The sequence below is a fragment of the Lithobates pipiens genome, unplaced genomic scaffold (assembly GCF_037356315.1).
Source record: "Lithobates pipiens isolate NorthernLeopardFrog02 unplaced genomic scaffold, aLitPip1_a1.2 Scaffold_19, whole genome shotgun sequence".
Lineage (NCBI taxonomy): Eukaryota > Metazoa > Chordata > Amphibia > Anura > Ranidae > Lithobates > Lithobates pipiens.
The window spans coordinates 207,919,567-208,063,745 of record NW_027507764.1 but is presented as its reverse complement, the minus strand read 5'-3'; the positions used below and the strand labels follow the sequence as shown (position 1 = coordinate 208,063,745).

At 44.6% G+C, this 144,179-nt stretch overlaps 2 protein-coding genes across 4 annotated transcripts in view; one reads left to right on the top strand and one right to left on the bottom strand.

Annotated features, from left to right (window-relative positions):
• EEPD1 (endonuclease/exonuclease/phosphatase family domain containing 1) overlaps positions 1-6,343 on the top strand; it is a 190,143-nt gene extending 183,800 nt beyond the window's left edge. The window contains exon 7 of the mRNA XM_077491666.1: positions 5,605-6,343. Within this exon, the coding sequence (XP_077347792.1) occupies positions 5,605-5,804 (200 nt within the window). The 3' untranslated portion in view covers positions 5,805-6,343. The remainder of the gene's footprint in view (positions 1-5,604) is intronic.
• A 38,173-nt stretch (positions 6,344-44,516) lies between these two features.
• Positions 44,517-132,544, bottom strand: MATCAP2 (microtubule associated tyrosine carboxypeptidase 2). Of its 3 annotated transcripts, none has more exons than XM_077491664.1 (7): positions 132,391-132,544; positions 87,807-88,477; positions 83,932-84,075; positions 81,363-81,495; positions 54,091-54,396; positions 49,930-50,027; positions 44,517-44,943 (listed from the first exon to the last, which is right to left on the bottom strand). In XM_077491664.1, exons 2-7 carry the CDS (start codon positions 88,374-88,376, stop codon positions 44,782-44,784), a joined length of 1,413 nt encoding a protein of 470 aa, XP_077347790.1. In that variant the 5' UTR covers positions 88,377-88,477; positions 132,391-132,544; the 3' UTR covers positions 44,517-44,781. The 3 variants fall into 3 exon arrangements, with proteins under 3 accessions (XP_077347790.1, XP_077347789.1, XP_077347791.1); XM_077491663.1 differs by lacking the exon at positions 132,391-132,544 and adding an exon at positions 101,739-102,038; XM_077491665.1 differs by lacking the exons at positions 49,930-50,027; positions 132,391-132,544 and adding an exon at positions 101,739-102,039 and having other exon boundaries at positions 44,795-44,943.
• Positions 132,545-144,179: the final 11,635 nt, after the last annotated feature.

The window sequence follows — 144,179 nt, the reverse complement described above, 5'->3', positions numbered from 1 at the left end:
TGGTTTCTTTGGGAGGATTGTTGACAAGACTTTGTCTTCTTGAAGGATAGGCCAATATTTTTTTATTATTTTCTCTATTTCATAATATTGTACATTGTATCCGGTGATAAATGCTAGATCAAATTTTTGTTTTTCTTTCCCCAGAGAATTGGGTACTTAGGCTCCATACAACTGTGTATAGCGCTGGTTTGCACTAAAAAGGACTGTTGTTTTTAAGATATATTTTATTTTTTACTTTTTATTTTTTAATATTTTTCTGCTGTTCGGGTTTTTATTTTATTTTTGTTTTTGTCATTTTTTGTTAAACTTTTCTGAGACACATTATTGGTATATATATATATATACTAAACTTACAGGCTTATAGTGCTATTGCTGTAGATCGCATTTCTGGTTTAAAGGGACATTTTTGTAAAAAAGCGTTTCCTTGCACTAAGCACTGTAAACTAATTTTTTAGCATATGCGAAATCTGTCTATCTCTTTTTTGTAATTATATAACATTTTTGTAATAAAACATATTTTGAGTGATCATTAGTCCTCTGCTATATACATATTAATAAGGTATATAAATCATTGCAGAAGCTATTATTTTGGGAAAGCCTATTTTTGAAGAACCTTTTTTGTAGCCCGTTTCCCTTTCTCTCAAGTGGTCAGTTATTGAGAATACTACACCATGAGCAGATTTTTTCTTTCTTGAGGACCCACTGGCGGATAACAAAGCCTCCTTCTCTCATCATTTCCAATAAACCCTGGGGAAGACCAGCTGAAGACAGTTAAGTAGAAGAATCCTCAACCTAGTGGAGCACAGATTACAGGCAACATACCCCCTAGGGGGTGCGTGGATTCGGTGAGTGGGAACCCTTGAGGGGGAACGAGCACGGAAGTCACCAATAAGCAGGCTTAATCACAAAAGTCACCTTCCTGTTATTTGAAAAAGAATAATCGCATGGTTGAAAGCACATGATAAGAGACTTCTTGTGGACCTTATATATATAGATACATAAATCTATTGATATTTTTTGGATTTTTATTTACACTTTTTTCAGGTTTTTTGTATTTTTCACATTCGTAAGGGGGTTAGGAATCACCCTGCACATTTACTATTTTTTTATTTTGCTGCCTTTGACTTTTCTATTTTTATATTTTTTATTGTCTTATTTTTTGTATTTTTCATGGTCTCGGTGGTTTTTGTTCTTTCATTGTAATATATATTTTTTCCATCCACGGGGTATTATAGTGGTAATATAAATTGTGCACAGTGATAGCAATTGCACAGGAACTGCACAAACGCAGTGCGACTATAAGTGTAAACTTTCCCCCGAATAGGGGTTTTGTACACTGTGTATGGTAGTCGGCTGTATAGTATACTAATATTTTTTGGGATCACAAAAATTACTATCACAAAATTATTTTGAATGTTGTTTGGGATCCTTGGATTTTACATGTAGTGTGGGTGCTTTTTAGGGATTTTGACTGAGTGTTCGATCACGTTAGTGAAGAACTGTGCGTGCTCACCTTTTTTAGGGTAAGGAATATAACTGACTTGTAGTGGCACATGGTTGAATTTGGAATAATAGAAAGAATTAGTTGGATATAAACACAAAACAATAGGTTTGAGGTAGCGCCATTAGCCCATTATTACCATTTTACTTTTAAACATAACCTGGGTTTCAGATTGTGTTCTTAGGGAGGCAGCAACCTCATAGTGACTAATATAAATAGGTCCAACTTTTATATATGTATTTTCTACACTGCTATACCTCATAAAATACTGCAATTAGTAATACATTATCAATAGAGTCAGGGGGAGATATAGGCATTCACATATATCCCTGTGTGACTGTGACCTGTTCCATAAGCGCGGCCTTTCGTGTACAGTCGGCGGTAAAGTGCCGCTATTTTTAGCGGCGCTTTACCGTCATTTTAGCGGTGGTCTGCGGGCACTAGCGGGGTGGTTTTAACCCCCGCTAGCGGCCGAAAAAGGGTTAAAACCGCCCGGCGGTATTGCCGCGTTGTCCCATTGATTTCAATGGGTAGGAGCGGTTTAGGAGCGGTGAATACACCGCTCCTTCACCGCTCCAAAGATGCGGCTAGCAGGACTTTTTTCACTGTCCTGCCAGCGCACCGCTCCAGTGTAAAAGCCCTCCGGATTTCACACTGGAGTGAAAGGGGCCAGTTTTTTTTCAGGCGCTACACAGGCGCTATTTTTAGCGCTGTAACGCCTGAAAACCGCCCCAGTGTGAAAGGGGCCTAACCTAAAAAAGAGAAAGACCCATTGGTCATCCAAGACTAATTACTTTGATGCAGCCACTGAATCTTCATAGAATTCTTTCGATATGAACAGCCTATCAATGTATTTCTAAAAAGCTTTTATTTCCTTGCGGATATTTTTTCTGGTATTTTTCTCAGTTTCTCTCCTTTTTATTACAGTATACTGATGACATGGTCTCTCTGCAGATAGTCTATCCAATAGTACTAGGGTTCATCAGTAAAGTAAGGTGCTATCATATTAAACCAACATCTTATGAGGCAATAAACTATTTTCACATTTGTGTATCAAAGATGAAGACAAATGAGCTTCATGCTAAAGTGAAAAACATTACTATCCAAATAAACACCAATTGAATATGGTGATAACAAAGATAATTGTAATAAAGTAATTTAAACAAAACAAATGTGACACAAAATGATAAAAGTGAGTAGAAAGTGAGAAATTATGCAATATATATATATATATATATATATATATATATATATATATATATATATAAAATATGGAATAAATAAATCATTGGTTAGGCTTTAAAATCCTTCTATACACTCCAGTGTTGTTCCAATCAGTCTCTCAGTCCTATCCACCATGCTATGTGCAATATAGTTAAAGAATGCTCCTCCACTCCCAAAAAAGCAAACTGTGCTCTACCACATGTGATAAAACAGATACACTCACCAGAGCCTTATGGTCATCAAGACCAATACAGCCTTTCTGCTACACCAATAAGACCAGATGTGATGATCACTGCATCTCCTGCATTATCCACACACGCCTTCAACATGTAAAATTCTCACGTCCAATATATGTCATCAACTCCCCAAAAGACAAATGACAGGGTGTTCAAGTTTGATACACAAATGAGCAAACATTTTATAGTCTCATAAGATTTTGGTTTACTGGGCCTAGCACCTTACTTTACTTATGGACTCTATTGTTTAGTGTATTAATCACAAGCTGTCACAGAATTTATGCACAATTTTTATGGTTGTCACCATTTATATTTTGATCGCATCCAATACTACTATCTCCTTCAGAAGCAAACTTTATTTTAATGAAACACATCGAGTTGAAGGATAGCAACCAATCATCTTTCTATGTGTATGTGCCATCATACAACTACCGTATATACTCGAGTATAGGCCGACCCGAATATAAGCCGAGGCCCCCAATTTACCCCCAAAAAAACTGGCAAACTTATTGACTCGTGTATAAGCCGAGGGTGAGACATGCCTGTCCATCCCTGTGTGTGTGTCCGTCCATCCCTGTGTGTCCGTCCATCCCTGTGTGTCCGTCCATCCCTGTGTGTCCGTCCATCCATCCCTGTGTGTGTGTGTGTCCATCCATCCATCCATCCCTGTGTGTGTGTGTGTGTGTCCATCCATCCATCCATCCCTGTGTGTGTGTGTGTCCATCCATCCATCCATCCCTGTGTGTGTGTGTCTCCATCCATCCATCCATCCCTGTGTGTGTGTGTCTCCATCCATCCATCCCTGTGTGTGTGTGTCTCCATCCATCCATCCATCCCTGTGTGTGTGTGTCCGTGTGTGTGTGTGTGTGTGTGTGTGTGTGTGTGTGTGTGTGTGTGTGTCCAGCCTACCTGTGTCCCGAGCCTCCGTCCCGTGCCTTGCCTCCTTGCCTCCGTCCCGTGCCGTGCCTTGCCTCCGTCCCGTGCCGTGCCTTGCCTCCGTCCCGTGTCGTGCCTTGCCTCCGTCCCGTGCCGTGCCGTGCCGTGCCTTGCCTTGCCTCCGTCCCGTGCCTTGCCAGGATCGCCGCTCTTCGTCGGCGCCTCGGCGGCCATTCTAAAATTCAAAAGCCGCGCCTCCGCCTTCGCCTGTGATAGGCGGAACACTGAATTTCCCAGCAGCCTGTGTTCCGCCTATCACGGACATCGTCTCATCCTCGTCCGTAGTACGAGGATGAGACGATGTCCGTGATAGGCGGAACACAGGCTGCTGGGAAATTCAGTGTTCCGCCTATCACAGGCGAAGGCGGAGGCGCGGCGTTTGAAGGTTAGAATGTCCGCTGTCTGTCTGCTCGACACGCTGATCGAGCAGGCAGACAGCGATGACTCGAGTATAAGCCGAGGGGGGCACTTTCAGCCTCAAAAAAGAGGCTGAAAATCTCGGCTTATACTCGAGTATATACGGTATGTGTTATTGGATATATTCTAAGGAATTTTAACATTATTTTAATTATATATGTCAATACAAATTGGATTATTTTAAGGATGTATTAATTTATTTTTGTTTGGTGCAACTCTCCCCAAGTCCCATGGGCAATGTGTTTTTCTAAGAGTTGCCTCCTGTCACCTTTCATGACATGTAGAGGAGCATTGGCCTGCACATACTTAATACCAACATGGAGTGGAGAGGCCTAGTATTATAGTAGTTACTAGTAGTATACTAGTTGCTATTTGCATTGTGTTGATAGTGTGTTAAAGTAAACCAGAGTGAACATAAGAAGAAACGTTTTACTTACTATGCAATGGTTATCCCTTGGATCCAGGGATATAGCTAACTGGATTTATATCCAAACCTTTCCTAAAAGTGATGGCTGGTTTCATTGATTTGGAAGACATGCTCAGGAGGGGAATGGGGCAAGGATATGCACAACTTTTACAAAAAAAAAAACAAGGTTTGGATATGACTAATAATAATGGCTTTAATCTCGGGGTCTTCTCATCATTTTTCATTCTTTACTGAAGGTAACCTCTTTGGATTTCTTTTTCTTTCATAAGCTTAGTTTAAATTACCTAGGGTTGGCTTATTCAAATTTTGTCCAAATAGGCTCCACTTGTAGACCTAATATTTTAATTGGACTCCTATGTTTTGTCTACCATTAAGAAAGGACCTTTTAAATACAGGGTTCCCTCTAAGGCTCATTTCACAATAACCAACTCCAATGTTGCATGATTTTCAGTGCAACTTTTGAGTCCGACTTTGATACGACTTTGAAGTGACTTTTTCTGGCATTGAAGTTGTGTCAAAGTCGGATCAAAGTAGTGCAGGAATCTTTTCTAAAGTTGCAGCTACGTCAGTAGTGTCAATTGGAACTGGCTCTCATAGAGATATATGGCATTTCACATGTCCTGAGACTTTGGGTCTCACAAGTCGGATTCCTAAGTCGCAGAAGTGTGAAAGGAGCCTAAAACACAGAAGGACACCTATATAATATGAGAATCCTGAAAATGTATTCTAGGACTCCCAAACCGCAGGTTGTGTACCCTCGTAATCAAGTATACTGTACGTTGCAAGAAAGTATTGACATTTCTTTGCTGCCCGAAAACATATATTTATTTTTGCTATAGCTCACTAAATTTCCCTTTCAACAGGTTACTCCTTGGTGGTAAGAGAGGGCCTCACAAACCCTTGGATTCCAGACAACTGGTCATGGGGAGGCGTAGCTTCAGAGCACTGCCCTATACTAGCAGAATTTTACATGGAGAAAGACTGCAGCAAAAAGGACTTGGCTTCAAAAGCGAATGGAGTCACTGTGGAACGCAATGAAGCAAACTCTAAACATGAAAGATGAAAAGTCAATATAAGCACTTTTATCTCATCAGGAGAGGACATTTCTCCAATATTCTGACTGTGAACTGTGAACAGAACTCCTTTGCTTTCAATATCTGAGATATTAAAGTTTGATTTCAAGTGCCCACCGCCTCTTATGTTAACACCGGATATTTTAGAATATCAGTCTGTGCTAGATAAACCATTGCTTTTTATGATCGGTCTCAGCTTTTAGTGGACATTTATGAACCATACAAAGAGTCTGCACCCAGACGAGAAGGAAACTCTACGTAAACATTTTATTTTTAACTGAATCTTGGTAACTGATGCAATAACATAACATAAGACTGTCAACAGGAGACCATTAATACTGTCAGATTTGTTTTTTGTTCTCAGTGAAATGTATGAAATTACCTGCAGATTGCATGCTTTTTTTACAGTATGCATTGAGAACATTTTCAACTTTTTAACTATGCACTTTTAACCCCTTTAAAGCTACTGAAGCCAGATGGCTTAAAAATGTGATCGAACTATGCCTAAAATAAATGACTCCCAAAAAGAGATTCATTATGTTTGGAATGAGTTTGTTCTTAAAAATATGCCTGTTGAGATTAGACAGTTCAAATTTAAGGGTAGTCAACCCAAAGTGATACAGTATATATGTATATAGGGGGATCTTGTTGGGTTGAGTCAGTCTTTAGTTTCTTTTTTGTGCCAGGAGAAAATGGAACATGGAACTCAAAAAATGGAATACTGAACTCAAAATCTGAATGTGGAACTCTGGATTGGAATACAGAACTCAAAGCTTGGAACTTGGGAATTTGAATCTTAAAACTCAGAATATGGAATTTGGAAATATGGCAAGATCTCCCTGCCATAAATGCCATATTTCATGCCAACCTGTTCCAATCAATGAGTGTTCCAGCACCTCCAGTTGCATAATATAATATTTCGAAATATAATCTAGACGGGACAGGCATACTGTGTATAATGTTCACAGCAGAAATGCAAACCTAGGAAGTTAAGCGCAAAGACGTCACCATAGAGAAAATATGGATACATTAATATTTGAAGGGATGCATTTTTGCCCAATGGCCAATGTAGATATCAATAGGACAAGGGTAGAGAAGCTCATTAATATGCATTATGTATGTCTATACTTGACAGTTGTTTCTAGGAATCAATTTTAGGTGCCAAAACACAGCCTAATGATACATGCAGGTAGTGTAGATTACTATCGGTCTTGTAGGCACCTTGTCATCCATACACAGCAATGAACAATATCCTGCCTGTCCCGCTGCCGCAAAACATGGTTCTTATCTGCATCCAATGACTACTACTGCCTGGAGAATCTTCTACATCTGATTCTCCCATGACTGTGGATTGCCTGATGCTCCACTGCACTCTATGCTTCCTTTCACTGGCTTCTGCTGCTGCCAGTAGTGCAGGTAAGTATCAAAATAATTTTTTACCAGACAGAGTTCTTTTTCAGCAAGTGACAGGGTCAAGTTAACAAGGAAGTCTATCCAAAAAGTATGGAAGTATTGGAACTTTTGTTTTGTTTTATTTTTTTTGTTGTATCGGAGAGTAATTTAGGAAATTGTCTCTTACTTCTGTGACAGGTGGCAACAATTACTGATGTGTTTCTTGCTGTTTACCCGTTGAGGGCATTTCCCTTTTTGTCCTAGGTAACTCCAGTCAGCAGAAGAGGAAGTAAGGGGAATGCAGGAGGAAATGTGGATATAGACCGTGATAAAAACCTGATAGGGGATCTAACCATTTCCCACATATTTTTTACATCTGGTCAGATTTCCACCTAAAACTGAACTCCAGGAATTATCCAGGGGCCATGATCTTTTGGGTTTTGTGCATGTAGCTTCCACTCACACTGACTACATATAATTGGGTGCTCACTCTGTACCTCCGCAATTCATAGAACGCTGTTTTCTTTTTCTATGAATACAAGGCAAGGTGGAGATTGTGGCAATACTGCTCCTCCTCTCCACCTCATCCAAATAGAGAACGTACTATAAATGGTTGAGTTGCCCATTGAGTGACTCCCTGTGGTCCGTGTGCAGAGGAGAAGTCGTTCATACAGAACTCAGAAGATCATGACTCCCATTGTACATAGCGTGGGCTATTATGGTGATTTACAGCATCTCCTGGATAATAGTGATACATACTTTCTTTGAACCAATCGGGACCAATGTAATTATGCAAAAAAATATAATCTCTAGAGTTCAGCTTTAAACCAAAAACAGTGCCCAAGTACAAAGTACTGTGCCTTTAGTCAAACAGAATCTATATTGTACTGTTCTGAAATAAATCAAATGCTTACTTGTTTTAGAAATATGCAGTCAGCACTGTGCTGTTTCTACAGTTCATTGAAAAAAAAGACGCTTTGTGTGCACAAAGATTCTCATGCTGATTGCTAAATTGTGTTTAAGGGTCACATTTTAGCACATGATAATGTATCTGGAAATATAATGTATAGATGTATGGCATGCATCACTCTATTTGTATACATAATGTGGTGTTTGCGGATCATTTCGCTAAAGTGTAGAGCTCACCAGTGAGTAGAGACCATGCCAGTTTTGCCTTTTAAGGGTTTGTTGGTCCACTTTTATTAAAGAAAAAAACAAAGTCCAACGGCAGAACAGTTGCCTATGCAGGGGGTTTCTACCATCAACACAATATAAGGTACTATTCAGCCACCTGGCTCTCTCTCCGCTGCTGAGGCTTTGTGCCTTTTTCCTCTTTACTATATAACAATGTCCCTGTACTTCCGTACATACTACTTCCGTACATACTCTATACCTTTGGCACTTGTTCCTGCCCTTAGGCTTAGGCCGTCCATCTGTTCTATAAGACTGCACCGTGCAGACATGCATCCTTGTGACTACTCTCTTGCACCTGGAACCCAGAACCCTGAACCCTGGTCCTGTTTCTCCAAAAAGCCCAGCACACACCTGCATAATCAGTGTGCTGGCTTGTACTAAAACCTGGTCCCAGGATTGGAGATTTCCTCTCACTACGAAATTTCCAGGCTCCAGGTCCCAAACCGGGTACTACTAACCATGGAAGAAAAAACTGTTTCCTTCAAATAAAACAAGCATCCTGGAGTCCCTTAACCTACCTAGTTGAGAATCCTGGGTGACATGCACCATCCCAGATTACTGCACTGCCACGATAGTTGGGTACATACAAATGTGACCATCTTAGAGAACAAATTAGTTTGGCTTCTAGAGGACAAATCAGAATGTGTTTTAAAAGTTCACCTTTGAAATACTGTGTGTTAGAGTTACACCTGTCTTTAGGGTGTACTCTGTTTCAGTACCTAACCCTCTTGACCCCCTCAAACCCTTCCCATGTGACAGTGGGTGGTGGTTTCTCTCCCCTGCAGCTGCTGTCGCATCCAAAATCAGCGAACCCACACACACACAAACACACACACAGCAATCAGTGAATAAATATACTACAACCCCTGGCAAAAGGTATGCCTCAAAAGTACTTTCATTTAACAGTCCAACCTTCTGGCTTTAAGAAACACTTAAAAGAAGAAAACAAAAAAGAAAACTGTAGTCAGTTGCAACTGTTTTTGCAGATCAAGCAGAAAAAAAATATGGAATCACTCAATTCTGATTAAAATATTATGGAATCACCATGTGCTTTTCGGTTCTAAAACAAACATCTTCATCAGATTACATCCTGAAAAATTATGTCATCATCACCAAACATCCTTTCAATTGATGAAATAGGAAAAGGATGTAAAAGAATTTAAAGGATAAGAGGGTTTATGTTATCGGCCATTGATCGTTGCATTCATTTTATGAACCTGCTAAAATTGCCATTCGATTATATGCACCTCTTACCTGAAATAAACATTTATTTTCACACTGGATATTATATATATATATATATATATATATATATATATATATATATATATATATATATATAAAATATCTCACATAAAATTAAACCTAGAAGTGTTGTATTATGCTCTCTTCTCTGCCCTGATGGAATTTCCTGCATAACACCAATGGAATCCACTTACAAATCTGATCCAGGGAACAACTGAAAAATGTGATATAGCTGCCAAATTCAAATTCTATTTCCATGGAAAGGTTCCTGCTGCAAAAGGCATAACACATCTAGATGTAATAGACTTTACATATGTATTTTGTATTAGGCCTTACACATGTATTTTATAATGATGTCATAACTGATCACATGTGCAGTATCATGGCAGTTGAAGATTAAACACAGAGGCACAGATGGCAGCTTCCTGGGCTGAAAATGATAGGAGGGATTACTTACACTTTAAAAAGTAACTTCTATTGCTCTTAGCCTGTTGAAAAAACACGATTTTTTTTTTTTTTTTTTGCTGCTGTGATCTGAAAATCCCAATAAGCGTATATTGATTGCTTTGCGCAAAAGTTATAGCATCTACAAACTATGGGATATTTTTAAGGAATTTGTATTTATTTTTATTTTTTTACTAGTAATGATGGTGATCGGCAAATTATAGCAGGACAGTGATATTGCAGCGGACAAATCAGACACTAATGCCGCGTACACACGAGCGGACTTTTCAACATCCAAAGTCCGAAGGACTGAGTCCGTCAGACTATCCGATCGTGTGTGGGCTGCAACGGACTTTTGACTCGCCAAAGTCCGAAGGACTTTAGAATATGGAACATGCTTCAAATTTTTCCGAAGGAACTCCGCCGGACCCGGTCCCCTTTGAAAAATCCGCTCGTGTGTATGCTACTCCGACGGACTAAAACCGACGCTAGGGCAGCTATTGGCTACTGGCTATGAACTTCCTTATTCGAGCCGAGTCATACGTCATCACGTTCGAATCCGTCGGAGTTTAGTGTGATCGTGTGTGGCCAAGTCCGCTCGGCCGAAAAGTCTGTCAGAACTCCGTCGGAATTCCAGCAGAACTCCGACGGAACTCCTTCGGAAGTCTGACGGACATAAGTCCTCTCGTGTGTACGGGGCTTAAGTGACACTTTTTTGGGGAGCAGTGACACCAATACAGTAATTAGTGCTCAAACATATGCACTGTCACTGTACTAATGACTGTCAGGGAAGGGGTTAGCATCAGGGGAGATCAAAGGGTTAAATGTGTTCTATGGGTGTGCTTGCTAGCTATGTGTGGGGTGGATTAACTGTGGGAAGACAGAGATCTGTTTTGCAAAAACACAGGATCTCTATCTTCCCTTTTCACAGAATGGCGATCCGCCTTGTTTACATAGGCAGACCACTGTTCTGGCTCTCTCGGGAATGATCGGTGGGTCCCAGTGGACATCGGGTCCGCTGGACCCGCTGATTGGCTCCTGCTTTGTCCAATCACAGCTAGAGTGGGTCACCAGTGGTGTGTGTGCGCTCCCCAGATCTGGAAGTGCAAAATCATGTACCTGAACGTGATTCTGGGCACAGGAGACACTACCACACAGTAAATTTTCATGGGGTGGTCAGCAAGTAGTTAATGTCACTTTAACCACTTCCTGACTGTCTGTTGTACATATGCTGTGGAAAGGCTGCTCCATTACGTGAAATCACGCACATGTACATGATTTTGTCGCTGGGGTCGCGCTGGTCATCAGAGCAATGATCGCACGCTGATTGGCCACAGGGCGAGCCACCCACGATCGCTCCTCACAGAGACAGAAAGGCGGTCTGCCGATGTATACAAGCAGACTGCCATGCTGTCAGGCATGGACACTCTCATCTAGTGTTCCTGCTAATCAGGAACACGGATCAGAGTGTCCATGCAGTGAGCCCATCCTCCCACACAGTTAGAAACACACTGAGGAAACACACTTAACCCTTTGATCAGTGGCGGCCCACCCATAGGGGGCACAGGGGTGCCGCCCCCCCCTCACCCCAAAGCTACTCGTCATAAAAAAATACTTTAAGTGTGTGCAGGGCGCCAGACACACAGCTGCTATGAGAAGCATGACGTGTTTGCAATCGTGATTGAAAAAAAGCTATATTGGCTTCCTTTAGAAAGTCCTCAGGGCGCTGAGCTCTGCGCCCTGAACACTCCCTCTATCATTGTTTCCTGCTGTGGTGAGTGATTGGCGGCAGACCCGGACTGGGAATAAAAACCAGCTCTGCAAATAATTTCATACCAGCCCCATAGCATTTTTATACTAGCCCAACGTCATTATTTTCTTGTTCATGAAAAGGAAAACCATGCATTTTAAAGCACATTTGAAGAGCGTATTATATATAGATAAGACAGATATGAAAGCACATTGGGCTAGCAAAAAAACAAATTTCTGTTAAAAGTAGTAAAAGTGAAGCAATCATCAAGGGGGACACCTGTGACTCTGGGAATGTGAGGTGGGAGGGGGACTCTGGAGACCAGAGACCACCTTATGCAGAAAATACATTAAGGTAAGAGGGGGGTTACTGATATAAGGGGAAAACCTTTATATCAGTGCCCCCTTACATTATTGTTTTCACTCTCCCCTTACATCAGTGACCCCCCTCAGGCTGGCCTGGCGGGATCAGTCAGTTGGCTCCAGCTTGGTGGCTCTGGTTTTCTCCTCTCCACAGTCCACACATGTCTGACTTCTCCCATGACCCCCATCCCAGCGGCGCCCCCACTCTTGACTCCTCTCCAGACTCCCTCAGAGACTGCAGACATGATATAAGACAAGAGATGGTCAGAGGCTGTGGCATAGTACAGGAGATGGTCAGAGGCTGCGGGCATAGTACAGAACATGTCAGAGGCTGCGGGTATATTACAGGAGATGGTCAGAGGCTGTGGGCATATTACAGTAGATGTCAGAGGCTGCGGGCATAGTACAGGAGATGGTCAGAGGCTTTGGGCATAGTACAGGAGATGGTCAGAGGCTGCGGGCATAGTACAGGACATGTCAGAGGCTGCGGGTATATTACAGGAGATGGTCAGAGGCTGCGGGCATTTTACAGGAGATGGTCAGAGGTTGTGAGCATGGTACAGGAGATGGTCAGAGGCTGTGGGCATATTACAGGAGATGCTCAGAGGCTGCAGGCATAGTACAGGAGATGGTCAGAGGCTGTGGGCATATTACAGGAGATGGTCAGAGGCTGTGGGTATGGTACAGGAGATGGTCAGAGGCTGTGGGCATATTGCAGGAGATGGTCAGAGGCTGTCGGCAGCATGGTACAGGAGATGTCAAGATGTCAGAGGCTGTGGGCATGGTACAGGAGATGTCAGAGGCTGCAGGCATATTACAGGAGATGGTTAGAGACTGAGGATATGATACCAAAGATGTTAAGGGAATGTAGACATGATACAGAAGATGGTCAGAGACTGCAAACATGGTAAAAGAGATGGTCAGAGACTGCAGACATGATACAAGAGATCAATGCAGCCTCACCAGTGCCCATCAAATGCAGCCTCAATGTGCCCATCAATGCAGCCTCTGCGCCAGTCCATGCTGCCTCACTGTACCCATCATTGCAGTCTCAGCGTGCCCATCATTGCAGCCTCACATGTTCATCATTGCAGCCTTACTGCTGTGTCACGGAGCTCAGTGTGAAATCATGTTTGGCTGTGCTATGACAAAAGTCCTGTTCCCCTCCTAGACCAGCTTGTGTGATAGACAGAACACTGCGTCTATCACACAAACTGGTCTAGGAAGAGGGCGGGACTTTTGTCATAGCGTGGCCGAACATTGCACAGCTCCGTGACACAGTGGTCTCCCACTGTGCGTGAGAAGGAGGGAGGGGAGTGCTGCCCTGCAGCCACAGCATAGCCATAGATCCAAAGCAGCCCCAGGGCAGGCAGCCTACCAGGAAATGTACCAGTATCCCAGTAGGCCAGTCCGGCCCTGATTGGTGATTCCTGTGCCTTCACTTCTGGTTTCTCTGACTCATCCCTGCAGCTTTGAAGGTGGATGACAGGCAATTTGTGTGAGAGCTGTGAGTACGAGGGCGGAGTGGGGGGACATCTATTGTAAAGGGGGGCTCTGATCTGATGGTGACATCTAATGTAAATGGAGACTCTGATCTGATGGTGACATATAATGTAAAGGGGGCTCTGATCTGATGGTGACATCTAATGTAAAGGGGGACTCTGATGGGGAGATCTAATGTAAAGGGTGACTCTGATCTGATGGTGACATCTAATGTAAAGGGGGACTCTGATGGGGACATCTAATGTAAGGGGGCTCTGATCTGATGGTGACATCTAATGTAAAGGGGGACTCTGATGGGGACATCTAATGTAAAGGGTGACTCTGATGAGGACATCTAATGTAAAGGGGGGCTCGGATGGTGACATCTAATGTAAAGGAGGACTGATCTGATGGTGACATGTAATGTTAAGGGGGGCTCTGATGGTGACATTTAATGTAAAGGAGGACTCTGATCTGATGGTGACATCCAATGTAAAGGAGGACTCTGATGGTGGCATCTAATGTAAAGGAGGACACTGATCTGATGGTACATGTAATGTAAAGGGGCACACTAGTGGTGACATCTAATGTAAAGGAGGACTCTGATGGGGATATCTAATGTAAAGGGGGGGGGTCTGATGGTGACATCTAATGTAAAAAAGGACTCTGATGGTGACATCTATTGTAAAGGAGGACTCTGATGGGGACATCTGATGTAAAGGAGGACTCTGATGGGGGCATCTGATGAAAAGGGGGACTCTGATGGGGACATCTGATGTAAAGGGGAACATCTGATGAAAAGGGGGACTCTGATGGGAACATCTGATGTAAAGGGGGACTCTGATGGGGACATCTGATGTAAAGGGGGACTCTGATGGGGACATCTGATGTAAAGGAGGACTCTGATGGGGACATCTGTTGTAAAAATGCCATAAATATATCCCCTATAAATATGTAGCAGAATACATATTGGCCTGAGGGAGGAGCCTAAACATAGCACTAGCAGAGAGCTCATGCTAGGAGATCCAGGCTTTTCCATCCCTTCAATGAAGAAAGCGGGGCAGCCCTAAATAGGCCCCAGCCTCACCCCCTTTTTTGCCACAAACTTTTCTGAGTGAGACCCAGATGGACCAGGGACCCCGCGCTGGGAAGAAAGAGGAGAGGGGACCGCAAACCCGGAGCGACGAGTGCTTGGCTCATGGGCAGGTCCAAGCACGGAGGGAGAGATTGAAGCCAGCCCGAACCTGGAAGCAGAAAGAGGAGAGAGCAGTCGAGGAGTCTCGGCCACACTTGGCAGTCCTCAGGGGAGTTTGGAGGGAGGATAGAAGTGACTTGCTGGGCTCTCAGTGAGACAGTGTGTGGCCAGACCAGCCAACTCGGCGGGGACCTGGTGGGAGCGCAGGGACCTGGTCTCGGCAGGAGACGAAGTGGAGAGAGGAGCACTGTGGAACCAGCCAGCAACGCCCCCAGAATGAGGAGTAAGGAAAGACAGCCAGACAGAGGACGCTTCAGGGGCCTACCTGTCAGCATGTCCCCAGATCCGTATACATCTCAGAATTGGGAGCAGAGGCTGTGAGTCCCCCCCCCCCCCCCCAACTTTCTTTTTTTATATGCATAGATTTAAACAAAATGGACTTATAATGCATATATAACGGTGAACGACTGTCAGTACACCAATTCTAAAAAGTGAAAGACAATAAAGGAAAGACCATTAAAAAATCCAAGAAAAAAGGGGGGAAGGAAGGAAAAGGAAAAAGGGGGGGGGGACAAAGAAGGAGAGCTGATAATAAATAAACATAATAACATGCAGGGAAGAACAGCAAAAGGAGGGACAGTGGCAAAACTACCCAGAATAAGCCTAAGCCCAGACCCATTGAAAAAAATATGTCCCAAGAAGGAACCTCTGAAAAGCAACTAATAGAAAAGTAACAATGAACTCGGGAGAGACAAGTAGAAGTGAAAGAAAAAAAAAGGACAAAGTAGATTATCATCCGATACAAGCATACTCAAACAGTCTAGAATAGATCAAGAACTTGAACGTGACCCATAAAGGGGAAGACCAACACTTGAATGACCAACTACCCACAAAAATAGAAGTTACATCTATGTTTGCCAACCTAGAAAAAAAACGAAATGGCGAAAATACATAATGATATGGGGCATGTATTGGAGCGAGTGAAAGAGACTGGAAAGAGATTAGACAACCATATACAAGTTTTAAAAGATATAAAAGGAGAAATTGAAGTCTTAAAGAATGGTCAAAGGGAGTTGGCATATAAATTATAAGATCAGGAGAACAGAAACAGAAGGAAGAACTTGAGAATCCGGGGCCTACCAGGATCAACACGGTAGAAACATCTATTGGGATCATATCGATCTTGGATTATGCTCTAGTAGTGATGAAGCTGATGCTTAAAGGAATAGAAAATAAGACAAGTATGTGGAGGTTCAATAAAGATCTGATGGAAGACACAGAGGTAGAAAAAACAATAAAAAATGTAATAGAACAATGCTTCCTGCTGAATGACACACCGGCGGTCACAAAGGCCACTATATGGGAAGCGCATAAAGCCTATATTAGGGGAAACTGATCTGTATAGGGGTTAAAAAAAAGAAAGAAAGAACAAGAAATATGGAAAATATGATTAAGGAAATATTCGAGTTGGAACAGATGCATAAAAAGGGATTGTTCAAATACAATAGACACTAACAATGAAAAGAAACCAGCTAAATGATTTAATGGAACAAGAAACAGGAAAAGTATTTAATAAAGTAGCAGACGATAGGTATAAAGGTTGTAATAAACTAGGGAAATACCTTGTAAAAACCTTAAAAATTCAAAAAGCATTAAATTACATAGAAAAGATTAAAAATAACAAAGGAGAGATGGTATATGAAACTTTAGAAATTGCAAAGGCCTTCCAAACATATTATAGTGTCCTATATGCGGTAAGGAATAAAGAGGCACAAGAAGCAGAAAAAATAAGAAAACAAAAAATACAAGAATACTTAAGAGATGCAAAATGACCTAAAATCTCAGCAGAAAGATTGCAGGCCCTAGAACAGCGATATGCAATTAGCGGTCCTCCAGCTGTTGCAGAACTACAACTCCCATCAGGCATAGCAAGACTCTGACAGCCACAAGCATGTCTCCCAGAGGCAGAGGCATGATGGGACTTGTAGTTTTGCAGCAGCTGGAGGTCCAATAATTGCATATCCCTGCCCTAGAAGATCGAATAACACAGAAAGAAATAAGAACAGCAATAAATAGCACAGCATCAGGGAAGAGCCCAGGTCCCGATGGGTTTACAATTAGATACTATAAAAGATTTAAGGAACAACTAATACCAAAAATATGTGAATATCTGAATAAATTAGAAGAGGAGATGAGAAAAAAATCATTGCATATATTGCGGTAATTCCTAAAGAAGGAAAAGACATAACAATCTGTTCTAATTATAGACCAATAGCACTGTTGAATGCAGATACAAAACTATATGAAAAAGTCCTAGCAACAAGAATGAAGGAATTGATGTCGGAATGGATCTATGCAGATCAAACAGGGTTTATAAGGAGAGAGAAGGAAAATGAACAGTATAAGAACATTACTAATGCTATGAAAAGAAAGAAATATGGATTCCCCAGCATAACTTCTGCCAATAGATGCGGAAAAGGCATTTGGCAGAGTAGACTGGGGATTCATGATGGATACATTAAGAGATTTGGGGTTAGGGCCAAAAATGATCCACTGCAATAAAATGTATACAACCACCCTATAGCGTTGGTAAAAGTCAATGGAAATATGTCCTTCCCTTTGAGATGTTTACCAGAACAAGACAAGGGTACCCGCTTTCGCCCCTCCTGTACGTACTGTCGTTGAAACCTTTTTTAGCAACCTTGCAGAATAGTGTGGATATAGGACGAATGAAGGTGGGAGAAGAATCACACAAGGTTGTAGCATATGCTGATGATATTTTATTCTATATGACAAAGCCAAGAATGACACTCCCAAACGTAATAAAAATAATTATTATTATCAGGCTTGAAGAAGCTGGGGGTTCCCAGTGAAGTGCACTGACATCACTCCTCTGAGCATCAGACACCTTCCCAAGCACCTAGCTGACACCACTGCCTCGCTTTCGCTCCAGCCTGTGGTGCGGACCGCGCTCTGGGAACAGTGGAACATGGGAGTTGTATAAATGTGCAGCAGCTGCGGCCCACCAGTTATCTCAGTAAAGATCCCTCTGCTCCCCATACTCCGTGAGTGAACTGTCTGGAGGTACGTAATTGGCAATCTAGCCTTGAAGAGAAAGTATGCTGCCTTTACAACCTTTTGCTGAGAGTGAGTATAACAATGCATTTCATTTTCTGATTGAGTCTCTGCATCCATCTCCCATTCGGGAACTATCATCCACCTTACTGTTTCCCCAGGAACACTGACAGGCTACAGGTGGTTTGTTTGGTCAATGGTCATCTATCATTCAGCGGATGCTACAATATCTGCGGATATGCAGTCCTTTACTCCGCTATTGTGGCTTTGCCCTCCCCCCGCCTCAAAGCACCTTGTCCCCATATTGATGGGCCGTTTGTGCCAAATTCGTGTGGCGCTCACGGCCCACAATGCACTGCGATGGCGCAGTGCATTGCTGGCTCATGATTGGCCAAGCATGCACTGTGACCCCGCATGCTTGGCCAATCACAGTGCCGGCAGCGAGGGGAGCCATGATTGGCCACAGGCAAGATGCCTGTGGCCAATCATAGCTCAGGCTGTGTAGTACACGCCCCACACTATATAAGGCCGCCAGCGCGGCGGCCTTGTGTAGTGTGTTGGCGTCTGAAGCAGTTAGTGGGTGTTCTGTGTACCTTCAACACAGTATACACCGATCGTTATCGGCCGATTTTTCGATCTTGCTCTTCTGTAGTGGTTGTTGTCTGCGTGCCCTGACCGCAGTATACACCGCTATATTCACCTCACCTATATAGCTAGCGATATATCTATCTTTTATAATAGAGCTTGCAGTCAGTGTTAGGAGCTTGTGCGTGCTGTCTGCGTGCTCTGTACCCAGTACACACCGCTATATCCACCTACATAGCTCTTCTCTATTTGAGCCATCTGCCATCTGCAGGAGTTATTGGAAGTTGTGTGTGCCTCCAGCACAGCACAGTATACATCTGTATTTACCCTTTATTGCTGGTGTTCTATAATAAAGGCATCTGCAGGAGTTAGTGGGTGTTGTGTGCCTCCAGCACAATATACATCTGTATCTACCCTTTATTGCTGTTCTCTAATAGAGCCATCTGCAGGGCTTAGTGGGTGTTGTGTGCCTCCAGTACAGTATACCCCTTTATCTACCCTTTATTGCTGGTGTTCTATAATAAAGGCATCTGCAGCAGTTAGTGGGTGTTGTGTGCCTCCAGCACAATATACACCTGTATCTACCCTTTATTGCTGTTCTCTAATAGAGCCATCTGCAGGGCTTAGTGGGTGTTGTGTGCCTCCAGTACAGTATACCCCTTTATCTGCCCTTTATTGCTGGTGTTCTATAATAAAGGCATCTGCAGGAGTTAGTGGGTGTTGTGTGCCTCCAGCACAATATACACCTGTATCTACCCTTTATTGCTGTTCTCTAATAGAGCCATCTGCAGGGCTTAGTGGGTGTTGTGTGCCTCCAGTACAGTATACCCCTTTATCTACCCTTTATTGCTGGTGTTCTATAATAAAGGCATCTGCAGGAGTTAGTGGGTGTTGTGTGCCTCCAGCACAATATACATTACTCAATTGCTGTTTTACCCAACTCCCTTCAGGCCATTACTATGTCTGGAAGGCCAGCAAGGAGAGGCAGACAGGCGCAAGCCGATAAAAGAGGGGAAGCAGGCTCTGTGTCTAGAGACAACAGTGCTGGTCGTGGACGCGGTGCATCGTCATCATCAGCACGTGGCCATGGGACACGCTTGTCCTTCTTTTCGGCAGCTGGACATGTTGAGCCGCAACATGCCAACGACTTGGTAGAGTGGATGACCAAGCCCTCTTCATCCTTCTCATCCTCTCTCACCCAGTCTCAGGGTACTAGCAAAGCAGCTGCCAACGCATCGTCTTCCCTCGTCTCAATGTCATCATCAGTGACTCCTTCCCTAGACCCACCACGTCCTCCTGAGGAGTCTCCTGAACTCTTTGAGCACAGTGTTGGGTACATGCTCCAGGAGGATGCCCAGTGTTTTGTAGGCTCTGATGATGATACTCAGCTAGAGGAAGGCAGTAGCGTGAATGCAGAGAGAGGGGATGCTCAAGAAGGACAGCAATCTGGCAGTCATGTTCCACAAGCTGCAGCATACTGCCAGGTTTGCTACAGCGATGAAGAGGGAGGGGATGATGAGGGCACTGACTCCACGTGGGTGCCTGGTAGGAGAGGGGAGGAGGAGGAGGCACATGTCCAACGAGGCAGGATGCCCTCCGGGGGCCAGCTTAGGGGCAGCACACCGACTGAATCACACCACAGAGCTTCGCCTGTGCAGGGCGCTGCCTCTGCACGTTATTCTAAAAGTTCTTTGGTGTGGGCCTTTTTTGAGACGAGTGCATCAGATCGCACTGCTGCTATTTGCAACATATGTCTCAAGCGTATCTTGCGTGGCCAAAACATCGGCCGCTTGGGCACCACATGCTTGACCAGACATATGTTGACCTGCCATGCAGCTCGTTGGCAAGCGTACCTCAAAGACCCACACCAAAGAACAAAGCGGACCTCTCCTTGCTCCTCATCAGCTGGCATCTCCAACCCCACTAGACCTTCAGTTCTCTCTGAAACCTGCTCTGAGAGGAATGAAGGTGTAGAATTAGGTGTGGCACAGCCAAGTGCTTCCGGGCACTCTGCTAGCAGTACACCCACGTCCGATTATAGCAGGCAAATGTCCCTGCCCCAGCTGCTGGACCGGCGAAAGAAGTTCACTCCCAGCCATCCACATGCCCAGCGGTTGAATGCTAGCTTGGCTAAATTGCTAGCACTTCAACTGCTGCCTTTTCAGTTGGTAGACTCGGCCCCCTTCCAGGAGTTTATACAATGTGCGGTTCCTCAGTGGCAGGTCCCCAAACGCCACTTTTTCTCACGGAAGGCGATTCCGGCTCTCTACCGGCATGTGGAAGGCAATGTCCTTGCCTCGCTGGACAGGGCGGTCAGCGGTAAGGTGCATATTACCGCTGACTCATGGTCCAGCAGGCATGGACAGGGACGTTACCTGTCTTTCACGGCCCATTGGGTCACTCTTCTGGCAGCTGGGAAGGATGCAGGACAAGGTGCAGTAGTGTTGAAGGTTGTTCCGCCACCACGCCTCCAAAATGCTACTATTGGTTGTGACACACCTCTCTCCTCCACCCCCTCCTCTTCTTCTTCCTCCATGGCTTCTTCCAGTGCTCTGTCCTCAGAACCAGCGGTGCTCCGTAGGCGTTCCAGGGGCTACGCAAGTACGCAGGCAAAACGATGCCATGCCGTGCTTTCGCTGGTTTGTTTGGGGGACAGGAGCCACACTGGGGCGGATGTTTTGTCAGCTCTGCAGGGGCAGGCCGAGAGGTGGTTGACGCCACACCAGCTTAAGCCAGGAATGGTGGTTTGTGACAATGGCACCAACCTCCTCTCCGCCCTCCGACAGGGACAACTGACCCATGTGCCCTGTGCAGCTCACGTCCTTAACCTGGTGGTGCAGCGGTTCTTGGGCAGGTACCCGGGCTTACAGGATGTCCTGAAGCAGGCCAGGAAAGTCTGTGTGCATTTCCGCCGATCATTTAATGCCTGTGCTCGGCTCGCTAAGCTCCAAAAGGAGTTGAACCTGCCCAAGAACTGCCTTATATGTGACATGCCCACCAGGTGAAACTCAACGTTGGCCATGCTACAGCGGCTGCACACGCAGCAGAGGGCCATCAATGAGTACCTGTGTGACTACAGCACCAGGACAGGGTCAGGGGAGCTCGGTTTTTTCTCACCACACCAGTGGGGCATGATCAGGGATGCATGCACTGTCCTGTCACCGTTTGAGGAGGCCACAAGGATGGTGAGCAGTGACAGTGCATGCATCAGTGACACTGTACCTCTTGTCCACCTCTTGGAGCATACGCTGCGTGGAATAATGGACAGGGCACTTGAGGCAGAACAGAGGCAAGAAGAGGAGGACTTCCTTGCCTCTCAAGGCCCCCTTTATCCAGACAGTGTTCCTGCTGTGCCACCCATCACACAGGAAGAGGATGAGGAGGAGGGAGAGGAGGAGGAGGATGATTGTGTCAGCATGGAGGTGGAGGCTGGCACTCAGCATCAGCAGCAGCAGCAGTCTTGTAGGGATGATTTACAGTCCCAAGAAACCCGTGGACTTGTACGTGGCTGGGAGGAGGTAGCTGCGGATCATATTGTCCTTAGTGACCCAGAGGACTCCGGACCGAATGCCTCAGCTAACCTACACTGCATGGCCTCCCTGATCCTGCATAGCCTGCGGAAGGATCCTCATATTCTTCGGATCAAGGAGAGGGACCATTACTGGCTGGCCACTCTCCTTGATCCACGGTACAAGGGTAAGGTTGCCGACCTTATCTTTCCATCGCAGAGGGAGCAGAGGATGAGACATCTCCGGGAGGCCTTGCAGAAAGGTCTGTGCAACGCGTTCCTAGAGACTGGGAGGTTACAAACTCCTGGTCCTGGACAACGTGTTGCTAAGGCATCGGTCAGAAGGAGCGGTGGAGAAGGTGGCCGTCTGACTAATGCTTTCAGACAATTTTTTAGTCCGCAGCCCCAAGGTATGATCGGTTCCAGCACCCATCGCCAGCGTCTGATTTACATGGTGCAGGAATACCTAGGGGCAAGGTCAGACTTGGACACCTTTCCCACCGAAAATCCTCTGGCTTACTGGGTCTCGAGGATGGATCACTGGCCAGAGCTTGCACAGTATGCAATTGAGCTACTGGAATGTCCTGCATCCAGCGTTCTTTCGGAACGCACCTTCAGTGCTGCTGGTGGCTTTGTTACCGATCACAGGGTGCGCACGTCCACCGAATCAGTTGATCGACTGACCTTCATCAAGATGAATCAGTCTTGGATAACCCACAGCTACCAAGCACCTGAAGCTGATGTAACCGAATAATTTTTTTTGAAATATCACATCCCTTCAAGACTGCCTATGCTGATGCTGAGTGACTGTCCTGTTATGTTGATTGTCTATCCTCTTCCTCCTCCGCTGATATGTTGGAAGAACATTTCTGGTTCTGGGTGATACCATCATCCCAATTTTTCTGCCCCTGTTTAACAGGGGCATTTAATTACAATTTTTGATGCAATGCTTTGCAGCAGGGCTAATTCCTGCAATAAGACTAGAGTATATGGGAGAGGTTGCAGTGTGGTGGCACCAGCACCAGTGCCATCAGCCCAATTTTTCTGCCCCTGTTTAACAGGGGCGTTTAATTACAATTTTTGATGCAATGCTTTGCAGCAGGGCTAATTCCTGCAATAAAACTAGAGTATATGGGAGAGGTTGCAGTGTGGTGGCACCAGCACCAGTGCCTAAGGCCCACTTTTTCTGCCCCTGTTTAACAGGGACATGTAGTTACAATTCTTGATATAATATTTCACAGGAGGGCCCATTCCTGTGCCCACCCAGAGTATTTGTGAGGACTTATAGTGTTGTGGCACCAGCACCACAACCACCAAAGGTCAATTTTTCTACCACAGTTCAACAATGGCATGTAATTACAATTCTTGATATAATCGTTCACAGCAGGGCGCTCCAGCGCCCACCAAGAGTCACTTTGAGGGCTTACAATGTTGTGGCAAAACCAACACCTTGTTCCGCCATTTCAGCAGAGCATATAGGGCAGGCCCCTACTTTCAAACAACCAACTTACAAACATCTCCTACTTGCAAACGGAAGGAGACAACAGCAAGTGAGATGAAAAAAGATTATACAGGGGTTATAACCCTTCCCTATGTTTTCCAAAAAGCTTAAAAATAGTTTTTTTGACTGGAGCTACACTTTAAAAATGTACCAGTTGAAAATTACAAACAGATTCAACTTAACACAACAAACCTACACAGTCCCTGTCTTGTTTGCACCACCTGTATACTGCTGTTCTGAGTATATAGGGCCTGGGGGCCACACGCATTTCCTTTTTTTAATATGGGTACAGGGTTCCCCTTAATATACGTACAAGACCCAAAGGGGCTGGTAATGGGCAGGGAGGGCTACCCATGCCCTTTTTCTCAATGATTTTCAACCATATTGCAGGAACCAGATATAACATTAAAAACGCAAGCAGTTTTAAATGATGTTATTTCCGTTTAATGTCATTTTGTGCAGGGACTGTTCTAAACACGGGAAACACGTGGCACTTCACAGGCATACTACAGACACCCCCCAGGCATGATATTTAAAGGAATATTTCACTTTTTTTTCACTTTAATCGTCATTAAAATCAGTGCTCCCGCCAAAACGACCATGTTTAAAAACATTTTAGGCATTGACCCATGTCCCCTGGGGCAGGAGCCAGGTCCCCAAACCCTTTTTAGGACAGCATCTTGCATATTAGCCGTTAAAATTAGCACTTTTAATTTCGAACGTTCGAGTCCCATAGACTTCAATGGGGTTCTAAAGTTCATACGAATTTGGGGTCCGTTCGAAAGTTCTGGTGCGAACCGAACCGGGGGGTGTTCGGCTCATCCCTACTCAGCAGACTAAAGTTTGCTCATGCAGTTCCATGATATAAAAATGTACTTACCCTGAGGAAGTGCTGCAGGTGAATTTTGATCACGAGGCTCGTTACCAGAAGGGATCAAGGCAATAAAGATTCTTCAACATATTAAAGGGGTTGTAAAGTCAGAAGGTTTTTTATCTTAGGGGGACCAGAGAAGAGGAGGATCCGGGCTGCTCTGTGCAAATCCACTGCAACAGAACAGGTAAGTATAACATGTTTGTTATTTTTATAGGAAAAAAATGAGATTTTACAATTACTTTAAAGTGGAAGTCCATGTAAAATCTAAATTCCCTGCATCTGCAGCGCCTAGAGGCGATTCAGTTCGCATTGTGTGCTATACAAATATTTCATTCATTCATTCATTTATAGACACCACGGATCTAACACTAACCTCTCTATCCCTGTACAGAAAAAAGAAGTATACATACCTTTTTGGAAGCTGATCTGACCCGCTCTGATCGGATCCCACACTGAGCTGTCAGCTGCAGCTGTAGAAGCAGATGCAGAGGAGACGGGTGACAACGTAATCCCCATAGTAAGTCTATGGGTGACGTCCCTTTCCATTCATTCAGGGCTGGTGCAACCACTAGGCAAACTAGGCAGCCACCTAGGGCGCACTGCCACCTAGGTCGCAGCCATGGCCTGTCACCTCCTCACCCCCATAAAATTTTGCCTCTGGAGCCATTATCCCTTCACTGCACATGTCGGTGCATCTGCACACAGTGGAAGTGAGATCCCGGTGTAGCAGCAAGATCAGTATCCGTGAAAGAAAGTATCCCCTGCTGCAACTGCAGCTCCGGTTCCAGGCTAAACAAGCCGAGCACGGAGATGCTGCAGCCCAATCGGGTACCTTACTGAGATTAACCCCTTACATACCGACTGGTGAGCGGGGCACATAGGCTGGAACAGAGTACAGCACTGGGCATACAGGCTGGAACAGAGAACAGCATGGGGCACACAGGCTGGAACAGAGAACAGCATGGGAAATTAACTTCTTGAATGACGAATAGTCAGTATCCCCAGGGTTTTCACAGGGGTTGTAGTATGAAGATGGGGCGGGGGCAGTCGTAGAGAGTGTGGTGGTCCATCAGTGGGGGGATATAATGAGTAGTTGGAAGAGTGGAGATCTATCAGTGAGGGGCAGGGGTTTTATTGGTGCGGGGCAGTAGTTGAGGATGTGTAGGGATCTGGTAGTGGGGGGCGTTAGTTGGTGGGGTGGGGGTCTGTCAGTGGTGAGTGGAGGGGGCAGTAGTTGGGGAGTAGAGGGGTACTGGTTGGGGATGGTGGGGGTCTGTCAGTGGGGAGTGGCGGGGCAGTAGTTGAGGACATTGGGGGTCTGTCATTGGGGAGTGGGGGGGCAGTAGTTGGGGACATTGGGGGCCTGGTAGTGGGGGGGCATTAGTTGGTGGGGTGCGGGTCTGTCAGTGGGGAGTGGGGAGTGGGTGGGTGGGTTGTAGTTGGGGGCAGTGAGGGTCTGGTAGTGGGGGAGGTGTTAGTTGGTGGAGTGGTACCAGACAAGGACATTCACTGGACAATGGTGATCACCACTTGTTGCAGCTAAAGTTAACCCAAAGCCCTGAGAGCCCCCTGTCATTGCCCATCAGCATTGAGTGCCAGTGTGGAGATGTCAGTGTGGCCAGTCTGCAGGAGTGTAACAGAGGAGTAGAGCGAATGTCTGCTATGGGGGACTGTGCAAGGGGCTGCAATCCAAGATGGAGGAGTTCAGACGCAGGGTGGAGAAGCAGCTGGAAGATGTGCTGTGCCTGGCGGAGCCCTCTCCCGGTCCATCAGCGACCTGAAGTGCGAGAACTGGAGGCTGTGGAACTGTGGAAGCAGGTGAATAAACTCTGCTGCCAGCTGGAACCATAGAAGTACTGAGATGGGCGGTAGGACTGAACAGGGATGGATAGACCAGGTACTCCAGCCATGTACTGCTCACTGTGTCCAGCAAGGCAGCTCAGATCAGTTCAATGAGGGGGCAACACACATAACAGGGGGAAATATACAGGGCCGGTGCTAGACTATTTTGCACCCTTACTGTATAGAAGTATAGAAAGTATATTTTAGAGGTATAGAAGTTTTTTTTGGGAGGGGGGGGGGTGCAAGTAGCTGGTCTTGCCTAGGACGCAAATTAGTCTAGCACCTGCCCTGCATTTTACAGCCGGTGTCGGCCATGTCCTCTGCAGAGCTTCCACCACTGTAGACCGCATTGGAGTGGGTCAGATTGACTTCCAAAAAGATATGTATACTCATTTATTCTTTACAGGGATAGAGATGTTAGTGTTAGATCCATAGATGCAGGGAATTTAGTTTTTGAATGGACTTCCACTTTAGGTACTGTATATTCAGTTTAGAGGCATAAACTCAAAACTGTTTTTATTTTCTCTAACAAATCAATGCACACCATCATTCACCACTTGTTTTTTTCAACCATGTATACAGTACCTCTTTCTTTCTTCAACAGGTTTGCCACCTGTATGGGGAAGGAAAAAAAAGGTTCCCTGGATAAAATGTACATTATATCATTTCACTTATTTCCTCTTTGCTTTCTGTCTTCTGTTTTCCAGTTTTGACAAAGCACTTCTATAGTGTGAAACGCGTTAACTTACCTGCATTTCCCCAGCCTGTACCCATCCAGTGCTTTTAATATTTATGCTTCAATAAAGACTTTATATTTTACTTTCTGTGTGAGTGTGCTGCTGATCCGAAGATTCTCTGCTTCTCTTTTTCAGTTTTTTTTTTTACAGGTAAGGTTCAAGTCCATGGGCATCAATGGGATTTTTTGTCTTATGCCCCATACACACGGTCGGACATTCCAACAACAAAATCCATCGGGTTTTTTCCGATGGATGTTGCCTCAAACTTGTCTTGCATACACACGGTCGCACAAAGTTGTCAGAAAATCCGATTGTTCTGAACGCGGTGATGTCAAACATGTACGTCAGGACTATAAACGGGCCAGTAGCCAATAGCTTTCGTCTCTTAGTTTATTCTGAGCATGCGTGGCACTTTGTCCATCAGAATTGTCCACACACAACCGGAATTTATGCGATCGGAGTTTGTTGTCGGAAAATTTTAGAGTCTGCTCTCAAACTTTGTGTGCCAGAAAATCCGACAGAAAAAGTCCGATAGAGCCCACACATGATCGGATTTTCTGACAACATAATCCGATCTGACTTTTTCCATCTGAATTTCTGACCGTGTGTACAGGGCATTACACTACCCCTGGACTGACAATGCTGCTGTCCAAATCTGCCCCCTTTCATCCAGAGAGGGCACTCTAATAAAGGACGTGAGTTACTGGCTAGATCGCCAGGTGACAACAGAGGGAAAAAAGGCCTAAAAAAAGTGTAATGATTGGTGAGCTGCAATATATAAAATTTTTGGTTTTGGGTTCAATATCGCTTTAACGACTTCCGGACGGCCCACTGTATATTTGCGTCATTACTTTGACATTATATACCGTTGTTATGCCAGCAGCTAGTTGCCATAACCCCAGTATTTTTTTATGCAGTAGGCGATTCCCGTCCGATTAAAGTGTTCCCAGCAGCGGATTCTCCACGGGATCACTTTTATATGCAGCGGGAGAGGTGCTCTCCTCCTGCTGCTTCCCGGAGCTGTTGGTAAAGGGGGAAATGACCGATCCCCTGGAGCGATGGTCAGGAAGTCAAGTGAGGGCAAAATTACCCTCACTCGACTCTATGCCCTTGGAGGACCAGAGCGACGTCTGATGACACTTCCACCTAACGGCCTCTAAAGGGACAAATTATTTTTTACATTTTTTTTTTGTAAAATTACTTTTTTTTTTTTTGCTTTTAAGAGTAAATGTGAGATCTGAGGTCTTATTGACCCCAGATCTCGCAATAAAGAGGATATGTCCTGCTTATTTCTATTACAATGGATGTTTACATTCCTTGTAATAGGAATAAAAGTGATATTTTTTTTTAATGAACAGTGTAAAAATAAAAAAATAAAAAGTAAAATAAATGAGAAAAAATCATTTATTTTTTTTAGAGCACCCCGTCCCTCCAAGCTTGCGCTCAGAAGTGAGCGCATATGTAAGTCGCACCCACATATGCAAACGGTGTTCAAACCACACATGTGAGGTATCGCCGCAATCGTTATAGCAAGAGTTCTAGAATTAGACCTCCTCTGTAACTCTAAACAGATAACCTGAAAAATAAAATAAAACGTTGCCTATGGAGATTTTTAAGTAACGTAGTTTGTCCCCATTATACAAGTATGCGCAATTTTGAAGCATGACATGTTAGGTATCTATCTATTCATTCAGCGTAACATCATCTTTCACAATATACAAAAAAAATGGGCTAACTTTCCTGTTTTTTTTTTAATTCATGAAAGTCTATTTTTTCCAAAAATATTTCATTTGAAACACTGCTGCGCAAACACAGTGTGACATAAAATATTGCAATGGCTGCCATTTTATTCTCTAGGGTCTCTGCTAAAAATATATATATATATATATATATATATATATATATATATATATATATATATATATATATATATATATATATAATTTTTGGGGGTTCTAACTAATTTTCTAGCAAAAAGTACAAATGTCAACTTGTAAACAACAAGTGTCAGAAAAAGGGCAGTTCCTTAAAGCGGAGTTCCTGCATCGCTTTAACTGACAATTGCGCGGTCGTGCGACGTGGCTCCCAAACAAAACTGATGTCCTTTTTTTTCCCCCACAAATAGAGCTTTCTTTTGGTGGTATTTGATCACCCCTGGGGTTTTTATTTTTTGCACTATAAACAAAAAAACAGTGATGATTTAGAAAAAAATTCATTATTTTCTACATTTTGCTATAATAAATATCCCCCCAAAAGATATATAACATTTTTTTATTCTTCAGTTTAGGCCGATACATATTCTTCTACATATTTTTGATTAAAAAAATTGCAATAAGTGTTTATTGATTGGTTTGCGCAAAAGTTATAGCGTTTACAAAAAAGGGAATTGGTTTATGGCATTTTTATTAATAATTTTGTTTTTTACTAGTAATGGCGGTGATCAGTGATTTTTATCATGACTGCGACATTATGGCGGACAAATCGGACATTTTTGACACATTTGTGGGACCATTGTCATTTATACAGCAATCAGTGCTATACAAATGCACTGATTCCTGTGTAAATGACACTGGCAGTGAAGAGGTTAACCACTAGGTGGCAGTGTAGGGGTTAATTGTGTAATGGGGCGTGTTTCTAACTGTGGGGGGGCATGGCTGTGTGTGACATGTCACTGATCTCTGCTCCGATGATAGGGACCAGAGATCAGTGACACTTTCACTAAGCAGAACGGGGAGATGCTTGTTTACATTAGCATCTCTCCGTTCTTCTTCCCCGGGTATCCACGCGGCGATCGAGTCTGAGGGACCCACGATCGGACTCACGGAGGTCCCAATTGGCACACACGCGATGGCACGGTGGCAAATTTAAAGGGACGTACCTGTACACTCATTTGCCTGTCCGTGCAATTCTGCCGACATATATCGGCGTGCACCGGTCAGCAAGTGGTTAAGCACTCCTTGTCCCCTGACATGCCACATTTGGCATGTCATTTTTTTTGGGGGGGTGTACCCTCTTTTTAGTGGGACTTCCTGTCCCACTTCCTCCTTCCTGTTCTCGGCCGCCTAGGCGACTCATCCTCTCGCAGTAGGCGGCCCCTCCCTGCCAGCGATCTTCTGGGACACAACACAGGTCCCAGAAGATTGGTTGGCCAATAGAAGAGCGCAGTGCCCACATTATCAATGGAGGCGCCAAGGAGAGGAGGGGGAGAGGAGCGAGGCTCCAGGCGGCCGCATCGCTGGACCGTTGGAGTGGACAGGTAAGTATCGGTTTATTAAAAGCCAACAGCTATGCTTTTTGTAGCTGCTGACTTTTAATAAACTAAAAAATGGGTGGAACTCTGCTTTAAAGACCAAAATGTCATATGTCTAACATGGTTGTTTTTTTTGTGTCTTTTTTTCAACCTGACTAACTATGTAAGTAACCTGTGCTGATACAGTTGTACTTCTTGAATCCACTAAAAATATGTGTAATAATCCAATTTACTCATTTAGTTTTTTTAGTGTTAAATGTGGTTCTTTTGGTATTACAAAAAAATATTTATTACAATTAAACCAATCACCCAAACCTCCAAAACCTATACAATATTAATAGTATCTATCAACTATAAGTAGTATAGAACAAACCTAACACCATTAAAATGTCCACTATGAAACATTCAGTGAGCATAGAGAGACATCTAGTGGTGAAAGCTTATAACATCCCACTCACTGAATCCACAGGGATATGTGTGTTCAGTATAAAATTTCAATAGATTACTTTTATTTTTACTCAAAACTAAAAATATTTCTCTGCACCTGATCTGACCTGAGAGAGCAAATCTAAAACAAAATCTGTGTGGGTTTGTTTATATGCGATTGGATTTTGGATGCTGCGGTTGGATGCCGCACTCTGCATTTCAAAAGGGTCCTGTGCATGTTTGTGTCTGGTTCAGGTGCGAATTAAGGCACAAATTCTGACCTGATTCGTCCCAGAAACGGTGAACAGGAATGCACCCAACCCCATGCTGGGAACCGCGGCCGCACATATGTGACCCCGGCCTTACGGTTCTTGCTCACAATACTGATATATGAACATCAGATATACCTGGCAGAAAGTTCTGGCATAAAAAACATGAGGATGGGCTGTATAGTACATACATATGCACATAACTGCACATACACGTACAAAAAATTCCTCTCGTTTTTTGTTTTTATCAAGGGAGTATTCCATACACACATATATGCATGTATGTGTGTACAATCAGGACCGGTTTTAAGGCAGAGCAAAAGTGGCAGCTGCCCTGGGCCCCATCGGTGTTGTGGGGCCCAAAGCAGCTGCCTCATACTTGCCAAATATCCCAGTTTAAATTCCCTTATCCCTTGAAGTTTTAGTCCCGTGCTGTGTCCCAATATTTCACTGTAAAGTTTTGTTTCTTCTGCCCAGCTCTGCCCTATTGCCATGTGCAGATCACTCACCTACAGATCCTGTGTCTACATGGAAATAACATGCATTGATATGTAAATAGCGGCAGAATTAATATGTAAATAGCCATGACCGCAGCATTGATATGTATATCATGTCCCCCTGAGGTAAAGGAGCATGCTTGAAAGTCCTGCCTACAACTATAGTCATTAAGCCCAACATCAGCCTGTTCTGCAAAGGTAAGCAAATTGGAGGTAGAACCCTTCTTTAAGAGAACATGGTGCCACAGCACCCTGAATATTGGCGCATGTGATTACGCACATCTCAACCGATGCATGAGGGTTTGATTAACAATTAATGGCACTTCTGTGTATCTGCTAAAGGGGAGCATGTTTCTGTGGTGTCAGGAAAGCGATTTTGCATGTATTCCTGACACATTGGGACTTGGTGTACAATCCTTTCATTCACACTAATGGCCAGTGTGAAGGTGCCCCTTACATTGGTGGTCAGTGTAAATCCCTCTTTTCATTGGTGGTTACTGTGAATGCTCCTATTACATTAGTGGTCAGTGTAAATCCCCATTACATTGGTGACCAGTGTAGAAACTCCTCTTTATGTTGGTAATCATTAAAAAATCCAAACTTGCATTTGTGGTGAGTTTGGAATCCTCCCTTACATTGGTGGTCCATGTAGAAGCCCCCTTACATTGGTGGCCAGTGTAGAAATCCCCCTTTATTGGCTGTTGATGTAAAATCCCCCATTACATTGATTGTCAGTGTAAATTCTTCATAACATGTTCAATGTACATTTGCTTTTACATTGCTGGTAAGTGCACAATTGCCCTTACACTGGTGGTCAGTGTAAATCCCCCTTTACATTCGTGGTCAGCGTAAATCCCCCCTAACATTGGTGGTTGGTATAGAAGTGTCACCTTACATTGATGGTCAGTACAAATCTCCTCGACAATGGTTATCAGTGTAAATTGCCCCTACATGGAGGTCATTGTATATTCCCCCTTACACTGGTGGTTGGTGTAAATGCTCTTATTACATTGGTAGAAATCCCTCTTTTCTGTTGGTGGGTGGTGTAAAATCCCCCATTGCATAGTGGTCGGTGCAAATTCCCCCTCACACTGATGGTCAGTGTAAATCCCCATCACATTGGTGGTCATTGTAAATTCCCCATTACATTGGTAGAATCGCCCACTATATACTTGCCAAAGATTTCCAGCTGTTTATGCAGTCCCGGGTCGTTTTCAGGTGTTACCGACATCCACTTCTCCCACCAACCAGGAATCTATAATATATATCTTTTTAATCTCTGCTGTATCTATCTGTGCCTCTCTGGCTTATTCGGCTATTTCTTTGTGACTTGGATTTTTTATTGGGCACGTGAGTATACTAGTGACGCATATGCATTTTATTGATCCATCTGCTGTATTGATCGATATAAATACTGATCTAGCTATGTTGTTTAAAAATATTTATTTCTTTATAGTTTAGATTGTTATATTTAGAATAATATTGCATATTTGATCAACCCTGAAGAAGGAGTGGGTATTACTCCGCAACTGATTAGAATACTCCCAGGATGTTGCTAAGCGAAGTCTAGTGTTACTGCCCACCTTTAACAGACATCTTAAGTCTCCCAGAAGGTGCGGGAGACGCCCACACTTCGCCTCCCGATCTCCCGGGAATGATCGGTGCAGCGGCTGTTCCTCCTGCTGCGCACCGATCATCCCAAGCTTCTCTGTGTACTCCTCCCCCATCCCCCCATGTCCTTTTTCGCCACCCCTTGTCCCCCGTAACCGGCTCCCCTACTCTCCCGCCAGCTGTGGGGAAAAATAGTAATAGGACACAGTGAGCGAGATCGCTCCTATGTCCTGTGATTACTGAGCAGGACTGTTTAGACCCCTGACATCTCACCAAAGCCCCCCCCCCCCCCCCAAAAAAAAAATATTGTAAAAAAAATTAAAAAAGCATCGTGAAGAAAAATTAAAAACAAATTAAAATGTAAAAAAATAATTTATTAAAAGTAAAAAAAAATACTGACACCATCCACTCGGACATGAAATATGAGCAAAGCATATCCCTCTATAGTGTGCGCTTGTCTCAATTAAAATCACTTTGTTCCTCTGCTATCAGTATAAATCACTTCTGACAAGTTTTTTCTGACACCAAGAGACAGGGAAGGAGATCCAGTTGATTGACAGCCTCAGCTCTGTTCCTGTGAGCTGTTTGAGGGGGGTGTGTTCCTTCCCTTCATTCAGCTCTCAGAGGTCTCCTCACTGAGCTTTGCAGAGTGAAACTTCAGCTTTATGAATTCTGCACTTTGAACGGATGTAGGGAGAAGAATACTGCAGATAAACAGGTATAACGTATGTAGCAAAATTAGTTTCATCTCTGCGTATCACCTGAGAATAGTCACTTCATTGGGTATATGTAAGGGTTTATAACCACATTAGGCTAAAAAAGGCAGAGTGTTTAAAACTACTTTAACCACTTTCAGACCGGACCATTTTGCTGGTAAATGACCAGAGGTCTTTTTACAATTTGGCACTGCGCTGCTTTAACTGGTAATTGCGCAGTCATGCAATGTTGTACCCAAACAAAATTTGCGTCCTTTTCTTCCCACAAATAGAGCTTTCTTTTGATGGTATTTGATTGCCTCTGCGATTTTTATTTTTTGCGATATAAACGTAAAAAGACCGAAAAATTTTGAAAAAAAATGATATTTTCTACTTTTTGTTATTAGAAAAATCCAATAAACTCATTTTTAGTCATACATTTAGGCCAAAATGTATTCAGCCACATGTCTTTGGTAAAAAAAAAGTCAATAATTGTATATTTATTGGTTTGCGCAAAAGTTGTCACATCTACAAACTAAGGTACGTTTTCTGGAATTTACGCAGCTTTTAGTTTACGACTGCCTATCTCATTTCTTGAGGTGCTAAAATGGCAGGGCAGTACAAAACCCCCCCAAATGACCCCATTTTGGAAAGTAGACACCCTAAGGAAATTGATAAGTGGCATGTTGAGCCCATTGAATATTTTATTTTTTTGCCTCAAGCGATTGAATAATGACAAAAAAAAATTTTTTTTTTTTTTTTTTTACACAAAGTTGTCACTAAATGATATATTGCTCACACATGCTATGGGCATATGTGAAATGACACCCCAAAATAAATTCTGCTGCTTCTCCTGAGTACAGGGATACCACATATGTGGGACTTTTTGGGAGCCTAGCCGCGTACGGGGCCCCGAAAACCAAGCACCGCCTTCAGGCTTTCTAAGGGCGTAAATTTTTGATTTCACTTCTCACTACCTATTACAGTTTTGAAGGCCATAAAATGCCAAGATGGCACAAAACCCCCACAAATGACCCCATTTTAGAAAGTAGACACCCCAAGCTATTTGCTGAGAGGCATTTTGAGTCCATGGAATATTTTATATTTTGCCACAAGTTGCGGGAAAATCACAAACTTTAATTTTTTTTTTTTTTTTTTTTCACAAAGTTGTCACTAAATGATATATTGCTCACACATGCTATGGGCATATGTGAAATGATACCCCAAAATAAATTCTGCTGCTTCTCCTGAGTACGGGGATACCACATATGTGGGACTTTTTGGGAGCCTAGCCGCATACAGGGCCCCGAAAACCAAGAACCGCCTTCAGGTTTTCTAAGGGCGTAAATATTTGACTTCACTCCTCACTACCTATTACAGTTTTGAAGGCTATAAAATGCCAAGATGGCACAAAACCCCCACAAATGACCCCATTTTAGAAAGTAGACACCCCAAGCTATTTGCTGAGAGGCATGTTGAGTCCATAGAATATTTTATATTTTGCCACAAGTCGCGGGAAAATTACAAACTTTTTTTTATTTATTTTTTTCACAAAGTTGTCACTAAATGATATATTGCTCATGCATGCCATGGGCATATGTGAAATGACACCCCAAAATAAATTCTGCTGCTTCTCCTGAGTACGGGGATACCACATATGTGGGACTTTTTGGGAGCCTAGCCGCGTACGGGGCCCCCGAAAACCAAGCACCGCCTTCAGGCTTTCTAAGGGCGTTACAGTTTTGAAGGCCATAAAATGCCAAGATGGCACAAACCCCCCCCCCAAATGGCCCCATTTTGGAAAGTAGACACCCCTAAATTTAGGGGTACACTAGTGAGACTAGGTAATAAATGGCGGGTGCCCTGAAACTATAAAAAAATAACTAACCAAACAGCGTCACCTGTAACAGTTATATGGTGATCACTGGTGAAAGGTTAACTAGGGGGCAATCAGGGGGCTTTATGCGGTAGTATATGGGGGTCCCTGGCGCTATAAAAAGCTGCGGCGAACCTAAATACCTACCTGCCTAACTAGCGTCACCTGTGACACTAATACAGCGATCAGAAAAACGATCGCTTATTAGGCTGGGTTCACACTGGAGCGATGCGGGAACGCCACGAATCCGCGGCGGGTTCCCGCATCACATGCCTCCCGGCGGCAGTTCACACTGCCCTATGCGAACTGCTGGGAGTGTCAGTGAAATGTTAATGACACCCCCAGATCAGTTCGCATATCGCAGTGCGATCTGCAAACTCGGATCGCATGGTGTGAACACCCATGCGATCCGATTCTGCTGCGGACCAAAAAAAGGGTCCCGTGCGAGTTTGCGGCGGGTGCGGCGGGTGCGACACGAATTCAGCCATACAATCTGTATGGCTGAACTCGAATCGCACAGAGATCGGATGTGATTTGCACTGCAGTGCGGTGCGAATCACATCCGTTCTCATAAACCGCTGCAATGTGAACCCAGCCTTAGTGACACTGGCGACGGGGGGTGATCACGGGGTTAAACCTTTATTGGGGGGGTTAGGGGGGTACCTTAGAACTAAAGGGGGCTAACCCTAACTGCCCTAACAGTTATTACAGTCACAAATGACACCCGCCGGGTGATCAGGGGGTTAAACCTTTATTAGGTAATAAATGGCGGGTGCCCTGAAACTATAAAAAAATAACTAACCAACCAGCGTCACCTGTAACAGTTATATGGCGATCACTGGTGAAAGGGTTAACTAGGGGGCAATCAGGGGGCTTTATGCGGTAGTATATGGGGGTCCCTAGCGCTATAAAAAGCTGCGGCGAACCTAAATACCTACCTGCCTAACTAGCGTCACCTGTGACACTAATACAGCGATCAGAAAAACGATCGCTTATTAGGCTGGGTTCACACTGGAGCGATGCGGGAACGCCACGAATCCGCGGCGGGTTCCCGCATCGCATGCCTCCCGGCGGCAGTTCACACTGCCCTATGCGAACTGCTGGGAGTGTCAGTGAAATGTTAATGACACCCCCAGATCAGTTCGCATATCGCAGTGCGATCTGCAAACTCGGATCGCATGGTGTGAACACCCAATGCGATCCGATTCTGCTGCGGGCCAAAAAAAGGGTCCCGTGCGAATTTGCGGCGGGTGCGATGCGAATTCAGCCATACTATCTGTATGGCTGAACTCGAATCGCACAGAGATCGGATGTGATTTGCACTGCAGTGCGGTGCGAATCACATTCGTTCTCATAAACCGCTGCAATGTGAACCCAGCCTTAGTGACACTGGCGACGGGGGGTGATCACGGGGTTAAACCTTTATTGGGGGGGTTAGGGGGGTACATTAGAACTAAAGGGGGCTAACCCTAACTGCCCTAACAGTTATTACAGTCACAAATGACACCAATGCAAAAAAAAAAAAAAAAAATGACATTGGTGTCACTGTGACTGGGGGGGCAGGGGTAATTGGGGGGGTGATCGGGGGGTTGTGAGTGTGCCTGGCATGTTCTACTGTGTAGTGTCGTGTTGGTGCAACTCACCGATCCTCTCTCCTCGGTGTCGGAACGAAAAATACCGACACGGAGGAGAGATTACATCACTTCCTCTCCTGTGTTTACATTACAGGAGAGGAAGTGATGTCACGGAGCATTTTCATTCGTCAGGAGCGATCGCGAGGGGGTGGCCATGAATGAATGGCCGTCCCCTCGTCCGGGATCGCTCCCGAACGAATACCGACCGCCGCAGGCCCCGGGCGGGGGCCCGATCGGGCCCCCGACCCGCGGGCAGGCAAGGATGTACATGTAAGCCCTTATGCCTGCCCGTGCCATTCTGTCGACGTACATCGTCGTGCGGCGGTCGGGAAGTGGTTAAGTTATTCAGTCTATACGTTGATAATAACACCATTATGACCTGTGTCCATCTAAAACAATATTAAGTGCATGAGTGGAAAGGCATCGCTGAATATCAGGTTCTTGTCCAAAGATAGTGCATGGGCTTCTACCAGATGGTCCCAGGCAGGGCTCAAGTCCGGCGGGAACGCATGAGAATGGAGTTCCTGTACTTTTTCACCAACAGGAACTCAGTTCCCATTAGCAGCCACGTCCTGCATATGCTGGTTGCAAGGCTGAGCAGCGCCTCCGAGAGAGAGCAGCCAGCCACAGACACCACACCAGACAGAGCCACACTTACTGCTGGTAAGGATCCAGCCTGTGCCCACTGCCCAGTCAGTGCCAGACAGTCCCGGGGCCGCCGCTGAGCAGTGCAGCCCAACTCTGATCTGCCAGACTTCTCCAGTTCAACTTCTCCAGTTCAACGTCTCCTCTCCTGAGCTGAGCCTCCGAGTCCTCCCGCCAAAGAGGTCCACCGCGAGTTTGCCGCCTGCCAGTCATTGACAAACTTCCAGGTTAGTGTGTTACACACACTTTGTTAGTTACAGTGAGCATGCTCCCCCTCCGTTCTGCTGCTGTTCCTCACCCCCCCTCCGTTCTGCTGCTGTCCTCCACTCCCCCTCCGTTCTGCTGCTGTCCCCCACTCCCCCTCAGTTCTGCTGCTGTCCTCCACTCCCCCTCCGTTCTGCTGCTGTCCCCCACTCCCCCTCAGTTCTGCTGCTGTCTCCCCCACTCCCCCTCCATTCTGCTGCTGTCCCCCACTCTCCCTCCGTTCTGCTGCTGTCCTCCACTCCCCCTCCGTTCTGCTGCTGTCTCCCCCACTCCCCCTCCATTCTGCTGCTGTCCCCCACTCTCCCTCCGTTCTGCTGCTGTCCTCCACTCCCCCTCCGTTCTGCTGCTGTCTCCCCCACTCCACCTCCGTTCTGCTGCTGTCTCCCCCACTCCACCTCCGTTCTGCTACTCTCTCCCTCACTCCCCCTCCGTTCTGCTGCTGTCTCCCCCACTCCCCTTCTGTTCTGCTGCTGTCTCCCCCACTCCCCTTCTGTTCTGCTGCTGTCCTCCACTCCCCTTCCGTTCTACTGCTGTCCTCAACTCCCCCTCCGTTCTGCTGCTGTCCCCCACTCCCCCTACGTTCTGCTGCTGTCTCCCCCACTCCACCTCCGTTCTGCTACTCTCTCCCCCACTCCCCCTCCGTTCTGCTGCTGTCCCCCACTCCCCCTCCGTTCTACTGCTGTCTCCCCCACTCCCCCTCCGTTCTGCTGCTGTCCTCCACTCCCCCTCCATTCTGCTGCTGTCCTCCACTCCCCCTCCGTTCTGCTGCTGTCCCCCACTCCTCCTCCGTTCTGCTGCTGTCCCCCACTTCCCCTCAGTTCTGCTGCTGTCTCCCCCACTCCCCCTCCGTTCTGCTGCTGTCCTCCACTCCCCCTCCATTCTGCTGCTGTCCCCCAGTCCCCCTCCGTTCTGCTGCTGTCCCCCACTCCCCCTCCGTTCTGCTGCTGTGTCCCCCACACCCCTCCATTCTGCTGCTGTGTCCCCCACTCCCCCTCCATTCTGCTGCTGTCCCCAGTCCCCCTCCATTCTGCTGCTGTCCCCCACTCCCCCTCCATTCTGCTGCTGTGTCCCCCACTCCCCTCCATTCTGCTGCTGTGTCCCCCACTCCCCCTCCGTTCTGCTGCTGTCCCCCACTCCCCCTCCGTTCTGCTGCTGTGTCCCCCACTCCCCCTCTATTCTGCTGCTGTGTCCCCCACTCCCGCTCTGTTCTGCTGCTGTCCCCCACTCCCCCTCCGTTCTGCTGCTGTGTCCCCCACTCCCCCTCCGTTCTGCTGCTGTGTCCCCCACTCCCCCTCCATTCTGCTGCTGTGTCCCCCACTCCCCCTCCGTTCTGCTGCTGTGTCCCCCACTCCCCCTCCATTCTGCTGCTGTGTCCCCCACTCCCCCTCCGTTCTGCTGCTGTCCCCCACTCCCCCTCCATTCTGCTGCTGTGTCCCCCACTCCCCTTCCATTCTGCTGCTGTCCCCTACTTCCCGCACGTTCTGCTGCTGTGTCCCCCACTCCCCCTCCATTCTGCTGCTGTGTCCCCCACTCCCCCTCCGCTGCTGCTGTCCCCCTCCGTTCTGCTGTCCCCCTCCATTCTGCTACTGTCCCTATCCAGTTTTCCTCCATGTCCCCCTCCATTCTGCTGTCCCCCTTCGCTCTTGTGGTGATTATTCTGTTAGTTTGACAAGTTAACTTATTTTGTTTTTGTAAACTGGCACTTTAAAATAAATGTTGCACTGTATTTTCTGTGAAATATATATGCATATGAGCGTATCATTTTTATTTTTGGTAGGGGAGTGAATCTTGGGTGAGAGTTCCCACACTTTTTTCCCCATGACTTGACCCCTGGTTCCAGGGTGTTTAGAGGCAAGCTGTAGACCTTAGAATCAAATAGATCTATATTGGGATAATAACTTCTGTCTATAATAACCTATAGACAGAACCTGGAAGTTTAACAACCATCCCTTTTGTTTTATCGTCTCACAATTCATAAAGTCAACCCCTGTATTCATGGAATATCTTAAAGTATAAGTAAGGGCAAAACTTTTTTTAGTTTTGGACAGAGTGGAGAGGGATTAAAAACCATGTTGAGTTTTTATTGCTGTGTGTGTCCCCTTTAGGTCTATTTGTTCTGTTTTCCATTATCACCGAGCATGGAAGTGAAAGAAAATCCCAAAGTTTGTGTTGTCACCACAAGAGTTTTTTTAACAGGTAAAGCACCACAACAGGTTTAGAAGGAATATCTTCCTGTAGGGACATTAGTTCTGGTGACAACCATGGATTCCTTCACTTTTGGATCCCTTACTCTATATTTTATTGTAAATGGAGAAAAAAAGTTTTAACTTTAGTCCTACTTTAAGGAAGTAAGTTGTGGGCTATACAGTAGGTTCTTCCCTGAATACATGGGTTAATGGTGGCCCTGTTTTTAGAATGTCTATGGCTTGCACTGATTTTTAACAAACTGCTAAGAGGTCTCTATAATCCAGTGGACATGTCTGCAATGCAAGCCAGCAAAAAAGAGACAAGGGGGTTGATTTAAGGCAAATAGGCTGTTCACTTTGCAAGGAAATTTGCCCCAGAGTTTAGTTAAAGCGTAACTCCACTTTTGTTGAAAAAAAAAAAATTCCCCGCTGAATGATTGAGGTACATTGCAAGGATTTTATCAAACTTTGTTGCAGATTCCTACCTTTTGTTATTCTGAAGAAATCCCTGTGTGTTTGTCTGTGTCCATGTGGGAAAGTGAGCCTAATGGGATTGGTTTCATAATTATCAATCAGCTGTGCACCTGAAGAGCTCTAATGAGGAAAATTGCAGGGTCTGCATCTCTATAGACGTGATTTCATATTGAAAGTATCTCACTAAAAATTACATTTTTGTTGCAGGGAATGCCGGAAATATGACTTGTATCTTAGTGCTCACTTTTGGGAAAATCAGTGAGCCAATCACGCAAGCAGGAGACTATTTTTCTGGGGGGTGGTCAGTACACATTCTGTGTACAGAACAACTCTAGGTAGCCATATTGGATTGCATTTTCAGAAAATTGCAGATCTGTAGATTGAAAAGGAAAGGTAATTTTTTAATAACATTCAACAGGAACATGACTTGTGTCGCAATTGTATATGCTATATTATTTTTTCTTTTGCTATTTTTTTTTTTCCACGAAAGTGAAGTTACCCTTTAACGTGATGAAATTTCACTTTGCATAGAATACACGTGCAGGGAAAAAAACAAAACAAAACAAAAAAACACATTGTTGCTTGCACATGATCGGATGATGGAAGTCGGCAGAGTTTCACTTCTTTCACTAAACTCTGGGAAAAATTGCTTTGCAAAGTGAATTTACTGTTAATAAATAAACCCTAATAGGCTGAGAATCCAAGGATCTAAAGCCGGGTTAACACTATTTGTTTTTTTCATGCAACCAAGAAAGCTGACCGCTCCGGTCATGCGAGGTTAGTACAGCGATCTCCCCCGCTGAGCTGTTGTGTTCTGACAAGGGGATAGCCTCCGGCCAGAACACTCTGATCAGTGATCTCTGCCATTGGCTGAGAGGGCTAATTGGGAGTCGTCGGTTGCTGGCTTTCCAACATGCACATCTGACAGAAGCCGGTTGAAACGGCCGGCTTCTGTCGGACAGACTGACATACTCACAGGGCATTAAAGTGGGCCTTACCCCATTCTCACTAAAATTCACATCAGCATGCAGCACTGATATTCACTGGGAACACCATCTGTGAATGGGGGGCAGTCTGATCAATCATAGGATTTTCTCCATCATTCACAGATGGTGTTACAGGCAGTATAATAAGGGAAAGAACTTTTCCCAGGGCCAGTTCACACCTGAATTGCACAGGAATTTGGTGTATGGGATTCAATGCAGTGCGATGTTGCAGTCTATTCATTTGAATGGGCTCAAAATCTCACTGGAATGCAAAAAAAGTAGTGCATGCACTACTTTTCAAAAACGCACCTCCTTTCCTGAACTGTGTTTTGGTGTGAACCAGCCCTCAATGGAGGAGAGGGCAGACGGGGGAATGTCCCCATCATATCTTTACACGGTTTACGCCAGAATGCGGTACAGGAAAGGTATATTCTGTAAACATTTCCTGCACCACATTCAAAATACACTGCCTTTGCAATCCACCTCAGGTGCAAATACATTGTTATTGGTACCGCAAGCACAGATCGCAAATTCAGTGTTTACCTGCACCAGATAGAAATGCATGCAATTTGGTGCAGTGCGTTGTGTTTTTGAAAAGTAGTGCATGCAAGCTAATGAACAAGCTGCAAAATCTCACTGCACGGAATCACACAGCAACGCAAGCCGTGTTCCTGTGAGATTCATGTGTAAATCTTAGTGCAAGCTGCTGAACCTGGAGATCCAAAGCTATTAACCCCCACAGAGCTTACAGTTCAGTAGCAGGAAGAAGACGGGGCAGCCTTGTAGTGAAGATTTCAACAGAGTCCAGCAGACTGCACATCGTGGGACATACTTCAGTTCAGGTATGTAATGTAACTAAAGATAGGGAAAAAACTGTTTTTCAACCACCTTATTACCGCGCTATAGCTGAAAGATGGCTACAGCACCAGCTCTCTAGTTCTGGGAGGGAATCCATGGGTGTCCTCCCAGAACCACGCCCTCAATGCACCCCCTGGGCATGCATTGGGTGTGCTCTGTGACCGCTGTGTCCTTAGGACACAGATCATGGTAAAGGGACAACTACAGCAGCCTTTTACCATGTGATCAACTGGGTCCAATCACAGCCCATTGCATGTAAACAGACTTGCTCGTTAACAGCAGTCTTTTCCTCATATGCTGTCTCTGTGTGAGGAAAGGAAAACCGATAACCGGCAAAGCTGTCAGCACCATCAGTGCAGCTCATCAGTGCTCAACTCATCAGTACTGCCTAAAGCCCCATACACACTATCAGATTTTCTGCTGGTTTTTGTCTTCAGATTTACCAAAACCATATAATATGAGGTCAAACCTTAGGAGTTTCAATTTGTATGCAATCAGGCAGGCCCTTGCACTACATCGTTTTGGTAAATCTGAAGACAAAAATCAGCAGAAAATCTGTGTATGGGGCTTAACAGTGCAGCCTTATCAGCCTCACATCAGTAAAGAATTTTTTTTTTATTTGCAATGTTTTATATCAGAAACTAAGAAAAACATATTTTTTTCTAAATATTCTGTCTTTTTTCATTAGTTTAACAAAATAAAAATAAAAAAAAAACAGTGCTGATTAAATACCACCAAAAGAAAGCTCTATCTGTCTCACAAATATGATAAAAATGTCATATGGGTACAGTGCTGAATGACTGCGCAATTGGCATTTAAAGTGCGACAGCACTAAAAGATGAAAATTAGCCTGGGCAGGAAGGGGGTGAAAGTGCCAAGTATTGAGGTGGTTAACTAAACTTCAACTTTAAGTATTTATATTCTGTTCTCAGCAAACCACTGGCACAGTTGCAGCAGAAAACTGACATGTTCCATGTAGCGAGTCGCTGTGCTCACCTATTCCTTTGCCTTTGCAGGCGCTTACCTATTCATTTGCCATTAGTCTTGCCTAGGGCCACGCAGGTGACAGGATCAGAGGGTGAACTCACCGGACTGCAGCTACGTCTCCGCCTCCTCAGTTGTGCTCGCCGTCTCCTCTGCTGCGCCGACCTCATGCCCGGCGCCTCCTCCGCCTTCCCAGCTGTGCCCACCTCCGCTGCTGACCTCATGCTCGGCGCCTCCTGCGCCTTCCCAGTTGTGCCCGCCTCCTCTGCTGACCTCATGCTCGGCGCCTCCGCTTCCCCTCCTTCGCCTCGTGTTTCCCGGCCAGGCTAACGGAGAAGTCAGCGGGCTGAGGCTGCACCCCCTAGGCAGCAGTGCGCCCTGGGTGGCTGCCTAGTTCGCCTAGTGGGAGTGCCGGTGTTCTGCCGTATAGTGTCCGGCCATCATATAGCGTCCGCCCCGTACTGCGCATGCGCAGTACGGAGCAGACGAAGCTTCGGAAAATTTCCGAAGCTGAACGGCGCCTGCGCTCGGCTCTTTTTTATTCCTACTCTATGTCCACTTGGATAGTGGGGATAGAACGTGGACTCACGGCGCAGGCGCCGTTCATCTTCGACAATTTTCGGAATCTGTGTTGCTGTGTACTGCTCATGCGCAGTACACAGCGGACACTATCCGATGGAGGACGTTATTAGACAAGACACCGGCCCTGTCTGTGCTCTTTAATATTACCTACACTGCTGTAAATGTTTGCTTTTGGAGAGTGAGCAGCCGGGTAATTTTAAACTTTTGTCCAGTGCATTAAAATGATAATTTTTTCTATATTGTAAAATACGTGATATAAATTATTACAGACTAGAAATGTCCAATCTCTAAAGTGCATATTTATTTATTTTTAATAACACTGGGGAGTGTAATATTAACATTTTTAAAAGTGATAAATCTTATTTTAATAAACAATAGTGACATCTATATAAAGAATAGAAAAAAAAGGAAAGTAAAACATGACAAGCTCAGAACTTCTTGTGTGCGTTTGAACAATAGTCTATAAAAGTATTGCACGGTGTAGTTTTCAGCTGTCCAGATCTACAGCAGAGTCTAGCTGTAAGAGTAATGAACATGGAGTTTTTCAAGCAATAAACATTTTCAGCTCTTCATCTGTCAATTCATTCACCTCCATAATCTTCTCCAAATACTCCATATAACGACTTCTGTCCTGGAGGAACTGAGGAATCCTGGCGCTGTGCAGAACAGCAAGGTCTTTTAAGCGGTCTATATCTTCATATGAAACCTTTGGTAGGAATCAGTCAGACTTAGGAATCGTAAACAATGAACACCATATTTTTCAACCAAATTAAAGTCAAATACTAGGCATCCGCAATGATCCCTATCCCTATAAAATGTGCCTTACCTTTTACTTTGTTGTTATGCCAAGCATTCTGAATACTGTATATTAGGCACTAATTCTTGGTCCTGATCTGTGTAAAATGCAGAAACTAAAACTGGAGTGAAGGAATGCGGCTAAGTAAATTCAGAAAAATTCATAGCGTGTCATAGAGACTTTTGAGAATTTCCTCACTCCTCTGTGCGACATGTTGGTGTGGGCGACACATTCATGTAACTTTCCTGGGCTGGAATCTGTTACATGGAGGGTCGACACTGAAGCTAAAATGTCTATACCATGGACACTCCATCTACAACACTCTTTCCAAATTTCCCAGAATTTGTTTAGTCGTATTCCTTTTCACTGGCATGATATACAATGGCACATTCATTTTATTTGTGTTGTGCATTATTGTATATTAGTCAGTTCTGCGCTTGAACCTACTTATTCATATATTATAGTAAGGCCCCATTCACACCTGAGCATAGCGCTTTCAGGCAGAAAATTGTGCGATTTTACTGCGATTTTTACCACTATTTTACTGCGTTTTTACCGCAATTTTGTGCAGGGCAAAAGGTCACCAATGTAAAAAGAAGAAAAACGCCCAAATATGCCCAATTTGAGCGACAAAAATGGGTCCAGAACTTGTTTGAGCTTCAGCTGTTCGGCTTCAGGCAACTTGGAGTGGAGATGTGAACCATCTCCATTGAGAATAATAGATTTTTTCCCCTCCAGCTTTTGTAGCTTCAGGCTTCAAGCTACAAAACGCTCAGGTGTGAATGGGGCCTAACAGTGATTGCACTTACAGGAAACTCCATGGCCTAATTATATGTCACTTTGGTATAGGACAGTGGTCTCCAAACTGTGGCTTGGGGCCAGATACGGACTTTTGCTTGCCTTTATCTGATCCTGGAGGCACTCTTCCTTCCACCAATGATGGAGCACTATACCTCCCACTAATACCATTGATAGGCACTGTTCCTCCCACTAATACCATTGATGGGTGACTATTCCTCCCACTGATACCATCGATGGGGAACTATTCCTCTTACTGATACCAGTGACAGGGCACTATTCCTTCCACTGAACCAATGATAGAGCACTATTCCTTCCACTGAACCAATGATAGAGCACTATTCCTTCCACTGAACCAATGATAGAGCACTATTCCTTCCACTGAACCAATGATAGGGCAAAATTCTTCCCACTGACACCGATGATGGGGCACTATTCCTTCCACTGACACCGATGATGGGGCACTATTCCTTCCACTGACACCGATGATGGGGCACTATTCCTTCCACTGACACCAATAATGGGGCACTATTCCTTCCACTGACACCAATAATGGGACACTATTCTTCCCACTTACACAGATGATGGGGCACTATTTTTTCCACTGATACCATCAACGGGGACCTATTCATCCCACAGACACCAACAATGAGGGACTATTCCTGCCACTGATACCAGCAATGGGGCACTGTTCCTCCCACTGACACCAACAATGGGGCACTATTCCTCCCACTGACACCAATGATGGAGCACTATTCCTCCCACTGACACCAGTGATGGGGCATTATTCTTCCCACTGATACCAGTGACAGGGCATTTTCTACTCCTACTAGCAACAGTCTGGCCCACCCAAAACCTGAAGGACAGTAAACTGGGCCATTGCTTTGGCAGTTTGGAGACCCTTGGATTAGGAGCACAGTTTCCTAAATATTGACACTACAATCATAATGGCAGCATACCTAAGTGAACAAAGATTTCTGAATGTAATACAATATTTATAGTGTGTGATTTATAAACAGTAAAGGCTGGCTAAACTAGTAAGTAAGGGTATCACCTGGAAATGTCAGCTCGTTGATTTATATAATCAAATGATGGCCTTTTCACCCAAGTGTAAAATACATTAATATTAAAACCGGTGACATGTCATGGGAACCAATGGCAAGTTCGCATTGGCATCATCCCATAAATATATTGGAAAATGGTACAATATAAGATGATGGGACTTTAAATATGGCAAATGAGAACAAAGTAAAAGTATATATAAATGTTTTTATAATATAATAATAATATAATATATAAATGTATATATATTGTTGTACAAGTATAGAAAAAGGAAAAAGTTACAGAAAAAATAATGATTAAAAACATTTTTATATAGAAGAACTTTCTGGTTATATTTAGAACCATATCAATGTACTGTATACATGTACTTGTAAACGGTCTACGCGTTTCACGGGATTCCACGCTTCTTCAGGACCGTACATGTATCATAGGTAACTTATATATAAGGTTCTTACTAAAGTCCCAAAGGATTGGTTGATCGTCAACTACTACAGAGGGAAGAACTTCTCATTTGGCATATTTAAAGTCCCATCATCGCTTATGGTACCATTTTCCTGTAACATAAATAAATGTAACCAAAGCATTTTTCAGATTTTTTTTTGCACCTATTTCATGAAAAGTCACTGATATTCAATATTGTTTTTATGTATTTTTAGCTATCCGTTGTTATTATTCTCTCCAAAAAGGATGTGGGTATCAATCAGCCTCCCCTATAAAAAGGAAAGGGTTTAAAGCATATCTAACCCCCCACACAGCAGGCTTTTCATTTTCAACAGAGGATCTGTAGTGGCTACATTAATTTCTCCATTGTAAATATAAACATCATAAATAAAATAGACAAAAAGAGGAAGATTTACTAAAACTGGTGCATTCAGAAGCTGGTGCAGCTGTGCATAGTAACCAGCTTCTAGGTTGAGGCGAGGTACACACTGGTACGACATACGTTCAATCTTTGGGAACATATGTCGCATGGCGTGTATAAATCAATGGTTCCCTATGAGGGCCGTCTTAACTGGTCCGACACAAGTCTGACTTTGAAAAAGGTTCCTGCACTACTTTGGTTCCGACTTTGGTCCTACTTCAGCAAAAATAATATAATTTAAGTCGGATCAAAGGGGACCCCCAGATCCCTGCCCCACACCCTATATGAATAAGTATGGGGTACATTGTACCCCTACACATTTACCCCCAAAAAATGTCAAAGAAATAAAACCAGCACTCAGGTTTTTGATAAAGTCCTTTATTAAAGCAGCTCCAACATCTCTTCTCCCTCCGATTTCCTCTCCCTTTGGTGATGTCTTCATTCTCCAGTTCTTCTTGCTGCACTGATGTCTTCTACCTCTACTGGTCCTACCTCTAGTTCTTCTCCCCACCTTGTGACATCACCTCCCGGGGGCATAATGGGGGCGGTGATGTCACAAGGGGGTGGGGTCTGCAGATGACATCACCATGTGACCACACCCCATGTGTTTAAAAGAACCAGCAGAGAGCGGAGCTCACACAAATAGCGTCAGGAGAAGATCGGGAGAAGAACCAGCAGAGGAAGAAGACTGTGAAGAGAAGAAGAACCAGAGAAATGGAGGAAGACCTGGCAGAGGAAGAAGACATACGCGCAGAGAGAATAACCAGAGGAAGAAGACACCAGCACAGTGAGAAGAACTGGAGGATGAAGACATCAATGGAGGGAGAGCAAATCGGAGGGAGAAGAGATGCTGGAGCTGCTTTAATAAAGGACTGCATCCTGTTCATTGAAGTCGGACAGAAGTTGGAAGTGAAGTAGCAGGGCAAAGTCGGATCTACAGTCGTACAACTGTCATGTCGTACCAGTGCGAGCCCAGCCTTATTGTAAAAGCTTAATTAAACAAGCTGAAGTTGGAAGCTGATTGGTTACTATGCACAGCTGCACCAGATTTAGTGTGCACCAGTTTTAGTAAATCCCCCCCATAGCATCAGTAAGGGCATGATTAAACACCCAAGAGGGAAATGAAAATCTTCCTCCTACTGTTGTGCTTATAAAGTAGAAACTGAAAACACAGAGTGACTAATCCCATAGGAGAGCTGCCCACCATCACAATTCAAACCCCAAGATTAATAATAGAAGGTTCAAAAGCCCTTTTGCATAATCCACTTAAGACAGTCGTCCTCATATATGTATTCGAATCACAGATGGATACATCAAGATGAAAATCGCATATTCATAGAAAAAGAGGCTGTACCTGCTTTGTGTTGGCCGGTCAGCTCTGTTGGTTAGAATGTGGTTTTAATAACACCAAGGTTGCAGGTTTGATCCCTGTAGGAGCCATTTGCTTGAGCCCCTGGGGAAGTCATTGAGCCTACTTTCACAATGAGGTGCTTTACAGGCGCTTCAGCATTAAAAATAGTGCCTGCATAGCACCTGTAAAGAGCCTCTCCTGTGTCTCCAGTGTGAAAGCACAAGTGCTTTCACACTGGAGCGGTGTGCTTGCAGGATGGTAAAAAAAGTCCTGCAAGCCGCATCTTTGCAGCGCTGTAGGAGCGGTATACACACAAAACTGTGTTGGAACAGAAAGCTGCACTTTCAATTCTATTTTTTAATTCTAAATAAATGTTTAAAGCAAACATTAGGGTTCTTTCACACGGGGCGGATCAGTGGTGATCCGCCCTGTGGATATCCGCTTGCTCAGCGGGGATCGCCGGAGCGATCTCCACTGAGCAGGAAAATGACAGGTCTGTCTCTGCACACTGCGCAGGGACGGGCCTGTCACAGCGCCGCTCTCCCCTATGGGAGATCGGGTGACGACAGACCGCAGTGTCCGTCGTCACCCGATCCGATGAAGGAAGGAAAAATAGCTTTTTCCTCCGTCACACTTTTTCGGATCGGAGCGGGTCGGCATCCGACGCTCCATAGAGCTCTATGGAGCATCCGTTCAGGTCCGCCTGAAAAACTGACAGGCGGATCTGAACGGATCGTCAGTGTGAAAGGGGCCTAAACCGTAATGGATGAATTAAAATTTTTATTATTGTAAGATCTGATAATACATGAAGCATGAAGTATACCTTTCCCATGGCTGTCAACAGGTGGAAATCTATGGTTTCCCTGTGCCTTAGTATTCGAAGAATCCCATCAAGATAAACTTGATCTTTACTAAAACAGCCTAGAAATATGAAAAAAAAAAAATGTTTAGATCTAAAACCTATTAAGTGAAAAGATAGTGCCATAGCTACATTAAATATAGAAAAATGAAGGATTCGTCCCAGGAGTTTAAATGAAGTGGGTACCGTTTCCGCCAGAAAACATAAAAGTAGTAAATACAGTATATGGTTTATTCAAGTAAAATTGTTTACAAGCTTATCATCAACAGTTGCCAATTTAAAAAGATTTTAAAGATTTTAAATCAAGAATATTGGTACATAAATATAACAGTAGTCATAGTACAAGGGCATCATACTACCCAACTAGTTTCGCTCTTCAGGGGTGGATGTGTGTAACAATGTACCTAGGATGAAAAAGTATATATTTTTGGCAATATGGCACAGTATTGATTATAAAGACACAAGATAGGAGGGGTTAGGGGTTCCCATACTCACCACTGAGCTTGACCATGACTGCAAGTGTGCGGCTCCAAGATGGCGGCAGCAGGTGCCTCACCAGGGAGTTGAGGGGACGGAGTCAGATGGGACCCTACCAAGGGCCAAACGGAGAGCAGGCATGGCATGGGTATAGTGATGTATCCCTAGAGACCTTGTTAGTCCATAAAGAGTATAGGCTGTTAACATAGGTATGTTTGTCAGGTATGTTTGACAGCAGCAGTTCTAACAGCTAATATCTCATAGGGATTTAGCACCAGTGAAGTAAATAAGGAGCTCCAGAAGTAACCTTTCCAGAGCTTCTTGGGTCCTTAAAACTATTCTCAGGACAGGATTCCTGTCACTTCCCAAGCCTTAGTAGTGTGGACGGGAGTATACGTGTTCTCCAGTTCAGAATCCTGGTCAGAGAAAATGAAGAGGAGACTCAGTATGGGACCCAAAGAACATGGATGTTGTTGGATAATTTATTGAAATAAATTTAAATTAAGGTAGGACTACCTCTGCATGAGCCACTTGGTGATTTGGGTTCTCTGTTCTGCGCCCTGACTCCAAGAACAACCTCAGCCCCTCAAACACACACGGTTGAAATAAAAGTTATACAAACACAAATGTAGATACCTTTAACTCGGCAGTGAATTTCAACCAGGAAATAGACACAAGACCATTTACTGGTAAATTAACTCAATGTATTGGTACTGGTTAGAATAAATGGTGGTTTGACCATAAATGAACACACGGCAGGTAGGTTCAGACACAGTCCGCTAGACAATATAATCACTATGCCAAAGTAATTTAGAATAGAGTTCAGTATCACTAGATTGAAATCGGCAAAGTCGGCAATAAACAGTGCATATAAGCATTAACTGCAATGTGAATAATAATACTATAACTAGTCTAGAGTGCACCCTAGGAGAATAGCTAGGATATGGTGCAATGTCCCCTGTGTGGTACCCAGTGGCAGATGGTGTTCAATATTTTGGGGGGCAGCAAACAAACCTGCCCCTTTCACTCGCACATAACGCCACCCCGCCCACAGGCCGGCCTCGGTAGGAACTCCCACTGCTCCCTCCTCTCCGCACTGGCTCCCTGCTCTCCACACCAACTCCTGCTTGTCGGCTACATCTCTTCCCTCTCAGGCAGCCCCTCCCATTACAGGCGTTGCTTCTCCTACCGGCCGAACAGGAAGTGGGTCCTGATTGGCTGGATGTCCTAAGACCCGCTTCCTGATTGGCCGGGAGGTGAACGAGGAAGACAATAGCGAATATTAATTCGCTTTTGTTACAAAACTGGGTGGGCTCAGGGCGCAATGCTCTGTGCCCCAAGCCCATCCTTATTTTAAGCCAATTAGAGCCACAGGTTCTAATCATGTGCTTAAAAAAAAATTGAAATCCATGCATCTGGTGCACTGCATGTAGATTGGGGGCATGCGCATGAATTAGGGGGGCGGCACCCCTCCATCCCTAATGGAGCGGCCGCCACTGGTGGTACCTCTTAGCATAAGAAATAGGTGAAGGCCTCTGTGTAGCAACTGTAAGGGGACAGTCTTTAGTCCTAACTCTTCAGCTGGGTAGCGTTAGGGCCCAGTTGTATCATTAGTGCCCTTGTGAATAGTCCCAGTGGAGCTTGTAGGCAGTAATAAGAATACTAGATGGCTGTATGGTCATTTCCTAAAGGGATCAGTCTCTCTAGCAGCAGATAGTAAATCCCCTCAGCAGCAGCTCATCAGTCCCAGTCAGCGATTAGTCCACTCTCTTCACCCAGACGGCTCTGGCACATCTGAGCTCAGAACTCTGGATCCCTCTCAGACTGCTGATATGCTGCAGTGGTGGTGCACACTGGACAGCAATGTGCACTTTCTAGGCTCCCTCATTGTAAGAGAAAGCTGTGTCCTCTACAGCCTGAGAAAATGCAGCTCTTTTTCTTCCTCCTGGCAATCTCCCTTTGGGAAATGCAGTCCAAAATCTCTTGATTATAGCAGAGGCTCACTCCTCTAGACCAGTGTTTCTCAACTTCAGTCCTCAAGACGCCCCAACGGGTCATGTTTTCAGGATTTCCCTCAGATAAAACAGCTCTGGTAATTACTAAGGCAGTGAAACTGATCAAATCACCTGTGCAAAAAAATGGAAAGAATGAAAACATGATCTGTTGGGACGCCTTGAGGACTGGAGTTGAGAAACATTGCTCTAGACTACAGTTCCCGAAGTTCAGTGCTGCCTGACTCAGTCTATTGAACTCCTCCTGCTCAGCAGTTCCCTCCTCTTTGTGATATTGCTGTTAACCAGTTCAGCACTGCAGGGCAGAAGCTATAGAGAGCAGCTGCAGCCAGTGGTTCTCTCACTCTCCATTCTTAGCCAAGCTCTGGTTACACAAAGATTAATAAAAGGGTATATTAGGCGCTTTTGTGTGTCTTTCCAAAACTATTGGTATACTTGCACACAATGCGTGAGAGCCTGCTTCTAAAAACATCCCTGCTATATACTAAAGCAAATTTAGGCTGGTATCGGCATGGCATGGGCCAAATGCTTGTTGCCTGGTGTGCAAGTAGTGAAAGAAGTGTTTATTCTTGGCAAATCAGACAGCTGATCTCCAAAGAATTCATTCAAATTTTAGTTAGCAGGTACATCTCATATCCCTCGGCATGTCTCCTGGTGGTCTTTGCCTCAGCATGCGCTGGGAGCTGGAGACAGGCACTTGCTAGCAAAGCAGCTATCTCCTTGCTAGCTGCAGTGTCAGGTTGCCGGGCACCAAGAGGGATACCTTGTCTGAGATTGCACCTAGTGTTACAGGCCACCTAGGAAGATGGGAAAAAGTACTACATGTACTTTTTTCCATCAAGTAATGAATTCCTGCATGCGGGTTAACCTGGCCATACACTAGGCAAATTTTGGTCAGTTCCTGATGAACTGCCCAAAATCCACTTAGTAGGTGGCCCTTACCGTTTGAACCAACATCCTTTGAAAAATCAAAGGAACCAGGTGAAAAATTGCCAGACGAACAGTGGCTGCTTCCAATCAGTTGCAGCCACTATTCAGGTATTCTGACAGCCGCTGTCAGAACGGGGGACTCTGTGTCATTTTCCAGCTTCAGAAAGCCTTCTAGAACACCATATCATTGCACTCAGATCACATTTTAAAAAACTGCCAGACATTTTTAGCCTCTATACTGTGAACAGCCCTGCAACTAGTGTAATTATATTAACAGCCTCCTGTACATTCCCTGCACAGCAATACTAACTGGGAGTGGAAGGCCAGCACTGGTCACCAATTAAGCTCTGCTGCAGTGGCAACCAGTCCTTTGCCCATTCAGGCAAAAGTAACAGAGCAGACCCCTGTCTGCCACTAGTACATACCTTTTTACTTGCTGTGGCTCTGCCTCATTCACTCGCTGGAACCCCCTGAGCTTACACAAGTGGCTGCTAAGGCACTGAGCAATGCATTGTGAGAGAGAGGTGAGTCACAAGTTTGCCTATACCAAGAAGTACCAATATTTTAGGGTTCCAGCAGGCAAATAGGGTGGCAGGGGAGGGCATGGAAGGTAAGTCCTAGCAGTGCAGGACATCTCCTGTACTTTATGTAGATTATTATCAGGTGCCAGTTTCCCCAACTAATGTAATATCATTTTGTCATTTACCTGGTTGTGACGTGTCAGTACAGCCCCTCTTTGCTCGTACACAGTAGTCCCAGCGTGTGTTTGGATCTTTCACAAACTGACCCACATCCTGGAACAACTCACTGAAGGACATGTGGCTGGCTTGGTACACGGTGTAATATAGTAAAGCAGCCCTCCACAGGAAGGGATCCTTTCGAAATAAGACACTGTGTATGCTTGCAAGACCTTCTTCTGTTGGGTTGACTGGCTTTAAACCATACTTCTTACGACCATTGATGTTATTCCAAGGCTGCTGATTATTGTTCATCCCTCGAAAATAATGGGTGCCTGTAGGGAAAAAATAATGACTGACATAATATGGCAACTGATCTTTGTTGGTCTGACCGCATGTATGTGCTTACCGTATTTAAAGTGTAAGCTCCAGTCCCTACTCATCACTATTGCACATAATTATTCTACTTACCTACACATTGCTCTGGTATACCCAAAGGTGAACAATAGTCTACAGATGCCTATTTATGCATTTTGTATATAAGTGCCTGTAGCCAAACTGCATAATCGCAGGTGTGCTAAGAGAAAACATGTTATACATTGACATACTCGGACATCCTGCAGCTTTACAACAAGATATTCATGTATTCATGTATTGTACATAACTGGTTAGCAGGTACCAGAGTAAGGGGGGAGGGGGACATTCCCAAAGTCAGACTGCCAAGTCAGGTCACCAACGCACCGATCTAGGATTGTCAGATCTTACAGAACTTTTGGGGCAAGCCCTACAAATACACTATATTACCAAAAGTATTGTGACGCCTGCCATTACACACACATGAATTTTAATGGTATCCCAGTCTTAGTCCGTAGGATTCAATATTGAGTTAGCCCACCCTTTGCAGCTATAACAATTTAAACTCTGGGAGGGCTGTCCACAAGGTTTAGGAGTGTGTCTATAGGAATGTTTGACCATTCTTCCAGAAGCACATTTGTGAGGTCAGGCACTGAAGTTGGACGAGAAGGCCTGGTTCACAGTCTCTGCGTCATTTCATCCCAAAGGTGCTCTATCGGGCTGAGGTCAGAACGCTGTGCAGGCCAGTCAAGTTCCTCCTTTCCAAACTCACTGATCCATGTCTTTATGGACCTTGCTGTGTAAACAAGGTAGATCTACGTTCTGACAGGGGAGATCACAGAGATCCTGTCTTTCTGCTATACAGGAAGACGGATCTCTGTATTTCCCCAGGCAGCCCATCCCCCATACATTTAGAAAACACCTGTAGGGAACACATTTAACCCCTTGACCGCCCCTGATTTTAACCCCTTCCCTGCCAGTGTCATTAGTACAATAACTGCATATTTTTAGCACTGATTACTGTAATAATGTCACTGGTTCCCAAAATAGTGTAAAAAATGGCAGTTAGGTGTCCGATCTGTCCGTCACAATGTCGCAGTCCCACTAAAAATCGCAGATCACCGCCATTACTGGTAAAAAAATAATGCCATAAATCTTCCCTATTTTGCAGAAGCTGTAACTTTTGTGCAAACCAATCAATATATTCTTCTGGGATTTTTGTACCAAAAATATGTAGAAGAAGAACCACAGACAAAAACCTGCGCAGGTAAGAAAAGCTTTATTTTCTTATAAACTCTGTGCTTCTTAGATTTGTGCCCACCTGATCTGTCTGAATTGTTCTTCAGGTAAAAACCAACCTCTGTAGTAAGCGGGTCTTGAACTTAATATTTTGACTTATGTTACCGTTGTTTCTTGTCTGTCTACTTGTCATCTGTCTGTTGTGAATGAGATAAGCCCTGTTTGTATGGTGTGAATTGAAACATATATCATCCCAATGGGTAACGGAATGCGCCCTTAACTCGTAAGAGTACTTTGGGGGTCCGACACTTAAGTTTGATATACGCTTTTTGATTCATGAGCCTAAAAACGGGTTGAAAGTATAAGTCCTGACTGCCTTGATAAAGCAGGAATAAGAAACGAATGCTGAGAGATTCCATGGTAATGGGAAGGGAATAAGGTCTCCACAAAGTCCCGGAGATCTAGTCATATGTGTTTGGCCACCTATAAGTGATGATTGTGATTGTCGTGTCTGCTGTATTAGTAGTCGCATTCATTGTCTGGTTGGGGTATAAAGTAGTTCGGTTTCAAAGTAAATACCCCGGACAAAGTTTTAATATTTTGGCACCCTAGGAGGAGAAGGCAACGAGACACTTAATAAGTGATCCAAACGCCACCTAGGCAAGACTGTCAAAATGGGCCAGACACAGGGTAAACCCCAGGGGGAATCTCAGAAATGTTATAGTGTTAAAGACATAATTACAATGTTGTATGGGAAGGATAAGGCACAAGGCACAAATAGGATTCTCAAGAAATTGGGGATGGATGGAGAAAATGGATTAAGTGTAGAAGGTTGGGAAGAAATAAAGAAAGACAGACAGGGAGAGATATTGAAAAACGGATGGGTATCACAAATACAATGTCTAATTAAGGTATCCAACAGGGCTAAAGAGGAGGGATGGGAGTATTGTCAGGAAAAGGGTGGATGGGATATGAAGGTCCGACACAAAAGTCTTCCTTCTGCTCCCGGCGATAGGGTAAATACGGGAGATACTCCACCTCCTTATAACACCACCACACCAGGTAATGAAAGACCAAAACTTTATCCTTCCTTAAGAGGAAGAGGGTGGGTATGCCGAGTATGCGGTACCCAGAACCCAGACTGGGCACAGGAATGTGTGCACTGCGGCGCTCAAAGACCAGAGCCCGTAGCTCCAGTCCATAGTCGGACTAGGGTAATACAAGTGAATAATCCAAATTTCGGGCAGGAAGGAGAACCGCCTACGGTGACTCGACAAGTTGTCTTGAGGGCATGGGCACCTTGGACAGCTAACACTCTTATGGCACTGGTACAGAATGCTCCTGATCCCGTAGCAAAACCCGCCGCCTTCTGCAGATTTGTGACACAGTTGCTGGACACACATGAAGCAGCTTGGCAAGATGGGGAAGATATATGTAGACATAAAATGACACTGACAATGTTTAATCAATTCATGACTAAACTTACCCCACTTAGACCGAATGGGGATCCTGCCACGGACCCGCCAGGAGTACATCCTCGTCATATAGATTCTAGACCCCTGTTTATTGCTCAGTTACGAGAATTTTGCCAAGAGAAACAGCGGGAAAGGGGCTCAACGGCGCCCATAAAACAAGCCCCAGGTCAGACTGTTACCGAATTTTACCTTAATATGGAAAGCATGATGGCTGACGAAGGGCTAGATTTAGCCCTACCCATCACCATTAGGGCTTTCAATCGACAGTTTATGGAAGGATTAGTACCACAAATAGGTGACAAACTAAAGACGTGTACTCCTGAATGGAGAGCCTTACAGGACAGAGGAGCGCTGTTGCAGAAAGCACAAGGTATCGAAGCTGATCTAACAGAAACTAAACCTAGGAGGACACCGGGAGTTAACACTGTTGCCCGGGTTAGGGAAGGAGGGAACTCCTCCCGTAGACCTCTTACCTGCTATTACTGCGACAAGGTAGGACATATAAAAAGAAATTGTAGAAAAAGGATAAAAGACGAACAGGAAGGAAGCACGGACAGAGACGAGAGGGACAACAGACAGAGGAGTGGCAACGATAGGGACGATACGGCATGACTTGCCCCGGTCCTAGCTGAATCAGAGAACAAAATGCTCCACATGTTGATGAAGGTGGAAGGTAAACATATTCCTTGTTTGGTTGACACAGGAGCGTCACGCAGTCTGTTGTCTGATTCAGTAGTCCCTCCACACATGACGTCCCGTGACACCATACCCATAAGTGGTTACGACGCAAGGGATGGCGCATTCGCCAACTCTATACTCACAAGCCCTGCAGACAGTGTTAGGAGAATGGCTACCGCCTGACACTTGTGTATTGTTGCAATATGTAGATGACCTATTGTTATGTTGTCCGGATAACGATACTTGTTTAAAAGCCACTCTCTCATTGTTACAATTCCTGGCTGAAAAAGGGTGCAAGGTGAATAGAACTAAGTTACAGGTATGTCAGAAAAAGGTTGTCTTTTTGGGCCACTGTATATCCCAGGGTACTCGACACCTCACTGAAGACCGAGTCCAGGCCATAAGACAAATGAATGTCCCACGCAACTTTAAGCAACTTCGTATGTTTCTGGGAATGGTGTCATATTGTAGACAATGGATACCACATGCCAGTTCTCTGATGCAGCCATTATATGATTGCTTGAAAATAGTACCCTATGTACTCACAGAAGCAGGTCATGAATCTTTTAGCACCTTAAAAAGGTTACTAATTTCGGCACCTGCGATCGGGATCCCTGATTATACCAAAACATTTCATTTGTACATTGCTGAAATCACGGGACACGCAACAGGGGTGTTGACACAACAACACATCAAACAAAGGCCGGTAGCATACTTCTCGGCGGCTCTCGATCCTGTCTCTAGAGGATCACCGTCCTGTGTACGAGCAGTTGCAGCAGTGTCAATTATCATTGACAAATCCTCAGAAATTGTCTTAGACAATCCTGTAGTGGTACATACCACACATGACATACACGCCATCTTGTCACAGGTCCAGCCAAAACACATATCAATGGCAAGGCAGCTGCGTCTACAATGCACCTTGCTCCTACCCCCCAATGTTACCTTTCAGCGATGCACTTCTTTTAACTTAGCACAGCTTTTACCATTACAGACAGATTTGACAAGGGGGAGTAATGATGATAATGGTGTAGACACAGCACAGGATACTCAGGATTCTGACACACTTTCGTTTCAGGACATAACATCTGATGAACACGATTGTTTTCAACTTATGGAACAAGAAACCACGGGGTTCCCACATGTCACAGACATACCCATTGCAAATGCAGAACACACACTGTACATAGATGGTAGTAGATTTGCCGATGACAAAGGTAAATATCACACAGGTTATGCTGTGGTAACGGACACACAGGTAATTGAGGCAAAGTCACTACCAGCACACATGTCGGCACAAGAAGCGGAACTAACCGCTCTGGAGAAAGCCTTAGAACACTTGGAGGGACAAGAAGGGAACGTTTACACTGATTCCGCATACGCCTACGGAGTTGCACATGATTATGGCCAAATATGGAAAGCTAGAGGTTACCTTACAGCAGCAGGCACACCTGTTAAACATGGTGAAGGAATCAAAAGAGTCCTGAACAATCTTCAAAAGGTTAAAAGAGTAGCCATCATGAAGATAGCGGCACACACGAGCGCAAAAACAACTGAGGCAAAAGGAAACGCATTTGCAGATTTAACTGCAAAGAAGGCAGCTCTAGGGGAAGTAAGCCCTGAGACCTTAGCCACGGTACAGGTGAGTATGCCCGAAACCACATGGCAGCAGCTAATCGAACTACAGGAACAAGCAGGGGCTATTGAGAAGGACCGTTGGGTTAAGGAGGGAGCTGCACCAGGCCTTGACAATGTATGGAGAGAAGGAGACAAAATATGTCTACCCGCTTCTCTATACCCCGCAATGGCAGCGGCTGTCCACTTACCCACTCATGTCAGCTCCAATTCTATGTATAGGATTGTAAGCCAAGGATGGCTAGCCCCTGGATTCAGTAGTACTGCAAGGAACTACTGTGCTGCATGCCAAATCTGTCTGATTAATAACCCAGGACAGAGAGTGAAAACCCCACGTAAACATCAGGTCCGGGCCCAATATCCCTTTCAGAGACTGCAGATTGACTACATACAAATGCCTAAGAGCGGCCCCTTTGAATTTGTTCTCGTGTGCATCTGCCTATTTTCAGGCTGGCCCGAAAGTTATCCTGTAAAATCAGCTACGGCAAAAGCCACCGCCAAGAAACTGATTACTGAGCTGATACCTAGGTTTGGTCTCCCAGAAACAATAGAATCAGATAGGGGGACACATTTCACGGGAGAAATAATGCAAAATGTGATGGCAATGTTAGGGGTTCAACAAAGTTTTCATACTCCTTACCACCCACAGAGTTCAGGATCAGTAGAAAGAGTAAATGGTACAATCAAGCTGAAAATACAAAAGGCCATGCAGGAGTTGAACAAACCATGGCCTGAGTGCCTACCCTTAGCTTTGTTCTCTATTAGGTACACCCCAACAGGAAAAACCGGGTTATCCCCATATGAAATACTGTTTGGAAGTGCACCTAGATTAGGTTTATATTTTCCTCAAAGTATGCAATTGCAATGTGATAGTTTAACTACGTATGTAATACAGTTGCAACAGCGTCTGACTAAAATCCACAAGAGTGTGTATTCTTCTCTTCCAGACCCTAATTCTGTCACAGGTACTCACGACTTACAACCGGGAGACTATGTGTATGTAAAGAAACATACCAGGAAGACACTGGAACCAAGGTTTGAAGGTCCTTTCCAGGTGCTATTGATTACAGCAACCTCAGTGAAATTGGAAGGGAAACCTACCTGGATCCACGCTTCTCACTGTAAAAAGGAGCCAGTTGGCAAATGACAACATGTATCTTTTTATTCTTTTTTGTTTCAGTAATCCTGGCTAATAGTTTGGTTACCTCACAGAATAAAATACACAAGGATGAAGGATTTTCTAAAAAAATGTTATTACTGAAGTTTAAATATGCTTATGCCCAGAAGTCAGGATATGAGAAATGTTGGATTTGTAGCAAATTACACCCCAGCACAGCAAGTATACCACTGATGGCAGTTCCTATAAACTATACTGATCTTGCTAACAGTAGCATTAACATAATTAGAACAAATACCAGCGAGACAGTAAACTGCTCATGTGCTTTTGCAAGAAAGCCAAGGTAAATGCTGCGGAAAAGATGGAACTTTTGTGAAGATAGGTGGATTTAGATCCTTGACATCACCCATCTTGCAGAAAAGCCACTCTTCCTGAATTTTAGATGTTGGTACTGTCCAGGGGGATGGGTGTATACCCCTCTGACAACTCGCGGTCAGGGAGAGTACTCTGGATATAGGCCGACTAGAACTTGTTCAGGTGGACCCAGGGCAAGAGGGAGGGGTGATGTCAAAGGGGGAAATGTAAGGATCAAGGTATGTGGAAACAAAATGGTTGACAGTATGTTTTACTAAATACTTGTCTGTCTTTATCCTTCTCAGTAAAATAAGGACTCATCATCTTTAGTCACGTACGCATAAGAAGAGGCCACATCAGCCCTAAAAAGCAGTCTACGCCCAGAAGATTGTCTTATCAGCTGATAACACCTGGAGAATTGCCTTTTCTTTGCAAATTGTTGTTTTTTTACATTGCTGATGCTTGCCTTTTTCTGTCTATAAAAGAGCCTCAGAGTCAGAGTTAAGTACGGACTTCTGAGCAGAAATACTGAGTACCTCCGTGTCTCTTTGCTTAGATAAGAACTCTAACTAACAATTGGGAAACGGTAACATAACCTGACAAATAGGTGACTTGTTGAGGTCACACCTAACAGGCCTAAACTGAGGAAGAAATGTCGTTTTTATATATATTTTTGGGGGATATTTAGTAAAGCAAAAAGTAAAAAATCTTGCTTTTTTTAAAAAATTGTTGCTCTTTTTTTGTTTATAGCGCAAAAAATAAAAACCGCAGAGGTCATTAAATACCACCAAAAAAAGCACTATTTGTGGGAAAAAAGGACATACATTTTTTTTCGGTACAGTTTCGTACGACCACGCAATTGTCAGTTAAAGCGACGCAGTGCCGTATTGCAAAAAATGGCCTGGTCATTAAGGGGGTAAATCCTTCTGGTCCTTAAAGAGGAAGTAAACCCTTTCAAACCACTTTGACCTACAGGTAAGCCTAGATTAAGGCTTACCTGTAGGTCCAAGCAATATCTCCTAAACCTATATGGTTTAGGAGATATTTGCCCGAAAATGGGCACCGCTGTCTACGGCGCATGCGCCGTAGACAGCGGCGTGCAGGCGCACTAAATGCGGCAAGTCCAAGAATGGATCTGCCTAATTTGTCGACTCCCGTGCGCATGCACGGGAGTGACGTCATCGCGGCTTCGCCGAATGCCAGCGGCGGAGCTGCGAGACGCGACTCCCTTGCGCATGCGCGGGAGTGACGTCATCGCGGCTTCGCCGCTGTCATTCGTCGGAGCTGCGAGACGCCACCAGCAAGATGGATGCGGCGGACTACAGGGGACAGCGGCGACTTCGCTGGCTCCTGTGTCAGGTAAGTGACACATAATGAGCTACTATGCGATGCATAGTAGTCCATTATGCTTTACCTTTGCAGGGAAAAAAAGAGGCAGTAAACCCATCAGGGTTTACTTCCTCTTTAAGTGGGTAAAGCGGTATTAAACCCAAAACCAAAAATATAATATATTACAGCTTACCAATCATTAGCTGTGTGGCGGCATTCATTTTATTTTTAGGATTTTACCCTCTGTTAGTTTTAGATGCATTAGCAGATGTAAATACACTAACAAATTGAAGCAAAACCCCAACTAATACTTTATAAGCAGGTATATTATTTGTTTCCTTTTGGGATAAAGGTTTTTCATAAATAAATAAAAATGATCATTGTAAGCACCCCTGCCAGTGTTGAATGGTTTGACTCATCCCTGTGTACTTGATACATTTACAAGAGACAGACTTACTGGCTGGATCACCAAATGAAAATAGAAGAAAGAAAGCCTAGTAAAGTAATGTAGCCATCACATCTAAGAATTGGTAAGCTGACATATAATAAAGGTTTGCTTTTGGGTTTATTAACAGTTAATACTGGTTTACACCTGAATGGGCTGCAAATTGCACCATAACGCAGAAAAAGTTGTTCATGCACTACTTTTCAGCATTGCCTTCCTGATTGGTTTGCAGTCCTAATTGGTTGCAATTGATGATTTGCAAACCATCTGTTTTTGCAATATATCATTCAATAAGCAAGTCGCTCTGAGGAACACACAAGAGAACAATGGATGGAAGAAGTGAATGAATTTGCAGTGAACATATTCTGCTAAAGCTAAAGCTAAAGCAATATTACAGAATAGAATCACATAGAAGTAAAAATAGAAACAGTGCCTACTCCCACATTCCTTCAACGACAACACCCTGGAATGTGCTGGGCAATTGAGGTTTGTTGGTGAAAATAAAAATCTGTTCTAGTTTATATCCTGGTCACAAGAGGATTATTTAGTATAACCAACATGTTTGTCTAAATGATGAAATGGGAATATTAGATAGAAAATGTTTAGTGTGCGTTTTCCTGAATGTTTTCAAATAATAATTATAAAGTAATAATAGAATTCAACCCTTAACTGAGCACCAGATGGTTATGAAAAATAGAGATAACCTTAAAAACTGCTAAATGGATTAATGTAATGTACTACCAAAAGTTGCTATCCAAGCCATGAGACAAATAAAGTTGTTACAAGGTGTGCTATGAATTTGTATTGACTTATTATCTTGTGGTGTATGAATATAGGCGGACAATATAATGATGAATAATGAATAGGATGGTGACAGGAAAGTGGGAAGAGCTAAAGGATGGTATTAATTTCCAAATCTTCATTGAGACCTTCTGGCTGTTAAGTTTAAAAATCCAAAAGGTCTCATATGCACATCGTTTTTTAATCTTTCTCCTTCAGGTAGAGAATTGGATATGAATTGGATCGCCGTTACTCTGACCAATGATGGATTCCTGTCATGATGAGCTAAACTTAGGATATTCTTCTTTTAAGGCTTCTTCTATGTTCTTTGAATCTAGTACAGAGTGATCTAAAAGTGCGACCTTTCTAACACATTTTGCAGGGGCAAGTGATTAAATAAACCACATAATTGGTGGAACAGGTAAGAAATTAATTAAAAGAGAAGTATAGGATTTTTTTTCAGTTTCATACTTACCTATGTGGATACAGCATCGGTCCGCTGCTGCATCTGTCCCCCAGTGCCTCTGCACTGAGAACCAAGCGATCGAACACCACTGATGGTTCGGTTCTCAAGCTCCCCGAGCAAGGAGCTGCTGACTGTCCCCGAGCAAAGAGCTGCTGAGTGTCAATCAGCAGCTCTCCCTCTGCTCTGCTCCTCCACGCTCACTGGAGCACTGAGCTGTGGAGGGGCGGGAAGTGGCTGTCTCAGGCTCTCAGTGGCTCGCTGGGAGGGGTATCAGTCCAGGCACCTGGTGGATCCTGACTTCCATTGTCAGGATGACGTGGTGTCTGGACTGATTTCTGTGACATCAGCAGAGAGCAGAAATGGGTCACAAGAGTGCAAAATGAACTGCACTCCTGTGATGCACAGGAGAAGTACAGCCAAACGAGCTTTGGCTATACTTCTCCTTTAATGCCCCGGAAATCAGAGAAGGTCTTTTGACCATGCATCATTGTGCACATGTAAATAATTTTTTTCTTGAAACAGTGGTACATCCCTTGGAGGGAAAACACCCTTGGGATGGAACCTCGGGAGTCCTTATTCTTTGTCTGAATCCAACTGGGAGTAATAATATTTTTTATGTATTGTGACCTCCTAAACACCAAGTTGGGGTTTAGGGTATGTGTTTTTGTAGTTTTGGGTCACTGCAAATGATGCCCCAATATTTATTAAGATAATTCTTGATGGGCCAATGCCTGTTGTTGAATTGGGTGATAAAGAAAGGGCCCTTCTTAGAAGGGGGCGGATTATGGTTGTACATGTTCACTGTGGCAGTACTCATTGAGGTATTTCTGAATAGCTTGATCAATATCTTTTTTCTAGTGGCCTTTTTCCAAGAATTTTTGTTTAAGGATCGAACTCTGGGTTTAGTAGTTCTCGATAGAACTGCATTTCTGTTTTAAACAGCAGAATTGGCTGTAGGGAATGTTTTCAATCCATTTTTTGTGATGACAACTCTTCTTGTGCAGATAGGATTTTCCCATGGTCAGCTTGAAGCAAATCCTTAGGTCTTGGTCATGGAATAATTCAAGAGATCAAGAAATATTAGCTTGTTGGGATCAGTGGCTAAAGTGAACTGTATCGCAAAATGGTTGTTGTTACAGTAGTGGAAACATTTTTAGATCATGTTGGTATCTTCATGCCAGATGACAATCACATCATCTGTATACCTGCTGTAGTATGCCAGATGATGAGAAAAGGGATTGTGAGCCCAGATATATAGATCCTCCCTGTATGTCATAAATAAATTCACATAACTGGGAGCAAAGCTGGCATCCATGGCTGTTCCTCGAGTCTGGAGGAAAAAAGTCTTGCTCCAGCTGAAAATAGTTGTGATGTAAGAATAACTCAATTGCTTACATGGGGTTCAGATGGTCTTGTCTGTAGAAAAAATATTGTGCAGCTAAGAGGTCCATATCATGTGGAATCAATGTGCATAGTGATGTTACATCTAGCAAAATCCATTGGTATTCTGTGTCCCATTTATAATAAATAATAGTCTCAAGGAGATGGCTGGAATTGCCTTTGTAAGCAGGGAGCTGTTGAACTATTGGTTGGAGGAAGTGATCTACATAATCTGATAGCTGACTGGTTAATCCATCTATTGATGCCACGATAGGTCTACCTGGTGGTTGAAGAGGGTCCTTATGGACTTTGGGTAGGTAGAAGTATGGAGTGGAAAAGAATTCCAGACATTAAAAGTGTTCATTGGGGTTTAGAACACCCTCTAATGAAGCCTTCTCCACTAGATTTTTTAGTTTTTCTTTGAAAGCGTGTTCTGTTTGATCTGCATGTTGATATTCTGATCAGATAATAATCTGTGAGTTTCAGCCATATAATCCTCTTTGTTTAATATGACTACCTCACCTACTTTGTCTGTTTTTTTGTACCCATACAGTTTTGAATTGATTGTAAACCAAAGAATTATGGGCCTTTATCCTGGTACAGGATGAATTTGGAAGGTGGTTTAAAATCAGTGTGGACCATCTCCTTTGACTTGCCTATGTCCAGGTAACTCAAGTCAAGGAGGTCTTCAGAGGCATTTTCGGTCCACAGCTCATGTAGAATGTTTAGAATACACATATCAACTGGCCCTTGAGGATCTAGGGATGTATTAGCCTCGTCTGGAATAAATGAAAAAGGTTTGGTGGAGTAGAAGAGGCGAAATTCAACCCTTTGTATAATAAAGATAGCTCCAGATATGTGAGAGGACTGGATGATAAATTCAAAATCTTCATGGTTGATCGGGTGGAGTGGAGTTCTCGCATCTGAATCTTTTTGTTGCCTCCTCTAGAACCTTGTCTGGTCTTTCTAGACCCCATTTTATGACCATCGAGAGGGGTCCCTTAAAAACCTCCTTGGGTGGGGGGGTCCTTAGGGCGAGCTCCCTCTTTAATATATTTTTCTTGAGCATCTGTGGCTAACAATTCCTTGTGTGGAATGGCATCATGGCTTATATTGCTTTAGTGTTGTTCTGGTGAGGTTTCTGGGACCTCTCAGATTCGCTGTAGCTGTGATGGTGGGCCACTGCTGGAGATCTGGGTCTTGGGGCTTTACGGACATGCCAATATCCAGGGGAATGGTCCATTTTGAGATTGCCAACAGGGTTCTTATGTCCGTTTTTAGGCTTATTTTCCAGGACTTATAAGGGTTTCAGGGTTTTTCTCTTCTCCCTATTGCTGGATTCTGGGTGGGTTATTTGGCTAAAAGGGAGATGTGATTGTTGGTTATTGTGACAGACGCAACCAGGACAGGGGCTTTTGGAGAGGACTAGGGGCAAGCCTCCTACATACTGATTATGGCCCATTGAAAAAGCAGATCACTCTATAATGATGGACAAGTACTTAATTGACGCTGAGAGCATGGTTTAGATTACTTTTAAGGAGGAAGCAAATCCCACTGCTTCCCCCAAATGTGACGGAACCACTTCTGAACCACTGGAGGAATCTTCCTGTCTCAAAGTCTGAGATGTCTCTTTAAAGTTTGAGGTTTTTTTCTGGATTAGGTGTTCTTTATTCTCCTGTACATATTTGCGCATCTTGGTCTCCAGATCTGAGTATCTCTCAAGGTTCTTCCACTTCAGTAATTACATCCAAATTTCATAAATTTCTTCGTGGCTTTTTTAAAGCATCCTGAGTCTCTGTTCTTTGATGACATTCAGCCATTCTAAAGTGCATTTGGTGGAGATGAAAATGTAGATCATCATGTAGGAACTTACATTTCTTAGTTGCCTTTGGAGAATGGAAAAGGAAAGGTCCAATACTATGGGTGTCAATTCTGAACTGGAAAGGGACTGGGAATGAAACAGACACTGGTGAAATGCCAATAAAATGTAATAACCGGAATCAACAAAATGTGCAACACAATTGAAGACTAAACATAAATGGGTCAAAAAATGCTACATAATAATATAAAAGATACAAATAATATTAGAGTATCATAGAAGACAAACAGGGAGCAGCTGAGGTATTGTGTATCTGCGAACCCTTGCACCACAAATCCTAGGGTGTTAATTAAGACATGTTTGCAAGGGTCTGCAATACATTTACCACTGTAGATGAGACAGATATTTATTCACTATAAACACACAATTAGGAAGTGTTCAGTGGCAGGTTTTTATATTCTTGCAGTGCTAATTTAGAGCTGCAGAGGGAGGAATTTTTGCATCAAGCTGCAATTTTAGACTATTTTTTGTTCAGTTGGTGGGCTGAACAATAGAAATCTAAAAGAGTCTTCCAATCACACTAAACAGCATGAAAATGAAGGAATTGCCCCTGAAAGCTAGTGTATTCTGACAGGCTGCTGAATACCCAATCTAATTGGTTGCAGTCCATGTTCAGCCAACATTTTTCTACCTGGCTCCTTTGACAAAAGTGGATTGAAAATCTACTTTTGTGGATCTGGGTGGTGCTAACAGAGCCACTTACAGCTTGAATTTTAGCTGATTCATTAGGCATCGGACACAATTCCAGACACGCATAGCCAGGTTTATCATAAATCTGTCTCCTGTTCAGCATTACCTTTCTGTGTGGCAGACTTGATACATGTCCCCTACTGAGTTTTGTTAACAATGGGCTTCTTTCAGCATAGCTGAATATAATACAGTGCTTCACATGTGAAAGAAGACTATAGAGCTACCTCCTGGCTGTAAAGTAGCCAAAATATTTTTATGTAATATTTCATATATTATGTGGCAAAAAAGTACTTTACATTTGATAGCAGCTCTTGTCTTGTAAAGTGGGAATATAATTTTGAAAACCACTAAATACAACCAATAAACACAAAAAACTGCAATCCCTACAATGAGCGCGCAGTGGCCATAATGAAATATGTTCTGCATTCACACATTCTCGATCTGCAGAAGAGAATATACAGTGTCTTGAAAAAGTATTCATACACCTTGAATTTTTCAACATTTTGTCATGTTCCAACCAAAAATTAAATTTATTTTATTGGGATTTTATGTAATAGACCAACACAAAGTGGCACATAATTGCCAAATGGAAAAAAAAATTATAAATGGTTTTAAATGGTAAAAAAAATAAATAAATCTTACAAGGCAAAGTGAGTTGCATACTAGCACATTATGATAAACTTACCTTAGAACGAAGCCCTTCCAGCACCGCAATGTCACCACTGAGACGGCTTCCATCTTCCCCTGGTCTACCTTTCCGGGATCGCGGCCTCTGGTTACATGAGTGGCCAGAAGCACGATGACGACGCTCCCGCAAATGCGCACGGGAGCTGCTGTTTCTGGCACAGGCTCTGTAGGTTAGTTTAGGAGATATTTACAGTATCTACAGGTAAGTGTTATTATAGGCTTACCGGTAGGTACAAGTGCTAATTCAGAATTTACTACCACTTCAATTGCATAGTGGGACCAATTTTGTTTTTCCTGCTGGTTCAGAGCTATTTAGCTATGACATGCTGGGGAGTAATGCTGGGCATACACGTTGTTTTCATGCAATTTTATCCAGTTTTTTCAAGTGAAAATATATCTAATTAGACCAAGTTACACATTACACTCACATAGAGTTTTCTGTTTGGACTGATTTTAGACCCATTTAACACCACATTGGCCTATGTCTCTCTGTCCCTGGCAATTTGCTTGCAATTGATCTTTATTACTCGTAGATACAGTAAATTTGTCACAACCAATATTCGTGCCCCATAGTGTCTATTAGGGATGAGCCAAACACCCCTCGGTTCGGTTCGCACCAGAACTTTCGAACGGACCCCAAATTCGTACGAACGTTAGAACCCCATTGAAGTCTATGGGACTCGAACGTTCAAAATGAAAAGTGCTAATTTTAACGGCTAATATGCAAGATACTGTCCTAAAAAGGGTTTGGGGACCTGGCTCCTGCCCCAGGGGACATGGGTCAATGCCTAAAATGTTTTTAAAAATGGCCGTTTTGGCGGGAGCACTGATTTTAATGACGATTAAAGTGAAAAAAAAAGTGAAATATTCCTTTAAATATGGTGCCTGGGGGGTGTCTGTAGTATGCCTGTGAAGTGCCACGTGTTTCCCGTGTTTAGAACAGTCCCTGCACAAAATGACATTAAACGGAAATAACACCATTTAAAACTGCTTGCGGTTTTAATGTTATATCTGGTTCCTGCAATATGGTTGAAAATCATTGAGAAAAATGGCATGGGTAGCCCTCCCTGCCCATTACCAGCCTATTTGGGTCTTGTACGCATATTAAGGGGAACATTGTACCCATATTAAAAAAAGGAAATGCGTGTGGCCCCCAGGCCCTATATACTCAGAACAGCAGTATACAGGCGGTGCAAACAAGACAGGGACTGTGTAGGTTTGTTGTGTTAAGTTGAATCTGTTTGTAATTTTCAACTGGTACATTTTTAAAGTGTAGCTCCAGTCCAAAAAACTATTTTTAAGCTTTTTGGAAAACATAGGGAAGGGTTATCACCCCTGTATAATTTGTTTTGTCGTCCATCTTTTTTCATCTCACTTGCTGTTGTCTCCTTCCGTTTGCAAGTAGGAGATGTTTGTAAGTTGGATGTTTGAAAGTAGGGGCCTGCCCTATATGCTCTGCAGAAATGGCGGAACAAGGTGTTGGTTTTGCCACAACATTGTAAGCCCTCAAAGTGACTCTTGGTGGGCGCTGGAGCGCCCTGCTGTGAATGATTATATCAAGAATTGTAATTACATGCCATTGTTGAACAGTGGTAGAAAAATTGACATTTGGTGGTTGTGGTGCTGGTGCCACAACACTATAAGTCCTCACCGTTACTCTGGGTGGGCACAGGAAGGGGCCCTCCTGTGAAATATTATATCAAGAATTGTAATTACATGTCCCTGTTAAACAGGGGCAGAAAAATTTGGCCTTAGGCACTGCTGCTGGTGCCACCACACTGCAACCTCTTCCATATACTCTAGTTTTAATGCAGGAATTAGCCCTGCTGCAAAGCATTGCATCAAAAATTGTACTTAAACGCCCCTGTTAAACAGGGGCAGAAAAATTGGGCCTTAGGCACTGGTGCTGGTGCCACCACACTGCAACCTCTGCCATATACTCTAGTTTTATTGCAGGAATTAGCCCTGCTGCAAAGCATTGCATCAAAAATTGTAATTAAACGCCCCTGTTAAACAGGGGCAGGAAAATTGGGCCTTAGGCACTGGTGCTGGTGCCACCACACTGCAACCTCTGCCATATACTCTAGTTTTATTGCAGGAATTAGCCCTGCTGCAAAGCATTGCATCAAAAATTGTAATTAAACGCCCCTGTTAAACAGGGGCAGAAAAATTTGGCCTTAGGCACTGCTGCTGGTGCCACCACACTGCAACCTCTTCCATATACTCTAGTTTTATTGCAGGAATTAGCCCTGCTGCAAAGCATTGCATCAAAAATTGTAATTAAACGCCCCTGTTAAACAGGGGCAGAAAAATTGGGCCTTAGGCACTGGTGCTGGTGCCACCACACTGCAACCTCTGCCATATACTCTAGTTTTATTGCAGGAATTAGCCCTGCTGCAAAGCATTGCATCAAAAATTTGTAATTAAACGCCCCTGTTAAACAGAGGCAGAAAAATTTGGCCTTAGGCACTGCTGCTGGTGCCACCACACTGCAACCTCTTCCATATACTCTAGTTTTATTGCAGGAATTAGCCCTGCTGCAAAGCATTGCATCAAAAATTGTAATTAAACGCCCCTGTTAAACAGGGGCAGAAAAATTGGGCCTTAGGCACTGGTGCTGGTGCCACCACACTGCAACCTCTGCCATATACTCTAGTTTTAATGCAGGAATTAGCCCTGCTGCAAAGCATTGCATCAAAAATTGTAATTAAACGCCCCTGTTAAACAGGGGCAGAAAAATTGGGCCTTAGGCACTGGTGCTGGTGCCACCACACTGCAACCTCTCCCATATACTCTTGTTTGATTGCAGGAATTAGCCCTGCTGCAAAGCATTGCATCAAAAATTGTACTTAAACGCCCCTGTTAAACAGGGGCAGAAAAATTGGGCTGATGGCATCAACCAGAACCAGAAATGTTCTTCCAACATATCAGCGGAGGAGGAAGAGGATAGACAATCAACATAACAGGACAGTCACTCAGCATCAGCATAGGCAGTCTTGAAGGGATGTGATATTTCAAAAAAAATTATTCTGTTACATCAGCTTCAGGTGCTTGGTAGCTGTGGGTGATCCAAGACTGATTCATCTTGATGAAGGTCAGTCGATCAACTGATTCGGTGGACAGGCGCACCCTGTGATCGGTAACAAAGCCACCAGCAGCACTGAAGGTGCGTTCCGAAAGAACGCTGGATGCAGGACAGGCCAGTAGCTCAATTGCATACTGTGCAAGCTCTGGCCAGTGATCCATCCTCAAGACCCAGTAAGCCAGAGGATTTTCGGTGGGAAAGGTGTCCAAGTCTGACCTTGCCCCTAGGTATTCCTGCACCATGTAAATCAGACGCTGGCGATGGGTGCTGGAACCGATCATACCTTGGGGCTGCGGACTAAAAAATTGTCTGAAAGCATCAGTCAGACGGCCACCTTCTCCACCGCTCCTTCTGACCGATGCATCAGCAACACGTTGTCCAGGACCAGGAGTTTGTAACCTCCCAGTCTCTGGGAACGCGTTGCACAGACCTTTCTGCAAGGCCTCCCGGAGATGTCTCATCCTCTGCTCCCTCTGTGATGGCAAGATAAGGTCGGCAACCTTACCCTTGTACCGTGGATCAAGGAGAGTGGCCAGCCAGTAATGGTCCCTCTCCTTGATCCGAAGAATACGAGGATCCTTCCGCAGGCTTTGCAGGATCAGGGAGGCCATGCAGCGTAGGTTAGCTGAGGCATTCGGTCCGGAGTCCTCTGGGTCACTAAGGACAACATGATCCGCAGCTACCTCCTCCCAGCCACGTACAAGTCCACGTGTTTCTTGGGACTGTAAATCATCCCTACAAGACTGCTGCTGCTGCTGATGCTGATGCTGAGTGCCAGCCTCCACCTCCATGCTGACACAATCATCCTCCTCCTCCTCTTCCTCCTCCTCATCCTCTTCCTGTGTGATGGGTGGCACAGCAGGAACACTGTCTGGATAAAGGGGGCCTTGAGAGGCAAGGAAGTCCTCCTCTTCCTGCCTCTGTTCTGCCCAAGTGCCCTGTCCATTATTCCACGCAGCGTATGCTCCAAGAGGTGGACAAGAGGTACAGTGTCACTGATGCATGCACTGTCACTGCTCACCATCCTTGTGGCCTCCTCAAACGGTGACAGGACAGTGCATGCATCCCTGATCATGCCCCACTGGCGTGGTGAGAAAAAACCAAGCTCCCCTGACCCTGTCCTGGTGCCGTAGTCGCACAGGTACTCATTGATGGCCCTCTGCTGCGTGTGCAGCCGCTGCAGCATGGCCAATGTTGAGTTCCATCTGGTGGGCATGTCACATATAAGGCGGTTCTTGGGCAGGTTCAACTCCTTTTGGAGCTCAGCCAGCCGAGCACAGGCATTAAATGAACGGCGGAAATGCACACAGACTTTCCTGGCCTGCTTCAGGACATCCTGTAAGCCGGGGTACCTGCCCAAGAACCGCTGCACCACCAGGTTAAGGACGTGAGCTACACAGGGCACATGGGCCAGTTGTCCCTGTCGGAGGGCGGAGAGGAGGTTGGTGCCATTGTCACAAACCACCATTCCTGGCTTAAGCTGGCGTGGCGTCAACCACCTCTCGGCCTGCCCCTGCAGAGCTGACAAAACATCCGCCCCAGTGTGGCTCCTGTCCCCCAAACAAACCAGCGCAAGCACGGCATGGCATCGTTTTGCCTGCGTACTTGCGTAGCCCCTGGAACGCCTACGAAGCACCGCTGGTTCTGAGGACAGAGCACTGGAAGAGGCCATGGAGGAAGAAGAAGAGGAGGGGGTGGAGGAGAGAGGTGTGTCACAACCAATAGTAGCATTTTGGAGGCGTGGTGGCGGAACAACCTCCAACACTACTGCACCTTGTCCTGCATCCTTCCCAGCTGCCAGAAGAGTGACCCAATGGGCCGTGAAAGACAGGTAACGTCCCTGTCCATGCCTGCTGGACCATGAGTCAGCGGTAATATGCACCTTACCGCTGACCGCCCTGTCCAGCGAGGCAAGGACATTGCCTTCCACATGCCGGTAGAGAGCCGGAATCGCCTTCGGTGAGAAAAAGTGGCGTTTGGGGACCTGCCACTGAGGAACCGCACATTGTACAAACTCACGGAAGGGGGCCGAGTCTACCAACTGAAAAGGCAGCAGTTGAAGTGCTAGCAATTTAGCCAAGCTAGCATTCAACCGCTGGGCATGTGGATGGCTGGGAGTGAACTTCTTTCGCCGGTCCAGCAGCTGGGGCAGGGACATTTGCCTGCTATAATCGGACGTGGGTGTACCGCTAGCAGAGTTCCCGGAAGCACTTGGCTGTGACACACCTAATTCTACACCTTCATTCCTCTCAGAGCAGGTTTCAGAGAGGACTGAAGGTCTAGTGGGGTTGGAGATGCCAGCTGATGAGGAGCAAGGAGAGGTCCGCTTTGTTCTTTGGTGTGGGTCTTTGAGGTACGCTTGCCAACGAGCTGCATGGCAGGTCAACATATGTCTGGTCAAGCATGTGGTGCCCAAGCGGCTGATGTTTTGGCCACGTGAGATACGCTTGAGACATATGTTGCAAATAGCAGCGGTGCGATCTGATGCACTCGTCTCAAAAAAGGCCCACACCATAGAACTTTTAGAATAACGCGCAGAGGCAGCGCTCTGCACAGGCGGAGCTCTGCGGTGTGATTCAGTCGGTGTGCTGCCCCTAAGCTGGCCCCCCGGAGGGCATCCTGCCTCGTTGGACATGTGCCTCCTCCTCCTCCTCCTCCTCCCTCCTTCCAGGCACCCACGTGGAGTCAGTGCCCTCATCATCCCCTCCCTCTTCATCGCTGTAGCAAACCTGGCAGTATGCTGCAGCTTGTGGAACATGACTGCCAGATTGCTGTCCTTCTTGAGCATCCCCTCTCTCTGCGCTCACGCTACTGCCTTCCTCTAGCTGAGTGACATCATCAGAGCCCACAAAACACTGGGCATCCTCCTGGAGCATGTACCCAACACTGTGCTCAAAGAGTTCAGGAGACTCCTCAGGAGGACGTGGTGGGTCTAGGGAAGGAGTCACTGATGACTGGGTGAGAGAGGATGAGGAGGATGAAGAGGGCTTGGTCATCCACTCTACCAAGTCGTTGGCATGTTGCGGTCCAGCTGCCGAAAAGAAGGACAAGCGTGTCCCATGGCCACGTGCTGATGACAATGCACCGCGTCCACGACCAGCACTGTTGTCTCTAGACACAGAGCCTGCTTGCCCTCTTTTATCGGCTCGCACCTGTCTGCCTCTCCTTGCTGGCCTTCCAGACATGGTAATGGCCTGAAGGGAGTTGGGTAAAAAAACTGTTGGGTAGTGTATATTGTGCTAGAGGCACACAACACCCACTAACTCCTGCAGATGCCTTTATTATAGAACACCAGAGATAAAGGGGTATATACAGATGTATACTGTGCTGTGCTGGAGGCACACACAACTTCCAATAACTCCTGCAGATGGCAAGTGGGCTCAAATAGAGAACAGCTATGTAGGTGGATATAGCGGTATGTACTGGGTACAGAGCACGCAGACAGCACGCACTATCTCCTAACACTACTGACTGCAAGCTCTATTATAACAGATAGATCACTAGCTATGTAGGTGAGGTGAATATAGCGGTGTATACTGCGGTCAGGGCACGCAGACAATAACCAGAGAACACCAGAGATAAAGGGGTATATACAGATGTATACTGTGCTGTGCTGGAGGCACACACAACTTCCAATAACTCCTGCAGATGGCAAGTGGGCTCAAATAGAGAACAGCTATGTAGGTGGATATAGCGGTATGTACTGGGTACAGAGCACGCAGACAGCACGCACTATCGCCTAACACTACTGACTGCAAGCTCTATTATAAAAGATAGATCACTAGCTATATAGGTGAGGTGAATATAGCGGTGTATACTGCGGTCAGGGCACGCAGACAATAACCAGAGAACACCAGAGATAAAGGGGTATATACAGATGTATACTGTGCTGTGCTGGAGGCACACACAACTTCCAATAACTCCTGCAGATGGCAAGTGGGCTCAAATAGAGAACAGCTATGTAGGTGGATATAGCGGTATGTACTGGGTACAGAGCACGCAGACAGCACGCACTATCTCCTAACACTACTGACTGCAAGCTCTATTATAACAGATAGATCACTAGCTATATAGGTGAGGTGAATATAGCGGTGTATACTGCGGTCAGGGCACGCAGACAATAACCACTACACAACAGCAAGATCGAAAATCGGCCGAAAACGATCGGTGTGTACTGTGTTGAAGGTACACAGAACACCCACTGCTTCAGATGCCAACACACTACACAAGGCCGCCGCGCTGGCGGCCTTATATAGTGTGGGGCGTGCACTACACAGCCTGAGCTATGATTGGCCACAGGCATCCTGCCTGTGACCAATCATGGCTCTCCTCGCTGCTGGCACTGCGATTGGCCAAGCATGTGGGGTCACAGTGCATGCTTGGCCAATCATGAGCCAGCAATGCACTGCGCCATCGCAGTGCATTGTGGGCCGTGAGCGCCACACGAATTTGGCGCGAGCGGACCAAAATGTTCGGACTTCGCCGAACGGACGAACAGCCAATGCTCGAGTCGAACGTACGTTCGACTCGAACACGAAGCTCATCCCTAGTGTCTATGTTATTAATCCCAGCCTTAATACATCTGAGTATAATACAGTAACTTTCATAAATGTATATCCCTGACTCTTCACTCTTTTGTTCCTTGGTTCTATTGGATCAGGATTCTGATTTCTAGTTATTGTGTTTCCTTTTGGGTTCTCCATTACATTCAGGGTCAATAATATACATGTATTCTGCCCAATAGTCTTTTCAAACAACCACTTTGAATCCCTGATGTCTTGTCTTATACACGATAATGTATACTTAAAAATTATCTTTATTTTTATTTGCATTTTTATTGGTTATTTTTACATGAATATAGACACCTCAGAAACTATTCATAGATATGATCACCTTTTACCATTTATAGGTTCCCATCTATATAGGAATATTCCCCCACACATGTTAATAGGTATATGATAACTTTCATCAAATGATCCTTTCAGTGGTATTATTTTCCTAAATATTTTTTTTTATATCTTTTGATATATTTTTTAAACATATATGTTTGAAATATCTTTTATCTACAATGCTTGCCATATGATTATGTTCCTGTTTTATTAGTTCTGGTTATTAGCTACTTGCCGCCCATGCTGTAGCCGAAAGATGGCTACAGGGCAGGCCTTAATTCCTGGGAGGGTGTCCATGGACGTCCTTCTGAGCAAGTGCTGTCTGGCAGCAGGGACGCGCAGCAGGGACCCTGGGGGGTCACGTGCAGCGTTCTCTGTGATCAGCCGACTTGGCTGATCACAGATCCGAGTAAGGGGTCGATCCCGGCCTCTTACCACTTGATCAGCTGTCAGTCAGTGATGGCTGATCACGTGATGTAAACAGAAGCTTGGTAATCTGTTTACAGCGTGTCAGCGTGAGGGGAAAAAAAAGCCGATTACCGGCCTGACACAGAAAGCTGCGGCTGCATTTTCTGTACCCACCAGTGTCAGTTGCCAGTGCCCACTGTGCCACCTACCAGTGCCACCTACCAGTGCCCACAGTGCCACCCATCAATGCCCCACCAGTGCTGCCAATCAATGCCCGTCAGTGTCTCATAATCAGTGCCACGGATCAGTGCTGCCTATCAGTGTCACTTACCAGTGCCTACCAGTACCCATCAGTGATCATCAGTGCCCATCAGTGCCACCTATTAGTGCCCTTCAGTGCCACCCATCAGTGCCACCCATCAGTGCCAACCATCAGTGCCACCTATCAGTGCTGCCTCATCAGTGCCACCTATAAGTGCCCATCAGTGCCACCTATTAGTGCCCATCAGCGCAGCCTATCAGTGCCCATCAGTGAAGGAGAAAAATTACCTGTTTTAAAAAAAAAATTATAACAAACTATGAAACATCGTTTTTTTTTTTTTTTAAATGTATGGTCCTTTTTGTTTTATTTAGCAAAAAATAAAAAACCCAGCAACAATTACATACCACCAAAAGAAAGCTCTATCTGTGTGAAAAAAATTATAAAAATGTCATTTGAGTACAGTATAGCATGACTGTGCAATTGTCATTCAAAGAGTGACAGCGCTGAAAGCTGAAAATTGGTCTGGGCTGGAAGAGGATTTAAGTGCCCAGTAAGCAAGTGGTTAATAAAGGTTAGTTTTTAATGATACAATATATTGTTATTAGCCCCACTGCAGTTTCCTCCACATCCCTGGATACTATGGGGTTAAATGCGACTCATTTAAACCTAGAGGACACCTTAGCCAGGAGGCTGATGAAGGAGTCGTGGCCTTGCCTACGAAACGTGTTCCTACTAGCCAACTCACTTTCAGGCTTGACAGCTCTCAGACAGCTCTGTGTAATCGAGGCAATTCCCGGCGTGTTTTCACAGCTCCCTGCATCTCCGCCAGCACTCATTTGATACAATGCATGCATGTCACCTTGGAAACTCTGTAAATGCATTACTTATGTTTTTATGTCCATTACCTAATAAACGGTGCTACACTATTGGTGGTTCTGGCACCTCATTCTCCCCATCCTTTTTGTCTCATTAAGAGAACTTGTCACAACATCATACCACATAGGGACTTTTGGTCCCCTATCTGACATAAGTAAATGAAAGTAACACACAAGCATTTAAATGACTCCATGTAAATGCATATACTTATGTAAATGTACATGTAACTTGTTCTAAAAATTACATATTGCCATGTATATGTGAGATTAATAATTCTAGGCTCATTATTTTTGGTTTACGTTAAACTAAAGGCCTGTAGTGGCTTTTGAAGCGATACCAATGGGAAATTTAGGGTATGAAAGTTTGTTGCCATTTCACGGGTGCATGCAAGGCTTTTTGGGTATCTATTTATTCTGTACAACCTCATCTTTGATATTTTATTTAACCACTAGGTGTCCGCGCTATAGCCGAAAGACGGCTGCAGCGCGGACGCCAATTGCCAGTAGGCCGTCCCTGGACATCCTCCTGTTTACTTCCGCGTTGCGCTTCGAGGAAGTTCTGTGCTGGCCGTGTCCCTTGGACACAGCCAGTCACAGATCGCTGTAAATGGCCAATCACAGCGGCCATTTACAGCGCGATCGGCGTGTCCAATGATAGATGATCTCATATGTAAACATCTGAGATCATCTCTCATCACCGGCTTTCCCTCCTCACACAGACAGCGTGTGAGGAGGGAAAGATGAACGGCTGCATCGGGCGTGAGTAGGAAAAAAAAAAACATAAAATAAAGTGCTCACAATGTCACTGCCATCTGTCTCTACTGCCATCTGTCCCCACTGCCACCTGTCAGTGCCATCTGTCCCCAGTGCCAGCTGTCAGTGCCATTTGCCCCAGTGCCACCTGTTAGTGCCATCTGTCCCCAGTGCCACGTATAAGTGCCATCTGTCATCAGTGCCACGTATAAGTGCCATCTGTCATCAGTGCCACATCAGTGCCACATGTCATCAGTGCCACATTTTAGTGCCATCTGTCATCAATGCCACGTATCAGTGCCATCTGTCATCAGTGCCACCTGTCAGTGTCACGTGCCATCTGTTATCAGTGTCATGTGTCATCAATGCCACGTATCAGTGCCATCTGTCATCAATGTCACGTGTCATCAGTGCTACGTATTAGTGCCATCTGTCATCAGTGCCACGTATTAGTGCCACGTGTCATCAATGCCACGTATAAGGTGCTATCTGTCATCAGTGCCACATATTAGTGCCATCTGTCATCAGTGTCACGTGTCATCAGTGCCACGTATTAGTGGCATCTGTCATCAGTGCCACATCAGTGCCACGTGTCATCAGTGCCACGTATCAGTGCCATATGTCATCAGTGCCACGTCAGTGTCAAGTGTCATTGTCCTGGTGCTCCAGGGCCTTCAAAATTGTAATAGATAGTCAACAAGTTAGATGTGTAATTTATGCTCCTAGAACACCTGATGGCGCTCCCTGCATGTTGGGCCTCTCTGAGTGGCTAGGCTGTGGGAAAGTCCCACACATGTGATATCGTAATACTCAGGAGGAGTAGCTAAATTTATTTTGGGGGGTTATCTGTGGTATACACATGCCATGTGAGAGAAATAACCTATTACAATGACAATTTTGTGAAAAAAAATCTTAATTTTGCAAAGAATTGTGGGAAAAAATGACAACATCAAAAAGCTCACCATGCCTCTTACTAAATACCTTGGAGGTTATTTGTACTTTCCTGGCTTGTTTGGGTCTCAAGAAATGAGATCGGCCACCAGCACATCAGATGTGATCAATTTTGTATGATTTGCACCATAGCTTGTAGACTCTCTAACTTTCACAAAGACCAAATAATATCCACTAATTTGGGTTATTTTTACCAAAGATATGTAGCAGTATAAATTGTGGCCAAAATTTATGAAGACAAATTAATAATTTGCTACATTTTATCACAAAAACTAAGAAAAATGCGTTTTTATTCAAAATTTTCGGTCTTTTTTCATCTATAGCGCAAAACATAAAAAAACCCAGAGGTGATCAAATACCACCAAAAGAAAGCTCTATTTGTGGGAAAAAAAGAACAAAAAATTAATTTGAGTACAGTGTTACATTACTGAGTAATTGTCATTCAAATTGTGAGAGCACCAAAAGCTGAAAATTGCATGCCCTAAAATTAAGTTTGGTGCATCTTTACTGAAATGTTGCATTCCATAAACTGTTGTGCTAATACTGTGTGACATAAAAATTTAAACTACCAATGTTTTAATCTCCAGGGTTTGCTCTTTCAGAAAATATATAATGTTTTGGAGGTTTTAAAGCAGTAGTAAGCTCTGCTTTTTCACTTCTATCTGCAAGTAAGCTTCTAGTACAAAGCTTAGCTGTAGGTACAGTGAATATCTCCTGAACTTGTGTCGTTTAGGATATATTCATAAACTCACCAGCCAGTAACATGCGTACTGAGCTCTGCATTAAGAGCACACTGAGTGTACCGTCAGTTCAGAGCTCATGAGATTTAGAGATCGTGATTCCTGTCCCCATGCGTGAGAGTGATGTCATCTCGGCTCAGCCATTCAAACGGAGCCAGAAAGAAGACGGGGTGAGGATTGAAACTCACAGCAGTGACAGCGCACTACTGGAGTGCTTCATTTAAAAGGTAAGCCTGTCATAATGTGCTAGTATGGCATTAACTTCCAGGGGGTCTTGGTTGACTATGCTTTATGCTAATATTCAGGCCTAAAATATTTTTTTTTACATGTGTACAAAATGCAAAAATGGCTCTGGAATTTAAAGGGTTAAAGCAGGGGTCTCAAACTGGTGACCCAACAAGCTGTTGCGAAACTACAAGTCCCATCATGCCTCTGCCTGTGGGAGTCATGCTTGTAACTGTCAGCCTTGCAAAGCCTCATGGGACTTTAAGTTTTCGCAAGAGCTGGAGGGCCACCAGTTTGAGACCCCTAGGTTAAAGTGTCTATAGACATTAGAGAATGTTTGTCTTTTCTGGCTGTCCCCTCCAAAGCCCTTATTGATCATCTCTGAACAAGTTTGCTCAGACAATTGATCAGACAGGATGGATTTTCTTTATTGATCACCGTTGTTTCCCCCTGGACAGGCCAGTATCCACAATGCTTCATGCTTCATAGACACAAACATACAGATTCCCCCGATGCAAGCCGGCATATTTATCAGCTTAATTGTAGATGCGTGCCTGGCCATCATATAATGTTAGTCAAGCTAGAGATCAGAAGTTAGCACCTACCTATTTCATGTCTGAGCATCCCTTCAAGCCACTGTTCCCGTGCAGTAGAAATGTTGATGGTCAATGTTGGACGTCCATTGACAACTGTCATGGAAGCTCGTGAAAGTAAATCCTCTGTAAGATGAACTACAATCTGGAACATAGAAAGAAAGAATGTCAGCCTGCATTCCTGACAGAGCAGTTTACTTTCCCATAAATCTTTATCTCCAGGATTGGAAGAGCCAAAATATGTATCTTACTGTATATTGACTGTCAAAACCAGCAGGTAAGCCCCGGTAGGAATGGGGATAATTTGCTGAGCAGCTAGTCAGTTTATGTACTGATAAGGAGCATGCTGATAGGATGAGAAACTGTGTTGCTTCTCCTTCACTGTTCAGTTTCAACCTGGTCTCAGAGAAAGTAAAATGAATGATGCTGCCCATTACTCAACCTGGAACACTGAGGACAGTTTATGGTGGAAAATAAGTGCTGTGGTGAAAAGCTTTAGATTTAGCTTTAGTTCAGCTGTAAACCATGCTATCTAGTATGTTTTCTTTAAAGCATATGTAAAGGCAAAACTTTTTTTTTTTTTAGCTTTGGATAAAGTGGGAAAGGGTTCGGGAAGGGTTTTTATTTAGCCCCAACTCCCTCTCTTGGGTGATCCTATGGTGATCCTCCAGATGAAACCACTCCCATTCATTGAGCCAGTCAATAACTAAATCAGCTGAGGGTGGAGTCCTCAAAGATGACCAAAAGTCCCAGAGTTTAATAGTAGTATTCACTGGAAGGCCACATTGTGTACACTGATAGTGCCCTCAAGGCTCTCACAGGGCACTGTGGTCCAGAGGTTGTTTTGCTTTGGAATTTTTGGAAAAATAAGCCCCTATGTTTACAGCGTTGTGGGCTTGGGCTGATGTACGAGGGAGGTATCTATGGTTTTGGAGTCTTCACCTGTTATCCATAATGGGACTGGATCCTTATTTTTGAAGGAAGTACACATGTACTGTAAAACGATCTCCTCTCGACCACAGTGCCCTGTGAGAGCTTTGAAGGCATTATCAGTGTGCCATATGGGGCTTCCCAGTGAATACTACTATTAAACTTTTGAGGACTGCACCCTCAGTGGATGCATATATGTACTTTGGATTTGCTAATTGACTGGCTCAGTGAATGGAAACGCTTCCATCTGGAGGATTACCATAGGATCACCCAAATTCTATCATTATAACTTTATTAATACAGCTTATATATAGGATCATTTACATACTATAGGTAGGGGTGATCATCTTTTGAGAGAGGCAGGCGCATGTTTTTCATGTGTGTTTATGTATGGGTGGTGTTATTGATGTGGTTTTAACTTTGATATGCAATGTAATAAAGAAATATATTTACACTTATTCCAGTGAGTTGTCGAAATGATCTTTTTTCATTTTCTTTACTTATTTACATGAAAGAGAGGGAGTTGAGTCTAAATCAGGTTTATATTTATCAAGTTTTTTTTTTTTTTTCTTTTTATCACTGGTGACTTCCCCCATCTCTTACTATTTACAGTATATATATATATATATATATATATATATATATATATATATATATATATATATATATATTCCTTAGTTTTAGGGTTTTTACCCAAAAAATGAGGGAAAAGCTTACAATGGGAATACCTGTTCTGGGCACAACTATCTGAGATAAGAGGGTAATACCCCTCATTTTGAAAACATTTCCTCTAATTTCCCGTGGACAGGACATGAAGTAAAGGGAAAGGAAACTTCTAGCTAACATAAGTTTTAAACCTTCCCTACTATATCCAAAAACTAAAAAAAGTTGTGGCTTTGGAAACTTTTAAAGGACTATCAAAGACAAATTGAAGTCTATGTGGCTATTGTTTTTGATTATGTTCTGTAAACCACTACTGCTTTTGAAGTTCCCTAAGGTCTTGAATAATTCTCTTTTGAATATTGCAATCTCCGGTTTTGCCATGAATTTGAAGAAAAACTGATATAATCTATTACATTACACAAAGTTGGGTTGATTTACTAAAGGCAAATAGACTGTACACCTTACAAGTGCAATTGCTCCAGAGCTTGCATTCCTGCAAAGAACAGTCTGTTTGCCTTTAGTAAATCAATCCTACTGAGCCTTCTTTTTCCTTATTTAGAGTCCAGTTGGTCATCACTTTGACAAGTTTTACAGGGACTATTCTCTTGGAATGACATCTTCATTCACCAGGTTTAGAGAAAATGTGTTGTCTTAGGCCCACAAGTACCTTTTAACTACATTTGATATTGCTTGTAGTATTCTCTAAGCTGGTATATATTACAATTTGAGCAATTCTTGCAAGGCTCACTTTCCAGTATTGAATTCAAGCAGGTTTTAAATCATTTATACTATAAATTATTAATATACTTTAAGATGTTTTTCAAGTTACAATTATTCATGCTTACTATAGCTTGTCACCACTTTTTAAGCTTGATCATGATCTCACAAATACCAGGGAGCTAATTTTGAGGCTTCGTAAATAGAAATCAATGCAGTTATATACACACTAGGAAGAAATAATAAGTATTGCAAATATTAGGCCACTTACTTCACCCAAGCAACCTTCTTTTTCCATGTATTTTCGAACCTGGTGCCATATTCGGCTCTTTGGAAGCAAACTACCTCCTGTGGCCTGCTCAAATTTCTCATAGCTGCCATATTTTTTCAATGCTTTCTTCATGATATTAACTGCCTGTGCAAGAACACAACATTATCCCAATGCTGAATGCAAAACAGCTATTTTTAAGATTGTATAAATAACACATGCTTAACACAACAGATTGAGAAAATGAAGAAAGGAACTGCAAAGAAAAGAAAAGAGGGGGCGCATTGTAAGAACTATAAGACTGCAGGGAACTGGTGAGATCAATTGTTATTCTTAGCAAATTTATACACGATGGGTGGTTTAGAATGGGTGGCTCAGGAAGTGATTATCACTTTGGTTATAATTGTGTATAATCGTTTAACTTTTTTCATACATGCTGCAGTAATGGGAAAATTGGATGCTACTGCTAACAATATCTCAATATGTGCTAAGACTTCAATTATGTTGGTAATGTAGAGTCGGCTACTTAATCTGATTTACTGCTTTTTTTTTTTTATCAGAGGCCTTTTAGGAAACCATAGGTGCTTGCATCAAACTTACATACCCTCAGGTGTTTATGAGCTGGCAGAATGACTGCAACCACAGATTAGTGGGGTATATCCACACAGGCCATTATCAGTCAGTAAATGAGAGTCAAATGGGAACAGAGAGTCAAAATAAGTTTGGCCAGGGAACCCAGCAGCAAAGCATTACGGCTTAACGCCAGGTCCCTACTGTGCATGCGTGAGGCACCATTGCGCTCTCCTACTGCCCCGGCGGTGGGGAAAGGAGGAGGGAGCCGGGCTGCTGACGTAATTCGCTGCGGCTCAGTCTCCCAGAAGTGGGAACAGGGCACCTGTCAAAGACAGGTATCCGCTCCCCCCCCCCCCTTCAAAAGGTACCAAATGTGGCACCGGAGAGGGCTAGGAGACAAATGAGTGGAAGTTCAATTTTTGGGTTGAACTCCGCTTTAAGAGTAAAATGGAAAAAAATCTTCACTCATTTTGATGTTTATTTACTTCCCTGTATTAATGAAGGGGTCTGGTTACATGTATTTGCCATGCCGTGTGTATACAGAAGTATAATTAAAAGTTTTGTGATGCTCCTTGAAACTACAAAATTTGTACTGGTTACTGGAACAAGAAAAAGAGTCTAGTCTTTCCTACACATCACTCTCTGCTCTTTGTGTCTGGGAAACATTTGGAATGCTACCATGCCCTTTTACTACAGTTTTGCAACGCCCTCTGTTGTCACTTTACAACCATGTTTTTTTTCTTCTGCAGACTTGATGGCCTACTTGCAAACATAATGTGCCATCTGTGCTTCACTGTTCTGGCTTGTTTATGGGATACTTCTGTGACATGTCCCATTTACCAAACAAGATGCCATAGAATGATGGTTCCCTAGCGTACCATTTTTCAAGCTTTTTTTGCTTTAGTTAGAACACTCTATGGAATTTTCCTTTCATCTCCCACTTCTTATATTTTTAATTCAGTGTTTGTGCAGAGCATAGTTTACTATCACTCATGTCCCAGCAGCACATAAACAAACTGTTAACAGGTAGCTGAGTGAGCACAGACATATACGATAGAGGGTCAAGATCATGACACGAGTGTAGTGTTCATTCCTCCCAATCCTCCTGCCCTTTGCAGAAGGGAGCCCCTGCTCCTTGTCAGTACTACCGGAGGCTTCTTGTGTACATTCAGCTTCACACCTTTATGGTTCATGCAACAGTTCTATCTCCATATTCCTCTCTACGTAAGCTGGGTATACACATTATTATTATTATTTTTTTAGTTCAGCCAGTGGGTAGAACGAAAAAAAACCTGACAGATCTCTATATCAACATAATGATGTGTGATGCAGGGATTTCTCCCACTATACTATGCAAACGCTCATTGAATGCTGGTTTTCCATCAATACTGTTTGACAGAAGCTGGTCATTAAATGTGCTTCTGTTGAACAGACGGCGGTACACATTTATTGAAAGTCAGCTGGTTCCTGCGAAATTGGTCGGCTTTCAGTATGTGTGTACCAGGCTTTAGTGTTGCAATCCACTCAACCCAATCAAGATGAGCACACACACAGCTCAGGCAGATACACACCCATACAGGCAGGACAGACACACACAGAAGGTAAGACACACATACATGCATAGTATGGGCAGATACACACATGCAAAGTCGAGGTAGACATGCACACACAGTCAAGGCAGGCATACACAGTCATGGAAGGCATACACAATCAAGGCAGACACACTTGAACACCAAAACGCAGCCAAAGCAGGCATAAACAGTGGGCAGACACACTCAAACTCTAAAGGCTGGCACACACAGCAAGTAATTTTTTGTTTAGCCCAGTGAGCTGAACGAAATAAAACTGGAGAACTCGTGAAGAGGTCTCTGTACTAATTATTCAATGTTAACATAGCGATCTCCCTATTGCCCTATGGCAGTGATGGCGAACCTTGGCACCCCAGATGTTTTGGAACTACATTTCCCATGATGCTCATGCACTCTTCAGTGTAGCTGAGCATCATGGGAAATGTAGTTCCAAAACATCTGGGGTGCCAAGGTTCGTCATTACTGCCCTATGGTGTTTTAAATTCAAATGGTAAAAGCCTTGCATTGAAAATGGAACCATGCATGGCCTCTAAACATTGCATTTGTTTCACGTTAACTTATGATTTGAATTAATAAAGATCTTCTGAAAGGATATGAAGGTGTGCTGTTGTCATATCCTATCACCTGATTAAATGGATCTGTCTTGCCACTTCTGCACCTGTCAATTAATTGGTTAATTAATTAATAATTAATTAATATTAATTAATTTCAAAAATGCATCCTCTTGCTGCAGAAACATGCACATTTGCCAACAATAAAATGTGTACAATAATGGCATAAGCTTTCTAAATATTTAACCTCTTGCCAACCATGTAACACATATGTATAGCTGCAAGGAGGGTGGACTTTAATACCCCACATATGAATCTATGGTGGCCAAGGTTTCCATGCTGATAGTTTGCTCACTGCACACTCCTAGCACGGTGACTGGCTATCACAGTCAACTCACAGTCTCTGAGAGAGAGTTGAAGAGACAGGCTCCCATTTATGTGACCACTGTGGCAGCCAATCGTGGTTATCATATGATTGGGAAATCCATCAGTGTAAAAATCCAGTGAAAGGGCCACCCAGAGAGGGACAGAAGGGGATAAAATACCTACAATAAATATACCAAAATACTACAAACATTTTTTTTGGGTGTGGTTCCACTACAACAATATGTTTAGCTTATGCCGCGTACACACGACCAGACTTTCCGACAAACTAGGTCCGACGGTCTTCCCAACGGACTTTCGGCGGACTTTCCGAATGAACGGACTTGGCCACACACAATCACACCAAAGTCCGACGGATTCTAATGTGATGACGTACGACCGGACTAGAATAAGGAAGTTCATAGCCAGTAGCCAATAGCTGCCCTAGCTTTGTTTTTCGTCCATCAGACTAGCAAACAGACGAGCAGATTTCTCAATAGGAACTGGGTCCGGTGGAAAAATATGAAACATTTACTATTTCTAAAGTCTGACAGATTTTTGGACAGCAAACGTCTGATGGAGCCCACAAACAATCGAATTGTCCAATGGATTCATTACATCTGACCTTTTCTGTCAAAAAGTCCGGTCGTGTGTACATGGCATTATGTGTGGCCAGGTATTGATTTCTGATGTTTATACTGTTTTTTTGTCTCTTGTCAGTTCTAGTTTTTGCATTTATATTAACTTCATGCTGTTTTGTTGAAAATCAGGTATATATAGCTTTACATAAAGTGGTTCATACCTGTTTAAGGAATCTGTCTGAGGCATGGCTGTGTCTAGCTAACACATTTGGCAGTGCAGGGTTGGCATACTCAAACTGAGGGTTGTAAGTAAACGCTGCCTTGAAAAACTTGATCTTTTCCTTATCAACATTTGTAGGCTTTATAGCATTTAAAATGCAAAATTTCTTCCCTGGAGGGTCTTCTTTTGCAAGGGATTTTGACACCCGGGTGTCTTTTCCTGTAGTTAACACTTGCTTTCTCTTGGCTTTGGGTTTAGGCCGATGAGTAAACCCAAGGCTGTTTCCTGACACAGTAATACTTGATGGACATTTATGGGCGACTGTCCTTGTTCTGGAGATAAAGGTTGACATGTTCCTCCTGGCATATAACCAGGCATTGTTTTGTGAAGAAGGACAGACTTTGTGGTACTCCTTGCTGCGTGATGTACTCAACACTCTGCTCCCCTTCCTCCTTTTTTTGTTGTGACTTAGGAGTAGATCTTTTTGAACCTGTTTCTTTTCTTCTTGACTTTGAAGAAGGACGTTATAGCTGCTGGTTCCAGTTGTGAATGTATCTCGCAAAACAGTCATAGACAGAACCTGCACATCTTTTACCTTCTCTCGGGTTACACCTCTTTCAACATTTAGAACTGATTTTCTTGAAAGTTCCTTTTTAGGCCAATGAAGTGTCTCTACAATAAACATAGACAGAGTAAATATAGTGATTAGGTATATCAAGTGTAATGTATGTTGGATGTGTCTGAATTGAAAAAAAAAAGAGTTCAATTTACAATTACAAAAATCTCTTTGTAATTCAGACACCCCTGCCCGTAAGCACTGCCTGATCCTTGACCTCCATTGCAACAGCAGCACTGCTTGGACAAGAACACTAAGTCAAAACATACCCACAGATTTCTGATTGGGCTAATGGAGGGGCAGAAGCACACCAATGAGATCATCTCTTTCATCATGATAGCATGCTTATGGTCAGTATATTGATATGCAACAGAACCTGACTGGCTCCTAATGTTTGTCCCCAACTTTCTGAATCTAAGTCCTGCTGTGCAGGGGGTTAAAGCAAACTATCTTCAGGTACTTACTCTTGTTGCATTTAAAAAAAAAAAATGTGTTAGCCCTTGTATACACGGTCGAAGATTCCGACGGAATGTGTCCTATCGGACCGTTTTGACAGATAATCCGACTGTGTGTGGTCTCCATCGGACTGTTTCCGTCGGAGTATCCGATGGACCAAGTTTTCCAACTTGTTCGTAAAATTTTCAGACAAAATGCTCCGATCGGACATACTCCGATCATGTGTAGCCTACTCCGACGGACAAAGTGCCACGCATGCTCAGATCAAATTCCTAGACCAAAGCTACTGGCTACGAGTCTGAACGTAGTCCCGTCGTAACGAAATAACGTCATCACGTTATGTACAATCGGATTTTGTTCGACCGTGTGTTTGGGCAGGTTTGGGCAGATCTGAAATGGGCGTGGCTGTGTGAGGCTTCACCCGCACAGATATGTCATTCATTTATAGGAATCTGTAGTTCTGTAGTTCTCAATGGACAGTGACATCATCATACTTATCATTCCTTCATACTTACTCAAGACCCTTAAATTGATACTAAACACACTGTTTAATTTACATTGCCCCTTCTATTTCTTTATGTGGATGATGGCACTGTAATTATTTAAATAAATAAGTACCTTTTTCCTAATCGATATACAGGACCCAGCTCTTTCCCAGTCTGTCTGCAGGGAAACATAAGCAGCAGGAGTCACAGGCTGTGTCACGCCCCTCTGGCCTGTGTTTTAGAATAAGGATGTAAAGCCTACGTCAATCTTCATGTAATATCCCATCCCCATTGTGTTTGGCTGGTTAGTGGGCATGGAGGAGGGAGGGAGTAGGTTGCCATTTAACACTGTATATGCCCACATGTGTGACTCCATATTCACATGGGTTGCTCACTAAAAAACTGAGCATGTGCACAGTTGACACTGCAGCTGCAAAATCCCTACCTGAATTCGGGACATGGGCAGAAGGTGAAGGTAGAGAGCAGCAGGATCAACCAGGTTTTTTTGCAGAATACAGAAAATTCATCTTATAGTGACTGAGTGAGTATGAGCAGTATGTAATACACTATTTATTGATATTTTTTTATGATGTGAGTTTAGTGACACTTCAACTGAAGGTCGTTACCTCGATACACACTTGAAGAGTCTGCAAGAGCCAGAGCGCTGATCATGGTTGCGATGCTTTGCAGGTTCAAATGCAAAGAAACAATAAATGCACAATATTGATTTTTGAAAAATGGGTGCATTTTTTATTTTTTTTTCCAAAATGTGAAATTCTCCTTTAACATGAATAGACAAAACCACAATGTTTGGAAATAGATCACACAATGGGATAGGGAACCGACCTGTATTCTATTGTGGCTTTATTCTAGCTCAACTCCACTTTTCATGATTTATATACTTTTCCTTGACCCTTTTAAGCCACAAAATGTATGGTGTTTGTGTTTTTATTTGCGTATTTCTACGTGTTAGGTAAAAATTGCTGCCATGTACCATCTCATGAGCTCTTCAATGCAAGGTATATCTAGGGGTGCAACGGATCGTCACCGATCCGTGATCTGAACGGGTCACCCTGTTTGGATCGGCACATGCCGTGATCTGCGGAGCGCTCCGCTGCCTCGGCCTTAGGAAAGGCCGCGGCTTCAGCCTAGCTCCGGAGCGGCAGCCATCTTTGTACACCCGGCGGCCGTTTACAATGTGATTGCTCCGTCAAATGATGGAGCGATCACTTGTAAACAAACAGGCATTGTCATGACGTTGGTTACTCTCTCCCCTCTGTGTACTGGTCTGTACAGTGGAGGGGAGAGATCAGATGGCAGAAGCGCTGTGGGCTGGATCTGTAGTGCCCACAGCGCTGCTCTGTGACAATTGCAGTCACAGCCATCCCTCCATACTCTGCCATTACCCTGCCATACTCTGCAATACCCTGCCATACTCTGCAATACCCTGCCAATACTCTGCTATACCCTGCCAATATTCTGCAATACCCTGCCATACCCAGCCAATACTCTGCCATACCCTGCCAATACCCTGCCAATACTCTGCAATACCCTGCCAATACTCTGCAATACCCTGCCAATACTCTGCAATACCCTGCCGTACCCTCCCAATACTCTGCAATACTCTGCCATACCCTGCCAATACTCCGGAGTACCCAGCCATACTCAGCCATGCTCAGCCAATATTACAGTGGGGGGATGTCCACTACAGTGGGGGAGATGATGTCGATATTACAGTGGGGGAAATTACGTGGATATTACAGTGGGGGAGATGTATATTACAGTGGGGACTATATGGTGGTGAAATTTTCACAGGTTTTTGCAAATTCAATTATTATTTGCTGATCCAAAAAATTATCTGATCCCTGACTCTGATCCGACGAACGATCCGATCCGTGAGTTTTTTGATCCGTTGCACCCCTAATCATATCTATATACATATGCATAGGTACAAGCTGAGAATGTGCCAGAATTTGGTTTGAATACAGGCCGTACATGGTAAAAATTTGCCTGCATTATGTACACACTTCTTATTGATTTTGACTTAAGCTGACCATACACCTATAGATTATCTGCAGATTTTCTATGGTTAGATAGAAAAAGTGGAACAGATTTCTCCGTGTTCACTAAACTGTGGATGGATTCATCTCCCACTTTTTCATCTAACCATAGAAAATCTGCAGATAATCTATAAGTGTATGGCCAGCTTTACAGGGGTTGATTTACTACAACTGGAGAGTGCAAAATCTGGTGCAACTATGCAGGGAAACCAATCACCTTCCAGTTTTTTTTTTGCCAAAGCCTAATTGAACAAGCTGGAGTTAGAAGCTGATTGGCTAACATGCACAGCTGCACCAGATTTTGCATTCTCCAGTTTTAGTAAATCAACCCCACTATGAAATGTGTCGGATAAAGTTTTGCTGACTTCCCCTTGAGCTCTGTAGACATTTCCCATTGTTTTTGACTTGCTATGCAATATTAATGTCCAGTAAGTGTCCACTGACAACACCAGCAATTAATCGTAAAAATTACAAAATATCCTGGTACATAGTACTATCTATTACAACTAATTTTTCTACTCCTTATTAGTGTGAGCCACAAACTTTTGGTTCCCATTTGGCATTAACCTTTGCATGCTTGAGGGCAGTAAAAAATTAAAACTTAAATAAGTAAGTTCAAAAGCCAGAGACATCTGAGATCTTTTATTGTATAACTGAGAATGATCCATTGTGCAACTGAACAATAAAGGCTAGAGGGAAAGTTTAGGTGAATGACTGTGGCATCCTGGGTATTCAAGCAATGCTTTGCTTATAAAAAATTGCTGAGAATGATTAATTTGGTGTATTCAACCAATGTTTTGCTTATGAAACAATGCTGAAACTGTAGTCCACCTATAGACACTATTACAATTTAGTTCTCAGCAATTTAGTTCTGTGTCAGTTAGTGACCCTCCCAGATAGTGCCTGTTTGCACCAGAATGCCCACCACCCTATCGCAGTCTCACTACTGATCACCGCCATAACAGTATAGCGTCTGTAGCTGCATCAATTCCAGTATACATACCATAGTTTGTAGGCGCTATAACTTTTGTACAAACCAAGTAATATGCACGTATTGGGGTTTTTTTTCCCACCAAAGGCATGTAGCAGAATAAATTTTTGCCCCAATTTATAAAGAAATTAGATGTTTTGATTGGATATTTTTTATCACAGAAATTAGAAAATATCAATTTTTTTTGTTTATAAATCTCAGTGGTGATGAAATACCACCAAAAGAAAGCTCTATGTGTGTGGACATAAATTATAAAAATTTGATTTGCGTACACTGCTGCGTGACTGCTCAATTGGCAGTTGAAGTAACACAGTGCTGAATAGCAAAAAGGCAGTAAAACCTTCCGAAGGTCAAGTCGTTAAAACACATGGTTGGGTGGGATTTACTAAAACGGGAGAATGTAAAATCTGGTACAGCTCTAAATAGAAACCAGGTTTCTCAAGGCTTAAAGTGTTACTAAACCCAGGTATTTGGTTAAGATGTGAGAGAGAGAGAGAGAGAGAGAGAGAGATTTAGTGGTGCCTCCTTCGCCCCTATCAGGCTGAGATAGGTGGTTTGATTCTAGGAGCTTTTGGGTCTTCTGCTCGGTGGATTGTTGCAGACCCTGTACCGGCGGTGTGTGGGCTTGAGTGTTCGATTTTACAGATATGCAATCCACATTTGTGCTAGAATGAGCACACAGAATCCCCCTCTTATCCCCAAACCAGGGGCCCGTTCAGACCCCTTTCTTCTCCTCTTGTTGAATTATAGGGATCAGGATCATATTCTAATGACAGCTCGAGCAAAGTCAAAGTTACAGTGTGAAAATACCAAACTCCTTTTTTTTCCAGGCTATACGCCCGAGGTGCAGCAAAGACACAGAAGTGCGGAAAAGATTATGTGACAATGGAATTTAATTTAGTCTTCTATACCCTAGCAGGCTACGAGTTATTGATGTAAACCGTGCCCGCTTTTTCGATACTCCAATAGCTGCATCAGAGTGGCTTGACAACCGATAAACAATGTTAGATCTGCCTAGGAAATTTTTATATTCACTTATTAATCTGGAAATTGCATTGAATTTTTTTTTCCCAATGCTGAATACACTTGTTTGAGAAGGTTTTTGAATTATATTCTTATTTAGCATTTCGCTAAGTAACACGTTTGCCCTTCTTTAAATTTTGAATGCATGTTTTTTGTGAATCTTTGAATTGTAGGTTATGATATGATATGTCACAAGTCCATATGTACTTCTGGGCAAATTCTTTTCTTTTTCTTTTTTGGGAATCCGGCTCACATGCTAGAATAGCATCCGGTTAGGTGAAAAGCAAAAATATGTGTTCAATTAAATATGCTAATTGTTCATAGGTGGAGTCTGTCTAAGTGCACATACAGTATATATATCTTGTCATAGCTGTCTTACACTAGCTACGACTAAGGCTTCTGCCAAAACACATCAGCATTATTGTTTTATTATCACCCCGATGTACCAATAAATTACACTTCAAGGACTTCAGTGTTGCTGGCTCCTTTCTACAATTACTGGATATAGTAGCAGCTGTAGCCATTTTTTGCTAATTGTTTAGGCTGCTTTCACACTGGGGCAGTATTCAGGCGTTACAGCGCTAAAAATAGCGCCTGTGTAACGCCTGAAAAAAACCGGCCCCTTTAACTCCAGTGTGAAAGCCGGAGGACTTTCACACTGGAGTGATGCGCTGGCAGGACGGTGAAAAAAGTCCTGCTAGCCGCATCTTTGCAGCAGTGAAGGAGCGGTGTATTCACCGCTCCTAAACCGCTCCTACCCATTGAAATCAATGGGACACCGCGGCAATACCGCCGGCAAAGCGCCGCTGCAGCGGCGCTTTGCGGGCGGGTTTAACCCCTTTTCGGCCGCTAGCGGGGGTTAAAACCACCCCGCTAGCGCCCGCACACCGCCGCTAAAACGACGGCAAAGCGCCGCTAAAAATAGCGGCACTTTACCGCCGACGCCGCTCCCGCTGCAGTGTGAAAGCACTCCCCTGCTATGTTTGGTTGTAGTTGTTTTTTAGGGAGGGAAATAGAAAAGGGCAGGGTATATAGTTTGGTGTTGGTTGGTGTTTTTTGGTTTTGTTTTACTGGGTGTGAAATAGTGTAGGTTCATGGATCCATAGATGCTCTTTAGATACTTTGTATGGGCTAGATTGCTCCTTATATTTCTCAAATGTTTGCTGGTACATCATGACTTCACATGACTTCACATGATTATAGCTCTTTTTTTTATTGTGGAATGTCTGTGGGCTCAACTCTGTGGGCTTAAATGAGCATTGATGTTTCAATATTTAAAAATTCAAAATCTTCATATGATTCTACTGCAGGAAACACATTTGATAGGAGGTAAATTAATGGCATTAAAAAAACTATGGGTTCAAAAGACTTACCATGCCACTTACTCCTCTTATGGTAGGGGTGTGTCTACCATGTTTTAATAATTAAATCTTTCCTCTGCATAATTGAGGGCATATATATGGACCCACAGGGTAAATACGTTATAATTGTTTTTGCATTTTGGCAACAGTGCTACTTTATAGCAGCAAATTATATTCCCCATCTATTTTCTTCTATGGTATTAAATGTACTTCTGGAGAAGACTGTCCCACACTGCCCAGTGAAATTACTTTTCATGGGAGATTTGAATTAAATTTTATCTCCAGAGTTAGACAGGCCAACACTGCCTAAACAGTATGCTGCTGAATTACATAACTGGGCACAGGCAGCAAGGGGTAACAGAAACAGGGAAAAGTACCGCTGCTTCTGGTGTATAAAGATAAGGCTGATTGGAGTATCTTGCAGAGTGCTAGCCCCAGCCCGCCTCTGTGGGAAACTTGGAAAGAAGAAATAAATGGCTGCACATCCAGAACTTCCAATTGCCTTTTATTTTGCTTCACAAAGAAAACACCAAACTGTGCTCACGTAGACACGTTTCACACATACATCTTGTGCTTAATTAAGCTCCTGCGAGAGTTTACTATAGGTAGATTTAAATGTTAAATTCGTTTAAATGTATGTCATATATGTATATATGTATTTTGAAATATTCTAATAAAAAGATTTATACAAAAAATGTATTACTTAACCCAGGACCATATATTTGGTCTCCTACAGTACACAGAACACAGAAATGCAATTATTTTTAGTAAATTTGTACTGCTAAATAACTTTTCTCATTAGCAGTATATGGCAGTCTTATGACTTCTATCATTATCTGGTTAAAGCTTGAAGGAAGAGTTTCATTCTCCTCTGATTGTCATTTGAGGCTGCAGTCCTTTGAGGCTGCAGGGCCCCTGACCCTCTGTCTGGACAGTGCTGATTGGCCCTGAGCCAATCACATGCACCCTCCCAAGGAAGAAAAAAACTCTCTAGCAATACACACCAAACTGAGCATGTGCAGAGTGATTCTAAAGGCTCTGTCTTATCAGGAGATGGATTGGTGACAGTGGAAGAAGGTGAGGATCAGAGAAAACAGGATCAAATAGAGTTTTTACACAATGCACATGATTAACCACTTCAGGACCGCCGTATTGCCATTGTACGTCAGCACAATGGCACAGGCAGGCACAATCACGTACATCTACGTGATTGCCTTCCAGCGGGTGGGGGGTCCGATCGGACCCCCTCCCGCTATTTACAGCGGTCCGATTCGGTCCAGGAGCGCTCCGTGATGAGGGGATGGCCGTTGGTTTTCGGCCACCCCCTCTGGATCGCTCCTGGCCAATGAGAATTGTGTATTGTTTACACAGGAAGGAGGAAGTGATGTCATTCTCCTCGGGGCGGTCTTTTTGACCGGACTACGAGGAGAAGACTAATAGTAAGTGTGCACCAACACTACACTGACATGTAGGTACACACAGGCACACAAACCCCCCCCCGATCGCCCCCCTCCCCCCCTCCCCCCCCAGTCACAGTGTCACTGATTGCATTGATCATTTCTTTACTGATCAATGCATTCAGTGTCAGTTGTGACAGTAAAAACTGTCAGGACAGTTAGTGTTAGGTCCAGGGTAGCCCCCTATCACCCCCCAATAAAGATTTAACCCCCTGATTGCCCCTAGAGTTAACCCTTTCACCCCCTTTTGCCAGTGTCACTAAGCGATCATTTTTCTGATCGCTGCATGTGTCGCTAGGTAGCTAGTTCTTTTTTTAGGTTCACCGCCAGGTTTTTATATCGCTAGGTACCCCGATATACTACCCAATAATGGTTTTAACCCCCTGATTGCCGCTAGTTAACCCTTTCACCCCCTTTTGCCAGTGTCACTAAGCGATCGTTTTTCTGATCGCTGCATTAGTGTCGCTACAGTCGCTAGGTAGCTAGTTATTTTTTTAGGTTCACCGACAGGTTTTTATAGCGCTAGGTACCCCGATATACTACCCAATAATGGTTTTAACCCCCTGATTGCCGCTAGTTAACCCTTTCACCCCCTTTTGCCAGTGTCACTAAGCGATCATTTTTCTGATCGCTGCATGTGTCGCTAGGTAGCTAGTTATTTTTTTAGGTTCACCGCCAGGTTTTTATATCGCTAGGTACCCCGATATACTACCCAATAATGGTTTTAACCCCCTGATTGCCGCTAGTTAACCCTTTCACCCCCTTTTGCCAGTGTCACTAAGCGATCGTTTTTCTGATCGCTGCATTAGTGTCGCTACAGTCGCTAGGTAGCTAGTTATTTTTTTAGGTTCACCGCCAGGTTTTTATAGCGCTAGGTACCCCGATATACTACCCAATAATGGTTTTAACCCCCTGATTTCCGCTAGTTAACCCTTTCACCCCCTTTTGCCAGTGTCACTAAGCGATAATTTTTCTGAACGCTGCATCAGTGTCGCTAGTGTCGCTAGGTAGCTAGTTATTTTTTTAGGTTCACCGCCAGGTATTTATAGCGCTAGGTACCCCGATATACTACCCAATAATGGTTTTAACCCCCTGATTGCTGCTAGTTAACCCTTTCACCCCCTTTCACCAGCGATCACAGTATAAGTGTCACTGGTGACGCTGGTTAGCCAGTTAGTTATTTAGGTTCCCCGTCAGGTTTTTATATAGCGCCAGGGACCCCCATATACTACCTAATAAAAATTTGAACCCCCTGATTGCCCCTAGTTAACCCTTTCACCACTGATCACCGTATAAGTGTTACGGGTGACTCTGGTTAGTTTGTTTTTTACAGCATTTTATATTCAAATCCGGAAGGCAGTGCTTGGTTTTCGGGGTCCCGTACGTGGCTAGGCTCCCAAAAAGTCCCCCACATGTGGTATCCCCGTACTCGGGAGAAGCAGCAGAATTTATTTTGGGGTGTAATTTGACTTCTGCCCATAGCATGTGTGAGCAATATATCATTTAGTGACAACTTTGTGCAAAAAAAAAAAAAGTTTGTAATATTCCCGCAACTTTTGGCAAAATATAAAATATTCCATGGACTCAACATGCCTCTCAGTAAATAGCTTTGGGTGTCTACTTTCCAAAATGGGGTCATTTGGGGGGGTTTTGTGCTATTTTGGCATTTTATGGCCTTCGAAACTGTGATAGGTAGTGAGGAGTTAAATCAAAAATTTGCACCCTTAGAAATCCTGAAGGTGGTGATTGGTTTTCGGGGTGCCGTGCGCGACTAGACTCCCAAAAAGTCCCACACATGTGGTATCCCCGTACTCGGGAGAAGCAGCAGAATGTATTTTGGGGTGTCATTTCACATATGCCCATAGCATGTGTGAGCAATATATCATTTAGTGACAACTTGGTGCAAAAAAAAAAAAGTTTGTAATATTCCCGCAACTTGTGGCAAAATATAAAATATTCCATGGACTCAACATGCCTCTCAGTAAATAGCTTGGGGTGTCTACTTTCCAAAATGGGGTCATTTTGGGGGGTTTTGTGCTATTTTGGCATTTTATGGCCTTCGAAACTGTGATAGGTAGTGAGGAGTTAAATCAAAAATTTGCACCCTTAGAAATCCTGAAGGTGGTGATTGGTTTTCGGGGTGCCGTGCGCGACTAGACTCCCAAAAAGTCCCACACATGTGGTATCCCCATACTCGGGAGAAGTAGCGGAATATATTTTGGGGTGCAATTCCACATATAACCATGGCATGTGTGAGCAATATATAATTTAGTGACAACTTTTTGTAAAAAATTTTTTTTTTTTTTTTTTTTTGTCATTATTCAATCCCTTAGGACAAAAAAAATAAATATTCAATGGGCTCAACATACCCATCAGCAATTTCCTTGGGGTGTCTACTTTCCAAAATGGGGTCATTTGGGGGGGATTTGTACTGCCCTGCCATTTTAGCACCTCAAGAAATGAGATCGGCAGTCATAAATTAAAAGCTGTGTAAATTCCAGAAAATGTACTCTAGTTTGTAGACGCTATAACTTTTGCGCAAACCAAAAAATATACGCTTATTGACATTTTTTTTTACTAAAGACATGTGGCTGAATAAATTTTGCCCTCAATGTATGACTAAAATTTAGTTTATTCGATTTTTCTTATAACAAAAAGAAGAAAATATCTTTTTTTTTCAAAATTTTCGCTCTTTTTCCATTTATATCGCAAAAAAAAAAAATCGCAGAGGCAATCAAATACCATCAAAAGAAAGCTCTATTTGTGGGAAGAAAAGGACGCAAATTTCGTTTGGGTGCAATATTGCATGACCGCGCAATTACCAGTTAAAGCAGCGCAGTGCGAAATTGCAAAAAGACCTCTGGTCCTTAAGGTGTTTATTGGTCCGGAGCTGAAGTGGTTAACCCCTTAGGTTTCCACAGTTAGTATAACAAGCAAGCTTTACTGCATATTCAGACTGATTTTACTGTTGTGGGTTTAGTAACACTTTCACTGAACAAGCTGAAGTTAGAAGCTAATTGGCTACCATGCACAGCTGCACCAGATTTTGCACTCATTCTCCACCAGAGATGTTTTGGTGAAGTTCACATTCACTGCTTTATAAATAGGTGTAACTACAAAAAAAAGTATATATATATATATATATATATATATATATATATATATATATATATATATCCACTAAGGCATACCTCTCAATTTTGTAAGACAGTAATGAGAGACACCTATTAGAAAAAGATGTATGCATAGCACACACACCCCACCACACCCCCTTATACAAAAAGAGATTAGTTAAACCCAGAAGTACTTTTTAGCACTATTATTTTTTTATGCTGGCTTTTGAAATGCACTGTTGCAACAATTTATTAACAATTACAATAGAAACTAGACAAAGGGTTTGGCCCTGTAAAATATTTTTTGATAGATAAATAGTACCATTTATATACAGCTCTACAGATCAGACTAAAATGAGAGACAAATGAGGAGGAAAGAGGAACAGAGGGACTTTGTGCCAAATGAGAGACAGTCCCTCCAAATCAGGGACAGTTGGGTGTTTTGCTAAGGTTATAGCAGCTGCCCATGTGCCAGTTTAGAGCCAAACCGATATCTCTTCTCTCTATGCCTCAGTGACTCGCCAGCACATATGGCCTATCCTGCTCACACATTTTATCTTGCTTGCTATCTAAATGATACACAAATCTGCACTGCTAAACTTTTCTGAGGAATCATAAAAGAACAGCATGAGTTCAGTGTGGATGCATAAAATGTATAAGAAACTTATCATTAGCCAGGCTTGCAATAGGGTTGAGACCTGCCCGGGATTCACCTAGACAGTTTGGGTTTTGAATCATGTGTCTGGGTTTCAGTCCGCCTGAAACCCAGACACAATATTCAGACAGGAATGTGGCTTAGAACTGGGCCTGATAGGAGGGTGAAGGGGCACTATGCATGCTGCATTACTATTTTCTTTGGAGCGCCCAAAGGTGTCCCAGTTCTGTTACAATCCTATAGTGCAGGGGTCTCCAAACTTCGTAAACAAAGGGCCAGTTTACTGTCTTTCAGACGCCGGACTGTGGCCAGCGGCAATAGAACATTCTTCTGATATCAGAGTAAACAGTGCCAAATCTTTTGTATTAGGTGGAGGAATACCACCCAATTGTTGGTGTCAGTGGAAGAAATGGCACTCCATTGTTGATGTCAGTGGCAGGAATTATGCCACATTTTTGGTGTCAGAGGGCAGAATAGTGTCTCATATCAGTGGGATGAATAGTGCCCCAAAGGGCCGGATAAAGTCAAGCCTAGGGCCACAGTTTGGAGACCCCTACTATAGTGTATGATAAAAGCTGTGCACTGCTAAAGCGTTCGGGTTTGGCTTGAAGAAAAAGTGGCAACACTAGTTTTTCAATTGCAAAACACATGAAAAAAATGTTTTCATCTGACATTCCTGTCAAAACATGTAATTGGAGAAACATATAGGCAGCCATTGCTGACCTAAAATATTTCTGAAAATACTAGCTTTTCTGGCTTCAACACTTTGAATCAAATCTTTGAGTCACAGCCCTGGAACGAATACTGTATGCAAGTAGTCAAGTGAGAGCTCCTGGCTTCCATAAGAGCTGTAGCTGGTCATTGTTTTTCTGCGTTTGCCATGCGTTTGAAATAAACATCAAACGCAGGTCAAGAGATTCCTATTTACTTCAATGGTGTAGTGTGGATGACAGCTGAGAATGACCTTGCCCTGCTTTGTTTTGTATTCCTTTGGACACAGCAGGTCCTCCTAAGACACGTTTGCCCACCAGGCAAATACATTGAGCGCAAACCCTTTTGCTGCATTCATGTTCAAATGCACACATTTCAGCAGCCTGAGCATGAAACAAAAAAAAGCATCAATGCCTGTCTATACAAACCTTAATAGTTTTGGGGCACTGGCTTACAGTACTGAATCTAGAGGATCAGGATGACGACTGAGCAACCAGCAAGCAAGAGAAATCAACAAACGCACTTACATATTTTTCTGTAACTAAAAATATTAATATCATCAGAGAGCTAAATGAAAGTCTGAAGAATTAGTTTTAAAGTCCCACTGCATAAAAAAAAAAAAATGTAATCACGACCCTCAAATATGTTGGATCGGGAGCGATCTAGCTTGATTGTTGGTCGCATTGTAATGAGAGTAACGTCTCATTACATCATCTCACCTGCAATTCTGTTCCATCTATATGTATATATTTAATTTTACGTCAGTGGCAAGGTGGGGAAAAGTAGTCCTACCCTCCCGAATGGTTGACATTACTGTGCTTTTAAGAATGAATGGCTAAGCGCAATGCCTTTTAAATATGCTGCACTGCGTCAGCTAACAGGGCTGTAAACAAGCAAAAACAGCAACATTTTAAACAGGAGAATAGACAGAAAGAAAATCATTATAAATGATATATGTGACAATTATATCTTTTTAAGAGCACGTATATCTTCATATCTACTCACCAGTAACGCAGATGGATTCCATCGTGTTTCCTTAATAAATACAGTGCAACTTCTGTATTATGATGCCTCTGCTAAGGATAACTACCGTTACCGGGAGACTTGACAGAGAGCCAGCATTTTACTAAATGCTGCTAGTTGGTCGATGAGTCTGGTGCATTGCATTAAAATTTCTGGTATATTTCCAAAGGCATATAGACAGATGGGGAGCCTGACTCTTCTCTGACATTCAGCCTGTGGCTATTGTTCCTCTCCCATTGACAACAGGGGCAGCTTCATGCTGGAGTGGTTTGAAGCTCTACCTTGGTCGCCATGGCAACAACTAGCTGCACGTCACACACCAAATGAACAGGAATTAATTCTGTGAGTGAACTTTTAGCAGCAGTGTGCGCGAGCAGAGTTCACACACCATATAGTATGTTACCCAAATAGTAGGTAAAAGGGCCATTTAAGCCCTCATTCACACCATATGTGCATAAAGACTGATGGAAAAAACATGCATATTTGTCTTGCATAGACTTTTAACAACCTGTGCAGAGACGTGTGCTTTTCTTTTTTTGTAATTGTTTATTTTAAATTTTCAACATCATACAGAAGAAAATATACATGAGATATGAATATTAACGTATCAAGAATGCAGGTATACTTTGATTACAAGGCATACAAAATCTAAACCTATAAAGGCATAGCGATGTGATTAAAGTAGTAATCTTCCACCGTATCTTTAAGGGGGTTATAGACAGAATCTGTAAACAGACTATGTAACATCAAAGAGAGCTTTAAGGAAAAAATAAAAAATAGATTTCAGACCTTCTCTCGGGGACATGTATGTATCCAGGTTTATCTAAGTAGGAGCAATCTCATCAGAACCATATGTAGACTCATCCCATGTTGACCAAATTTTAGAAAATTTCTGCATCTTATCCTCCACTACGGCCGTCAAGTGTTCCATTCTGCGTATGTCAGCTACAGTGGTGATCAATTGCGGAAGTGTAGGTGGAGAGGTGGACAACCATAACCTGGGTATGACCCTTTTAGCAGCCAATAAGATAAAGGACAACAATCTGCGCAAGGCCTTAGAAATACCAGAGAAAGGGAGGCCTAGCAGATAATGCATGGGCGTCAGGGGAATAGGAGTGCCAGCCAGTGTTTCTAACAGATTTTGGACTTGGAGCCAAAACTGGTGGACTAGGGGGCAGTCCCAAAAAATATGGTAGTGAGAGCCGACTTCCCCACCACATCTCCAGCATTGTTTCGAAATTAACCTGTTACGGGCATGTAGAATATCTGGAGTCCTATACCAGTGCATTAGAACTTTGTAAGCAGTTTCCTTGTGGGTCACACATCGAGATATTCTGGAAGTGTGCTCCCATATGTTCCCCCAGTCCACCAGGGAAATATCGTGTTGTAGAATCTGAGACCATTTCCTCATGTAGTGGTGGGTGTTCACCGTCATAGGTATGGCGTCATGTAATATCGTGTAAATAGTAGAGATCAGTCTGGGTTCGTAAGGACCCTTAGCACATAGGCTCTCAAAGTCTGTGGGTTTGTCCAGAGTCAGAGAGGGGGACCTGATAGAGAAAAAGTGTCTGATCTGTAAGTATGAATGTAGAAGCCTTTGGGGGATCTGGTGTTGCTTTTGCAAGGTGGGAAAAGTCAATAAATGGCGTGTCGCCGGGTTAACAAAGTGTCGGAGTTGAAAGAGTCCCGCTTGGGTCCATGGTAGCATACGATCATAGGACAGGCTATCTGGGATGTCTGGGTTAAATAGGATATTTAAAAGCGGTGGACACGGTGAGGATAGGGAAAAGCGGTCATTGCACCTTTTCCAGATATTCAACGTGAACAACATGGGGGCTAGGCATATGTGCCGTAATTGGGGCATATGAAGGGCAGTAGAAGGCCAAAGCATATAGCAAGGATGTACCGGGGCTGTAACACTCATTTCTATTTCTGACCATCTATTTGGGGCCTTCCGGGAGGTCCAGGAGGTAAGAACTCTCAGGTGTGTGGCATAATAGTATTTAATGAAATCTGGGCCTCCGAGCCCCCCCCTATTCCTCCGAGCCAGGACCACTGTCCCCGCTAACCTGTGGGAAGCGTTATTCCAAACAAAACGGAGGCTTCTCCTTTGAAGGGATTTCAACTGTGACATAGGGATAGCCACAGGTAGAGTTTCAAACAAATATAATAACTTAGGGAGGATAGACATTTTAAGGACATTGATTCGGCCCAACAGGGATAGGGGAAGAGATGTCCAGTATGTCAGCAAGCGATTAATTTCTGAGAACAGGGGGGGGAAATTGGCCTTATATAAAGTATCATAGGAAGCAGTAATGCGAACCCCCAGGTATTTAAGTGAGTGAGGACACCAGTGGTAATTATACTTACTTTGAAGCGAAGATAAGAGGGACGGGGTTATGTTTACAGGTAATGCTTCGGTTTTAGTATCATTAATTTTGAAACCCGAGAGGCTACCAAAAGTGGATAGTAGGTGGTGAAGGTGTGGTAGGGATGTGTGCGGGTGGGTGAGAGTTAGGAGGACATCGTCCGCGAATAAGGATATTTTATATTCTGCGTTGCGGAGGCAGACTCCTTTAATATCTGAACATTCCCGTATAGCCGCAGCTAGGGGTTCCAGACTGAGGATAAAGAGCAATGGCGATAGAGGGCAACCCTGTCTCGTACCGTTGCTAAGGGAAAACGGACGGGACAGATGGGAGGAGAGTTGTACCTGGGAGGTGGGCTTCGAGTATAGGGCTTGGAGGGCGTGAATAAAGGGGCCTGAAAATCCAAAGTGGTTTAGTATCGCAAACATAAATGGCCAGCTAAGGCGGTCAAATGCCTTTTGGGCATCTAAACTGAGTATCAAAGCGGGGTTTTTAGTTTTAGTAAGCAGGTCTATAAGGTCAATTGTGCGGCGGGTATTGTCCCCCGCATGTCTTGTGGGAACGAAACCCACCTGATCTCTATGGATCAACGCTGGCAGTAGTAGAGAGAGCCTGTTCGCTAGAATCTTGGTAAAGATTTTGTAATCAGAGTTCAATAAGGCTATGGGACGATAATTGTCAGGGAGGGAAGGATCCTTATCTGGTTTAGGGATAGTGGTTATGACTGCATGTAGGAACGAGGGGTGTGGTATTGTGCCCTGGAGCAGTGAGGAGAATAGGGTCAGCAGGTGTGGGGACAGGGATTCTAGGAACGTCTTATAATAGGAGTATGGAAGGCCATCTGGTCCTGGGGCCTTATGTGTGGGGAGATGTTTAATTACGTCAACTAGTTCGTCATTGGAGATAGGTTGGTTTAAGGAGGAGCGTTGCTCTGGTGAGAGTTTTGGGAGGTGAATAGATGATAGGAAGGAGTCCAACCTGTCTTGTGGGAACTGATCCTGTGTGCCCGTGTTCAGGCAGTTGTAAAGTTTGTTATAATATTCTCTGAATACTCCGGACATGGTCTGAGGGCAGTGCGTTGGTGTACCGTCTGATTGCATTATATAATCAGGAATGGATAAAAAGGGCCGGGGCTTAAGTTTGTGGACAAGCATCCTATGTGGTTTGTCTGCAAACTCATAGAACTTTCGCTTAGACCATAACATTGATTTTGAAATGTCTTTTGCGTCTATAGCCTTAATGTGGTTGCGAATAGTAGTCACTGCACGCAAGCGATCCACCGTAGGGGAGCGGAGTAACCGCGCCTCCGCGACCTGCAGCTGGGCCACAAGCTCCACCCTCAGCCTAACAGAGTCCCGCTTCAGACGTGAGCCAGCTGAGATGCATTCCCCCCTAAAAACTGCCTTGTGGGCCTCCCACACAGTAGATATATCTGAAATGGAGCCTACATTGAGATGGAAAAACTCCTCCAATCTCTTGAGCAGTCTATCTTTGGTTTCAGCATGTCGCAATAAAGACTCATTCAGTCTCCAGTGGCAAGTTTTAGGTGATGCGTTATGGAGCGTCACATTGAGAGTGATGGGAGCGTGATCAGACCACGTGATAGGCTCTATTTCAGAAGATACCACATTGGGTAGCAAGGGTGCAGTTATTAGAAAGTGGTCCAGTCGGGAATACAATTTATGTGGGGGGGAGAAAAAAGTGTATTGGCGATGGGTGGGATGTTTCACTCTCCATGCATCAAAGAGATTGTGGGAGCGGATTAGTTTGCGAAAGGAGGTGGACAGTTTAAGAGTTTGGAGGGACGGGGTTTGTTGAGAGAGTGCTAATCTATCCCTACCAGGGGACATACACATGTTGAAATCCCCGCCTATGATTGCGAAAGGCTGAGAGAAGGAGCGCAGCCGATCCAATACTCTAGTGAGGAAGCCAATTTGTCCCGTATTAGGGGCATAAATATTAGTTAAGGTAAAGGAGGTGTTCAGGTGAGAACAGTTCAGGAGTATAAACCGACCTTGGGGATCTAGGATCGAAGCAAGGATCCGTATAGGGCATGAACGTTTAATCAAAATGGCTACTCCAGCCTTCCCAGATGGGCTGGAGGCCATAAAAACAGTAGGGTACAGCTTGGAGGCAAATTTAAATGAGCCCTCCGGGCGGAAGTGCGTCTCCTGAACCATTATCACATCAGCCCCTGAGGATTTGAATTCCCGCAGGGCTAGCCAGCGTTTTCTTAAGGAATTCAAGCCCTTAACATTACAGGAAAATATTTTTAGAGCCATAATACATTCATGGAATAATTAGCAGATGATATTGGAATCTGGTACATGTGGTTGGAGTGCTCTGATCTAAGGAGGTCTGGAAGAGGCATATACACATCAGCATTTCCTAGTAACATAAAATTGTATGTCAAGTTTACAACCTGCAGCGACATGTAAGAACCAGGACAGGTCAAAAAAGGACCTGGTAAAAACTTTGAAAAATTGAAAAAAATAACCTGAGTAAAATATAGAGAGACAAAAATGAAGAGACAAAAAACAAAAAACATAAAACATGTATCTTGAAAGCCTGAAGGATATAAAATCTTCAGGGAGCCAAGGCAGAATACCTTGGACCTATAAAGGGACATAACAAACATTTGGAGTGGTAAACTATGTACCGCTCCCGCAAAGAATGATTAACCTCGGACTCTTAACATTTGAACAGTGGTCAGACATATCACCATCGACTGGGAGTACAATACCAGCTGGAGGGGCCCCGCGGGGGGGGGGGGGGGGGGAGGAGGAGGCTCGTTGAGCACTACAGAAATGGGAGAGATTTAAAGTTAGGGGGATGGTCCCCGACGAGTTCCTGAAGAGGTCCGATAGGTTCCTGGAAACCAAGGGTAAGGAGGTGCAATTCTGACAGGCGCCGGAACTTCAGGCAGGTTGTTTAGGCACGTTGGGGCGTTGCGGTGTGGAGAAGCCTCTCTGATGTCTCCGACGGACTGGGGTCCAAATTGCCGTAGGGGCTTGGAGAGGTTTGGGGGCCAGAGCGGGCGGGGGGAGTTGGAGGTCCTCTTCCGGGACAGGTGGGAGGCCCAAATTGCGAATGAAGGCCTCACATTCATGCAATTCTCTGATAGAGTATTGTGTGCCATCTTTGGATGCTGACAGCCGGAAAGGGAAACCCCATCTGTAGGGGATTTGGTGCAGTTGGAGGTGTGCAGTGATTGGTCGGAGGTTGCGCCTTTTGGCCAAGGTGATGGGAGAAAGGTCGCTGAAGATCTGGATCTTAGAGCCTTTGAAATCGATGCGATTTTTATTGCGTGTGGCTGCAGTTAAAGCTTCCTTGCTGTCATAATAGTGGAAACGGACTATAATGTCCCTTGGATTGGATCCAGGAGGAGGTTTAGGGGCCAAAGATCTATGGGCTCTGTCTAGACGCCAATCGATATCTGGTATGTGCGGAGCCAGAGTGACAAACAGATCAAGCAAGTATACCCGCAACTCCTTATCACTGACTGTTTCAGGGACTCCACGAATCCTCACGTTTGAGCGACGTTCTCTATTTTCCAAATCTTCTTGTTGTAGTTGTATTTGGGAGACTGTGTGTTTAAGAAATGCGTTTTCGTCCTCCAATACGTGCATGTATTGCACATTCTCATCAAATTTAGATTCCAAAGTGGCAGTACGCTCTCCAAGCTGGTCGATCTCTCCCCTAAGCTCCCGAGCAAGCTTTCCAACCTCTGTAGCTATATTGCGTGTCAAATCCTGTAGGAGTGTCTGTAGTTTCAGGTCCAGGACCGTTACCGTAATTGCTTCGGCAGGATTTGTTTGCTGGGTAGAGCCACCTTTGTGAAGAGAACTAGGTGTGGAGGGCAGGGGGTCGATGGCCTCTAGTGGTTCTGCCAACGTGTGTAAGGCTGGAGATTGCGATCTGTGTAGGTATCGCTCCATGACGTGTGCAGGACGGGAGGTCGATGGCGGGATAAAGCCTTGATATATATTCTTTTGAAAACCAACTTTGCCCATGTAGTATCCGGAGGGGTCCGGGGGGCAGCTGATAATGACCCTGTGTATGTGAGAGCTTATGAAGCGGTGCAGGGTCCCTTAGGAAAGGAGCGGTATATTAAGCCATACTAAGACATGGTGTCAGCGTTGTTAGTCGCCCATGAGTTCTGCTAGTTTGCGCTGCTTCCAACAACTGAAATTATGAAAGTCTCAGGAGAAGGGGGGTATGTCTCTTTAGGGGCTTGTTGAAGAGGCCGTGTAGGGAGAGCTGACTGGTGAATAGATGACTCCCGTGAACTGACCATAGCTGTCCGCCTTGATGGTCAAACAATTTCACCCCGATCAGGGGGGGGGGGCTCCTGGAATGGTCCACGGAGACTCCTAGCGGGGATGATGGAGGCCAAGCCAGGTGTAGCCTGGAGAAGGGGCCTTAGCCGGAGCTCTAACCCACTAGGGCGGTAGTCAGGCTGTGGAGAGCCTGAACCCAGGAGGAGGCCGGGTCGGGGAGAGGGCCGTGGAGCCGTGGGGATGGGGAGAGTGTCCAGAACCCAGCAGGGTGAGGCCTGGGGAAAGCAAGGGCCCCCTGGGCTAAGACAGTGCCTCACCTGCAGTCCGTGGAGCTCACAATCACCGCCTCTACTTCAGCTGTCTAGGGATCTTGGAGTGTGGGGGGATGAGATGGCAGCTGTAGTGTCCAGGTTCCAGTAAGTAGGCCCCCTGCCAGGCGCTGGTGCAGGAAGGTGTGGTAACTGGCAGGCTTCACTGGGCCTCGTTAGGCCTCACCAGGCCGCATCCGCGGCAGACAGTCCGGTGATAGAGTCCAGAAAACACTGCACTAATGGTTTACAGGGAGAGTCCAGGCACAAAACAGGGTGCAGATTGGAGAGATGTGGGCCTCAGGAGGGTAGAAGGAGGAACTGGGTGCACCAAGATGGCCGCTGGTGGGGCCTAGAGCTTGTGCAGGACTTAGAGAGGCGTTCGGTCCAACAGCTATCCAGTGGGGGGCAGGCTGTACTGAGATTGGGGACAGTGTCCTCCCTAAAAGGATTTGCGAGACAGCTGCCAGAGGGGGTTTGCAAGAGAGCTGCTGTAGGCCTCGGGTGTACCAAGATGGCCGCCGGGTCTCACCTCTCAGGGTGTAGTGCTGGATCCTCTCCTGACCTCCGACGGGCGATCATCAGTCCCCTGTCCCAGGCGGGGGAGTCCTGTGCCCGGTGGACAAGGATGGACGAAGATGCTGAGAGGCCTCGGCGGAGCTCAGCAAAGGCACGTCCGTCCACCTCAACTTCCGGTCACGCCCCCGACGTGTGCTTTTCTAATGTAGGCCTCTGCAGGGACACAAAGAAAACAATTGTTTTCTATGTGCCCTGTTCACACCATAACATTGCTGTTACACAAAAACATTTCTACGTAGAAACAAAACCTGCACCTGAACCTTGTGCAACGCACTCCTGAACCTTGCACTCTGTACAGTGCACTCCTGAGTCTTGCACCCTGTGCAACGCACTACTGAACCTTGTACCCTGTACAATGCACTCCTGAACCTTGCACTCTGTACAATACACTCCTGAACCTTGCACTCTGTACAACACACTCCTGAACCTTGTACCCTGTACAACGCACTCCTGAACCTTGCACTCTGTACAATACACTCCTGAACCTTGCACTCTGTACAACGCATTCGTGAACCTTGCACCCTGTACAACGCACTCCTGAACCTTGCACTCTGTACAGTGCACTCCTGAGTCTTGCACCCTGTGCAACGCACTCCTGAACCTTGTACCCTGTACAACGCACTCCTGAACCTTGCACTCTGTACAATACACTCCTGAACCTTGCACTCTGTACAACGCACTCCTGAACCTTGCACTCTGTACAATACACTCCTGAACCTTGCACTCTGTACAACGCACTCCTGAACCTTGTACCCTGTACAACGCACTCCTGAACCTTGCACTCTGTACAATACACTCCTGAACCTTGCACTCTGTACAACGCATTCGTGAACCTTGCACCCTGTACAACACACTCCTGAACCTTGTACCCTGTACAACGCACTCCTGAACCTTGCACTCTGTACAATACACTCCTGAACCTTGCACTCTGTACAACGCATTCATGAACCTTGCACCCTGTACAACGCACTCCTGAACCTTGCACTCTGTACAGTGCACTCCTGAGTCTTGCACCCTGTGCAACGCACTCCTGAACCTTGTACCCTGTACAACGCACTCCTGAACCTTGCACTCTGTACAATACACTCCTGAACCTTGCACTCTGTACAACGCACTCCTGAACCTTGCACTCTGTACAATACACTCCTGAACCTTGCACTCTGTACAACGCACTCCTGAACCTTGTACCCTGTACAACGCACTCCTGAACCTTGCACTCTGTACAATACACTCCTGAACCTTGCACTCTGTACAACGCATTCGTGAACCTTGCACCCTGTACAACGCACTCCTGAACCTTGTACCCTGTACAACGCACTCCTGAACCTTGCACTCTGTACAATACACTCCTGAACCTTGCACTCTGTACAACGCATTCGTGAACCTTGCACCCTGTACAACGCACTCCTGAACCTTGCACTCTGTACAGTGCACTCCTGAGTCTTGCACCCTGTGCAACGCACTCCTGAACCTTGTACCCTGTACAACGCACTCCTGAACCTTGCACCCTGTGCAATGCACTCCTAAACCTTGCACTCTGTACAACGCATTTGTGAACCTTGCACCCTGTGCAAAGCACTCCTGAACCTTGTACCCTGTACAACGCACTCCTGAACCTTGCACTCTGTGCAACGCATTCCTGAACCTTGCACCCTGTGCAAAGCACTCCTAAACCTTGCACCCTGTACAATGCACTCCTGTACCTTGCACTCTGTGTAACGCATTCCTGAACCTTGCACTCCGTACAATGCATTCCTGAACCTTGCACTCTGTACAATGCATTTCTGAACCTTTCACCCTGTATGAAATGCACTCCTGAACCTTGAACTCAGTACAACGCACTCCTGAAACTTGCACTCTGTACAACGCACTCCTGAACCTTGCACCCTGTACAACGCACTTCTTGCACTCTGTACAACGCATTCCTGAACCTTGCACTCTGTACAATGCATTTCTGAACATTTCACCCTGTACAAAACGCACTCCTGAACCTTGCACTCTGTACAACGCACTCCTGAACTTTGAACTCTGTACAACGCATTCCTGAACTTTGCACTCTGTACAACGTACGCCTGACGTTTCTCCAGTTCTGTCTCTGTCTTGCCCCCTGCTCCTCTCTCCTGTGTCTCCCCCTCTGCATGCCTGAATAAGGTAGGAAGGGGCAGAGCTGTGGGGGGGGGGGGGCTCTGTAATGCAAAATGGGTCCAGAGGTATGGGGGGGGGTCTGTGTAAAGCAAAAGGTGTCCAGAGGTGTGGGAGGTGGTTGTGTAATCTAAACGGGTCCAGGGGTGTGGGGAGGCTTTGTAATGTAAAGGGATCCAGAGGTGTGGGGGGGCTGCGTAATGCAAAAGGGGTCCAGAGGTGTGGGGGCACAGTGTAATGTAAAGGGGTCCATAGGTGTGGGGGAGGCCTGTGTAATGTAAAGGGGTCCAGAGGTGTGGGGGGCCATGTAATGTAAAGGTGCAGAGGTGTTGCCCCATCAAAATGCTCTAATTGGTGTTAAACTCACCTTTAATCCAGCGCCGGGCAAAGCTCCCCGGGACTGATCTTCACACCCCCTTCTAATGTCGGAAGGGGGCGTCGTAGGATCAAATTTACCTTCAGGCTGAAGACCCTGGTCTTTTTCCTACCTAGCAACACCACTGCTGTCACGTATAATCGCCTAGAGGCGATTCAGTTCGCATTGTGCGCTATACAAGTATTTCATTCATTCATTCATTCATAAAAACTGCGCTATAAACCATGTATCCCTGAAAAATAAATAAACGGTTAGCAGCAATTCTTTTGTGTAACACAATCACAAACAGTAGATAGAAAATAAATAAGAATCCTGCTAAATAATAATTGTGAAGTCCATAGGTGAATCCATATGGATTATATTCATCTGTGAAAAAATGTCCACAAGCAATGTGATAATGAATCAATCTTTTTAATGGCAATGTCCATCATCCATCACCAAAAAGCACAGTGAATTCCCCACCAGCTGTAGAGACTGCTTACCAGCTCCTGTAGACCATCTTATTATTGGGGGTTGGTGTACATCTGTGGCTTAAAACCCAGTCGGAGCCTTTCTCCACATCTCAGGGTTTCTCCACACTTCCGATGTCACTCAATGAGTTGGATAGGAGTTGAGCACCAAAAAGAGACCAAAGGCTCCACATAGCATAAAATCCTTGGTGGGTTTATCATGTAATACAATTATAACACTCAAAGCAGTAAGTAAAAGCACCTTAAGTTTGGTGTGTCGGCCAGCACAAAACCAAACACATCTGTCGGAACATGAGAGAGATGGTGACATCAGCACATCGCTCCGCCCTTGTTTTCTATGTGTCCTGTTCACACCAAAACATTGCAGTCATGTGAGTTTTTTATCTTCTCAGAAAAATGCAACAAAAATTCTCTGCAAGGGCACAAACAACATTTTTTTTATGTGCCTTGTTAATGCCATAACATTGTGGTCCCATGAGGTTTTTTTCTGCGCATAAATATGTACCATAAATCCTCTGCAAGGGCACAGAAAAAAAAAACATTGTTTTCTATGTGCCCTGCAATGTTAATTTCATCATAACGAGGCTTGGCTAGGTTGCTATTTATATATTGATCTTTATATATTGTGGTGATAGGAAACTTTTCCTATGCACCAGAAGAAGTCCTATTGTGATGAAACTGGTCAGGCAAGGAACCGCTAATCTGCTACATTGCGATTTTTACTCTTTGTGAGCTTTTTAGCTTATATTTTGCTGCAGGTATTTTATTCTTATGCACTTCAGAGTTCCTCCGTTGATGTGCCAATAAAACACCTTTAAGGTTTTACAGTATCGGAGGCCCATTGTTTCTCATTCATTTTTTTGGGTAATGCCAGGCTGCCATGACGGTTTATTTTTAGTGTCGGAGAAACGGCTGGAGAGACATGGAGTGCTTGCACCATATTTCCTTTGGATGCCTTAACAACAGATGTATCAAGAGCACATTTGACCTTCCATAATTAGAGGGTCCACCATGCAGGTAAGGGTACACCTCGACTAAACGTTGGTGATGTCACTTGGTGGAGGATATCACTGGGTACTAGGGATGAGCCAAACCCCCCCCCCGGTTCGGTTCGCACCAGAACATTCGAAAGGACCCCAAATTCGAACGAACTTTAGAACCCCATTGAAGTCTATGGGACTCGAACGTTCGAAATTAAAAGTGCTAATTTTAACGGCTAATATGCAAGATACTGTCCTAAAAAGGGTTTGGGGACCTGGCTCCTGCCCCAAGGGACATGGGTCAATGCCTAAAATGTTTTTAAAAATGGCCGTATTGGCGGGAGCACTGATTTTAATGACGATTAAAGTGAAAAAAAAAATATTCCTTTAAATATGGTGCCTGAGGGGTGTCTGTAGTATGGGGCCTGCCCTATATGCTCTGCAGAAATGGCGGAACAAGGTGTTGGTTTTGCCACAACATTGTAAGCCCTCAAAGTGACTCTTGGTGGGCGCTGGAGCGCCCTGCTGTGAACGATTATATCAAGAATTGTAATTACATGCCATTGTTGAACAGTGGTAGAAAAATTGACCTTTGGTGGTTGTGGTGCTGGTGCCACAACACTATAAGTCCTCACAGTTACTCTGGGTGGGCACAGGAACGGGCCCTCCTGTGAAATATTATATCAAGAATTGTAATTACTAGTCCCTGTTAAACAGGGGCAGAAAAATTGGGCCTTAGGCACTGGTGCTGGTGCCACGACACTGCAACCTCTCCCATATACTCTTGTTTTATTGCAGGAATTAGCCCTGCTGCAAAGCATTGCATCAAAAAGTGTAATTAAACGCCCCTGTTAAACAGGGGCAGAAAAATTGGGCTGATGGCATCACCCAGAGCCAGAAATGTTCTTCCAACATATCAGCGGAGGAGGAAGAGGATAGACAATCAACATAACAGGACAGTCATTCAGCATAGGCAGTCTTGAAGGGATGTGATATTTCAAAAAAAATTATTTGGTTACATCAGCTTCAGGTGCTTGGTAGCTGTGGGTGATCCAAGACTGATTCATCTTGATGAAGGTCAGTCGATCAACTGATTCGGTGGACAGGCGCACCCTGTGATCGGTAACAAAGCCACCAGCAGCACTGAAGGTGCGTTCCGAAAGAACGCTGAATGCAGGACAGGCCAGTAGCTCAATTGCATACTGTGCAAGCTCTGGCCAGTGATCCATCCTCAAGACCCAGTAATCCAGAGGATTTTCGGTGGGAAAGGTGTCCAAGTCTGACCTTGCCCCTAGGTATTCCTGCACCATGTAAATCAGACGCTGGCGATGGTTGCTGGAACCGATCATACCTTGGGGCTGCGGACTAAAAAATTGTCTGAAAGCATCAGTCAGACGGCCACCTTCTCCACCGCTCCTTCTGACCGATGCCTCAGCAACACGTTGTCCAGGACCAGGAGTTTGTAACCTCCCAGTCTCTGGGAACGCGTTGCACAGACCTTTCTGCAAGGCCTCCCGGAGATGTCTCATCCTCTGCTCCCTCTGCGATGGCAAGATAAGGTCGGTAACCTTACCCTTGTACCGTGGATCAAGGAGAGTGGCCAGCCAGTAATGGTCCCTCTCCTTGATCCGAAGAATACGAGGATCCTTCCGCAGGCTTTGCAGGATCAGGGAGGCCATGCAGCGTAGGTTAGCTGAGGCATTCGGTCCAGAGTCCTCTGGGTCACTAAGGGCAACATGATCCGCAGCTACCCCCTCCCAGCCACGTACAAGTCCACGTGTTTCTTGGGACTGTAAATCCTCCCTACAAGACTGCTGCTGCTGATGCTGAGTGCCAACCTCCACCTCCATGCTGACACAATCATCCTCCTCCTCCTCCTCTTCCTCCTCCTCATCCTCTTCCTGTGTGATGGGTGGCACAGCAGGAACACTGTCTGGATAAAGGGGGCCTTGAGAGGCAAGGAAGTCCTCCTCTTCCTGCCTCTGTTCTGCCTCAAGTGCCCTGTCCATTATTCCACGCAGCGTATGCTCCAAGAGGTGGACAAGAGGTACAGTGTCACTGATGCATGCACTGTCACTGCTCACCATCCTTGTGGCCTCCTCAAACGGTGACTGGACAGTGCATGCATCCCTAATCATGCCCCACTGGCGTGGTGAGAAAAAACCGAGCTCCCCTGACCCTGTCCTGGTGCCGTAGTCGCACAGGTACTCATTGATGGCCCTCTGCTGCGTGTGCAGCCGCTGCAGCATGGCCAACGTTGAGTTCCACCTGGTGGGCATGTCACATATAAGGCGGTTCTTGGGCAGGCTCAACTCCTTTTGGAGCTCAGCCAGCCGAGCACAGGCATTAAATGATCGGCGGAAATGCACACAGACTTTCCTGGCCTGCTTCAGGACATCCTGTAAGCCGGGGTACCTGCCCAAGAACCGCTGCACCACCAGGTTAAGGACGTGAGCTACACAGGGCACATGGGTCAGTTGTCCCTGTCGGAGGGCGGAGAGGAGGTTGGTGCCATTGTCACAAACCACCATTCCTGGCTTAAGCTGGCGTGGCGTCAACCACCTCTCGGCCTGCCCCTGCAGAGCTGACAGAACATCCACCCCAGTGTGGCTCCCGTCCCCCAAACAAACCAGTGCAAGCACGGCATGGCATCGTTTTGCCTGCGTACTTGCGTAGCCCCTGGAACGCCTACGGAGCACCGCTGGTTCTGAGGACAGAGCACTGGAAGAGGCCATGGAGGAAGAAGAAGAGGAGGGGGTGGAGGAGAGAGGTGTGTCACAACCAATAGTAGCATTTTGCAGGCGTGGTGGCGGAACAACCTCCAACACTACTGCACCTTGTCCTGCAGCCTTCCCAGCTGCCAGAAGAGTGACCCAATGGGCCGTGAAAGACAGGTAACGTCCCTGTCCATGCCTGCTGGACCATGAGTCAGCGGTAATATGCACCTTACCGCTGACCGCCCTGTCCAGCGAGGCAAGGACATTGCCTTCCACATGCCGGTAGAGAGCCGGAATCGCCTTCCGTGAGAAAAAGTGGCGTTTGGGGACCTGCCACTGAGGAACCGCACATTGTACAAACTCACGGAAGGGGGCCGAGTCTACCAACTGAAAAGGCAGCAGTTGAAGTGCTAGCAATTTAGCCAAGCTAGCATTCAACCGCTGGGCATGTGGATGGCTGGGAGTGAACTTCTTTCGCCGGTTCAGCAGCTGGGTCAGGGACATTTGCCTGCTATAATCGGACGTGGGTGTACTGCTAGCAGAGTTCCTGGAAGCACTTGGCTGTGACACACCTAATTCTACACCTTGATTCCTCTCAGAGCAGGTTTCAGAGAGGACTGAAGGTCTAGTGGGGTTGGAGATGCCAGCTGATGAGGAGCAAGGAGAGGTCCGCTTTGTTCTTTGGTGTGGGTCTTTGAGGTACGCTTGCCAACGAGCTGCATGGCAGGTCAACATATGTCTGGTCAAGCATGTGGTGCCCAAGCGGCTGATGTTTTGGCCACGCGAGATACACTTGAGACATATGTTGCAAATAGCAGCGGTGCGATCTGATGCACTCGTCTCAAAAAAGGCCCACACCAAAGAACTTTTAGAATAACGCGCAGAGGCAGAGCCCTGCACAGGCGGAGCTCTGCGGTGTGATTCAGTCGGTGTGCTGCCCCTAAGCTGGCCCCCGGAGGGCATCCTGCCTCATTGGACATGTGCCTGCTCCTCCTCCTCCTCCTCTCTCCTACCAGGCACCCACGTGGAGTCAGTGCCCTCATCATCCCCTCCCTCTTCATCGCTATAGCAAACCTGGCAGTATGCTGCAGCTTGTGGAACATGACTGCCAGATTGCTGTCCTTCTTGAGCATCCCCTCTCTCTGCGCTCACGCTACTGCCTTCCTCTAGCTGAGTGTCATCATCAGAGCCTACAAAACACTGGGCATCCTCCTGGAGCATGTACCCAACACTGTGCTCAAAGAGTTCAGGAGACTCCTCAGGAGGACGTGGTGGGTCTAGGGAAGGAGTCACTGATGATGACATTGAGAGGAGGGAAGACGGTGCGTTGGCAGCTGCTTTGCTAGTACCCTGAGACTGGGTGAGAGAGGATGAGGAGGATGAAGAGGGCTTGGTCATCCACTCTACCAAGTCGTTGGCATGTTGCGGTTCAACATGTCCAGCTGCCGAAAAGAAGGACAAGCGTGTCCCATGGCCACGTGCTGATGATGACAATGCACCGCGTCCACGACCAGCACTGTTGTCTCTAGACACAGAGCCTGCTTGCCCTCTTTTATCGGCTCGCGCCTGTCTGCCTCTCCTTGCTGGCCTTCCAGACATGGTAATGGCCTGAAGGGAGTTGGGTAAAACCGCAGTGTAATGGAGTCACACAACACCCACTAAGCCCTGCAGATGGCTCTATTAGAGAACAGCAATAAACGGTAGATACAGGTGTATATTGTGCTGGAGTCACACAACACCCACTAACTCCTGCAGATGCCTTTATTATAGAACACCGGAGATAAAGGGGTATACTGTAATTGAGTCACACAACACCCACTAAGCCCTGCAGATGCCTCTATTAGAGAACAGCAATAAAGGGTAGATACAGGTGTATATTGTGCTGGAGGCACAAAAAACCCACTAACTCCTGCAGATGCCTTTTTTATAGAACGCCAGAGATAAAGGGGTATATACAGATGTATACTGTGCTGTGCTGGAGGCACACACAACTTCCAATAACTCCTGCAGATGGCAAGTGAGCTCAAATAGAGAAGAGCTATGTACAGTGGTGTGAAAAAGTGTTTGCCCCCTTCCTCATTTCCTGTTCCTTTGCATGTTTGTCACACTTAAGTGTTTCGGAACATCAAACCAATTTAAACAATAGTCAAGGACAACACAAGTAAACACAAAATGCAATTTGTAAATGAAGGTGTTTATGATTAAAGGTGAAAAAAAAATCCAAACCATCATGGCCCTGTGTGAAAAAGTGATTGCCCCCTAAACCTAATAACTGATTGGGCCACCCTTAGCAGCAACAACTGCAACCAAGCGTTTGCGATAACGTGCAATGAGGCTTTTACAGCGTCCTGGAGGAATTTTGGCCCACTCATCTTTGCAGAATTGTCCTAATTCAGTTACATTAGAGGGTTTTCGAGCATGAACGGCCTTTTTAAGGTCATACCACAACATCTCAATAGGATTCAGGTCAGGACTTTGGCTAGGCCACTCCAAAGTCTTCATTTTGTTTTTCTTCAGCCATTCGGTGGTGGACTTGCTGGTGTGTTTAGGATCATTGTCCTGCTGCAGAACCCAAGTTCGTTTCAGCTTGAGTACACGAACAGATGGTCGGACATTCTCCTTCAGGATCTCTTGGTAGACAGCAGAATTCATAGTTCCTTTTATCACGGCAAGTCTTCCAGGTCCTAAAGCAGCAAAACAGCCCCAGACCATCACACTACCACCACCATATTTTACTGTTGGTATGTTCTTTTTATGAAATGCAGTGTTCCTTCTACGCCAGATATACTTGGACACACACCTTCCAAAGAGTTCCACTTTTGTCTCATCGGTCCACAGAATGTTGTCCCAAAAGTCTTGGGGATCATCAAGATGTGTTGTGGAGAAATTGAGACGAGCTTTGATGTTCTTTTTGCTCAGCAGTGGTTTTCTCCTTGGAACTCTGCCATGCAGGCCATTTTTGCCCAGTCTTTTCCTGATGGTGGAGGCATGAAAGCTGACCTTAACTGAGGCAAGTGAGGCCTGCAGTTCCTTGGACGTTGTTGTGGGGTCTTTTGTGACCTCTTGGATGAGTCGTCGCTGCGCTCTTGGGGTAATTTTGGGTGGCCGGCCACTCCTGGGAAGGTTCACCACTGTTCCATGTCTTCGCCATTTGTGGATAATGGCTCTCACTGTGGTTCGCTGGATTCCCAAAGCTTTGGAAATGGCTTTATAACCCTTTCCAGACTGATAGATCTCAATTACTTTCTTTCTCAATTGTTCCTGAATTTCTTTGGGTCTCGGCATGATGTGTAGCTTTTAAGGATCTTCTGGTGGACCTTACTGTGTCAAGCAGCTCCTATTTAAGTGATGCCTTGATTGTGAACAGGTGTGGCAATAATCAGGCCTGTGTGTGGCTAGAGAAATTGAACTCAGGTGTGGACAACCACAGTTATAGTATGTTTTAACAAGGGGGGCAATCCCTTTTTCACACAGGGCCATGATGGTTTGGATTTTTTTTCACCTTTAATAATAAACACCTTCATTTACAAATTGCATTTTGTGTTTACTTGTGTTGTCCTTGACTATTGTTTAAATTGGTTTGATGTTCCGAAACACTTAAGTGTGACAAACATGCAAACGAACAGGAAATGAGGAAGGGGCAAACACTTTTTCACACCACTGTAGGTGGATATAGCGGTGTGTACTGGGTACAGAGCACGCAGACAGCACGCACAAGCTCCTAACACTACTGACTGCAAGCTCTATTATAAAAGATAGATCACTAGCTATATAGGTGAGGTGAATATAGCGTTGTATACTGCGGTCAGGGCAAGCAGACAACAACCACTACAGAAGAGCAAGATCGAAAATCGGCCGATAACGCTCGGTGTGTACTGTGTTGAAGGTGCACAGAACACCCACTAACTGCTTCAGACGCCAACACACTACACTAGGCCGCCGCGCTGGCGGCCTTATATAGTGTGGGGCATGTACTACACAGCCTGAGCTATGATTGGCCACAGGCATCCTGCCTGTGGCCAATCATGGCTCTCCTCGCTGCTGGCGCTGTGATTGGCCAAGCATGCGGGGTCACAGTGCATGCTTGGCCAATCATGAGCCAGCAATGCACTGCGATGACGCAGTGCATTGTGGGCCGTGAGCGCCACACGAATTTGGCACGAACGGCCCATAACGTTTCGGAATTCGCCGAACGGGCGAACAGCCGATGTTCGAGTCGAACGTATGTTCGACTCGAACACGAAGCTCATCCCTACTGGGTACCATCCTTTAAGAACTCATCACTCGTTTGCTGATCGAATTGGAGTATTTAGATCACTATAAGCTCTTGTACACACGGTCCGAAATTCCGACCACAAAATCCGTTGGATTTTTTCCGACAGATTTTGTCCAAAACTGTTGCATACACGCGGTCGGACAAAGTTGTCGGAAAATCCAATCGTTCGGAACGTGATGACGTTCGTTCGTTCCGACGGGACTACGTTCAGCCTAGTAGCCAATAGCTTTGCTCTCATACTTGTATCTGAGCATGTGTGGCACTTTGTCCGATCAGAATTCTCTACAACCGATCAGAAAAAGTCAGATTGGATTTTGTTAATCATGGTCGGGCTCAGTTTACCTTCAGCAAGGCTTATTTAAAACACCTAGACATAACGTGCAAGGAAAATAAAAAAAAAACTGCATTTTTCCTTGCACATGATTGGATGATGGAAGTCAGCAGAGTTTCTGCTCATTTACTGAGCTCTGGAGCATCTGCACTTTCCTTTATCCCTTTAGTAAATTAACCCCTTTGGGCCCAATTTGGACATTTTCACTTAGGGGTGTACTCACTTTTGTTGCCAATGGTTTAGACATTAATGGCTTTGTGCTGAGTTATTTTGAGGGGACAGCAAATTTACACTGTTAAACTAGCTGTACACTCACTACTTTACATTCTAGCAAAATGTCATTTCTTCAGTGTTGTCACGTGAAAAGGTATAATAATAATTTACAAAAATGTGAGGGGTGTACCCACTTGTGTTAGATATTGTATATTTATAATAGGTCCGAGTGCACTTTTCCCCAACAGGGGGTCTTATCCTTTGTGGATTACTCTCTCTAAATTCACCATCCTGCCTTCTCCTTATGATCCTTAGTATCAGATCATCAGGGATAAATCAATACTCTTCCTCTGTCAGCAACACTCAAATAAAATCATAAAAGGCCATCAATGCACACATACCATTAAAATTACAAGAATTTGATAGACTTCCATAGGTTATTAAAATTCTGCTACACTTGATATTTTTCTATGTTAAAAAATGTATAGCATATCCATTGGTCAAACCCTCCCCTACAATGACTCAGTGGCTTTGACTAGTTAACTAGACGATTCGCTCATACAAACTAACCTACAGGGTTAAAGATTGCCTTAAAGTGGATGTAAACCCAGAAAAAAATGTAATTAAGGCTTACACCTTGTACAGCATAGGATTTTATGTCATCTGTGCCCAGTCTTGCCAGGAAGAGTTAATACAGCTCTGAGCAATCCTCATCTTTTTTTTAGTAAGATAAAAACTGACACAATAGTAGTCAGTTCTTCCCCCTTGCAGTGACAGGTGATTTACATATCTCATGCACGAGCCTGAGAGAAGATTCTGTGTACTTCCCATCCACCATCCTTTCTTCTCCAGCTATCCCAGGATTGGCTGCTCTACACCTCAGCATGTTAGGGCATGCTGAAGTCATATGGTGACTTTTCTGGATTTTGACTGGATGTTAGTGATCATAGCAGAAGTTCAGTGTAAGAAATACACAGGAGAAAATGCATATTGACAAGAGGAGTGTAGAGGTGGGCGGGGAGTCTACTGACATCACAACTCCACCCACCGAGCTCCGGACAACAGACCCACCTACAGAATCTGCAGTTTTTTGGGTCACATAACAGACAGAGGGGAGACATTTTGACAGGTAAGGATACATGCAGGAGACATGCATATCCTTCTAGATAACCACTATGGCAGTAGTTTAGAAAGGATGAGAGTGGGTTTACATCCACTTTAAGACGTTTAAGATTTGAGATTTGGTCCCCATGGGTAGATTCCTTGACCACTATACTTGATAATGAGTAATGTGGTTATGTGTTTTCTGCTTTATTTGTGCGCCCCTTCATTGTTTTATTGACCTTATATAACTACCATATTGCTCCTGATACCTTTGCATATCATATTCTTACTATTGGCTATATTTTCCTGGCATTGTACCACTACATGATCTAGTATATCTTTGTAATCTGCTGTAATAATATACAGAATAGACATCTGTTTGTTACATTGTTTTCTGTTTGTTTTGAGCGATCTTCACTCGCCTGTATTTGATGAAAAAACATAAAAAATAAATTACAGGAATTACACTCACATTGAAAAGTGCCCTTACTTCCATGCACAACGATACACAGCTTTTGGGGATTTGGTGTATTGCCCCAAATCCCAGCGTCACTTCCAGTCCAGTGTGATGACATCACTGACCCCACTCCAAAAATGTCTTGGGCGGGGTCAGTGATGTCATCATGTTGGAATGGAAGTAATGCTTTGCAGTCTGCTTGCGTGGTGATACTGTCTTGTGAAGCTCCCTAAGGGGGGGGGGGGGGGGGGATACACCCTGTCTCTATAAGCTGTTTTGATGATTTGGGGTATTGTAGCTCATTGGTAGCGCCAAACTGTGAGTTTACTCTATTCCAAAAGTCAATTTTAGGGCTTTTTCTGCCCACTTTTATTGAAAACAAAGTAAAAGTCCACATAAGAACAGTTTCCCTTTGTAGGGGTTCTCACCATCAATGTGATAACCAAATAGCACTCAGCCTCATGGTTCCTCTTTGAAGTATCTCTGCTTAGGCCTCCGGCCTTGGTCCTACAGACCACCAAACACACAGTCCTAGTGCTCGTGCACTAAACATGCTACATCCTTACAGGTTTGGCCTTTCACTGTCCCAGAGTGGACAGTATGGAGCAATATGCTCCTCGCATTTCCCTTTCACAGACTGACCCCCTCAATACAACCCCAGCACACACTTGGCTCATTTGTGTGCCAGTTTTTTGCAAACCTGGCAAAAACTGCCAAAATAAACGGTGGCATGGGCTCGCCTCTCTACACTGTATATCTTTGTGCATGGAATTAAGTGCACTTTTCAATGTGAGTGTTATTCTTATAATACTAAAGATAATAAGGAGAAGGCTGGATGGTGAATTTAGAGAGAGTAATCCACAAAGGATAAGAGCCTCTGTATGAAAAAAGTGCATTCAGACCTATTATACATATAGGTCAAACATGAGAGATTAGCGCAAGGTGTGACTAGTGGTGGTGCTCACGAGGTGTTACAATACATAAGTATCATACGGACACACAGAAGGAATTTCAAAATAAAGATTTTATTTTTTGTGTGCTGTTATACAACAATTGGCAGGAGTTTGTGAACAATTTGTGATTATTGTAATATATTTAATAGTCATTGACTGAGGAAGGTTTCACCATTATTTATGAGTGAGAAATACACTGGCCACTTTATAAGGCACACCTGTTAAATTGCTTTGTAACACAAATTAATAATCAGCCAATCACATGGCAGCAATTTATTGCATTTATGCATCTAAACGTAGTGACAATGGCTTGCTGAAGTTCAAACCGAACATCAGAATGGGGAAGAAAGGAGATTTAAGTGACTGAACGTTGCATGGTTGTTAGTGCCAGATGGACTGGTCTGAGTATTTCAAAAGCTGATCTACTGGGATTTTAACGCACAACCAGCTCTAGGGTTTGCAGAGAAGGTTCCAAAAAAGATACTGAGGCTACAATTCGCACAGGCTCACCAAAATTGGACAAAAGAAGATTGGAAAAGCGTTGCCCGGTCTGATGAGCCTCCATTTCAGTTGTGACGTTAAGATGGTAGGGTCAGAATTTGGCATAAATAACATGAAAGCATGGATATATCCTGTCTTGTATCAAAGGTTCAGGCTGGTGGTGGTGTAATGGTGTAGGGAAAAAAATCTCTGTACACTTTGGGCCCCTTAGTACCAACTGAGCATCATTTAAACGCCACGGCCTACCTGAGTATTGTTGCTGACCATGTACGCCCCTTTATGACTACAGTGTACCCATCTTCTGATGGCTACTTCCAGAAGGATAATGCACCACGTCACAAAGCTCAAATCGTCTCGCCACTGGTTTCTTTAACATGACAATGAGATCACTGTACTCCAATGGCCTCCACAGTCACCAGATCTCAATCCAATAGAGCACCTTTGGGATGTGGAGAACGGGAGATTCGCATCATGGATGTGCAGCCAACAAATCTGCAGCAACTGCATGATGTGATCATGTCAATATGGACCAAACACCTTGTTGAATCTTTGCTATGAAGAATTAAGGCAGTTCTGAAGGAAAAAGAGGGTCTAACTCTGTACTAGCAAGGTGTACCTACTAAAGTGGCCAATGAGTTTATATACATTATTAAATGGTAATCAGGTAGCATAGCACTTTATTGTTAATAATTTAGGTGGGTGTGGGAACACATATCAGTGTTTACTAGCAACCTGACATTTGTGTTTGTTTTATTTTGTTGCAGAATTTAATCTTCACTTAGAAAGTAGTGCGGTGGTTATTCCACCTAATTATCTAGAATGCAAATGTACATGCAAACTCAACTACAGTTATAGAGTAAAAGGTCCGTGACAGACTAGCTCTTCTGTCGTTGGTCATAACTTTGCAGCAAAAGGATTGCTAGATTGAACACTCACCCGCTTGTACAGTGTCATAGGGGTGTTATACTATAATAGTGTCCCTCTTTACCCATTTTGTTCCTTTTCCGACAATCCAATGTGCCCCCACAATCCCCTGGGTTCCCTCCAGCTCTTGGGCCCAGGGTGTATAAGTTTCCCTAATTTCCATCAGTGCCTTGAGAGACTATGCCAGGTAAAACAGAGATGATAGGTCATGAGATCTGTTACTAGGTATCAGGTCCTCCATTGTTTAATCTGGCATGTGAGCAGCTGGTTTGGGCACCATAGCATGCAGCCTCAGAGAGAATACCTGGTCACTACAGACAGCGCTGCATCAACTGTCTCCAGAGTGCTGAGCTTCCAGTGAGGTGGTCATATGCCTACAGCCATTCACTTGAGAGTCCACACCAGAGACTCTTTCTGCCACTCGTCTGTGGAACAGCCTCGCGGAACCCTCCAGCCAACCACCTGGACTATCAGGACTTGTTGACACTTGTGTTGTTTTCTATGTGCCCTGTTCATACATTAACGCAGCGTTTGGGAGAGCTGCAGTGCAGAAATCTTCAACATGTCTGCATTTTTCCATGCCGCACCACAGCTCCACCATAGCTCAATTTCTCTCTGCATTTGAATGAAATGTAACTGCCATTTCAATAAAGTTACAAAGAAAAGCAAACAGTGGTCTGCTTCTTTTAGTGTTTTGAAAACTGTAATGTGCTGCCAGCTAGTGCCATTATGGGGAAACTGTTCCTAGGTAACTCTTGTTTATGTAATTGTTGCATTGCCTGTTATTTTTTCTGTACTTGCATACCCTCATTACCATTTTATTGGCATTGCCAATCTATCCTGTATTCATTTAGTAAACCTCAAGTTGCACATTGTTGTTATGCCGTGTACACGCGGCCAGAATTTCCAATGGAATCAGTCCGATGGGAGCTTTTCATCGGATTTTCCGACCATGTGTATGCCCATCGGCCTTTTTCTGTCTGCATTTCCGACGGTCTTTAGATTGAGAGCCTGTTCTTCATTTTTCAGACGGAAAACCTTACTATCGGATTTTTCGATCGTTTGTATGTAATTCCGACAGGCAAAATTCTGACGCATGCTCGCAAACAATTCCACGCATGCTCGGAAACATTAAACTTCCCTTTGCCGTCTAACGTTTTGTATGTCGCGGTGTTATTGACCATCAGAATTTGGTGTGATCGTGTGTAGGCAAGACACTTTGAGCGAAATTCCGTCGGAATTCCGATGGGAAAACCATCAGAGCTTTTTCCAACGAGAATTCCGATTGTGTGTACCCGGCATTAGTCTGATCATTTGGTTGATACATCTACATCAGGGGTAGACTACCTTTCAGAGGTTTAGCTGTACCTGGACAACATGAAGGGAATCAAAGATGCCAGGGGAGAAGGGGGGAGCAGTGTCACCCTTTTTAAAAAATAAAACCAAGCCCCTAATAAAAACATGTCATGAAGAACACATGATTGTATTCTCTGCCCCCCCCCCCCCCCCCCCCACTGTAGTGTCTCCTTTGCCCCTCTGACCCCCCTCCACACATTAATGTCCCTTGCCCCCCACGCACACACAGTATCCTGTGCCCCCCATCCCAAATCAATGTCCAATGTCCTATGCCCCCCTTCTTCCACTGTCGTGACCTCTGCCCTCCCATAGCAGTGTCATCTGTCATCCCCCCATAATAGTGTTCTCTGCCCCCCCAAGGGGTGTTCTCTATCCCCCAGAAGTAGAGACATTTGCCCCCTTCACTGCACACAGCCATGTGTAGGTAGCTCTCTCCCACCTCACACCAGCTGTACATTAGAGCAGAGTGAGAGGCAGCACAGTGCTGGATGAAGGGCAGGAGCGGGAGCTGCCAGAGTTAACGTGATTGTAAAGGATAGTTTTTTTTAAAATAACAAACATATTATACTTACCTCCACGGTGGAGTTTGTTTTGCACAATGGACCCGAACATCCTCTTCTGGAGTTCCCTGGTGGCTCCTCCCCAAATCAGATAAGCCTCTAGGACAGGGGTCTCAAACTGTCAGCCCTGCAGCTGTTGCGAAACTACAATTCCCCTGAGGCATTGCAAGACTGACAGTTAGAGGCATGACTCCCACAGGCAGAGGCATGATAGGACTTGTAGTTTCGCAACAGCTGTAGGGCCGCCAGTTTGAGACCCCTGGCCTAGGAGAAGTGCTCTCCTGAGGGGGTTACCTAGTGGACCAGCAGACATGAATGCAGGACTCTGCCCCGCCCCTGGTGCCCACGTCATTGGATTTGAATAACAGCAGCGGGAGCCAATGGCTGCGCTGCTATCAATCTATCCAATCAAGAGCCCCGTAGAGAGAGGGACAGCGCATCCCTGACGAAGAGATGAAGGGGCTCAGGTAAGTAAAATGAGTCAGGGGGGCCGGTGAACGCCAGGTGTTTTTTCATCTTAATGCATAGGTTGCATTAAGGTGAAAAAACACAAAGGTTTACAACCCCTTTAACTTTTATGTTAACAAGCTGATGATTGGTTGCTAGGACCACCTAGCAACTCACCACCTGCTGGGTAACTTGCAAAGTTAACTAAAGCAGCTCCTGCACTCCCGCCATCCATCCAGCACTGTTTTACATCTCACTACGCTTTGCTATTAAAAGAAGAGAGACGGAGGCTAGGGGTAATCATTGGCCCAGCCCTGTTTGTGATCTACCTGTTGGCTTCCTGTGATCGAAAGGCAGATACCTCTGGATTACCAATGAAGAAAATAGCGAGATAATGACAATGAGTGATTTTAACCGCTTCAGCCCCGGAAGATTTTACCTCCTTCCTGACCTTTTTTCCCCACAAATAGAGCTTTCTTTTGGTGGTATTTGATCACCCCTGCGGTTTTTATTTTTTGCGCTATAAACAAAAAAATGAGCGACAATTTTGAAAAAAACACATTATTTTTTACATATCTGCAATCTGTGATTTTTATTGTGACTGAGACATTATGGCGGACACGTCGGAAATTTTTGACACATTTTTGGGACCATTGTCATTTATACAGCAATCAGTGCTATACAAATGCACTGATTCCTGTGTAAATGACACTGGCAGCGAAGGGGTTAACCACTAGGTGGCAGTGTAGGGGTTAAGTGTGTCCTGGGGCATGTTTCTAACTGTGGGGGGATGTGGCTGTGTGTGACATGTCCCTGATCTCATCTCCGATCACAGGGAGCAGCGATCAATGACACTGTCACTAGGCAGAATGGGGAGATGCTTGTTTACATTAGTGCCTCCCTGTTCTTCCTAAGACAATTGTGGGTATACCTGTGGCGATCAAGTCCGTGGGGCCTGCGACCCAACTCATGGAGGTTCTGGCCAGCGGGGCGCATGCGATGACACGGCGGCAAATTTAAAGGGGTGTACCTGTACGCCCATTTGCCTTTCTTTGCCATTCTGCCGACGTACATCGGCATGCGCTGGCCGGGATCCGGTTAATAAAATTGCAGGTTTCAATAAACTTGCAGTGCCAGCACTCTCACTGCTGGTCTGATCTGAATTCCCAGTTAGTGTGCAGGGGATAATGGTAATTCATACAAAGAAAGTTTAAAAACTGATTAACCCCTTTATTCATATAGGTGGTGGCAAGGCTGGTGGGCCTTAAATTGATATTAAAGGCTTGTTTAAAAAGAAAAAAGAAATTTAAATAACAATCATGTTATACTTACCTGCTTTCTGCATTGGTTTGCACAGAGCAGCCCTGATCTTCCTCTTCTTGGGTCCCCCACTGGTGCTCCTGGCCCCTCCCTCCTGCCTAGTGCCCCCATAGTAAGCAGCTTGCTATGGGGTCACCCGAAAACAGGCTTGCTTCTGAGCATGTGTGACTGCAAGAGGCAGTTAAACGGCTTGAGGACTAAGGCCAGAATGGAGCTGTGGGTGCTAAAGTAAATCTGTCCACACTGAAGGATCCAGTGTTCTGTGTGACCAGGAGAAAGAGCAGAAGTACAGCTAGCATTTTCTGTTGTGTATATTTGCTGGAGAAGAACCCCTGAGTAGGAAACCGTTATGTTATGGACTTTTATTTGCCTTTTTAATAAAAAAAATGGGCTACCATGCCCTAAAATACAGTTCCTGACTGGTTTGGAATCACTGGCAATCACATTTCCTACGAGAGCTAAACAACCCCCAACTTTACAATATATATAGTTTGTGTGTTTTTACTATTTAGTTATGAAATATCACTTCAAATTATAGATCTGTTTAGCATTATTTTAACAGTACAGGATTAAAACAATGCTACTAAACAATGCACTACACAATACACTGGCACTTCTCAAAAACAAAAAAAACAAACATAGGTTGCCCAGAAACGCATTTGTATTGTGTAGTATGTATGCACACTCATCTATGTATTGCTAGGGAGCGGGTATTTGGTAAGAATTACATGGTAAATAATTAGGCCATAAAACAGCTTTTTTGTTCAAAGTTCATCTCATACCCAACAAACAGGGGCGTAACTAGAAATCACAGGGCCCCAAATGTTGAATGGGCCCCTCCCCCCACCAAAAAAAATTAACGAATGCCATTGAACAACAGATCACCACACCCATGTGGCACAGTCCCAGGCAACAGCTTATATTCATTTTGAACAACAAAGTATGCAGTATAGTGTATGCAGCCCCTAAAGCACACACACATTGCTGACCTCCATCCATTCTAACCAATTTCTGTTCTGTTATATAAAATGAAATAGTTCAACTCACCATAATGCAGAATCAGTGGGAGCCCTGAGAGTGTCACTTGCCATCGTCACCTGCCACCAAATGCAACTTGTCACAGAATGTCACTTGCCACCATCACCTGCCACACATTTGCGGATTGTCCACTTGCCACGTCGCCTGCCACCAGATGCAGATTGTCACTTGTGACACGTTGCGGAATTTCACCTGCCACATTTTGCAGATTGTCAACCTGCCATGTCCCGGATTGTCACTTGCCATGCCACCTGCCACACATTACGGATTGTCACTTGCCACGTCACCTTCCACACATTACGGATTGTCACTTGCCATGTCACGGATTGTTACTTGCCACACATTACGGATTGTCACTTGCCACGTCACGGATTATCACTTGCCATATCGCCTACCATACGTTACGGATTGTCACTTGCTACGTCCGGATTGTCACTTGCCATGTCAACTACCACACATTACGGATTGTCACTTGCCACACATTACAGATTGTCACTTGCCACATCACCTGCCACACATTACGGATTGTCACTTTCCACATCACAGATTGTTACTTGCCACACATTACAGATTGTCACTTGCCACGTCACGGACTGTTATTTGCCACACATTACGGATTGTCACTTGCCACGTCACGGATTATCACTTGCCATATCGCCTACCACACGTTACGGATTGTCACTTGCTACGTCCGGATTGTCACTTGCCATGTCAACCGCCACACATTATGGATTGTCACTTGCCACGTCACGGATTATCACTTGCCATATCGCCTACCACACGTTACGGATTGTCACTTGCTACGTCCGGATTGTCACTTGCCATGTCAACCGCCACACATTATGGATTGTCACTTGCCACGTCACAGATTGTCGCCTGCCACACGTTACGGATTGTCACTTGCCACGTCACGAATTGTCACTTGCCACGTCACCTGCCACACATTACGGATTGTCACTTGCCATATCCGGATTGTCACTTGCCACACGTTATGGATTGTCACTTGCTGTGTCACTTTCCTGCTGTGTCCCAGAGTCAGACAGCAGATTATCAGTCAGGCAGCAGAGAGATAATGTCATCTCTCTGCTTCCCGTGGCTGCCTGCACAGTGAGGGGGGAACTGCACTGCAGGGATGCAGGGCAGGCGCTGGGCGGTGAGAGATGATGTCACCTCTATGTTCCCCCACCCGCTAGCTCCCTGATTGGCCAGCCCACTCACCCACGAGCCGCCCAGCAGTCTCGCCAACTGAGCCACCTGAAAGCCCTCTCAGCCGAGGAGCTGCCTGTCCTCACCGGGCCCCATAGCGCCCGCGCGTGTCACTATTCACAACTGCCAACAAATACACTGCAGTTAAGTGGGTTTTTTTTTTTTTACTAGAGGTTGAATACGCATTTCCTATGATTTGTATAGTGTTATTACTACAGTATATGGATAGTTGTTTATTTCTGTTTTTTTTTTTTACAAGTGACAAGAGAGCAGCAGCAGGTTAAGAGGGGGAAGAGGACCTGTGACATTACACAACCTGACAAGGATTCCTAGGAGGGTGGGGCTACAAATGGAGCCTAACTATCATTGGTGTGCCCAACCTATTGCATAAGGGGTGTGCACCCACGAGCACAGACACGTGTGTGTGTGTATATCAGCAGAGCAGTGGACTGTGTCGATTGGTACAGATCACTCACTGTGTTCATTCAGAAAAGGAAGAGGCTGGTAAAATAAATATTTACAGGCCCCTTCCTCTGCTCTCCACCCGGAAAACATGCCCCACAGCATGGACGGAAGCTGGCTGCACTGGGGGGGATAGACACACCCTGTAGGCATGACTATGGTAAGTATATCTGTTCTTAAAAATCTTCCCCTCTTCCTTTTCTCCTACCTATAATAATAATAAAAAAAAATAAAAAATAAAAGGAGCTGTATACTTACCTTTTTTTGTAATACACTTTGGTCTGGCCACATGGTCTCACAGCTCCGGCTCCCCTGTGTCAGTGACCGGCTGCTGCAGGGGACAGGAGGGAGCACCAACAACAGTTGTGTCATGGGGGGACAATGGGTGACGTCACCACTCCCGGAATTCAGAAGCTGTCGTTAAGTGCTCACTTAGAAAGAGCTGCACGTAACCGGTCTGGAGAAGATGAAAAATAGGCAAGTATACAGATCCTTTTTTATTTTAGTTAGACATGGTCAGTAGAAGGAGGGAGGAAGAAACATTTTTAAGAAAATATATAGTTAAGGTTTTCTTCCACTTTCAGCGAATGGGGTGAATGGGGCAAATACAAATGTTCTCAGGCTAAATTCTCTGCAGATCTTGTGCATTTAAAAATGTGGAAAAGGGAAGAATTAAGGGTACTACATAGTGCTAGGTATCATAAGAAATAAGTATGGTTCTCAGCGCCATCTAGTGTCTATTATGCAGTATTTTATCCATGCACACTTTTTTTTTCTTCAATGAATAACATTCGATCTCAGAGAATATAGCCTGAGAAGATTAAATTTTTCCCCAGTTTAGAACAAACAAATTTACAGGAAGTTTAAATGACTAAACACCTATGAAAATGTTTATAAATATATCCCTAAGTGGATGCTAGGCACAACACAGTTCAGAATTCACACACCTTGAACATAAGGCGAATCTTATTTATTTTGCCATGGTTACTAAAAAATACTGCCTAGGCACTACATCTTTCCAGGTCTGCAAGAATGTTATAATGGTCAAACATACAGCTATTTTAGGGCAATTCCAACCACTTACAAGCAGCTTTTTTTTTTTTAAAAAGGCAACACACCAACAGTATGTACTGTGCAGTGATAGAAGCTCAAGGTTAAAATAGTTTAAATTGCCACGCTGTTGCCATGGCTCAAACAACAGAAAGGGGTTAAATAGTGCTTTAAAACATGAATATAAAACATTACCGAGAAGTTCATACACTTACTTGCTTTTTTCTTGTATTACTTCCACATTCTGAATTACGGATATTCGGGAAGTCCAGTAACACCCCTAGCTGTAATGTATTTCAATACAAAAGGGAACAAGGTTATCACTGTGTTGACTGGTAACCTCCAATTACAGCAATAGATTATGAATATCAGGTTTGTCCACCCATGGTAATGCCTGGGCTTTGTTCTGCTGAGCCAGCCCTGAATGAAAAGCAAACAGAATGTGAAATAAAGGTAATGTATGCTCAGAGCTGATAGATCTAACACCCAATGCACAAAGTATGAGCAAGAAAAATATACTGGAGGTCCTACTGACTGGTTTGATATGAACACAATTAAAGATTTACCATGTTACATTGTATTGTTTATAGCAATCCGACCATTTTATTGTTCACTTGTAAATTGGACTAGCAAAAACAGGGACAGTTTTAACAAAATACAGTAAAACCTTGGATTGAGAGTAACTTGGTTTGAGAGCGTTTTGCAAGACAAGCAAAATGTTTAAAGAAAAGTAGATTTAATAAACAAGCGATGCCTTAATATACAAGTAGCGTCTTTTCACAACTGAGCATAAAAGAGAAGAGAGGCACATCTAAGGCCGCTTTCACACTGGGGTGTTGCGGGCGCTGGCGCTAAAACTGTGCTATTTTTAGCGCCCCTTTACTGCTGTTTTCGGCCCCTAGCAGGGGGTAAAACCGCCCCGCTAGCGGCCGAAAAAAGTGTTAAAACTACCGCAAAAGCCCTGCTGCAGCTGCGCTTTGCCGGCGGTATAGCTGAGCTTCCCCATTCATTTCTATGGGCAGGAGCGGTGAAGGAGCGGTATACACACCGTTCCTTCACCGCTCCAAAGATGCTGCTAGCAGGACTTTTTTTTACCGTCCTGCCAGCACACTGCTCCCTCGGGCTTTCACACTGGAGTGTGAGGAGTGGCTCTTTCAGGGCGATTTGCTGGCACTATTTTCTCTATCGTTCATTGACAGACACAGCAGCTCTTCTTGACCTTAGGGTTATATTGCCCCTTTAGGAGAGGACTAGGCAGAAAGTATTAAAAACAACAATAGCAATGGTGATAAAAGCACAATTAGAGTATGGTTAATATTATAAATTATAAATATTATATGGCTACACAGTTCAGTCAGTAAAGTCCGTGGTTTCCGTATGGGGTGGATGGGCCCCCAACTTTAACATCATCATGTCCAGGACTATGAAAGGCCAGAGACTCGATCACAAAGGGCAGCAGGAACCAGTCAGATGGAGCTTCGTGTTCCAGGGAAGATCTGCAGCATTAAATGCCTCCCGGCCGACTGAATGCTTCCTGGGGCAGTCCCCACCCACCACACAAGGTCTCAGCATATTTTGATGTAGTCACTTTATTTACAGGGTCAGGCCCCTCCAAGATCATAGACAGTGGTAGGTGGAAAAGACTGCCCTACCACCCGGTACAGGACAAGGGTCTGTTGTGGACTTTGGGGGGACCCCCACGCCGATTTTTTTCCGCGTTGGGGTTCCCCTTTAAGTCCATACCAGGCGGCGGGGCCAGCGACGTATCCTTCGCGGGCCCCGCCTACCTGGAGACACGCTCAAAATGAGCGGACTTTCCTCCGCGTGTGTGGGCGAGTCTGTTCATTTCAAAAGTAGGGCGGATAGTACGGCGGACTTGGTACGCTGTATTAGTCCGCTGAAAAAGTGCCGTGTGTGGGCAAGTAGCCCGTTCGGAAAGTCCGATGGACAGTCTGGCTGAAAGTCCGCCAGACTAAGTACGTCGGACAGACGGCTACGTGTGTACACGGCTTAACTCATACCATGGCCTTGTTAAGATTCTCGGATGCCACTTATGCTGCGTACACACGATCAAACAAGCGGGTGGAAAAGTCCGGCAAACTGAAGTCCGCCAGACAATCCCCCCGTGTGTAGCCTCCGGCATACTTTTTTGACCCGAAAGTACGGCGGACTTAGAAAGTAGTTTTGCACTCCAATCTTCCCGCTGGACTCGCATTTCGGCGGACAATCCGGCCGTGTGTGTGCCAGTCCGCCGTACTTTTGAAATGAGCGGACGTTTCCCGCCCAGAGAAAAGTCCGCTCATTTCGAGCGGGTCTCCAGGTAGGCGGGGCCCGCGAAGGAGACGCCGCTGGCCCCGCCACCTGGTATGGACTTAAAGGGGAACCCCAACGCCGAAAAAAATCGGCGCGGGGGTCCCCCCAAAGTCCGCAACAGACCCTTGTCCGAGCACGCTACCCGGCCGGCCAGGAAAGGAGGGGTGAGCGAGCGCCCCCCCCCCTAAGCTGTACCAGGCCGCGTGCCCTCAACATGGGGGGTGCCTTGAGGAAGGGGGGGCCGCGCGGCCCCCCCACCCCAAAGCACCTTGTCCCCATGTTGATGAGGACAAGGGCCTCTTCCCGACAACCCTGGCCGTTGGTTGTTGGGGTCTGCGGGCGGGGGGCTTATCAGAATCCGGGAGCCCCCTTTAATAAGGGGGCCCCCGGATACCGGCCCCCCACCCTATGTGAATAAGTATGGGGTATAATGTACCCCTTCCCATTCACCTGTAAAATAAAGTACAAAACAAAAAACACAACACACAAGATAAAATAATTTATTGCACAGCTCCGGGGGTCTTCCGTCTTCGGGGGTCTTCTCGTCGGACTCCTCCGCTATCTTCTTGTAGCTCTTTTACTAGCGGAGGAGCCCGGCTTTCTTCTTCTTCGTCTATAGGGGCACTGTGATGGGGCAATAAACCTATAGTACGGATAGTACGGCGGACTTAGTACGCCGTATTAGTCCGCTGAAAAAGTGCCGTGTGTGGGCAAGTAGCCCCTTCGGAAAGTCCGACGGACAGTCTGGCGGGAAGTCCGCCAGACTAAGTACGTCGGACAGACGGCTACGTGTGTACGCGGCTTTAGGCGACAAAGTTCGGTCATGATTACTGATTCAAATTTCAGGCCTTGGTCCAGCAGGATCCACTTTGGGCAACCATACGATTGGACAATGTGCTCCCAGAGAAGTTTGGCAGTGGTAGTAGCTGTCTGGCCCTTGGTAGGCACCACCATCGCAAATTTAGTAAAGTGGTGGACGAAGCATATTAATAGCCTGTGGGCACGCTGGAGATTGTCAAAGGTGGCGATTGTCATAGGAGTTGTCTTTTCAGAAGGAGCTTTGTGGATGGTGTAACTTTTACACTCCTGACAAGCCTTGTACACCCAGTCTGACAAACAGGGGTATAAGTATCTCCGAAGTGATTCATTCCGATGATGGGACAACTGATCTATGGGGGCACTGTGATGGGGGTCAACTAATCTATGGGGGCACTGTGATGGGGTAATTGATCTCTGGGGACACTACGATGAAGCATCTGATCTATGGGGCACTGTGATGGGGCAACTGATTTATGGGGTAGTGTAATGGAGGCAACTGATCTATGGGGGCACTGTGATGGGGGCAACTAATCTATGTGGGCACTGTGTTTGGGATAAATAGTCTATGAGGGTATGCTGACGGAGCAACAAATATATGGGGGCAACTAATCTATGGGGACACTGTGGAGGCATATCTGATCTATGGGGTTCTGTGATGGAACAACTGCTATATGGGGCACTGTGATGGGGCAACTAATCAATGGGGCAACTAATCAAGGGGGGCAAAGTGATGGGGCAACTAATCTAAGGGGGTACTGTGAAGGGGCAACTCATTTACGGGGGCAACTAATCTATGGGGGTAGTGTGATTGAAGCAACTAATCTATGGGGGCACTGTGATGGAGCAACTAATTTAAGCGGGCACTTTGATGGGGCAACTAATCTATGGGGGCATTGTGATAAGGCAACTGATCTATGGGGGCACTCTGATAGGGCAACTAATCTATAGGGGCACTGTGATGGGGCAATAAACCTATAGTACGGATAGTACGGCGGACTTAGTACGCCGTATTAGTCCGCTGAAAAAGTGCCGTGTGTGGGCAAGTAGCCCCTTCGGAAAGACCGACGGACAGTCTGGCGGGAAGTCCGCCAGACTAAGTACGTCGGACAGACGGCTACGTGTGTACGCGGCTTTAGGCGACAAAGTTCGGTCATGATTACTGATTCAAATTTCAGGCCTTGGTCCAGCAGGATCCACTTTGGGCAACCATACGATTGGACAATGTGCTCCCAGAGAAGTTTGGCAGTGGTAGTAGCTGTCTGGCCCTTGGTAGGCACCACCATCGCAAATTTAGTAAAGTGGTGGACGAAGCATACTAATAGCCTGTGGGCACGCTGGAGATTGTCAAAGGTGGCGATTGTCATAGGAGTAGTCTTTTCAGAAGGAGCTTTGTGGATGGTGTAACTTTTACACTCCTGACAAGCCTTGTACACCCAGTCTGACAAACAGGGGTATAAGTATCTCCGAAGTGATTCATTCCGATGCCCCCCATACTCCTCTGCCCTGCTCCACCTACTCCCTCAGTCTGAATCCTCCTATCTCCCTTCATACATAGACTAGATGAGTCTCCACCCACATATTGTCCCTGGCTCCACCTCCTGCCTGACTCATAGAGCTTATACTAAAATGGCGGACTGCCCACAAGTCCTGGTCCAGTGAGAAACAGTCATTGGTTGCTAGGGATGCTGGTTTCCCTAGCAACTAATGACATCTTCCCCCACAGCTACTCTTCTTTGTTCCACTTGATCCTCCCTTCTAGATTGTAAGCTCTAACGAGCAGGGCCCTCTGATCCCTCCTGTATTGAATTGTATTGTAATTGTACCGTCTACCCCGATGTTGTAAAGCGCTGCTCAAACTGTTGGCACTATATAAATCCTGTATAATAATAATTATGTGCTAGTGTGCTCTGCAGCACATTTTTCCTCCCAACTCCAGCCTCCTGCCTGCCAGACCACATGGATTTCTCCTACAGGTGCACTGAGCACTGTTATGAGGCACCTAATCTATTGGGGTACTCTGATGGGGGCAGCTAATCTATAGGGCACAATGTGATGGGACAACTCATCCATGGGGGCATTGTGATGGGGCAACCGATCTATGGAGGCACTGTGATGGAGCAACTAATCTATGGCAGCACTGTGATAGCGCAAATGATCTACGTGGGCACCGTGGTGGGGCAACCGATCTATGGGGCACTGTGGTGGGGCAACTGATCTATGAGGACACTGTGATGGGGAAACTGCTATATTGGGGCACTGTGATGGGGGCAACTAATCTATGGGGGCACTGTGATGGGCAACTGATCTGCAGGGGTACCAGGATGGGGCAACTGATCTATGAGTCAATGTGATTGGGCAATTGATCTATGAGGGCACTGTGATGGGGAACTGCTATATAGGAGCACTGTGATGGGGGCAACTAATCTATGGGGTAGAATAATAATGGGGGAAAATAATCTATATATGTATGCTGATGGGGGCATTCTGACGGGTCAACTCATTTATGAGGGCAAATATTCTATGGGGGCATTGTGATGGGGCCACTGATTTCTGGAGACACTGTGATGAGGCATCTGATATGGGGTACAGTGATGGAGCAACTGCTATATGGGGGGCACTGGGATGGGGCAACTAATCAATGGGGGCACCGTGATGGGGCAACTAATCTAGGGGGCACTGTGATTGGGGAAACTGATCTATGGGGTACTCTGATGGGGAAAATTATCTATGATGGGGAAACTAATCTATGGGTTAGTGTAATGGAGGCAACTGATCTATGAGGGCACTGTGATGGGGGCAATTAATCTATAAGGGCACTTTGATGTGGCAACTAATCTATGGGGGCACTGCGATTGGGGAAACTAATATATGGGGCAATCTGATGGGGCAACTATTATATGGGGTACTATGATGGGACAACTGATCTATGGGGGCACTGTGATGGGGGTCAACTAATCTATGGGGGCACTGTGATGGGGTAATTGATCTCTGGGGACACTACGATGAAGCATCTGATCTATGGGGCACTGTGATGGGGCAACTGATTTATGGGGTAGTGTAATGGAGGCAACTGATCTATGGGGGCACTGTGATGGGGGCAACTAATCTATGTGGGCACTGTGTTTGGGATAAATAGTCTATGAGGGTATGCTGACGGAGCAACAAATATATGGGGGCAACTAATCTATGGGGACACTGTGGAGGCATATCTGATCTATGGGGTTCTGTGATGGAACAACTGCTATATGGGGCACTGTGATGGGGCAACTAATCAATGGGGCAACTAATCAAGGGGGGCAAAGTGATGGGGCAACTAATCTAAGGGGGTACTGTGAAGGGGCAACTCATTTACGGGGGCAACTAATCTATGGGGGTAGTGTGATTGAAGCAACTAATCTATGGGGGCACTGTGATGGAGCAACTAATTTAAGCGGGCACTTTGATGGGGCAACTAATCTATGGGGGCATTGTGATAAGGCAACTGATCTATGGGGGCACTCTGATAGGGCAACTAATCTATAGGGGCACTGTGATGGGGCAATAAACCTATATACTGTATGTACTCTGAGGGGGCAACTAATCTATGGGGCCACTGCGATGGGGGCAACTAATCTATGGGGCCACTACGATGGAGGCAACAAATCTATGGGGGAGTTCTGAAGGGGTAACATTCATTTGAATAGGCTGCACTACATGCGAGAAATGCTGCAAAGAAGCTCCTGCACCTTTTTGGGGTTTTGTGTGTGTTTTTTAAATGTGTGTTTTTCCTTTTTATTGTATATTCTTGTGCATACAAAATGCATTTTTTGTTTGCTGTGTTTGGGGTGCCAATAACAAAAATTGCAGTGCAAGCTTGACACACATGATTTTGCTTTTGTTCAAGTGGGACGCTAGCACAGATGCTGGCTTATGGAGTTATAATAACAAATTGCAGAAGTCGCCTTTTTAAAGCAACTTAACAAAAAAATAAAAAATCAGGTTGTACTTTATCCGGGGTGTTTTAAAAGAACTGCTATTTTCCACTCTGCCTGTGACATAGCACATGTGGATGCAAAAAGCTCATCTTGTGAGTCACAAGATTTGAAGCTGGAAATGACTGTGAACTGTGGAATTTTTAGCCGTTGAACACCACAAACAATATCAGTATTCAGAGAACAGAAAAGGAGCAGTAAGGAAAACTATGAAACTGTATGGAATGCTGAACCTCTATGACCTAAACATTACAAATAAAAAGGTATAGACTATATTTTCCACAGCAAGCTAGCCTAAACACAAATGTTAAAGTGTATGTTACCCCCCCAAAAAATGTTTCTCTCATATATGTATTTGTGATATAATGTGTAAATCCAGCCTCTTTGTTTTTGAATGCTGCAAATTCTCCCAAAACCCCGGAGAACCTGTCAGTGCCACTTCTTATTTTATTTTTTTACAAATTTGGACCATAACAAGCATGAAAGAAAATCCAAGTAGATGTGGTCAGTTTGCGTATCCCTGCTTCCCGTATGTCCTGTGGTCAGTTAGCTGCCACGCCCCTGCCCAGTCTTGCTCTTTTCATTGACAACGACTCCCAGCAGACCTACAGTACATGGAAACACCTCGATTTTGAAAAGTGCCTACTGTGGTAGGAGGCCTCTTGGTCACAAAAAAAAAAAAAATGTTGTTTTGTTTTAGTCAAATTAAAACTCAACTCTAGGCTATTTATTTATTTTTTTTAACCGCCAAGTGTACACATACAATTGAGGACTGTGCTATACCGCAGATGGACACCGGTGGCAAAAAGTGCCTTGAGACGATTTAGTTTGCATAGGTAGCGCTATACATGTCACTCATTCATTCATTCTTAGGTCTAGTATGTTTCTTGAGGGGAACCCCATGCCAAAATGTAAAAAATATGGCGTGGAAGTCCCCCCCAAAATCAATACTAGGCCCTTACCCGAGTATGCAGCCTGCCAAGCCAATTAAGGACTGGAACGAGCAAGAGTCCCCCCAAAACATCCATTGCCCATGTTGATGTGGACAAGGGCCTCTTCCCCACAACCCAGGCCTAGTGGTTGTGGGGGTGCAGGGGGTGACTTATCAGAATCTGGAAGCCCCCCTTTAAAAAGGGGGCCCCTAGATCCCGGCCCCCACCATTGTGAATGAGTATGGGGTACATTGTACCTAATTCTCAAACACCAAAATAGTGTCAAAAAGTAAATAATTTTTTACTTTATTAAAAAAAACAAAAAGACAATGTCCCCGGTGTAGATTCATCGACAATTATGATGAACATTGCTCCGCCGGCCCAAAGGGAAAAAAATAATATTTTGGATCATTGGAAAGCAGTGCCAATTCCACCCACCCATTCATACGCTTTATCCGTTGTTAAGGACGTAGCAGCCAGCTTGCCGGCCCACTCGTTAACGACCAGCTATTCACTGGTTGTTAAGGATGCCGGTGGCAGCCCTCTCCTTAACAAAAACGCTACTGCTCCTAAACACTTTTGTAAACACTCCTAAACACTGCAAAAAGACCAGCAAAAAATGCAAAATATTAGTGTTTTTTATCCAGTGTTTTTTTATTTTGTGATATTTGAGCATCTAGAGTGCATGGAGACTAAAAGGCTGTGCAGGGGAGGTCGGTCAACACAAGTCTTCATTGTAGGAGTGCAGGCCGAGGTCCCAGCACAGCCAGAAAACTGACCATACTGTTCTCTCATGCATAGTGTGGCTAGTTTTTTTAATAGTAAAGCAGAGGGACTGGCAGGAACAGAGATTTCACACAAAGGAAGCAATACAAAGACAACAGGATACTTTATCATAGTACATGGTACAGCAGGCACATATTAGGAATATGAAATGATGGGTTAACGTATTCTTTAACCACTTGCTTACTGGGCACTTAAACCCCCTCCTATCCAGACCAATTTTCAGCTTCCAGCACTGATGCGCTTTGAATGACAATTGCGCGGTCATACAACACTGTACCCAAATTACATTTTTATAATTTTTTCCCCACAAATAGAGCTTTCTTTTGGTGGTATTTGATCACCTTTGCAGTTTTTATTTTTTGTTAAAAATTTTTTTTAAAAAGACCGAATTTAAATTATTAATTTTAATTTTTTTTTATATTTTGTCATAAAATTTTGCAAACGGGTAATTTTTCTCCTTCATTGATGTACACTGATTAGGTGGCAGTGATGGGCACTGATTGCTTACACTGATAGGTGGCACCACTGGTGAGCATTGATAGGTGTCACTTGTGGGCACTGATAGGTGGCACTTGTGGGCATTGATAGGTGGCACTGGTGGGCACTAGCAGGTGGCAATAACAGGTGGCACTGGCAGGGGGTACTGATTGGCACAGATGAGGTGCCTGTGTTCCTTCCTCTAAGGGAATGTATGATGTCCCTTTAACATAAGCCAGTGATTGGCTTTTTTTTCTCCTCATGCTGTCAGCGTGAGTAGAAAAAAAAACTATTACAGAGCTTTTGTTTACATCATGTGATCAGCTGTCATTGGCTGACAGCTGATCACATGGTAAGGGGCCGGGATCGCCCCTTGCTCGGATCGCTCATCACCCAAGTCTCAGTGACTCTGTGATCACAGCGCGCATGCACAGGGGAGGACGTCCTATGACGGCCTCATGGAAATTAAGGTCCGCTCTGTAGCCGTCATTCGGCTATGGCCCAGACCTCAAGTGGTTAAGGGAGTCCTGTGTTTGTGATCAATTCATCAGCCACAAAGTGCAGTGAAGAGGTGACACAGGAAGTCTGCCTGTCTATGCAGAGTGGGGGATCATTCACATACATGGATGTCATCTGTGTAAATATCTCTTTAAGGAATGTCATCTGCATTGATGAATACGTTACATACCAATGTAAACTACATGGATAAGTGCAATTCTATTGTTTGTTTCTGATCACTAGAGAACTGGTAAAATGTCACATACAATAGCAGGATGTTGTCTTTCAGCTAAAAGGGCGTCTCTGCCTTTTAGTTACTCAATAACTGACACAGAAAATTCCTATCCTGGAATCCAGAAACTATTTATTACAGTTATCCTAAACAACCAATGTGAACAGGTAAATCTGTAAAATATACAATATACTAATATATTATCTGAGAGCAATCCATCTGTGATTGTATTTGTTTTTGAGATAATAAAACGATGATTTGACAGTGTATGCGTGTTATGAGATAATAAAAAAAGAAGAAAAGAAAGTAACATGATATGGTGCCACTAGCATATGGATACTTTAAAGTGGTTGTAAACCGCAGACATGAAATATGAACAAAGCATATCTCTCTATAGTGTGTACTTGCCTCGAGAGCATCATGTGTCATTTCTATTCCCTGCTTGCTTCCTCTGCTATCAGCATGAATCACTTCTGACAAGTTTTCCTGACACCAAGAGAAAAAAGGTGACAGGGGAGGGAGGTCCAGCACACAGCCTGTGATTGACAGTCTCAGTTCTATTCCTGTGTGCTGTGCGAAGGGGAGGGAGGTGTCCCTTTCCTCCAATCAGCTGTCAGAGCTCTAATCACTGAGTTTTCTGACATCTCAGACAAGCTTTATAAATGATGCGCTTTTCATGGATGTAGTGAAGAGAAGACTGCAGGTAGACTGGTACAACTTCTTTAGGAGAATTTGTTTAATCTCTGTGCATCACCTAAGGACAGTCACTTCACCGGGTTTATGTAAGGTACGAGTGCTGAACCTGTGGTAGAACTACAAATCCCATGAGGGCATGGCAAGGCTGACAGTAACAAGCATGACTCCCAAGGGCAGATTAACTTAAAGCGGAGGTCCACCCTAAAGTGGAGCTTCCGCTCATTGGAACCCTCCCCCCCTCCGGTGCCACAATTGGCACCTTTCAGGGGGGAGGGGGGTGCAGGTACCTGTACAGTACAGGTATCTGCACCCTCTTCTGGCGTAGATTCTGCAGAAGCTACGCCCCTTTCCGAAGGTCCCCCGCTGCCTGCTGGGAAACACACTGATCCCAGAGACAGCGGGGACCATCCTTATTGCGCAGCGCGACTCGCGCATGCGCAGTAGGGACCTGGGAAATGAAGCCGCAAGGCGCCACTTCCTGATTCCCATACCCAAGATGGCGGCGGCAGCACCCAAGAGACGATCGAGAGATCGGCTTCGGGTGCCGACATCGCGGGCGCGCTGGGCGGGTAAGTGTCATTATTTTAAAAGTCAGCAGCTGCAGTATTTGTAGCTGCTGGCTTTTTTTAAAAAAAAAAAACGGGGGACTCCCGCTTTAATTAAAACAGGGGTGGCATGGGTGATTAAAAGGAAAAAAAATAACTGATTGTAAAGTGTGAGCTGGAGTTTGGCTTCAATTTGATAGTGTATCAAAATCTGCTAATACATTTAACAGACATTGTAGCAAAGTGTAATTTCTTCAGTGTTGTCACATGAAAAAATATAATAAAATATTTACAAAAATGTGAGGGGTGTACTCACTTTTGTGAGATACTGTATATGTAAAGCACTCCAAAAATTGTTTGGTGCTATATAAGTATCTGGAATAAAAAAATAAAATTCACAGAGCTTCACAGTCCCATCTTCCACCCTGGCAATGATGTCACCACACTTGTAGTCCATCCTTCTTTCTGGCCTGTAACTGAATGTATCTCAGTATTAACCTGTGGCAGGAGCTACTTAAATCTGCTGTTGCAATGCTTTGCAGGCTCCAATGCAAAAAAAGTGCACATTATTATTTTTTTAAATCAATATGGGTGCATTTATTATTTTTGTTATGTCCCTGTATAGGCAGTCCCATTCATGTCAATTGGGACACAGAAGCCGTCACTTCCAATTTGTAAATTTGTGTGGGTCCCTGAATACACACTCTAGGGTTGAGTTACTAAATTTGGAGGGTG

Bases quoted from the DNA above. Each gene is read 5' to 3' on its own strand.
- MATCAP2 (XM_077491663.1), bottom strand. From the start codon at position 101,760: ATGGAATCCATCTGCGTTACTG. The intron at 84,076-87,806 runs GTATGAACCACT...GTTCTTGCACAG, and splicing joins CAGACAGATTCCTTAAACAG to GCAGTTAATATCATGAAGAA. The intron at 50,028-54,090 runs GTAAATGACAAA...TCATATTTCTAG, and splicing joins TACTGACACGTCACAACCAG to GCTGTTTTAGTAAAGATCAA.